The sequence below is a fragment of the Tenrec ecaudatus genome, chromosome 12, assembly GCF_050624435.1.
Source record: "Tenrec ecaudatus isolate mTenEca1 chromosome 12, mTenEca1.hap1, whole genome shotgun sequence".
Taxonomy (NCBI): Eukaryota; Metazoa; Chordata; class Mammalia; order Afrosoricida; family Tenrecidae; genus Tenrec; species Tenrec ecaudatus.
This window is the reverse complement of record NC_134541.1, coordinates 23,367,628-23,508,153: the sequence shown is the minus strand read 5'-3', so window position 1 is coordinate 23,508,153 and position 140,526 is coordinate 23,367,628. Positions and strand designations below refer to the sequence as shown.

Genomic DNA, 140,526 nt, shown 5'->3' with positions numbered 1-140,526 from the left:
AGACTTCTCTAGACCAGAACCCGCATGCCAACACACACATCAACACTCACACCCTCAGCTTGAGCAGGAGCCACCCCTCTGGGCTCATGGGAAGCAGGTGGGGCTGAGTGAAATGGAAGGCCGGTCCCAAGAGTATGGTCACCATTGCCACCACGGTGAGAGCTGGGGAGGGATCCCAAGACCCTGTTAGGCGGCTAAGGTGAGACCTGCAGTCCTGCTCAGAGCCATCCCATCTCCACCGTCCACACCTGGCTAGGACCTCGAGTCCTCATGTCCAGAGGGAGCCACAGATGGAGGGGCTAGAGGAGGTAGGCGTGGGTCTGTTCTCCTTCCTTGCCCTGCTGAGAGCAGCCCTGTGCCCAGGCCTGGCACCAGCTGTGTGACTGACCACAGTGGGAACGGCGGAGGTGGGAGGCGTGACTCTCCCTTCCCTGAAGCGGCAAAGTCAGTGTCTGCTAAAACCAGTTCCTTTGGGCTGCGGCCCTCCAGGGGAGGTCCTGAGTTGGCTTTCAGGGGCATGATGCCAGTGGGTTGGGGTTGGGAAAATGAATCCGGGGAAGAGTTTGAGTCGGGAAGGTGTTTCCAGGGAGATGAGTGAGTTCACACTGTGAGTTTCTGACGACCTCTCCCGGTACCACAGCAGAGCCCGGAGCCCCAGCCGGTCCTTATGAATATCCAGCCCACCCCACCGAAAGTTCAGAATGACAGGTGGCTGGGCCCCCTCTGCTACCCCTTACACATCCTTCACATGTGCAGAGTGCACATGCAGGACCCTGGGCCCAGCTTCACCTTGGCTGAGTCCTCGGAGAGGCCTGCTCCTGGCAAGTCCCAGCCTGGCTCCCCGCAGTGAGGGTGCCCACGGTGCCCGTGTCAGACCTGGCACTGCATTCAGTGCCTGAGCTGGAGATGGGTCTCAGGCCAGTGTGGCCCCACCCAGATCCTCCGATGCTGGGGAGGGAAGGCCTCTCTGTCGCCGCCCTCTACCTCCATGGGGACTGGGGGGAGGTGGGCTCAGTCCACAGGTCCAGCCAAAACCTCTTGGGGAAACTAACATGCTGCAGGCCTGTCTCCTGCTGTGTGCGCCTTTTGTCCTAAAACTACCTCCTTTGAGCTCCAAAGGGCTCCCCCAGCTCCCTACGCTGGGTTTGGGGAATTAATCTGGGTTCCTTTAAACCTTTTTTTCTGAGCCTACGAGGGATTCTCCCTGGAGAGGCTGGAAAAGTCCAACTTGTGCCACACCCCAGTGTTGGGGGTCTGCTGTCCGATACCCCCATAACCCAGAGAGGGAGCTGGCCCCGGAGGGACCTAGCTGCAACTTCACAGGAGCATGGTGGTTGGAGCGCTGTGCCCTGGGGGCTCTGGATGGACTCAGTGAGGGTCACAGCACCAGGACCCTGGGGCCTCGGCTGGTTTGGATCCCACCCCTATTCCCCTGCCAGCATCAGGCTACACCCGTCTAGAATCAGGGGAGACTTGGAGACCCCGGGGGCGGGGGCCCTGACTCTAACACACACACCGTCGGTTTTACTGCCAGACCTGGCTGCAAGGCAGGGGTGCAAGGGGAGCTGCGTGCTCCTCTGGTCAGAGCGAATGGTGCCGGTTTTTCAGATCTGTGCTCAGATGCCTGGTGCACCGCGGACATTCATGGTCTCCCTGAGTCCGCTGGCCAAGCCTCCTCCCTGCGTGTTTCCTGCCTTCCGGGCCATTCTTAAACCCTGAAGGCTGGGATACCAGTCCACACCATGATAGAGGCAACCCTGAGACAGGAGCTGCCCCTGTACATCTCCTGTACACTGAGGGATGAGCAGGGGGCATCTTCAGGTCTGGATCAGTCATTTGCTCCTCCACGTTCTCAAGTAGCTGCGACCAGCCGACCACTATGTTAGGTTCTGGGCCTCGAGGATCCCCAGTGAGGACCCTTCATCCTGGCTGCCTCCCGTGATGACCGTGGCATCGGCGCCCCCATCTGGTTACCTGGGGCAGAGACTGCATCCCTCTCCAGCATCCTTTTCTTGCCAGCTCTTCCAGTCCTCTGAGCTGGGCAACAGCTGTCAGGGATGCCCCTGGGTAACGTGGCTCCCCACACAGAGATGCGGGATCTCGGGTTCCACGCAGACACCATCCCAAATCTATCCGGAACTTTCAGAGATAACTGCCTTCCAGCCAGCATCTTGGGGAGACCATCTCCTAGGAGTCTGCAGTGATGCTCACAGGAGAAAGGAGGCTGGCATTTGCTACCGAATGCGTCTCAAGTTCTTAAACACACTGTCCCATGTCAAGGAGTCAGCACAGAGCCTCCCCTCCCTGTCCACCTCGGAGAAGAATAAAGGGTCACCTTTTACGGGAGAAACCTCACCTTTGGAGCCAGCCTCTCCCTGGCAGGTGTGGATCAAGGAGAGCTAGGGGAGGCTGGCAAGGTTGACCAGATGCCCAGCGTCTGCTGAGCCCCAAATCCCAGGGCCACCTCCACCAGGAGTGATTGCTGAGTGTCAGCCCCTGCTCGGCATCTCATTGGGAGTTTCTGGACAGCCGTTCGGGGAGCCATACCTAGGCCAATGCTGAAGGTTTCGGGTGGAAGTCTCCGTCGGCTTTACAGCACTGATGGGACTGATCTGCACTGTCCGACCCACCTCCCCGGACAGGGTTTGTCCGAGGCTCTGGCCCCCAAAGTCTGCTTGGCTTTGTAACATCAAGGTCGCCAGAGTTAGAGGTATCAGATCCCTTTTGATCTTGAGCTCCATCCTGCCTGCTCTCTCCCAGGAGAGCTGCTGGCGGCATTCTCTTACAAGGCACCCGGATGGACTGAATTTAACTTCTGCTACGTGTAGCCTGGGGCCAACCCCCCACCCCCTTCCAGGGCCCATAAGAGTAGAAGGGCGCGTGGTTAGTGGATGACTCAACGGGAGTGACCGCCCCCTTTCATGTTCCTGCTGACCAGAAGGCCCGCTTCCCACGGGCATTGCAAGTGCCATGGTGTGGGGCTGGGCTCTGCCACCCAGGAAGTGTCTGCAGAACCCCCCCAGCCCTGCGCAATAATCCACTAGACCAGAAGCCACTGATGTACAGAGAACACTTACAAAAATGTATTTTACGTGGGGAGGGGGGGTGAGGTGGGGTGAACCTGTATACTGTATCAGCCGCTTTGTGTAAAAAAATGGCAATCAAGAGAGTCTAATATATTTAAAACTTTTTATAAAAAACAACTCCCCCTTGCAGATCTTTGATATTGTATTGAAGTAACTTCGAGGGTGGCTCCTTGTCACGTGGCCGAAGTGGGCCTCGTGCCCAAGGCCGGGTCTACCCACTGTCCAAAGGGGCCTGCCCCAGAGTTGCTTCTGCTGCCAAGCCTGTGATGGAATTCGCTGTTAAGGGTTTTTAATTAAGATGATTAAATTCCTTTTAATAACACCTCTCTGTGTGGTTGTGGTCACTGTTCATGTGAGCTGGACAGCAAGAAGGATGGGCATGGCCTCCTGGTTCCTGGCCCTGCCACCGTGGACTCTCCCGGAGACCCCTGAAGCAGAGGGAGCGCTGAGGTTCAGGCGGAGAACAAATGCCCTGCTGGACGGGCACGTGGTGAAGCCTGGGAACTGAGGAGAAGGTGGGTAGCTCAGATAACCTTCACCCTGTAAGGGCTCCTTGAGAATCCAGCATAGGTAATGGCAAACATATGCTATGGTTGGAATTAGGCCCCCACCCAAAATATATGTCATAGATTCTATCCTCCAGCCTCGGTAGCACAGTGTTGGGCTGCTAGCTACCAAGTCAGCGGTTCAAGCGCACCTGCTTTTCTGGGCGAGAAAGATGAGGCTTCCTGCTTCCAGTCAGATTTATAGGTTTGGAAATACCAGACAGTAGTTCTACTCTGCTCTCGGGTGGCTGTGAGTCAGAGTTCATGGCAGCGGGTGGGTTAGGCCTATGGTTACCATCCCTTTGGGGAACAGGTTGTCTCTGCCAGGTTAATAAGTTAGGATGAGTGTAGGTGTGTTGTGAGTTACTCTCTAGTGAGGTCCAGTACTGTTGGGTGCGATCCAGTTGGTTCTGTCCTATTCAGAACAGCCCTGCGCACCACGGAAGGACATCCTTCCTGGTCCTGTGCCATCCTCAATCATCGCTGTCCTTGAGTCCAGTGCTGCAGCCACCGCGTCAGTCCATCTTATTGAGGACCTTCCTCTTTGTGTCAGTCCGGGTAGACAAATCCATAGAAATTCCGATGTGTATGAAAGAGTGTTTTATATAAACAGTAATTGTACATTAAGAAAGCAGCCCAGCCCAGTCCAGTCCAGTATAAGCCCATAAGTCCAATATTAGCCCATAGGTCCAATACAAATCCATAAAGTCCTCTTCAGACTCACAAAACACACACAGTGACACCGAATGCAGGATGATCACAGGCCAGTGGATGCAAAGTTTTGTGGATCCAGTGGTGGTAGAAACATCTCAGCACTGGCAGAGGTCTCCATGTGGCTTCTCCAGGTCCATGGTTCGGCTGCATCAGGGTAGGTCCATGTGGCTTCTCCTCAGGGATGTCTCGCAGGAAGTCAATCTTGTCAGTAGAGAGTCTCCAAGGGAGTGTTTTGAGAGTCTCTCCCGCCTCCAAGGAGGAAAAACCAAATTTCCCAGAATTCTCAGGAGAAAGGCATGCCCACACAGAGGTCTCATTGGCTATGATCTGATTGACAGACTAGACTCCACCCCTACACTCTTCTTTCTCAAATTGACAAATGGTTGATTATATAACTATCACACTCTTTTTCAATAACCCTTTTTAAAGCATGCCATCCTCCTTTTGAGATAGGACACAGGTTACACAAGCAAGCTAGGAGACAGCGCTGGGGAAAGATTGATGCCGTGGCACATGGGGAGCTCCACGGGACCAGGAAACAAGCTGAAGAGACCAGGGCCTTCCCCAAAGCAGACGGGGAAAGGCTTCCCTAGAACTTGAACTTTAGCCTCCTGTGTTAGTCTGGGTTGACTAGAGAAACAAATTCATAGACACTCATGTGTTTAAGAAAGAGCTTTATACACAAGAGCAATTGAATATTAAGAAACATCCCAACTCAGTCCAGATCAAGTCCAGAAGTCTGATATTAGCCCATATGTCCGATAACAATCTATAAATTCCTCTTCAGATGCATGAAACCCATGCAATGATGCGGAATGCAGGAAGATCACAGGCCAGTGGGTGGAAAGTCTTGTAGATCCAGTGGAGGTAAGCATCTCAACACTGGTGTGGGTCTCCACGTGGCTCCTCCAGCTCTGGTCTCTAGCATAGCTCTGTATATCTTATCAGAAATACCAAGCAGAGAGAGTGTGTGTCCTGCCTCCAGCGCGCTCTTTCTCTCCGTATTGCCTCCAAATTAGGACACCAAACAGGGACCTGATTGACAGGCTAAACTCCACCCCTTCACGCTTAATAGTCTCAAGTTGGCACCAAATTATCTGACTACCACACCTCCTGAGGCTATAAATTGCTGTTTGTTAAAGCCTTTCCCTTGTACTTCTGAAATAACAGTATCAGATAGCTAAGACAACATGATTCATATATATGTATGTGTATACACATAATACATTACACACATACACATATGGTAAGTAAAGTATCGTGCCTAGGGTTCTACTTCATACATGCTCTGGTTTGTTTCAAACAAAGTGCATTTAAATGAGTCTCTGCAATCAGTGGGTGGCTGCAGACAAGTTCAGTAAGACCCCGATCTTAGTCTCATCAGGACACCTTACCAAAAAGTCCAGTTAAATTGAAGGTGGAGAGGCCAGCTCAGGTGATGGGGACTGTTCCTTGGGTCTCCAATGAGTCATGGAGATCGAGTCTCTTGAAAGACACAGGTCAATCAGGTGGGGGGCTTATTAGGAAGAAGCTTTAAGAACATTGGAAAGAGCATTGGTGAGGAAAAGGCCCAGAAATGGTGCTGAGGAATTTCCTGTTCAGCACAGCAATGTACTTGCTCATTCTTCAAGGATAGCAGGAGCTGTCCTAGGAGAAGAGCGTGGAGAAACCTGACCCTGCACACCCTACAGCCTGGCTCTCGCCCCTTCAGGCTTCTTGTGGTTCCTCAAACTCAGATAACATTGAAAAGAAACAGCATTTGAGTTCATCGAGGGCACCCAAACTGCTATTCAAAGGTGTAAATCGAAGGCCACAGAATCCTTATGGGAAGCGTTAAAGAGCTGGAAACACTGCCTGTAGAGACTGCAGACCTAGTTGAGGGATGTGCGAAGACATAACAGCAGCCCATTTTGAGATTTTGTTTACAAAGGTTGCTATGATTTTGTAGCAATACCTTTGGACTCATCTCATTTACATAAAATATATGCTATATGCCTTCAGAGATATATAGGTTTCACTCTTATTGTTTCTCTGTTGTCAGATGCATTTGAGTTGGTTCTGACTCATATCGACCCGATGTCCAACAGAGCAAGACGCTGCCCTAACCCTGTGCCGTCCTCACAGTCGTTAGGTTTGAGCTCACGGTGGCAGCCACCGTGTCAATCCATCTCGACAAGGGCCTTCTTTGTGGCTGCCCCTCAGCTTTACCAAGCATGATGTCCTTCTCCAGGGACTGGTCTCTCCTGACCACATGTGCTCCTCATCCCTGTTCTTTTCTTAGACTGTGCTGGCTTGTCCTGTCCCCTTCCCCCGACTCCATCCCCAAACTAAAAACCAAATTCAATGCTCTCAAGTTGATTCTGACTCGTGGTCAACCTATAGGGCAGAGTACAACTGCCTCGTAGGATTTCTGAGACAATCTCTCTAGGAGAAGACAGTCTTCTCTATGCCTTACTGAGCGGCTGGTGGCTTCGATTCGCCCACTGCGTCAGAAAGACCTTTATATCACGAAGTAATTTCATATCAAGAAGGCATTCCAGCCCACTCCAACTTTTAAGTCAGTAAGTCGGATGTTAGCCAAGGGCCTCTTCAGACTCATGTCGCTGCAGGCCGATGATGCAGAGAGGTGAATGGGGAGCAGGGAGAACCCAGGCTGGGGGGTGCACAGTCATGCAGAGCACCCACAGCACTCAGGGTCAGGTAGCCCACACGGGGCTGCGGTTGGAGGCAGGCACAGAGTCCCCGCAAGGATGAAGGTGAAGGGCAAGAGAGAACAAGAAGCTCTGAGGTTCTCTCCTACAAAGAGGCCACACTTCCAAGAAGATATCATTAGGCTGTGACCTGATTGGCAGGTTGGACTCCACCCCTATACTTTCACCCAAATCCAAGTTGACATAAAATCTACACACCCTGCTTGCATTTCACAGCACAGTGCTTATGCCACCGTACCACCGTCTCTGCCAGATATACCGGGGAGGGAAGACTCGATAATCCCTCACCTTGTTAAACTATCCAAGTAAGACCCTGATGATGTTCATGGTTTTAATCTCCGGCAATAAAGGCGCTGACAAGCTATGTGGCTGCACATGCCCAGGCCTCATCCTTGTCCTATGCAAAATTGTACTGGTGTTCCCAGAGAGGATGAAAAGGGAGCTCTCACCCACCCACTCATCTAGGCACTGGATTCTAGAGCACACACACAGCTCTCACTGCCATCAAGCCGTTTCTGACCTTATAGGGCAGAGCAGAACTGCCCCTTTGGGTTTCTGCACCTTTCAATCTTTATGGGAGTAGAAAGTCTCATCTTTCTCTCAAGGAGCAGCTGGTGGTTCCGGATCCGGGCCTCTGAGTTGGCAGCTCAATATGTAACCCACAACACCACCAGAGAGACACGTAAGGCCCCAAACATAGGCTTAATAAAGATTCACCATCAGCTTAGGGGTAAGGAGCGGTTGGGAAAAGAAGATGTGTCTCAGCAGCAGCTGACATTCATTTTCAAGTTGATTTCCTCCTAGTGATGGCAGCCTCTGTCCTTCATGAAGCATTGTCCAGGTGTGCATATGCCCTCACGTACACAAACAGGAGGAGGCGGGGACATCGACTATTGGATGGAGCAATGTGAAACTTCTGACTGGTCTAGGCAAGGCATGGTGGTATAGAGCACTAGGGTCCACAACTAATGATAAGGACACATAGGCACGTAGACCGATTGGAGGTTCAAGTGCGGATTGGAGGAGAAGGGAGGCCATGAGCTCAGACCACACTTTCAGGGTAGCTCTGGATGGATGTAGACTCAGGGGGGTTTGTTTTGAGATGAGAAAGACCTCAGCATGTTTGTATGCTGACAGGAATGGAACAGTGAGCATGACCCAGGAGAGAGAAGAGAAGAGATGGGGAGAGATGAATTAGACGTCCATGGGCTAGGATGGAAGACGCCCTGATGGTATAGTGGGTTACCCATTGGGCTGTGCTAACCACAAGATCAGCAGTTTGAAACTACCAGTTACTCTTTTCTGGATAAAGACAGGGCTTTCTGCTCTGGCAAATATTGTCTTGGAAACCCACAGGGGCAGTTCTGCCCTGCCCTAAAGGGTCACATGAGTCGGAATCGACTCAATGGCAGTGAATTTGAGTTTGGGCTGGGATCAGTGTCCTCATGGAAGGGCTGAACTTAGGGTGTAGGGGCTGGCGTCACAGTTTCTTGAACAAGAGATGCAGACAAGCAGGTGGATCTGCTGGGATCACGTTGTCTTCGGACTGGTTCTGCTCAGTGCAGCAGGAAGCAAGTTCTCATGAGAGTGAGGAGACAGAACAGGTAGAGTGAACAAGGAGGGGACATCTCAGGCTAGCAGGCAGCCTTCAGGGCCGCGTGACCATGAAATCAAGAATTTAGAACAGGAGCAGCAAAGGCGCATGCTTTTTTCCTGCGGGGTGCTGGGGGGAAAATAAGAGCTGAATTTAATCCATCAGAGTTGGGGATTTGCCAGACAAAGCCAACTGCTTGAAAGTAGAATCAAAGGAATAGTTACTGGGATGTATTTTTTTTGGCACACCGAGTTTTTAAGATCCCTGGAGCGGAAGACAGGTACGTTATTCTGACTGCCTGTCTCTGACTGCACCTGGCCAGGTGAAACGAGCTGCGGTGAGGACGGCAGGGGGCGCGCTAAGATAACCGAGGATCACACTGCCGCCTCGGCTCTGGTTCCCCGCCCAGCGTCACCACCCAGCGCCCCAAGGCGGCTCAGGGTCCTCTCTGGCTCCCCACAAAACGGACACGGAGTAAACCCAGGCCAAACCAAATAAAGCCATGCCCCCTACCCCCAGCCGATTCCGATTCCTAGCGACCTTATAGGACAGAGTAAAAGTGCCCCAAACAGTTCCTATGGCTGCAAATCTTTGTCGAAACGGACTGCCACATCTTTCTCCGGTGCTGACGGGGTCCAATAGAGCTTCACCACCGCGCCACCAGGCCTCCTTGTACACGTAGAAACCAAGCCTACTGCCATCTAGCTGATTTGGACTCGTAACGACCCTATCTATACGGGGTTTTCCAGACGGTACAGAGCTGTGCGAGAGCAGACAGCCTCATCATCTCCTAGCGCAAGCTGCTGGAAGGTTAGAACTATCGACCTTAGGTTAGCACGCCAAGGCTGACTAACAGCTTCACCAGCACACGGAGGGGTCGATAGATGCCGTGGAATCCGTTCCAAAGATAGAAGGAAACATCGCCATCCTCACAATTGTGATTTAAGCTCATTCTTACAGCCATTGTGCCAATACATCTAACTGAGGGGTTCCCTCTTTTTTAACTGATCCTATCAGGCATGAAGTCCTTTGGTGGCAGAGTAGCAACCAAAACCAAGCCAAATGCCAAGTTTAAATCCCCAGCGGCAACTCCCGCAGCAGAGTCTAGGTTCCGCAGCGACTAGCAGCCAATGCCGAGGCGCGGGGGGAGGGCCGGCTTTGTGAGGCGACCAATAAAATATCAGGAGGCGGGGCCTAGCGGCGCATGCTCGGATCCCTACTCCAACGCCGGCTTTGGGGGCGGAGCGAACTAGAAACCCAACCAATGGGAGGCCGGGGAGGGGCGGTACGGCCAATGGCGCGGGCCGGTTTGATTCAAAGGTGCCTATAAAGGCGGTCCGCACCCTTAAACTCGCCCGAACGCGCGGTCCGTTCACATTGTGGCCATGGCTACGCGGTTCGAGGTCCTGGACGAGCTGCCCGCTGCCTGTTTGTCGCCGTGCGGGCCACCCAACCCGGCGGAGCTGTACAGCGAGGCGCATCGCCTGGCGCTGGAGGAGCTGGTGGCCGGCGGACCTGAAGCCTTCGCGACCTTCTTGCGCCGCGAGCGCCTGTGCCGTTTCTTGAACCCCGACGAGGTGCACGCCATCCTGCACGCGGCCCAGCGGCCTGGCGAGGAGGGCGCGGCGGCCGAGGCCGAGGACTCCTTCAGCGCTTCCCACGACTGCTCGTCGGGCACCTACTTCCCCGACCAGTCGGACCTGGAGCCGCCGCTGCTCGAGCTCGGCTGGCCCTCCTTCTACCAGGGCGCCTACCGCGGTGCCACCCGCGTCGAGGCGCACTTCCAGCCGCGCGACGTCGGCGCCGGCGGCCCCTATGGCTGTAAGGACGCGCTGCGCCAGCAGCTCCGCTCGGCGCGAGAGGTGAGCCGGCCGCGCGGGACGGGCGGGCGCCAGACCCTCCCCAAGAATGGGAAACTGGCCCACTGGTTCCTCTGCACCGGCCGGGTGGACCCCCAACCTCTCCCGGTTACCGTGGCACAGGAGAATGGGTGGGGTGGGTCCCTCATCCCCAGGAACGTGGGGTGGGTCCCTCATCCCCAGGAACGCGATTGTGCTTGCCATCTCCCGGGCTTCCACTCCCAGTACCTATATCCCCTTCCGGTTCCAAATTTCGTATAAAACCCGAACCAGACTGCCAATTTTCCTGGCTGCCAGCCCACACCTGACCTCACTTGCCCGAACCTCCTACAAGACACGTATTAGGACAAAGGCGCATTTCCTAGGGGAAAGTTCCTGAGAAATGCATGAGCTCTAGGATGGCCTGTGGGCATTGCTGTGTGTCAGTCAGCAGGTCGTGATTTATAGTGAACCGACAGGACAGTCTTTAGAGCTGCCCTGTAGAGTTTCCAAGGTTGTAATCTTTACCAAAGCCGATTGCCACATCTTCTCCAGCAGCGCAAACTCTGTTATTGCTAGTCACCTCCACTTTGTGGAGAAAGCAAAACACAACAAAACTCGCTGCCATCAAGGCCTTGTGGACTCACAGAGACCCAATAGGACAAGGTGAACTGCTGCTGTGAGTTTCCAGGTCCAGTCTTTCTCCTGCAGAGGAGCTGGCTGGTGGTTTCAAACTGCTGACCTGGCAGTTAGCCACACAACGTGTAACCACCACACCACCCCTGCAGGGTTCCTGTAGAAAGTTAAAAAGTTCACAAAAGACAAGAGCGAGTCCCTTTTGCCCAAGGTTGGAGTGGAAGCTGCTGCTGTGAATGACTGGGGCAGGCGGTGGCTGTTCATAGGAAGCAGGCTACCCCCATTACTGTTGTCATCTGGCTGATTCCCCACTCACCGAGACCCCACCTGTCACAGAACTGCTCCACAGGCTTTTCAGGGACAGATTTTCCAAAGCAGATCATGGAGGTGCCTCTGCGTGAACTTGAACTGCCAAACTCTCACCAGCCATAGACTCCCAGCAAGCAGGGCAGATAGCCCAGGCTGCATTTGGTCAGCCTCCTCAGTGGTCACAGTCTGTTTGACTTTGAGGGTGGTGTGTGTTAGTGTACCTGCCAGCCAGAATGAGGCACCTGGGGATCCAGGAGGGAGAAGGCAGCAGGGACCGTGGATGGGGGTCCAGATGGCGGCAGACAGCCCGAGTCATAGTTAGCAGCCACCTTGCTTGCTCGTTGGCTGTCTGTCGAGGCCAAGAACATGGGAGGTAAATCCAAGGCCATGGTACCATACAAGGCTGGGACCTGTGCCTCGAGCCTGGGTTAAAATACCTGTGCAGGTTGTCTGACAGAAACAGCCAGACCTGAGAACAAACAGTCTCCCTGAAGTTGGTTGTTCTCTGCTTATCTGCCGAGTTAGAGGTCTCTGTGCTGGAGGATCTAGTGAGCCTTATCTTTGGGGGAGTGGACGTGAGGTCCACCTAGGCTGAGCATCCCTCTGACACAGCAGACACTTTCCTTGTGGGTTTTAGTGGGAGTAATCCAAGCTTGGGAAAAGGCAAGATTTGTGGGGATGCGGGCTGTCCCAAAGCTCACCTTCGGGAGGAGAACGTGTGCACCTGGAGAGATGGAAGCCTTGAGTGGGCCTCAGGGAAGGGGAGCTATAGGTGGCTGTGGAGGGGGGCCCACTGGAGCTTCAGGCCAGAGGAGCACTGTTCTCTGAAATCCTGCCTGACTCACAAGGGGACAGGGGCTGCCGCTCGAACCCACCTCCGTGCTCTGGGCATCTGAACTACTGACACACTGGATGGGAACCTCCTGCCCCATGACTTGCCCCTCTGTTCTGTGGCTGAAACCCAGCGACAGACTCCTCATTCTCCAAAATGGTGTATTTGGAGCCTGGGCTTTTCTGTCCGTGTTGTTGCCCGATGAGAGAGAGAGAGAGTGAGAGAGTTTCACCATAAAACAGTTAACACGAGTTTCACTTTCTGCTTCTGCCCAGCAGTTTAGATTCTCATTCAGCAGTCTCTTCACACCTTGCTCCGTGCCACTGGTTGGAACCTGGGCAGTTTTACTTGAGAAAGGTGGTACATGACCTTCAAGGGCCTTTACCTGTGTCTTTGCAGTGCACTTGCCACGTGCCCCATTGTTTGCTTACTCGGTACATGCTGTGTGTTGGGCATTGTGCCCACAGGTGGGGGGCATGATCCTAGCCAGCGTGTGAGAGCTGAGGCTGCCATTGGGAGCCAGGAAGACGATGGTACAGGCTCTACCGGAGGGCAGGGCTGAAGGGACAGTGATGGTGACCGGGTACTGGGTCCAGGTGGATGGGCGGGGCTTGCCAGGCTCAGAGGCTAGGGAGCAGAGGACAGGTTAGGTTGCTGGTAGGAAGCTGAAGGGTGGAGGTGGGCAGGGGGCTGGAGCTAGACTCACTCGAGGGCCTTATCCGATGGGGGAGATGGAGATCCCTGGAAAGTTTAGAGCAGTGGTTTTCAACCTTCCTAATGTCACGACCCTTTCATACAGTTCCTCGTGGTGGTGACCCCCAACCATAACATTATTTTCGTTGCTACTTCATCACTATCATTTTGCTGCTGTTTTGAATTGGGCGACCCCTGTGAAAGGGTCATTAGGGAACCACTGGTTTAGAGGGAGTGGCAGCGCAGGATCGGAGTGGTGCTGCTACGTAGTCATTCTGGAGGTAGCACGAAGGAGGAACGGGTTAGAGAGGGCTGGGCTGGTGCAGAGATGCTTGTAAGGAGGCGACCATAGTAGTCTATACCCACTCTTCATTCATCAGCACGCCGAGATCCCAAAGATCAGGTCCTTATGCGAAACTGGGGTGACCCTCCGAAGTGGAGGGTGACGACACTGTTGCACAATTCCCAAGTTACCGCATCAGGTAACTGCCAAGTGCCTGAGAACCGTGGCCAGCCCAGTTGACACAGCTGTAAACCATCTGCCCTTGCCTGGGACCTCTGTGTCCATGACAGCCTTCGTGCTCAACAGGGGCAGAGTGTTACCATTTTCCTCTTGTCAGACTACCCCCGGGTGGCTGACGGGGAATAGGTGTGTGTATGAGAAAGGCGGGGGTGGGGGCGGGGGCAGGGAAAGAGTTTGAGATGGAATGGACAGGGCTCGGGTATGGGATAGACAGGGAGGGGACAGGAGCGTCAACCTGGCTGGAGAGAAGAAGCTGTAGGAAGCTCTGAGGAGGATTGAAGGGCCTATTTGCTTGGAAGTGCATAACGGGACAGACCTGGAAGACAAGAAGGGAAGGAGGCTGAGAGTAGGCCTGGTGAGAAGACCTAGGTCTGAGGTCCCTGAGCACATCCCTTATTAAAAAGCATGGGGAACAATGCTTTCTGCCTGCCCCACAACTCACCCATATGGTAATAGGCACGATCGTTTATTTGTGTTCTACAGATGATGAGCTTGCTTCAAAGTTGTCCCCGCTAAGGAATGGCCAGGCACAGGGCCTTTAGCCGCTGGCCACCACCGGGCTCTGCCCAGTGTCTGTGGTGGGAAGGAGTCCTCTCTGCCCTCTCCCTTCCTCCAGCAGCTCTTCCTCACGTGGACAGAGGCTGCTGGGCAGTGAGGGAGCAGAGTGCTAGTGTCGCAGCTGGACCAGTGTGTGCCACCAAGGCCTGAGAAGATGCGGACGCCTGGCATCTGTGCGTGGACGGCGAGAGCGCTTCCTGACAAAGGACTGAGCCCTCCCAGGGGGTCAGTCCCGGCCTGTGCTTACCCCTTCTGGGTTATCTCTGGACCCTCCCAGCCTTAGGAGGAAGCCATGCTAAACACAGACCAGGCTCGGAGAGGTTCCGGAGGTGCATGACCAGGCTGCCTGGCTCTGGGGCCCAGCACTCAGTCACTACTCAGTCACCCCCAGCATGTCCTGCCAGTTCTCAACCCGCTGCAGACCTTCAGCGGCGCCTGAAGCCAGGCTGTTACAGCTGCAAGCGGCAGATTCTATAAATAGCGAAGCACTAGCTCTGCCCTTTTCAGGAAAAAGACCGAGGCGACCGGTTTGAAGGAGGACATAGGCAGGCAGCTTGCAGGGGACAGTGACCTCCAGGACCCATCAGCTTGGGAGGAGGAGCCAGGCTGAGTCCTGTCTCCACCAGCCCAGGAGGACATGGGCCCCACTGGGTGTGGGTTTCATAAATCAGGGTGCATTCTCCCCACCCTGGGAAAGGCATCCCCGAGTCTGTCTGGGGGCTGGACTGGAAGGCTGCTTTGGAATCTTCTGGTGGGTGAAGGAAGGGCTTTGTATCGGGCTCGGGATGCCACGTAAAGGATCACAGGTAACAACCCCACAAGTTAGAGCCAGGCTGCAGTGGCCCCAGGTCTGACTGGGGCTTTGCTACGTGCAGGCTGCCCCTAACCTGGGTCTTTGTCAGGCCGGCTTCCTGCATCAGGCCTCCAGACTTCAGAGCCCTCGTTTTTACCAACAGCCTGCTCTCTGGCAGTGCAGTGGTTACGTTGGCTGCCAGGGGAGACACCACCCCCCACCCCAACCTCTGTGGGAGGAAGACTGGGAGGTCCGTTCCTGTAAAGGTCTCAGCCAAGAAAACCCAGGGTGTGAAGCCCCTGGCAGGGCTCACTTTGACTTGCAGTCAGCAGCATGGCTCAGCATGGCACCAGCCACAGCAATTCCCTGAAGGGGGGTGCTTTTGCTCCTCAAATCCTTCTGAGCACATGTGGGGAGGAGGGGCAGCTGTGGAGGCTGCCCAGTCCATGGTGTCCTTGACCCTCCTCATATTGCCCTTGGCTCTCTGTATGCGGGGGTTTCTCCACTAACGGCATGAGTAACAGTGTGAGGGGGATCTTTTGTCCTGGAGGGCTGCCCTGGGCATTGCAGGATGCTGATTGGCATCCTTGGCCTCCACCCAGTAGATGTCAGCACCATGGCCTTTCCCCTACCTTCCCTACCCCAGTCATGACATTCAAAATGTTTCCAGACTCAAAGTTCCAGCTCACTGCCCTGGAGTCCATGCCGACTCATAATGACCCTATAAATCAGGGTAGAACCTCTGTGGGTTGAGACACTAACTCTTTACGGGAGTAGAAAGCTAGATTCTCACTGCCTGTACTATACATCTGGAGTTGGACGAGGGGTCTATACATATTGCTCTAGATTTGTGCTGTCAATACGATACATGGTTTCGAACTAGAGGTGGTGAGTTGGTCTGGGTTCTGCTAGGTTAGCTGTTCAAACAATGAGGCATTGTCATTGACTCGGTGACAGGAGTAGCAGGGCTCCCTGATATGCCTAACTGTCCCTTGGGCCAAATTGTCCCCTACTGAGAACTGCTGACCTTGAGGGATTCTGCAATGCTGAATGAGGGGATGTCACTCACCAGACGGAAGGGTGGTGTCTTATGGGAGTATGTGGCTTAGTGGTGACAGGTTGGGCTGCTAACTAACCACAAGGTCAGCAGTTTAAGATCACCAGCTGCTCCGAGGGAGAAAGATGAGGCTTTTATGCCTATAAAGAGTTATCGTCTTGGAAACTCCCTGGGGGGCAGTTCTGCCCTGCCCTGTAGGGTCCCCGTGAGTTGGCATTGATTTGAGGACAGTGAGTTTGGTTTTCAGGATTTCATTTCTCTGCCCTTTCCACCCAGTACCCATCAGACAGTGAGGAAGCTGCAGGGTTGTTCTGATTCTTCTTTGGGTAGACGGTAATTCTTTCAGGGAAGAAAAAGTGGGTCTAGTAGCTTTTTGAAAATTCTTATTCTAATGATATACTGTATTTTTAGATCAATAATACATATGCCCTGTGTTTGGTGTAACAACTGCTCCCCGCCTCCTCCCCATCCCCACTCAAGGTATTCTTGTAAATACTCCATGGTAATTTTTTTATAGCAATATGTTAGTTTTTTTTTTTTCACACAGCTGTGCTTATAAAAATCCCTCCCAGAGCAGGGAGCACAGTTCCCTTGTCCTGCAGTAGGGGCCTGGTGAGTCATCAGGAGTTGTCCTAACAGAAATACCAAATGTGGGTGGCTTGACAGACAGTCCAGGGTGGCTGCCAGCTCCAGGGGAAGGCTTTCCCTGTTGGCCCTGGGGGAGTGGAAGGTCCTAGTTCCTGTTCTTGTCCGTGGCCCAGTGTGCCTTGGAGAGCTCCCTGCGTCTGGGCACCAGTCTTCCTCTGGGTCAGGAGGCTCTCAGTGCAGAGACTCCGGGGCCAAAAGGGCACACAGGACACTTCCAGCTCTTCCCTTCTTTCATCTCTTGTGAGAAGCAGAGCCCGGGCAGTTTGACACATATTTGGGGGGCACACAATGCAGTCTTTGACCCTGAGTAAGTGAAGCAGTGGAATACATGGCAGTGGTGCCGAGGAATGAGAACCAGCTCAGCAGAGTCCTGCAACAGTAGCACCCAGGACTCCTCACATGGGTCACCAGGTCTCCATCAGTGCACCTTTTTAAAAAAAATCATTTTATTGGGGCCTCGAATAACTCTTATCACAATCCACACATACATCCATTGTGTCAATGTTTGTACATTTGTTGCCATCGTCATTCTCAAAACATTTGCTTTCTACTTGAGCCCTTGATATCAGCTCCTCATTTCCCCCTCCCCACCTGCTCCCCGTCCCTCATCAACCCTTAATAATTTATAAATTATTATTGTTTTGTCATATCATACACTGTCTGACATCTCCCTTCACCCACTTTTCTGTTGTCCGTCCTCCAGGGAAGAGGTTATATGTAGATCCTTGTAATCAGCCCCCACTTTCTATCCCACCTTCCCACCATCCTCCTGATATCAACACTCTCCGCACTGGTCCTGAAGGGATCATCTGTCCTGGATTCCCTGTGTTTCCAGTTCCTGTCTGTACCAATGTACATCCTCTGGTCTAGCCAGATTTGTAAGGTAGAATTGGGATCATGATAGTTGGGGGGGGGGAGCATGTAAGGTAGAATTGGGACCATGATAGTGGGGGGTAGGAGGAAAGTTGTATGTTTCATTGTTGCTACCCTGCACCCTGACTGGCTCATCTACTCCATGAGACCCTTCTGTAAGGGGGTGTCCAGTTGCTTACAGATGGGCTTTGGGTCCCCACTCTGCACTCCCCCTCATTTACAATGATATGATTTTTTGTTCTTTCATGCCTGGTTACTTGATCCCTTCGACACCTCGTGGTCACACACAAGCTGGTGTTCTTCTTCCATGTGGGTTTTGTTGCTTCTGAGCTAGATGGCTGCTTGTTTATCTGCAAGCCTTTAAGATCCCAGATGGTATATCTTTTGATAGCCGGGCACCATTACCTTTCTTCACCACATTTGCTTATGCACCCATTTGTCTCAGTAATCATATTGGGAAGGTGGGCACTCACTGATATGATGTTTTGTTCTTTGATGCCTGATACCTGGTCCCTTCTACACCTCATGGTCACACAGGCTGGTGTGCTTCTTCCATGTGGACTGTGTTGCTTCTGAGCTAGGGAGAGGTGGGGGAAAGGAGGTGGTGTTGACCAACCCAGGGACAAGGGAGCAACAAGTGATCCAAATTAGTGGCAAGGATGGTGTGAGACGCTTGGTGGGATTCAGCAAGGGCAATGTAACTGAGAGAAATAACTGAAACCCAAATGAAGGTTGAGCAATGATAGTGGGACAAGAGGAAACTAAAAGGAAATAGAGTAAAGAGCTAGGAGGCAAAGGGCATTTACAGAGTTCTATATATGTAAATATATTTATATAGGATGGTGGGGAAATAGATCTGTGTTTATAGGCTTAGTATTAAGGCAGCAGATGGACATTGGACGTCCACTCAAGCACTTACTCCATGCAAGACCACTTTGTTGTATCAAATTGGCATTCCATGATGCACACCTTCCCCACATGATCGCTGAAGACAAAGTGGGTGCATAAGCAAATGTGAAGAAAGCTGATGGTGCCCGGCTATCAAAAGCTACAGCGTCTGGGGGCTTAAAGGCTTGCAGGTAAACAAGCGGCCATCCAGCAGAGAAGCACATGTGGTTTTTAAAATGTGCTCGTAACTAAAGTTAAACACAGTGACAAAACTCAGTTATTCACTCACACAGGCCGTATTTCAAGAGTTCAACAGGCACACGTGGCTTGGACAGCACAGCACTCCTATCATCTCAGAAGGTTCCGAGCCTTGTTTGAGCAGGAGTTCTGTGTCAGAACGAGTCTAGAACAACATGTATGGAATAGCCAGCGACAATCTAGAACATGCATAGGACTGACAGCACAAGTCGAGAGCGATATATATAGTATAGGCACTAAGAATCTAGCACAAATCTAGAACAACATGTTCAACATAGACAGCAAGAATCTAGAACAAGATGTATAGATGGCACAAGTTGATTGAACAACTCATATAGACAGCAAAGATCTGAAATAACATGTGTATCACAGCACGAGTCTAGAACAACATGTATACTATAGACTGCACTGGTCTAGAACAACAGTACATGTGGTATGTATGCTGCCTTTGATCTAAGGCAGTGGTTTTCAGCCTTCCTAATGCCACGACCCTTTCATACAGTGCCTCATGTTGTGGTGACCTCCCCCCCAACCATAACATTATTTTCGTTGCTACTTCATCACTGTCATTTTGCTTCTCTTATGAATCGGGCAACCCCCGTGAAAGGGTCTTTTGACCCCCAAAGGGGTTGGGTGGGACCCACGGGTTGAGAACCGCTGCTCTAAGGGGTTGTTGGCAAGTGGGCTCTGTCGCATGGTGAATGCATGGGTGCAGAGTACACCTGCTCAGGGTTTTCAAGGCTGCCTCCTCTCTGCCGCAGTTTGCCAGTCTCATCTTCCTGGGTACCTCAGTTATCTGCTGCTGCTGCTGCTGCAGCGGCAGAAATACCGCCCGTGGCGGCTTTCACAAACAGGCTTATTTTCTCATAGCTTAGGGTGCCTGCTCTGGGGAGGGGGCGCCCCTTTCACTCTCTTTCAGCTCTGGGGTGAGGCCTCCACCTCTTTGCCGCTTCTGCCCTGGCAGCCTCCCATTGCTTGGCACCCATCTTCTCCCATCTTTGCTTGCTTAATCCTCTCTTTCATATCTCAAAAGAAATGTATTTAAGACACACCCTACACTAATAACTCCCTTGTTAACTTAACAAAGAAAACCCATTCCCAAATAGGATTATAACCACAGGTGTTGTAGGGGTTAGGATTTACAACCTCTCTGCGGAGGACACACAGGTCAATCTCTCACTGCACCTCTGGGAGGGTGTCAGCTGGCAGTCTTGGCTGGTCGTTGAGCCTTCAACTGTTCGTACCACTCTACTCCGGGCTCTTTTTATGAAAGGGAGAGTGTGTGCGTGATGGAAAGATGAAGCAATAAGGAATGGAAGTTTTTATCTTAATGGGGAAAAGGAGGGAAGGGTCAAGGATGGAAGCTCCGTTTCTCCAAACCCACCTTGTTTGAGGGATGAGATTTTGGAACCACATGTAATTTGCATAATAATAAACTGAACCCAAATGACAACCCCTCCTAAAATAAACACACAAGACAAAACTCCTGATGTTTCTTCTTTTCTCAAAGTCCACGTGCAGCACTTCAGAGAGGATGTGAGTGGGCCGGGGTCCCTGCGCCCCTCCAGTTTCCTGCCTCCTGGAGAAGGCCTTGGAATCCCTTCAGGCCCGGGCTGGTCCAGTGCCTGCGTAGATGCTTGCATTCTTCATTTTCTAATAGCAGCCCGTCAAACCTAGGCACAATCACAAAAGTCGGCCTTGCTGTGGCCATTTGTATGTTTCCTGTTTTAAAAGTCTGAAGATGATGTAGCGATCAAGATGAAAACCGAAACTCACTGCTGTCGAGTCGATGCCAACGCATAGCAACCCTGGTGACATAGTTTCCTGTTGGGCTGCTAACCTCAAGGTCAGCAGTTCGAAACCACCAGCCAGCCATTCCCTGGGCGAAAGAAGGATCTTTTCACTCTCATAAAGAGTCTCCGAGACTCACAGGGGCAGGTCTATCCTGTCCCCTGGGGTCACTATGAGCGACCAAGATCGCTATTTTAAAATGTTTAAAGGAATGCTAAGGAGATCATTTCTGTTCAGATTTTAACCAGTGCGGAGAGAATCAAGTCTCTGTGTTTTTAGCAAGAAGCTCTCCAGAAGAATGAGTGGCCGGAGGATTGGGGACCTGAAGGAGAGTGAGCCTGGGGACTGTGAGTTCACAAGGCATTCGATGGGATGGAGGGGGTGTGGGCGTGGTGTTTGATGGCTTGACAGGCTGACTGACAGATGTTCTCGTGTTCACAGCCCTTGGGTAGAATGCCAAGCATGTTGGATACCTGTCCTTGCTTTATGACCATGGGTGGGAAGGGAAGGAAACTGAGGCCCAGTAGAAGGGGTGATTGACGTGAACTTCCTGCTTCATGCAATGGAAGAGCTGGAATGAGAACTGGAATGACCGACCTTGGCTGACCCCCGTGAGGCTGCCCAGGTGCCTAGTCAGAGCCCAATCCCACCCAGTTCATTGAGTGTGCATGAATCAGATTCCAGGGATGGAAGGGGCCCTCTGCCATCTGATTCAGCAGAGGACACGGAGGCCCACAGGAGGGACTGGCCCAGGTGGAGTGGCAGAATTGGGAGGGTGGACATTGGTTTTCTCATTGGGGGAACCATCACGCCCCCTGAGATCGGAACCATGGTCTGTGTATCCAGAGCTCACTTACTAGAGGATGCAGGGCCCCTGAGCCCCAAGAAGGTCTCATGCTACCGCCTGTCGATGAACCGTCTCTGCCCCCCAGGGGCTCCTCTGTCAGCAGGACTGCCCACAAAGGGCAGGTTTCTGGTATTTGAGCGAGTTCCACCTTTCTTGAATGTCTGTCTTAAGTTATTTCGGGCAGTTAGGAACTGTCCCCTGGGGGTTTGAGCCTGCCTGCTTTATGGGCCACTCTGCTGGTCCTTGGAGGATGACTTTCAGGCCCTCAAGCAAGCGTCGGAAGACTGAGCTTTGGGCTCGTCAGGTAATCCTTAGTCCAGCAGTTTTTCTTACAGGTGTTTCGGAGCCAGACAGACATTCCAGCCCCTGCATTGGCTTGGGTGTGCCCCTTGGGACAAGTTACCTAACCGCTCCAAGTTTCTTAAACCAGAGAGAGCACTTAACCCTTTTGTGACTGAATTGTTTTTTCTGCTTTGGATTTTTCACTGATAAACCTGTGTTTTCAGTCACAGAGGGCATGCTGATCATGAGCGGCTATACTGACTTTAATACAGTTATGCAGGACACGTTATGTCTGAAGTGGACCCTGGTGGCAGGATTAGTGAGGCACCTTAGTGGGCACAATTCACTCCCTTGTGTAGGCCCTTACCAGTCTACGGTCTGTGGGAGACAGCAGCTGGATAGCCATTCCTCACGAAACCTGAGCGACTGGGAAGGCTGGTGGGAGATACAAGCGCATTCCACCGGTCATGAAAGGGTTAATGGGGCTTTGGACTCTACGTGGGTAGAGAGCCCCATCTTTCTCCTGGGGAGCGGTTGGTGGTTTCAAACCACTGACCTTACAGTGTATAGTGACAATTACCCACAACACACACACACACTATATAGCAGAGTAGAATTGCCCCTTAGGATTTCCGAGGTTGGAACCTTCATGGACAACTTGCCTCTTGTCTTGGAGCCCTTGGTGGGTGTGAACCACTGAGCTCCATTAGCAGCTGAGCGCTTAACCATTGTGCCACCAGGGCGCCTTTGTGGGTGGGCATAGACCCTGAGGTAGCTTCTCTCAGAGCCCCTGAGGCTGGGAGCCTGCCTTCCTACGTATGCCGCTCTCCATCCTCTCTGAGGAGTGGGAGCTGGGGCGGGTGTGTGTCAGTGCCGTCTTCTGAGTCTGGCTGTTCATTCAGGGCCCCACGTGAATGCGCACGTCTGTGTGCGTGGCCCTGGAAAAGCAGCCTGCAGTGGGGTGTGAATGGATGCACGCAGGCAGGTGACTGTCCCTTCTCTTCCGAGACTGGAGTGCCCTGGGGCTGGCTGACCAACACAGGGCTTGGGAGTGGGGAGGCCGGAAGAGTGTGAGCCCCAGGTGTCGGTGGGAAGAAGAGCTCTGCGGACAAAGGCGGGTTCTAGGGAGTGATTCCAGAGCCCTGCTTTAGATCCGGAGGCGGAGCTTTTGGACAGTGGACGCAGTCCTGGTGGATAGTAGGTTACAAGGTGGACTGCTAACTGCAAGGTCAGCAGTTCAAAACCACCAGTGAGCTTTTTCTACTCCCATAAAGAGTTACAGTCTTGGAAACCCACAGGGGCAGGTCTGCCCTGGGTTTTAGGGTTACCACGAGTTGGCATCAACTCAATGGCAGTGCGTTTGGCTTGGTTTGGAGGAGTCTGAGAAGAGTCTTCTGTTTGTCTGTACCCCCCCCCCCACTCCACTAGGGATCAGCATTCATATCCACATTGTTCTCAGCCCACTCAGGGAAGGTAGAGGCTTTAAAACAGAACAGTGGAAGAGTGGCAAATTGGATCCTTACTCACGGCATATGTAACAAAGGTGTTGTTTGTTCGGGTGTTTTGTCAAGCACTGAATCAAAATTCCGTTTTGCAGGCACCTTGTTCTGTGGGCCCTGCCTCCTGTCTGGCCAGGCCAGCTGGACTGAGCGCCTCAATTTTATAGCACCAGGTGTGCATGCCCATTGGGCTATGACTCTGTTACCTTACCTCCCCGCACTCATCACCCTGCTGGCTGACCCGCCCAGCCATTTGAGAGAACAATGGGGATGCAGAGGTAACCAGGTGTCTGAGCGCTCCTCCTTAGCCCCCTCTCCTGAGCGTGTAGTCTTAGTCACACCTGTGTGCTCAGAACTCCTTTATGAAGGTTTTACTGCCACCTCAGGCTTGTTTCTTTCTGGCACGGCTCTCCCAGGGGCCCCTTTCCCCGCCTTGGCTGCCCTCATTGCCGCCTACTTGGCTCTTGGCCGAGCTTCCTGACTCATTTTTCTTCTCTCGCTCTCCAGTCCTTTTAAATGCTGTTGCCCAAGTACAACAGTGTTTTTAGTTGTTTACTTATTTTTTTTTGTTACAACCTCAGAAACTGGGGCCATTTTCTACACCATCCTAAAGGATCGCTGTGAGTCAGAATCGACTCAGTGAAAACTTTTTTTGAATGTTTAAAAGCGAATGGATTTCACCCCCAGTTTCCATTTAATTCGTTGGACTGACTACAACCGCCTGCCTGTCAGACTAGCGGCCACACTCCACAGAGCTTTCTTTCAAAAGTGTTCTGTTGATTTTAGGGAAAATTCATATCAACCAATTGGGTCTTAAAAACTCATGAGCAGCCATCTAAGGTGCAACTATTGGTCTGCCACTGCCGAGAAGAATGGAGAGTGAAGAATATCAAAGATGCATGGAAGCCACTGGTCCTTTGAGATAAGGTGATGGACCATGCAAACAGCAGTCTCCACAATCCTGAGACCAGCAGAACTAGATGGTGCCCAGCTGCCACTGCCAATGGCTCTGGAAGTGATCACATTAGAAGGTCCTCGTTGACTATGACTCAATTGTTAGACTAGATTCCACCTCTTCACTTTTAATCCTCTCAGGTCCCAAATTGACACCAGATTATATAACTACCACATGAGCCAATCTGTTATTTAGTTGAAAAGTGATCCCTGGGGGTAGTTTTCCAGTGCAAAGTTTAATAGATATCTCAGGGTAATAGTCTTGCAGTTCCCCACGTCACTACTGGTCTAGTAAGTTTGGCCTTTTTTTTAAAGGATTTTAATTTTTCTATAATTTTTCTCTTGTTCAGACCATTTATTGTGGCTCCAGTGGGCAAGGTGGGTGGTGGTAGCTGGACACCATCTATTTCATCTGGTCTCTGGATAGGTGAAGCTGTAGTTCATGTGTGCACATGCTCCTGTAGACTGGTCTCTGGTTTGAGTCTGCAGTTTGTTTCTTTCTCTTTTGCTCCAGACGAATAGAGACCAATGGTTGCATCTTAAATGCTCACAGATTTTAAGACCATAAAGCTTACTTACCAAACATATTCTAAGATATAGAATGTAAACTTTAAAGACTATGTTGTACCAATTGACTGAGGTGTCCCAGGAGACCATGGTTTGGTCTTAGCCTTCAAACTCAGTAAACCTATGTGATGTATTCTATGAATGAATTCTGTGTGTAGCACCACAAACAAGCATGCAGATATACACGTATATCTTCTGATGCATACATGTATACATACTTATCTTTGTGACCACTCACAATTTTTGGTTGTTAGTGTGGTTATTGTCAAATTGTGTATGTTGTAGCACTTACTAATGATGTTCAATTAAGTTGTTGGATTTTGTTACTCTTAAAAAATATCTAAATGCCAGGTACCATGTTGTAGGCATGTAAGCATGTTGGAAGTATACCAGATCTCTGGACCAAACTGATTTTTCCCTTAGTACGTTCTGAACTGCTGGATTTTACACTGTGAACTTATTAGTCTTATAACAAAATCCACCACTCCCACCAAAAAAACAACTGAAAACACCTCCACATGGCCAACTGATATTGATACCCTAGTGGCATTCAAGGCCTTCTGTGACCTTGATCATTCACCTGCCTTTCCCACTCATGTCCTGTTGCTTGCTTTCATGCGTGCTCCACATTCCAGCTAAACTGGTACATGCCCATTAGTTCCTACCTCTTCCCCTGCAATCACATGGCTCCTGGCCAGGTTGCTCTTCCTTTCTCACCCACATGTCTTCATGCTCATATTCTGCGATTCGGCTCAAATGCCATGTCCTCAGGGACCTCCCCTGCCCTTGCCTGGGAAACAGTCTGGGCCTGTGGTACAAAGACCATGGGTGCTGCTGCCCCTGGTGCCCTCCTAAGCCTTCTCCTGATTTCACTGCCTTTTAGCATCGGTGCCATTTTGGTTCCCAGCATCCCTGCCCGCTCCTTGAGCAGAAGTTGGGTTTCTGCCAAACTCTTCTGAGCTTTCTTTCTGCCTTGTAGTGTTGAGCCTGCGGGAGAGTCTGGAAGAGGTTCTGGCTGAATAATTGAACACCCGTTTCATGTCATGCGCTAAGCCAGTGGTTTTTAACCTACCTAATGCCGCAACCCTTTCATACAGTTCCTCATGTTGTAGTGGCCCCTGACCATAAAATGATTTTCATTGCTACTTCATCACTGTCATTTTGCTACTGTTATGGATCGTCATGTAAATATCTGATATGCAGGGTGTATTTTCATTGTTATGAATTGAACATAATTAAAGCATAGTGATTAATCACAAAACAATAGGTCATTCTGTATGGTGAAATATTTATTTCTAATGACAAATAAATGAAATTTTGTCTTGACGCATGGTGTAGCATGGGTAACAGCCTTCATTCCGGGTACTCACATGTGGGTGGATCTGCAGGTGTCTGGGTTCCTAAGACTATCAGAAATATGTGTTTTCCGATGGTCTTAGGCGACCCCTGTGAAAGGGTCCTTGGATCCCCAAAGGGGTCACGACCCACAGGCTGAGAACTGCTGCTCTAAGCGCAGCCCTTCCCAGGCTTTGTCTCTTTTAATTCGCACAACTCTTTGATGTAGATGCTATTGTTATTCAGAGGAAGAAACAGGCTCAGAACAACTAAGCATCCAGCCTGAGGTCACACAGCCAGTAAGGAATAGAGCCAAGATCTGCCCTGGCCTTCCTGCCTTTTAACCACTCTATTACATGGCCTGAATGATGGGAATAGATCCAGCTCATAAAATAGGACCTATAATGCTAAAGGGGCCCAGAGAAATATGAAGCTTTCTACTCCACAAGGGCAGCTCGACTCCATGAGGGTCGCTGTGAGTGGGTTCTGGATTGTCTAATGAAAAAAACCCAGAAGATGGTGCCGAGCTCAGAAGGAATAGTGTCTGGGGGCTTGAAGGCTTGTCTTCAAATAAGCAGTTAAGTGAGATGTCAACCTAATCCACACAGAAGCATATCAGCCTGTGTGCTCCAAGGAGTGGAAATAATACAACCCAAATCCGAGGGGAGGAATGGCATCAGAGCTTAAATTGTGAATGCCTGGTTTGCAGAAGGCCGTGGACGACAGGGCAGCCCCAAATCGTTTGCAGGGTCCACACCTGGATTAAGCCATGGATGAATCTGTTCTGATCATGGTTGAGGGATATCAAATAGCCTTGTTATCATACAGATAACATGGGTAAGTTGATGATGGTTGACATAGTTAGGTTAAAATAATGCCATTGGATGTCCCTTTTGACCCATTTTAAAGTTATTTCGGTTAAAAAAAAGTGAAGGGCAATACATGTGAATTTTAAGCCTCTGATGAATCCCCCCTGGCCATGGCCCAGGGATGTGAATAGCTTTTACCAACATACAAAATGGATCGTTGGAAATGGATTTCTGCAGAGGTAGGTAGATTAAAACGTAGCACTTTATAATTTGATCTCCCTTATGATCCATTTTAAATTTGTTCCAGTTTCAATGTTTTCTGCTTTTGAGGCTGTTATCTGTTTTACGCTGTCGTTAGTTTTTTGTTCGTTTGTTTAATGGTTTTCTCTATATGAAATCCAGTGCAGGTAAATTTATAGAGACGGTAACTGGGTTAATGTGTCCTTGGGGACGTGGCAAGGGGTTGGGGAGCAATGGGGAAGCTCCTAACGATGAGAACAAAAACAAAGAGAACATTCTGAGACGGAACGTGGTCATGATTGTGCAACTCTTGATGTGAATTATATGCCAATAAAACGGTTCCATAAAAACCTTTGGGGGGCGGTAGGGAGGAGGCATAGACCACTCCATCCCTGACTGCAGGAAGAGCGATGTGGACCTGTGGGACGCGTGCCTTTCAGACATGAATGCTAGGACTCAAAGGGTGTAAGTCCAGTTAGGTAAGCGGGTCCTGGGATGTGGATTCCTGAAGGACATGGGGACTGACTGAGGGATTGTAGCAGGCCCTGCTCACTCCATCACAGGGAGATGTTCGTCTCCTCAGTTCAGGATGATCTTTCTCTCCTTTATTGTTTTGCTGTCTATATAAGACAGGCAGGACAAGCAATCCCCAGGAGACAGCAAAGGACTGGTGCTTTGCGGGGACCTGGGAGGGGAGGAGGCAGGGAGCGGGGTGAGCAGTGAGCCAGTAATGACAGGGATGGGGGAAGAGAACGTGAGGAGGGCATAGTGTTCCCGGCAGTGTTTGATCAATCGAAATGCATCGAGAGTCACCGAGGGGAGAGGGATGGGTAAGCATGATAGTGGGGCAAGAGGAAAGAAACAGTAAAAATTTATAGCATACAAAACATATAAATAGGTATAAACAGATATGTGAATATGTAAATATATAAATATAGATGTATCTGTTTAAATATGTGCATGTGTGTAAATACAACAAGGAAGCAGTTGGACTTTAGGCCTCTACTTAAATCTTAACCTCAGTACAAGAATAACGTGGCAATGTAAGAGACCTCCCCTACTTTGTCACTGAAGACAAGATGGTCGCATAAGCAAATGTGGTGAAGAAAACTGATGATGGTGCCTGGCTATTAAAAGATATAGCACCTGGGGTCTCAAAGGCTTCCAGTTAAACAAGCAGCCATGTAGCAGGGAAGCAACAAAGCCCCCATGGAAGAAGCACACCAGCCTGTGTGATTATGAGGTGTTGACAGAAATAGGTATCAGAAGTTCAAAAACAAGCAACCAAATTGATGAGAAGGAGTGTGGATGAAGTGGAGACCCAAAACCCGCCTGTAAGATAATTGGACAGTCCCTTACAGAAGGGCCACTTGGACAGGATGATATATCCATGATTGATGCAGTACAACACTGATGAAACACACAACTATCCTCTAGTTCTTTAATATTTCCTCCCCCCACTATTATGACCTTTGTTTTACCTCATTAATCTTGTTAGATCTGCGTATGTTCATTTCTATAATTAAGAGTGTTTGATGCTTGAAAGCCAAGGTAGATAACCCTTCAGAAACAGTAACAGGAGTAATGATTCCCTGAGGACATGGGAAGAGGAGGGGGACGGGGGAGTTGACAGCAGTGATGACTGAATAACCCCATCGAGGGTAGCAAACTGCAGAATTGTAGGTGAGTGGATAGATTGGATGGGGTAAGGATACGGCAAAAAAAAAAAAAAGACAATAAGGATAAGAATAATATGTCATAATAATACGAGTTCCTGTGGGGTAGGGAGGGGATAAAAGGGAGCTGATACTAAAGAGTTCAAGAAGAAAGAACATGATTGGAAACTTCTTGGGGGAGCATCCTCTGATGGACCTGGGACAATTGACTGTTGTTCTTCTGGTCTGCACTAGAATGCGAAAGAATGCAAAGCCCCTGCGCGTTCTGTCTGTCTTTGTGGCGGGTCCAGATGGAATGAGGGATTACATAGCCAGAAAAAAGCCCCCCAAAACTTATTGTGGTAGCAATTGTACAATTATGCTAGATCTAGTTGAATTATGGAATGTTATAATAGCTGTAAGAGCTCCCAATAAAACGATTAATTAAAAAAATCCTTAGAAGGACACAACTATTTAGAAAGAATTTGCCTTATTTTTGAAATCAGTGGATCCCATCCAGAACAATTGCCTCCCTCCTCCACCTTGACACCAGAACTAGTTGGTGCCCGGCTACCAATAATGCGGTTCTGATCAGGAACACAGTAGGTGAATCCTGATTAAAAAGGGAGATAATGTGGAACCGAGCATCAAATCATACTGGGCCTGTTGAGGCGGGGGGACTCCCAAGTAAGCTATGGGCTATGGTCTTGGGTTGCTCTTCCAACCTTGAATTGAAATCGATTCCCCTGAAGTCAACTTTAAGCTAAGTAACCATTTAGCTCAGAGTAAAGATCATCACCACTGATTATTGTGGGGTGTTTTTTAATTACATCAGATCAAGGGGTTGACAGTTCTTGGACAGCATCTGTGAGAAGGTGGGGATGAAGTACGTGGAGGAGAAACAAGGAGAACAGAGATAGGGCTGCTGTTGACACATGAAACCATTGTGAAGAATGAAACCATTGTCGCTGGTCTTATGCCTGGAAACTGGAACAGGAGATGGTTTTGCTGGGTATATTTTTACACTCACCCCTCAAAAAAATTGCTAGAAAAATAAAAATAAAAGGTCACCAAGAGGTGAAAACCTGTTGCCAGCCTCCGCAGAGCTGAATTCCTAGTGTTTCGACCATCTCTCATGGGGGTTGGTTCTCTTGGTGAAAGATGGCAGTACCGGCCCTTTGTGTCCGCATTTCTCTGCCTGATGGCATACCGAAGGGGCAGCCGCTGTCCCGAGTCCTCTGGGGCCACAGAAGTGACTCGGCCCTGGGAAGGGCCACTGCCCTGTGAGTCAGTGACCTTCTCAGGCGCGCACATGGCAACGACACGCCTGCAGAGCAGAACTCGGGGCAGGGGGGGGGGGTGTCAGTGGCAGCAGTCTTTTGGAAGTGGATCGCCAGGCCTCTCTGACTTTGCTTCTCACTGTCATCACGTCCATTCTGACTCCCAGCAGCCCCCAGGACAGAGGAGAGCTGTCCCTGTGGGTTTCCCAGGCTGTCCAGCTTCCTTTTCTCCCTGGAGCAGCTTGATGCGCCTGAACTGTGGTTTTTGTGATTAGCAGCGCAACATGCAGACCCACTACACTACCAGGGCCGAGACACCCCTGGGCGGACTCAAACCACTAGCCTTTGGATTAGTAATCGAGTGCTTAACTGTTTGCACCACCCAGGGACCCCTCCTATAACCTCACAGCTCAGACAAAGATGGCCTGTCTCCCCAGGAGACGCAGCCCATGCCCGTGGAAGCTGCGGGAGGGAGGAAGCCTCAGCCCGCACAGGAGCTGCTGACGTGGGGCTCCGGGAGTGCGCGCCTCATTGACGCCCCGAGTTGGGTCTCCATCTGCAAGGACTTGTGTGGGGCCTGGCTGTTTGGACAGCCCGCAGCCCTGCCAGGAGTTAGCCGCAGCTGCGGTGACAGGGCCGCCCCTTGGCGAGCAGAGCAATTGCCTCCCGGCATGGAGCTGTCTGGGGAGCTCTGCTCAGATTCTGGGCCGGCCCACAGCATCGTTTAGTTCCCACTAGAAGCCTCTTGGAGGAGTCCTGGTGGCTGTAGTGGTGACCAGTTGGACTGCTAACTGCTAGGTCAGCAGTTCGAAACCGGCAGCTGCTCCTGGGGGGAAAAGATGGGGCACTGCTCCCGTGCAGAGCGACTGTGTTGGAAACTCACAAGGGCAGTTCTGCCCGGGACCACGGGGTTGCTAGGAATCAGAAGTGACGCCATGAGTTTGGAGAAGCCTATTTGGCAGCTAAGGAAAGGCCTGGATGACAACCCAGTGGCGCGTGGGGAAGAGGCTGCTTTCCGGCTGTAGCCTAAGGCTGGGCCTGGAGCGTCAGTTGGTGGGCACACAGGGAGCCGTGGTGTTGGGGAGAAGGAACTGGTCTGAGCTCAATGTGTCCTTCCGTTGCACGGTGGAGAGGCTGGTGCGATGGGAGCCATTTGGTTAGGTTCCAGGCAGCCGGCAGCTGATGGGGACGGACCAATGGAGGAGGCAAGGAGACTGGGCTGGTTCTGTGGTAGAGTTCTTGTTCTCCATCTGGGAGGTCCTGTGCAGGTCCCTGCCAGTGCAGGCCCCCCGCCCCCCCCCCCCACCACACACACACACAGCCGCCCACCCTCTGCCAGCAGAGGTTTCTGGGTGGCTGACGTTGAGCTGGTTTCCGAAGAGCTTTCTGACTCTGGCGGACTAGGAAGAAAGGCTGGACAACCCAATTTGGGAAAACCAGCCAATGAAAACCCTATGGATCCTGTGTGATCCTATTGCAAATGATGGTGGGGAAGGGACAGGAGCGGGCAGTGTCCCATGCTGTTGTACATCGAGGACTGACTCAGTGGCAGCTAACAGCAGTGGGGTGGGGGGGCAGGGTGCAACCTTACAAAGACATGGCCTGCAGGGTTAGAAAGGGTGCTGGCAGCGACTGACCATTGTTGGAGGTCAGGTGGCGTGGCCCTTTCTAGATTATAATCCAAAATCAGATTCGGATCCAGAATCAGATAATAATCCGAGCCACAGACTTAGAGGCTGTTGCAGCCCGGAGGGCCTGGGAGGGGCTCTATAGTTTTATGAACTTGTTTCGCAGCTGCAGAAAGGGAAAGCCCAGGAAGGACTGCAGCCTGCCTGGTGGGGGTTTGCCAGCACACAGCCGGTAAAGCCTGCTCTGAACCGAGCCTGCCAGAAGAGGTCTCAGAAAAGGAAGGGGTTTTGGACACGGGTAGCCTGGGCTCACTGGAGGCATAGCAGTGTAGTGTATCAATAGCTCTTTCTCGAGCCTTTGCCAAGTAGCTGGATCGGGGCTGGGAGGGCTGGGCCACGTCAGGATCTGTAGGCTATCTGGCCTGCCTGTCTGGAGCTGGATAAGACCCCATGGTCAGGGGAAACCGATGTCATGGAGGAGGAGGAAGGGTGACTGTAGGTGGGATCCTTTCCTGGCCCTGAGTAGGGGTCCACGGCGGGACTGCGGGCTGCCAGCTGGAAGTGTTGTGAGCTCACAGCTTGTCTTTCCCTCTCTCTGTGCCCCGGTAGGTGATCGCGGTGGTGATGGACGTGTTCACCGACATGGACATCTTCAGAGACCTGCAGGACATCTGCCGGAAACAGGGTGTCGCCGTGTACATCCTCCTGGACCAGGCCCTGCTCTCCCAGTTCCTGGAAATGTGCATGGACCTGAAGGTCCACCCCGAGCAGGAGAAGGTTTGTGTCGTCCTGTTTCCAGGTTCGCCACAGTCAGCAAACCTTAGGGGCTGAGTGGCGGCATCCCCTTTTTCAAATGAGGCAACTGAGACCCTGAGCAAAGTCCTTTGCCCAAAATTTCACAGCAAAGAAGTAACAGAGATAGGATTCAAAGTCATGGCCTCTCCCCCTCCACTGGCACCCTCCTACCAGAGCCAGGAACCCCCAGACCATGGCCGATGCCTAGGGGCTGCATGGACGCTGCTGCTCTGGGCAGTAGCCCTATAGTAGGTTCCAATTGAAGTCAGGGTGGCCACCTCTTCGTGAGCTGTTGCCCTGCCCTGGGCACTGCCCTGGGCTCTTGACAGGTGTTCTGGAACTTAATCAATCCCTAAGTAGCCTTATCAGGAAGGTGACTTGGTCCTTATTGTTAAGGTCAGGAATGGAGATGCAGGGAGCCCTGTGTGTACACCAAGACCGTGGGGGGGGGGGGTAGTGTTTGACCTCAGTCTGCTTGCCCCCAGCCTGTTGCAGTAACTCCGATCTCATGCTGCGTTTCATTTACTCCTCATCATTATAAAATGAGATTCCTTGTGTCTTTTTGGTCAATTATAAAAACAATTTTTTTAATTTAAGGAGAGGATTTATTCTTTTTTTAAAAAATCATTTTATTGGGGGCTTGTACATCTCTTATCACAATCCATCCATCCATCCATTGTGTCAAGCACATTTGTACATTTGTTGCCACCATCATTCTTAAAACATTCACTTTCTGCTTGAGCCCTTGTATAAAAGCAACTTAAGGTTAAGGTTTCTAGAATTTGTTGTTTCTTTTTAAAATTTTTTAATAGTTTTATTAGGGACTCATACAACTCTTATCACAATCCATACATACATCAATTGTATAAAGCACATTTATACATTAATTTCCCTCGTCATTCTCAAAACATTTGCTCTCGACCTAAGCCCCTGGCATCAGATCCTCATTTTTCCCCTACCTCTCCGCTCCCCCATCCCTCATGAACCCTTGATAATTTATAAATTATTATTTTGTCATATCTTGCCCTGTCCGACATCTCCCTTCACCCACTTTTCTGTTGTCCGACCCCCAGAGAGGAGGTCACATGTAGATCCTTGTAATTGGTTCCCCCTTTCCAACTCACCTTCCCTCTACGCTCCCAGTATAGCTACTCACATCACTGGTCCTGAAGGGATCATCCATCCTGGATTCCCTGTGTTTCCAGCTCCTATCTGTACCAGTGTACATCCTCTGGTCTAGCCAGACTTTCAAGGTAGAATTGGGATCGTGGTAGTGGGGGGAGGAAGCATTTAGGAGCTAGAGGAAAGTTGTATTTTGCATCGTTGCTACATTGTACCCTGACTGGCTTCTCTCCTCCCAGAAGGTTAAGGTTTTATATGTAACACTATCCTACCTAGTTAGACAAGGAAAATATATCCCACTTATTACACAGTTCAGTTTTTAGAATGTAAGCACTGGAACTACATTCGCCCAGCGTTTTTGCAGACCTGCAGTGAGCTGGACACTGCTCTGGGCACCAGGAGCCATAAGCAGGGCGAGCAGAGAGTCTGGGCTGTGACGCCACAGGTTCCTGCACTGCGTACGGGGACGCAAACTTAACCCCTTGTTAGTACCAAGCAAATGGTTTGCAGGTTTGGTTATTGGACTTCCCCCACACAGTGCTTGTTGGTTGTTTCTTTGCCCCTGGTGAGGAAACCAAGAGTGATGTATTAAGGTAAATGCACACTGGAGCCAGGGTGGGAGCTTTGGGACCAAATTAAAGCAGAGAGCCAGGTGACCCAAGAGTCAGGTGAGATCAGGACCCAAGACAAATGCAAGTCAGACCTGGGAAAGAGCATCACCACTTAACCATGTGTCCAGCCCGTGCCTGGGCTCACAGAGTGGCTTGCAGAAAGGGAAGCTGGGATGCTTGACTGCAAGGCACCTTTTCTGTAATTGAGACAAGATGTGCCAAGGGGCAGAAAAGTCACGGAATACTTCTGGCCACAACTTGGATCAAAATGGCCGGCTCCATTCATCTCCTGGACAGAATCAAGTTGCCACCATTGGTTGCCTGCTTCCTGGGTGACCAGATCCCCTGTGGGACGGGGTCCAGAGGAGCTCTGCCCGTCTGGCCTCACCACATTCCTTCCCAGGGAAACCCGCCATCCCCAGTGATGTCTGTTCGCTCACTGTGAGGGCAGCCTTCTCATGCCCTGGCTCTTTGCTGCTCGGGCAAAGGGGTGCTTTGTATACAGGGGCTCAGTCATGTAGTCCAATGCAGGTCACAGAGGCCTGTCTAACAGGCAGATGAGTCCTCCCGGGAAAGACCCGAGACCAGGCCTAAAGCTGCCCGGGGGGGTTGTTTATATGTTGATCCTTTGAGACTTGCATAGGGCAGCCTCACCTCTCCCAGGAAGTCTCGTGTCAGTTTGCACCACTATGCATTTCCATTTTGAAATAGAAGTTTCACAAAGAAATGACAGAAGTAGCCTAAGAAATTCCTCTATACCACTCTTCACCCAAATTCTCCAAGTGTTAATACTTTTCAGTCCTGAAGAAAGCAGTACCAAGTATCAAAATCAGAACATTAACTTTGATACAGTGCTGTGGTTGGTAGGTGCCGGGGCGTTGTTTCCGCCGCACAGTGACTGAATGCCCGACAGAAGGAGACCCCACCCAGCCCTGTGCCACCTCACAGTTGTTCTTATGTGGGAGCCCATTGTTTCAGATATACCAGTCCTATCCATTTCGCCACGGGCCCCTCGAATGCCCCTCTGCTGGCCCGGAATCCAGTCCAGGACCACACCTTGCAGCGTGCCTCCTTGGTTGCCTCTGCCTGCCATTCCTCCATCTTTTATTGTCTTTCATGGTCTTGACACCCCTGAAGCATGATGGCCGAGTTTTCTGTAGTCTCGGGGTTTGCCTGCCGTTTCCTCATTTAGGGAGTTCATTTTGGTAAAGACTTACAGGCACCTAAGCAATGTTGTAGATTGTTGCAGTTTTTGTTTCACACGTTTTACTGTGAAATGTGACAGATTGCTAGGGAGATGCAGTAGTAGAGACTCCTCGTGTCTTCGCCTGATTTCCCAGGACATCTTTTGTAGCCTGAAAACTGATGTTGACGCAACGTGTATCTGCAAGGCCGTGCAGAGCCATGTAACCCCCACTACTCTCCCTACTCAACCACAAAGGTCTCCCTCCTGCTACCCCTAAACTCCCCCGCCCCATCTCAGACACCTGGCACCACTGGCCGGCAAGGCATTTCTATAATGCTGTCATCTAGAGCAGAGCTTCTTAAACTGGGGTCATGACCCCACCTGGGGTCCCAACTCGTGTAACTCCATAGGGGGGTGAGGGTGGGGAATTGAGAAAAAGTTGGTAAAAGGTCATCGAAGAGCAATGAGTTCAAAATCCAGTGCACGATGTAGCCGAGGGGTTTCTGGCAGCGCTGGTCCGCGATGCAGATTCCCCAGGGGAAGAGGGGCCACGGGTGGGTGAGGTCAGAAGCCCCGTCTGGCGGATGTTGGATGGATGGAATCCCAGGAGGTGACCTTTGAACTTGGCTTTTCCCAGTCCACAGGGTGAGGCCCAGCCACGTTGTTTTGTGCCCCAATCACGTGTTCTTTTTCCATAGCTTAGTAGTGTTCTGTAGGGCGCCTACCCACCGAGGGCCATGTGGATAGTTCTCTGTTTTCAGTTATTACAAACACAACTGCTGTAGACGGGGGTTTTGGTTCCTCAAGACGTTGTTGTCCCTTGCCATTCCTGTCTCCTAGTCTAGTCCTTGCAGGAAAGCAGCAGGGCCTACATCTACATAGTAGGGCCTGTATGCTTGAGGAGAAGGCAAACAAAAATCTTAAACATTTTATTTGAATGTAAAAGGTTTTTAAATAAAAGGATTAAACAAATAAATTAATAAAAAAGGATTTAAAAAATTACATTAACTACTCATCTGTACCAAAGAAGGTAGATTGTTGAAGGAATTACAATGGATGTCGTGAAACAAATGTGTATGTAGACATTATTGCATGGAAAAGGAATCTCCATAATGTTTCTCACACACACGCACACACCAGGTTGTTTCAGTGGTTTGCGTACCATATGCATACGTTTACATATGTGATTTTACTCATCATTGTGCATATGCATACAGTGCATAACCTCAGTGTCCTGCCCTCAGACGTTTTCTGCAACCCTGCACTTACAGGACGTAGGACTGTGCCGATGGAGCCACGTGTGTTTCCACCTTGGAACCCTGTGCCAGAGAAGACATGTCCTCCTATGTCCCTGGTCGCCACACCCATCCAGTGTGGGGGCAGGTGAAGATGGGCTATTATCCATTAGTAATGCTACTCAATAAAAGCAGTAGGAGATTATCAGCTTAGCTTCCTTCGCCTTGGTTAAAATGTGATTAGTAGCGTGGTTTTCTTTGGTGATTTTTTTCATCCCCCGCATTTGGCTTCAAAGTCATTTCTTGGATTCTGTCGTGCAGAAGTCCCCAAAGAAGATCCTTTCCAAGCACATGAACTAAGAGTTTTAGAAAATAAGTGTCAGCAAAGGGCATCTGAGAAGCTGGGCTCAAGCTAACAGGGGCCTTGAGTCCTGAGAATCATTGGGGTGCCCACCCCAGAGCTGGTTCATACCCGATGGTGACCCTAGGCCAAGTAGTTGGTTCCTCTGGGAATCCCTCTTGTCTTCCTCGTTCGTTACTCATCGCCGCTTTTTCTCCACTCTCCCAACAGCTGATGACGGTTCGGACTATTACAGGGAATGTCTACTACGCCAGGTCAGGAACGAAAATTGTTGGGAAGGTTCACGAGAAGTTCACACTGATTGATGGCATCCGAGTGGCAACAGGCTCCTACAGGTATGTTTTGAACATGCCCCTTGCTTATGAATTTAAACTCGCTAGAAGATGCGGGTCATGTAAAGCTAAAAGCTTACATTTTTTCCTTTCTCTCAATGAGCACCATCATGTCTCAAGTATTCCTATGTGTGGGTGACTGAGAGAGGTGGTCGAGGTATGGATCTCTTCTCCCTCCCTGCTGTCCAGAGATGGAAACTCCTCGAGCCCTCAGTGAGCAAGTCACAGGTGCAAGCTTCCATCCAGCCCCCGAGACTGAGTTGGGTCTTAATAGTGCCAGGAACATGGTGGGAGAGGGGGAAATCCTGGTTCCTCAGGGATTCTGACCCTACTCGCCCTTGCTCACTTGAAGATAAGGAACTCATCCATTATTCCAAAGAAGATAAACCTACCACCATCGAGTAGATGCCAATTCGCAGCCACTCTCTGTGGTATTTCCAAGGCGGTAAATCTTTGTAGGAGCAGACAGCCTCTACTTTCTCCCAAGGAGAGACTGGTGGGCTTGAACTGCCAATCTTGTGGTTAGTCCAGTACTTACCTGACAGGGCCACCAGGGCTCCTTAAAAGAACCAGAACCGACTCACTGCCATTGAGTTGCTTCCAACTCATGATGACCCTAAGGGTAGAGCCGCCCCTGTGGGTTTCCCAGACTGTAACTCTTTCAGGGAGTGAAAACCCCCTGTCTTTCTCCCTCTTTGAAAGCATCATGTTTTCTCTCAGAGCAAGCCTGGGCTGCTTGTGACACCAGGCGGGGCTGCAGAATGACAGCGCTCTGGCTCACCCCGGGGGAGAGGAAATCAGGAGGTTATCTTCCCTGGTGCATGACCTGGTCACGATTGAACTTGGGTGTTGAAGGCAAGAAGCTCTCTTTAGACTTAAACCCTCCACTTTGCTTCATGCCTTGTAATTTAGCGCTTTAGTCAAGAAAATTCCGATCCAGGTTTCTGACCCCACCTTTAGCGTCTCAGGTTGGCAGTGGCATCTTAAGGCTGAGGGCCCTGGGAAGTTGAATAGAGGGTGGGGATAATGAGTGGTGAACACTAAGCTTCGGACGTCGAGCTGCGCCATGTTTACTGATGTGGCTCCAGTGGTGGTGTGATGTGCCGCCTCCACATTCGATTGTCCGAGGGTGTTCACGGGTGTGCCTGGAGAATGTAAGACACACACGCATTTTTGAAGAAACACACATTCCAGACTGATAATGATGTGTCAGCCCTGGGTAAAGGTGGGGATTGGAAGGTTTGTAAAAGATGAGGTGCTAGGATTATGAAACCCTGACACCTATCTTTTCGAATAGTACCAGCTCTGCGTTCAGACCAGCTCTTTCTGGAGAGGCGCATACCAAGCTTACAGATCATAGAGCGAAACGCCATTTTGACCCAATGTAGGATTTATCCATAGCAATCAAACCAAGGTCCAAATGGTTTTTGGCTGCTCTAAAATCATAAGGTAGAAAAACCACTCCCTATAAATCAGAATATGTTTTTGTTTTCTCTTTTTAAAAAAAATTTTTTTGTTTTGTTTTCTCTATATCAAAGAAAGCTTTGTTGTGTTTTCAGTGAATATTGACATACAGATTAGATTTTCATTAAACACCTTCTATACAACTTGTTTATTGACATTGGTTACACATTTTTCCCAATCTAAAAGAAAGCAGACAATAATTTTTTAAAAGGGCACAAATGAAGTATGAGTTAAAAGGGAAAGCTAATGATAAGATGTTAAATTTTAAATTGGTGGCATAGTGTCTTTCATGGTGGGCTGCTAACCACAAGGCCAGCAGTTTGAAACTATCAGCTCCTTTACTGGAGAAAGTTGAGGCTTTCTACTCCTATAAAGAGTTATAATCTCTGAAACCCACAGGGCCAGTTCTACCCTGACCTACAGGATCACCAGGAGTCAGAATTGACTTGATGACAGTGAGTTTTTGCTTTTGAAGACTGTGTCTGCACGATTCCACTTTCTGCTGTACTCTGTGGGCAGGGCTTTCACCTCCCTGGTCAGTGCAGTGGTCTGCCAGTAAGTACCCCATGGAGGCTTCTTCCTGGTGGGCTCTCTGCAAACGGGGTCATCGAGTACTCAGAACTTAAACTCTGATCCCGAGCTGTGGTACCATCGGTGATCCTGATGCTGATGATGGTGTCTATCTGCTGAGGCACTTTTGGAATCCAGGCACTGGGTGGGAACTTTGCTTACATGATCCCATTGAAGGTTTGCAAAAGAGCATTCCTCCTCAAACCCTGAAAGCAGTTCTCAAAGTGGAATCTGCCCCAGCCAGGATTCGTGTTTGCAAAGGAGAGCAAGTTGCTCTCTCGTTGAAAGCAGCACCCTGTTCTTGGCACACATTCTTGAACCAAGGGGGCGAACGCATGTGTCAGAGAGCTAACTCCCCAACTGTTTCATGCAAAAGAAATGACTGGGTCACAGAACTTGGAAGCGTAGAGAGATATTCTAGTTGGCATTCCACTCAACTGGGCCCTGTTTTTCTCCACCTGGCCATTATGCACAGGGATTGTATACACTGGAAAGTGAGGACCCAGGCGTAGGTGGCTTTTAGCAGCTATTGGCAGAAGAGAGCGAATACCTTAGTCTCAGCACTCGTATCAGTTTCTGGAAAGTTACTCCACTCTAGGTGGTTGGCAGACCCACTCAGGATGAATTTCCACCTTCAGGAGGACAGGAGGCTCTGACCAGCCTGGGTCATGGCCCCCCAGGTATGGATGGAGAGGGTGCTTAAAGGGCAGGGTTCTCAGGTAGGGGCGGCCATCAGAGGAAGAGAAGGGATGCTTGACACATGGTCAGGTGGTCCCTCCTCAGCCCTAAATATGTTTTGTGCCATGGCCTCAGCGCTCGAAGAGCCCCAAAGCAAGCAAGGAGCCCAATCGTGGGCCCATCCTGCCTTCCCAGGATGAAGTCACCAGCCACGTGCCTACTGGACCCAACAGCTTTCTAGTTTGCGGAAATGCCGAGGCTGTGGCTGAATAGGTTTTCTCATCTGGGTAGGCAGTTCGTCCTTTATTATTAGTAGTATTGTCAGTTTGTCCTTTTAACTTGTATGCTAACCCATGTATGGTATATACACGTTACCCAAAATTCACTGCCGTCGATTCTATTCCAACTCACAGTGAGTGACCCTGTAGGGCCGAATAGCACTGCGACTGGGGGTTTCTGAGACTCTTCCTCTTTAAGGAGCAGCTGGTGGTTTCAAACCGCGGGCCTCGTGGTTTGCAGCCCTGAGCGTCACCCACTCTGCCACCAGTGCTCCTTAAGTGTCTGATAAGGCTGGTTCAAGTCACAGCAAAACGGTAGGCGTGCTGTCACCAGGGTTTTGATAACTGGACTTAATTTTGCCGATTGACAATCAATAAACCAAAATCGCTGATGAGCTTGTTTGTATGCTTTCTGTTTTGTCTCGCTCCTGAAGTTTTACGTGGACGGATGGCAAGTTAAACAGCAGTAACTTGGTCATCCTGTCTGGCCAAGTGGTTGAACACTTCGATTTGGAGTTCCGCATTCTGTACGCGCAGTCCACGCCCATCAACTCCAAACTCCTGTCCAGCTTCCGGATCAGCGGCAAGTTTGACCATCTGGTCGACCCGAAGCCACTCTCCAAGGAACTCACGCTGGGCAACCTGCTGAGGCTGCGGCTGGCCAGGCTGTCGAGCAGTCCCAAGAAGCCTGGCCTGGAACCAGAGGTGCCCGCAGAGGGCAGGGCAGAGGCCAGGCGTCACGACTCTGCGTCCTCAACCATCAGTGAGGAAGACTACTTAAACAGCCACAAGGACTCGCTTGAAAGCCGAAGGGGAACTGATGTCGCCACTCAGACGGAGCCTGAGGAAGGGGGCCCCACGGTGCATGTAAGTGACGCGGGGACCCAGACCAGCATTAGCACAGCCTGCACTGGGACCCAAACCACAGTCGCCACCCGGGGAGCCAGCTCTCAGACCATGGTCTGGTACAAGTCGACCCCCACCCAGACGGACGTGGAGGAGAAGGAGCTCTGCTCTCAGGGAACTCAGTCTAAAGAGGGGTCGCCGGTGTCTAGAATGTCAGTATCCAGGTCCTCCAGCCTGAAGTCGTCCTCGTCTGTGTCTTCCCAGGGCTCAGTGGCAAGCTCCATCGGCTCCCAGTCTTCCATGAGAGCCCCTGACTTCCATACTCCTGGCTATCCAAAGTACCTGGGCACCCCCCACTTGGACATGTACTTAAGGGACTCCTTTAGAAACCTGAATAAAGAGAGGCAGTTTCACTTTGCGGGGATCAGGTCCCGCCTCAACCACATGCTGGCCATGCTCTCCCGGAGAACGTTCTCCACGGAAACCTACCTGGGCTTCAGCCCGGGCCATTTCCACAGAGGACCACTTCCCTTGCTCGCGCTCCGGGACGGCGCCCTCTACCCTGTGTACCAGTGACCGGTCAGCGTGCAGGCAGCTCTGGCCCCAGCCAGGCACCCACCACGAGGCGTCACCAGAACTTCCTGCTGGAAAACAGCTCTCGTGCCCCTAACTGCTTGCTTTTTTTTACCTCTAAACGCCACCCTTTCGGGTTGCCCAGACTTGCTCCAAGTTCTATAAACGGTGTATTGTTTTATGGCTCTTGCTTTATTTTTGTCGTGTCTGAGTCAGATATCAGTGTGATACAAATGGTGACCACGCCTGACAGCGAACCCAATAGGTGGGAGGTTTGAACCCACCCACAGGCGGCTCAGAAGAAAGGCCTGGCGATCTCCTTCCAAACCTCCAGCCGTGGAGCATGCTGTGGATGGAGCACCGCTGCCGCTTGAACACAGGGCATTGCCCCGAGGCAGCTGACTCGACGGTCACTCATTTTGTTGGTTTTACCTAAAACCAAGTGTCCGTTTTACAGTTTAAACACTAAAGGTACGGTTTAAAAAAATGTTTTTTTTTGTCGCACAATTTCCACATTGATGTTTCTGAAAGAGAATGTTGGTGTTCCAGATAAAGGATGAGGTAGGCTCTGCGATTTGTCAGACCCACGAGTCTTTGTAAGATCAGAGTTCTTCGAAAACCAAGTATCTGTTTCCCTCATCCTAGAATATATGTATTCTCAGTACAAATAAATACTTGCATGGACGACTGTTGTTTGGCCATTGACTTTTTCTTGTTAATGCTAGGACTAAGTCACAAACACTAAGTAGGTGTTTCTGCAATTAACGCGCGCGCGCACGTGTGTGTGTGTGTGTGTGTGTTGGGGTGGGAGAAGACAATTCAAGTTGTAAGAGGGAAAAGCACCACTTCATAGTTAGATTTGAAGCTGGCCTCTTGCTTTTCAATATGAACAGTCATGTTAACACCTCTGTAATCTGAGGGGGGAACTTGGCTGGAAAGGCCAGTCTCTCTGCCTCTGCTCTAGCTTTTTAATTTTGTCCTCAAATTTTAAAGCCTGCACTATTTGGACCAGGACCGTGGTTCTCTGCTCTGAGGCAGAGGCGGCCTTGCTGTACTCCTGGATTCCTCTTGATACTCACCGTGGTGGCCTCCCGGGCCTCATTTCGTCAGCTGGGTGGACTGACAGGGTGTAGCAATCTAATGAGGAGGGCAGAGGACACTGACAATTATCTCAGATTCCTGGTCCAGTGGTAGGCAATGTATCAGGTTTCTACGCCCTGCTAAGCAGGATGGTATGGCCGTGGAAGCCTGCTTTTGACTCTCATTCGCCTGCACAGACGAAAGGAAGAGAATTAAGTGTCGCCTTCCTCCTCTTGGCTGGAACAAGAGAGATCAGTCGTAGGCCAGGGTGTTGCCCACCTTGGATGCTGAAGGACCCTGCTCGGGAGCAGCAGACTCCATTACCAGGGCCGAGCTCATTGCCTGGTTAGGGCCGTAACTGGAGACTGGGGCAGACATAAATAAGGCAGCCGGCCCGGCTGTAAACAAGGGGCCTCTGCTTAGAATGAACGTTGAGCTCACAGCCGTTTGTTTTACAGGTTTAGGTCGCCGTCATCTGTGTTCTTTTTGTAAATGGAGAGCTATGCACAAGTTGGACAGCAGTCGCTCCTAGTATTCAAGTGAGGAAACTGAGGCTCAGGCCAAGCAGCACACTCGAGGTCACGTAGTCCATAAACGGTGGCCACCGAGTCGCTGCTGACTCAGTGACCTTGTAGGACTCGGTAGACCTGGGTGAGTTTTCAAGACTGACTCCACAGAGGTAGCAAGCCCCCATCTTTCTCCTGAGGAGCGGCTGGTGGCTTCAGACTGCTGACCCTGCCATCGGCAGCCCACCTTGGAACCACTCCGCCACCAGGGGCCCCTATGATGGGTGACACAGGATCTGGACGGGTGATGTCTGGGTCTTAGGTTGAGTCCTCTGCTCTGTGACTCGGTTTCCCTGCATGGAGCCTGGAGGGACTTGAGGCTGGACTTGAGAGACATGGCAGATCATGCAACGCTGCTGAAACATAAGAGCTTCTCATTCACATCTTTAGGCACAAAGCCCTACACTTTGGCGAGAAAGCATGTTAATGCATTTCAGAATCGTAACGCCGTGTGTTCCACCAAGTGATAATAAGCATCGCATGTTCCGCTTGAGACCTGCTGGGTCCCATCAGTTTAAGAGCTTTTCACTGCAGGGCCTCAGCATATTGGCATCAAGAGAATCTAAGGTGCAGGGAGTGTAAATGAAGTTCGTGTGGGTTACGAGTTGCACAGGAGAAACCCAAGGGGGGTGTCTGGCACGAGGCAACCAGTGCATCCCCTGGTGACGTCCACACTTACTCCGAGTGGCCCACTTAGTTCCCCTGAAGCTTTCCTGGGGCCCAGACAGAGACACCTGGCCAGATACTGCTCTCAGCGATGACCAAACAAGTGCAGGCAGAGGAAGAACCAGTATTCCTCTTGGGGCTAAAATCGGGTAAGGCTTTCTCACAGAGATCCTCCCATAAAAATGATGCCGTGAAGCACAGAAGATGGTAATATCTTGATGATAAAGCATTGAAAGTGCTGAGACACCGATCTCTACACGGGTTCAAAGCAGTAAATGAGTTGAATGTTCAGACAGACTCTCCAAGCATGGACTATGTACCATACGCTGAGTATGTTCAGGTAAGCACCAGTCATCTAGTTTTCACCAATGCCACACACCTAGAAACATGCCCAGTTTGCCTGGCAGAGCCCCATTTTGTGCCTGCTGTCCCACACCCCATCTGGTTAATAACCCCTCATGCTCACCACTGCCTCTGAACCCCAGATCGCATGCTCGCCCTCTTAGAAAGCCCCTCAAAGATCACGGTTCCCAACTCGTCCAGCTCCGGACTTGCATGTTCCTCAGCTCAACGCGACAGAGGTCCCTCTGGTTGCCGAATCTATCCTCGACTGGCTCTCTCTGCACCTCTCCCACATCCTCCAAGCTAAGTAAGCGCTTTCACCGATCCCAACACGTGTGAACTTGATCACCGGTGTGCGGGCCAACACACCAGAGGGTTTACATGTTACAACAGGCTGCAGAGTGCTACCTCTTAGCCTCTGAGTCAAATCCCAGGATAATGCAATTCAGTACAAGCAATTCTGCATTTTTTTTTTAAAAAAGGTGTTATGTTCAGTTGGAGACATGCTGGACCAAACCCATTTAATTGGCTCTTTCCTGCTGGGCAGCTCTGATGTGGAAGGTCTTAGAGAGGGCAGAGTCAAGACTATTCTTGGGATGCTATCAGTTTTGGCACATGGCTGTAATGGACACCTGTGCTGTTTGCTGATTCATTCATGCAACTTCCCTCTGATAATCTTTCACAGATTTCCCTCTGGGAATCGCCTTGTTCCCAACTCTTAGTGAAGACAGAAGAGGACCCACCTCCTTTGATTCTGGGCCTGGAGCTTGTGTCCTGGTCTAAACCAATCAGGCTAAAATATTTCCTGACCTTAGTGATTGATTTTCAGAGGCAGTGGTGGTTAAGCAGTCAAGTCCCAACCTTTACAGGCCCGTGGTGTGATTTCCGGCAATGGACTTCATGTGTAGCTTCCACCCGTGTGTCCGTGGTGGCGGGCTGAACAAGTTTCTACAAGTGTTGCATGCTGTTGTGCCTGGGGCCCCCACGAACAGAGGCTGGCTTGGGGGCAGCTAACAACAGTGATTGATTCAGACTGGCTTATGCGCCCTCAGATTTTTGCCAGCGGTTTTTGGAAAGGGGGTTGATGCCTGAGGGGACTCGATGGCTGGAGTACCCGTGGCCTCTTGTTAGCACATGACACTTGTGTCAGGAGGCAACATGATGAAGATCAGATAGGAGGGAGGTCTGCTGACATTGTATGCACACAAACTGGGTCTCTTGCCAGAACAGCTTTTGGGCTTTGGGGATTATGTGAGCCTAAATTTTGCTTAAGCAAGGTTGGGTTGGGTTTTGTACTACTTAAACCTTCAAAAGCCTTACCAGTACAAATATGGGAATACCTAATTTCAGGGACTCCCAGGACATGGCCACGAGGGTTAGTTTGGAAACATTTCAAAGCAGAAAGGACAAATTCCCTCCCACAGGCCTGGAAGAATTTTTATAGCAGTGGTTTTCAAACTTCCTAATGCCTCGACCCTTTCATACAGTTCCTCATGTTATGGTGACCCCCAACCATACAATGATTTTCTTTTTTTTTTCCTTTTCTTTTTTTACATTTTATTAGGGGTTCATACAACTCATCACAATCCATACATATACATACATCAGTTGTATAAAGCACATCTTTACATTCTTTGCCCCAATCATTCTCAAAGCATTTGCTCTCCACTTAAGCCCTTTGCATCAGGTCCCATAAAATGATTTTCATTGCTACTTCATAACTGTAATTTTGCTACTGTTATGAATCGTACTGTAAATATCTGATGTAGGATATACTTTCATTGTTACAAATTGAACATAAACAAAATTAAATCAGTGATTATTCACAAAATAATATGTAATTATATATTGTGAAATATTTACGTGTTTTCCGATGGTCTTTGGCGACCCCTGTGAAAGGGTCGTGCGACTCCCAAAGGGGTTGGCGACCCACAGGTTGAGAACTGCTGTTTTAGAGCTTACCCGGGAGATGTGATGTGGAGGGACATTATCTTTCTGGTAAACCTTGGAAGTTCCAACTGTACTTTTTTTGTAAGAAAGTGATCAAACTTTTATGAACTGCTGACCAGCGAACGACATCAAGCCCAGGTGTCATCTCAAGAAGTAACGGTCTTCATGTTGAGGCTGAGATACTTCTGGCCATCCTTTCTGAAAACAGTGAGACGGAAGAACAAGAGGATTGAAATGATTCCTAGGTGTGTGACAGCGAAAACCACCGTAACATCTAGCTTCCTGCTGAGGTGTTTTATGAGACGTCAGTGTAAGCAAAACCTCCCAGTCGGGGCCGCTGGGCCATGAGAACTGTCTGCGGCAGACAGACTCATCCTCATCCTGCAGAAAGAACGCAGCACGAAGGGTTTTAAATGGTCCCATCCGGTTGAAAAACCAATGGCCAGGAGATGAGAGCGTCCGAGTGCTTCTGGTTTCCACCCTAAGGTGAAGGATGGCCCCGTGCCTCAGAGCCTTCATCATCCCATGGACCTCCGTTTTCTTTGATGTAAACTAAGGTGCTGGCAGGGTCTCCGTGGGCTCTAAGATTATGATGGAAAATGGGGATGGGCAGCTTGCCATCTCATTATAAAGAAGGTTTCTTCATAGAAGGTGTGAGAGTTTTCTCATGAGATGACGACCATCCCCAGGAATGAGGCCACCAAAGAGGAAGGGCACGGGGACTCTCCCACCTGGCTACCCACAATAACTTAACAGCAGAGATGGTGGCCGTGCCAAGGTTTGGGTGCCACTTCCACCAAGACCTCGATATGGTGTTGCTGATGCTGCCTGAGAAATTGAGGGTGCTGTACAGGCAGGTCTCAGGACCGTTTTTCCCTGGGTTCCCACTATGAAATGGGGTGGTTGTGCGCCAGATTGACTGACATGGCCAGACCTGCAAAACAAGCCCTCAGCACTACCATCTGTGGTTTGGATGGCTACGGACTTATTCGGCCAAGGTGCTCCTTTGGCATGACTGCATTCCAAAAAACTGGAGTCTGCTTGCTGTGCTTCTTTGTGGGAGCAGCAGGAGCCTCAGCTCCTTCATAGTTAGAGGTAGAACCAAAATCTACAAGCAAACAATGAGTTCCCGGTCGCCAGGACAATCTAGATGTGGCCATAACCCCTGCACCTGGTTTGACTTACTATTTATTGATAAGGTGATGCTGAGCCATGTTAATGTCTGCAAGATTGTGATAGTCTGGGGGGACTAGAGAACCAAATTCATAGAAACTCATATGTGTATAAGAGAGTTTTATGTAAAGGGTAATTGTACACGAAGAAAGCATCACGATGCTCAGCTTCCTGACACAATCGCTGAAGACAAATGGGTGCATAAGCAAATGTGGTGAAGAAAGCTGATGGTGCCTGGCTATCAAAAGATACAGTGTCTGGGGTCTTAAAGGCTTTAAGATCAACAAGCGGCCATCTACTGAGAAGCAACAAAGCCCACATGGAAGAAGCACACCAGCTTGTGTGATCACAAGGTGTTGATGGGATCAGGTATCAGGTATCTAAGACCCAGAACAAAATCATACCCAATGGGAAATGGGGGGGGGCATGAAGTGGAGATCCAAAGTCCATCTGTAGACAATTGGACATGCCCTCACAGAAGGGTCACAAGGAAGAGATGAGCCAGTCAGGGTGCAGTATAGCACCGATGAAATACAGCTTTCCTCTGGTTCTTTAATGCTTCCTTCCCCTGACTATCATGACTTCAATTCTACCTTAGACCAGAACATGCACACTGCTACAGATAAGAGCCCACAACACAGGGAATGCAGGATAGATAAACCCCTCAGGGCCAACAATGAGAATAGAGATACCAGGAGGATTAGGGGAAGATGTGGGGAGAAAGAGGAATCGATCACAAGGATCAACCTACAACCCCCTCCCAGAGTGATGAACAACAGAAAAGTGAGTGAAGGGTGACAGAGGGCGATGTAAGACATGACAATAACAATCTATAACTTATTAAGGGTTCATGAGGGAAGGGCAGGTGAAGGAGGGAGGGGGGAAATTAGGAGCTGATATCAAGGGCTCAAGTAGAGAGAAAATCCTTTGAAAATGATGATGGCAGCATGTGTACAAATGTGCTTGACACAATGGGTGCATGTATGGATTGTGATAAGAGATGTAAGATCCCCCAGTAAAGGTATTTAATAAAAGTTTAAAGTGAAGAAAGCATCACAGAACACATGCAATGACGCCAGCTGCGGGACGATCATAGGTCAGTGGGTAGAAAATCTTTGGATCCAGTGACATATAGGCATCTCAGCGCTGGCAGGGGTCTCCACACAGCTTCTCCAGTTTCCAGGTCACGGAGTCTATCAGCGTAGTGACGTGTCTTCTCAGTAGATCGTCTCCAAGGAAGTGAGCAGAGAGAGAGGTGTCTCCTGGCTCAAAGGAGGAAATACCGGATTTCCCAGCATTCTCAGAAGGCCATGCCCACACAGAGGCCTCATTGGCTATGACTCGATTGCCAGACTAGACGCCACCCTCTCACTCTTAATCCTCTCAAGTCCCAAATTGATACCAGATTATGTAACTACTACAAAGATAAAAATAAATTAACTGGTAGCTGGTCCTTGATTCAAAATAAACTTTTAACAACAATGGAATGTTCAAAAAGAGACATTGAAAATGGGGAGCTGATATCAGGGGCTCAAGTGGGAAGAGAATGGTTTGAAAATGGTGGCAGCTTATGTGCAAATGTGTTTGGCACACTGGATGAATGCATGGATTGTGATGAGAGATGTAAGAGCCCCCAATAAAAGTATTTAATGAAAAAAAGAGGCATCGATATTCTCTTGTGCTTGTGTATAAACTTTGCATTCCGCATCTGAGCCATTCGTGGAAATGACAACAATAAAATGAGGATCAGTCATAAAAACTAAGCACCCAGCACAGTTCATCCCACCTCAGGCATTGCTGTTGGGCATGGCCCCTGTCCGGAAGGTGCTCCCAGCATCACAGTGGAGACAAGCTCAATACAGTGTGACTAAGTGGGACCGCAAAGGTGAGCAGGCAGACTGCGTCAATAGAGGAGATGCCCAGTCAAGTCTGGTAGTAAATTTAGAGAAGTCCTAGCGCTGGTCCTTAAAGGATGAGAATCTTTCAAAGAGTGTTGGAGGATGCCAGGTAGAAGGATGAACATGAATTGAATGTTATCTTCGTTACTATGGCAATAGAGCAAAGGAGATAGTTGGAAAACGAATGTATACACATATTTTTTTTTCCTGGTAAATCTGCTGTTTGGATTTAGATGAGAGCTAACATTGGTGGCCTGTTAGATCTTGCCCTGTTAGGTACTTTACTTTCTCATTTTACAATGAAGGTTATTTGAGAATTTGTGCTTAGTTGGTGCTGTTGAGTCAGCTCTGACCCGATGACCAATACAAGAGACTACTGCCTGGTCCTGTGTCATCCTCACAATCGTTGCTATGTATGGGCTCACTCCTGTCCGAGTGCCTGACAACCGGAGGGACGCATCTTTTAGCATCACACCAGCCAGTGTTCTCCTGTTCTTCTTGAGGTTTTCACTGGCCAAAAGTTTCAGAATTAGTGCCCTCGTGGTTTGTGCACTGCTTACACGTTAGGCTGTTAACTTGAAGGTTAGCAGTTCAAAACTACCGGCCACTCTGTGGGAGAAAGATGAGGCTTTTTACTCCTGTAAAAAGTTACTGTTTTTGGAAACCCATGTGGGCAGTTCTACCCTGTCCTGTCCAAGGCAATGAGTTTGAGTCTCATGCTAGAAGCTCCACTGAGACCTGTCTACCACGAATGACCCTGCTCATACTTGAAATACTTGTGCCATAACTTCCAGCAGCCCGGTAACCTGCAAGCCACCACAGTACGACCCACTGACAGACCAGTGCCAGCTGGAAAACGCCCACGCTAAGGTTCCTTGTTATATCTGCTTGGCTTCAGATCCCTCTCTGACCCCACCATCTCCCTCAGACAAGGCAGAAGTTTCTTCACAGACCTAGAGACAGAGATTCGCAAGCCTCTCTCATGGCCACCTAGTTGCCTATCTATGACATGAGTTTCCCACACTTAGTTGATTAGCCCTCCATACGTAGCTCTGCTTTGGATTAGCAGCATCTTTCCCAAGCTAGTTGCTCATAAAATATATTGTACAGAAGTTCCTGAAAATATATGGCCCTGAAAATTCTGACTCAGGATTAAATTGGGGGCCTCAAATTGTATTTTAACAAGCATTTGATTTACACAATCACTCAAATTGGAGGATGTGCCAGATTAACTATTTCTTGTTTTTCCTTCCAGTCCCCTTCTTTACCCCATCACTTTGGCAAGTTATCCTAAAACAGAGATCTATGAGCCCAACCTTTCAGAATCGATGCCCAAATATCTTTTCCAAAATCTTACACTTTTCATATACACTAACAGTGGTTCTCAACCTTCCTCATGCCGTGACGCTTTCATACAGTGACCCCCAATCATAAAATGATTTTCATTGCTACTTCATAACTGTAATTTTGCTACTATTATGAATCAGGCGACCCCTGTGAAAGGGTCATTCACCCCCCACAGGGGTCACGACCCACAGGTTGAAAACCGCTGCCCTAACAGAACTGTTTCTAGATTTCTCTAGGGCTCGAGGATACTCCCACCTTCTTCAGAAGTTGCACCTCAAGGAAGATCTTTATAGAATGCCTCCCCCGATTTCCCCACCTGAATACCAACCCTCCTTTCTAGACTCCCAAAGCCTGCCAGCACTTCCTATCTTCTTAGTATCCATAGGATTAGGCTGTGTGTCCTAAAAGGCAGATTTGAGCCAGAATACAACCTGTTTATCCACCAGACTTTCTCTGCCTTGCTGAAAGATGATGACTTTGGGGCAAAGTTTAGGTAGGCTCAACTTGTTGAAACAGAGGATGGATTTCATAAGGTTCATATTTTCAGGTAGATTTACTACAGAGATTTTGGAGAGCCACTCTGTTTTAAATTGCTGAAATGAGGCCCTCAGTGGGGCAGCTCCCCTTGAGTGTCTCTTTGTGGGATACAGAAAAGGTTTCTCCCCAGGTTGTCACGCTGGCATTGTGTGGTTAGCTGCTTAAAGGTTTTCTCCCTGAGGAGAGCCTTGTAGAGCAATCAGACTATAGTCCGTCCCACCCTAAGGAGGGCCCACTCCTTGCTCATAGGATAGTGGATTGCATCCCTGAAGGAGAGCCCAAAGACAAGGTCGAGCCAACTCAAGGGATCAAGGTTAGGCTGTCATCTTGAGTCTAGGAACCGCCCATCTTGTCACATGTGTACTCCTAGTCCCGCCCCTTCCTATTAGGTGTACACCCCTAGCTCATCCCCTTTCTGTGACGTATGTGATTCCTTTAATCAGGGGGGCTTGCACTCCCCTAAGTACAGCTAGATAGGCCTTGGTCAGAAATAAATAGGGTCTCTCCTCCCTCTCTCTGTTCGGACCATGCTGCTGAGATCATGGCCGTTCCAGAGATAAGCATGCTACCATAAAATATGTCTGACTATTTTATCTTCTCTCCTACCTTTCCTATTCTTTATGACTTTACTATGATCTTTATAGACATTAATCATTTTATTGGGGGCTCATACAACTCTTATCACAATCCATACATATTTAGACACAATTTATACATTGTATAAAGCACATTTGTACGTTCGTTACAATCATCATTCTCACAACATTTGCTCTCCACGTAAGCCCGTGGCATCAGCTCCTGATTTTGATCTTTATATAACTGTACAATTGCACCTACGAACCCTGTGATATTGTTAGGGGCTGGTTTACTCTAACATCTCTTATTCAGCTGAAATGTCTTCTCCCACGTGTCAATCATTTTGGATTGGGATTAGCTCTGAGTTACAGCCAGTGCGGTCAGTGAATCTCAAATCCTGCAGACGTCTATTGTCCACTCGTGAGCAAGGGTATTTCTAGTCTTCTTGGAATACGGCCCTTTCCTCAAGGCCCATGAGGATGTACAGAAGACAATTTCATCTGGTTTTTGGAGTTGGTTGTGAGTCATGGCAACCCTATGTACAACAGAAGGAACCACTGCCTGCTCCTGTGGCATCCACATAATTGTTGCTGTTTGAGCCCATGGTTGGAGCCACCGTTGTCAATCCATCTGGTGGAATGTCTTCTTTTTTGCTGCCCCTCAACCTTCCCAAGCATGATGTCGCTTGGCTTCTGTTGAGAGAATAATAAAGGTTACTATTTAGCTAGCACTAGTAATACAGGAGGCTTGGTGGCATATGGCTACATTTTGGGCTGCTAACCCAAGGTCAGCTAACAGCCTGGATGACCTACTCCAAACTGCTTCACACAAGCACTCCACTGGTCATGGATGAATTATCTGACCGCGGTGCAGGGCAAGGACTGAGGGGAACCAGTAACGTCCTACCGCCTGGTAAAATCCAATGTCCTATCTCTACACGTGATCAACTTCTTCCAATCATGGAGCTTCGTGATTCCAGAGTACTTTGGCTTATTCCACTTTTGCTCCACCTATTGTCTCGTCACACTGTCTTGTCTTGATGTCTCAGGTGTGTGGTTCTGTTCTGGGGGGCAACCCTCTCAAGAGAAACTTGCTAGCTTTTCTCCGATTATGAAAAGCCAGGTGACGGGCTTAGGTGGAGAGCAAAAGTTTCTAGAGCGTTAAGGGAAATGAATGTACAAATGTGCTTTACACAATTGATGTATGTATTGTGATGAGTCGTATGAGCCCCTAATAAAACGATTAAAAAAAAAGAAGAAAAGTCAGGTGACGTCAACCTTCAACACATGAGTCAGCAGGTTGAAAGCGCTCACCCCTCCGTGAGAAAGGCTTAAAAACAAAAGGCTTTCAACTCTCTCGCAAGAGTAGCTCTACCCTAACCTATAGGGTCGCTATGAGTCAGGATTGCCTCGATGATTTATCTAGCGTTATTAATAGTTACTCTCCACTCTCCCTAAACCATAGCATGTGGACACACAGGGCGTGCCCAATTACGACTGTCATCTTCCAATTTGCAGAAGAGCGTGGCCAACAGCCATAGTTTGAAGCATCACCGTAATCAGTCCGGGCTGCAGTGACAGACCCTGGGTGCCAGCGGCCTTTTCCCAAAGCCCACCTTTCCACAGGGAGGTGTGCGGGTGCCGCGCAGGTCACACCGTCCTCCTAAGAAAGTCACTTGAAAATCCTGACGACGCTTTCTCTCCCAACCAGGCGGACTACGTCACGTGCGTCAGGGGGCGGCACCTTGACGCTCGCGGGAGACGTAACGTACGTCGCGCGGGGAGGAGGGAAAGGCGCAGCTGAGAGGGCGCGGCAGCAGCCTCTGTCCTCTTCCTATAGGTTACCGAAGAGTGGAGGGGGCGTGGCTAGGGCCCTCTCCACGCGCCGTTCCGGGTCACGTGGCTCAGGAGGGCGGTGGCTTTAGGGGGTGTGGCCGCAGCCGGCCCGACGCCGCGGGGCCGCTGTCCTCGCGGGCCACGCCCCCTGCCCTCCGGAGGCTGGAGCGGGACGAGGGGTGGAGTCTAACCTCGTGACCTTTCACCCCAGCATGGCTGCGCCCGCGGGACCCGTGAAGTTCTGGAGACCGGGTAAGGCCCTCCGCGGAAAGCTGGGCGGGCACAGCAGCCTGCCTGCCTTTGCCCCGGCCCGGCGGACGTGCTCGCAGGCCTGACCGGGGCGGACTGGGCAGCGCTGCCTCTCCGCTGGTGGGCTCTGCGGCGGAGGCGCGCCTGGGTCTCCCGAGGGAGCCGGGGTCCACTCCTCGCTCGGGTAAAAACTGCGTGACCTCGTTCGAGTCTCTCAGCTCCCTCGGACGCCGTCCTTCGTTGTTGCTGCCAGTCCTGCCCACCTTGAGAGACGGGGAGGCGGCTGGTGCGCGTTAAAGCGCCCGCGCGTGCCCTCTGAGCGCACGGCGGTGCTGCCCAGCGTTTCGGGACCCACGCTGTGGGGGCAGGCCTAGGTTCCCGTGGTCAGCACTGCCCTGTACTGGCAGGTCAGCCTTGGGTCAGTCAGCAAGCCACTTGACCCCTCCAAGCCTTCGCCTCCGCACCCCGAGTGCCTATAAGAAAAGGTGGGGAAAAACGGAAAGCCAAACCGGACATCAGTGCGACTCCCCGCGACTACTGTAGGACAGCGTAGGACTGCCTGCCCTGGAGGCTTCCCCCGCCGGGTCTTTCCGATCTTTCCCTGCGCTGCCGGCAAGTTCAGACCTTCCTGAACATTGACCGCCGCCCACGCCCACTTCTTTCCTGAAGGTAGGCGAGCGCAGATCCCAGTCATTAGTTCATGCATCAGATTGGTATGGAAGGTGAAGTGCCAATCCCTGCCAGATGACTGATCTCCCTTTCCACCCATTTCTTTTGAAAAACAAAAGTTTCTTAGTAATTATCCCTTTTCCCCCCCTAGCTCCTGCACCTGTGCATGCCTTGAGGTGCACAGTGTATTGCAGCCAAAGTGAAATGATATGAAGGGGCTATTATGAGGAAGGCTCTTCTGAGGTGTTTCAGGCTTCTTCCCGAAATTCTGAGGGTGCGCTTACGAGGGGGTACTCAAAAATCGAAACAAAACCGGAAGGCAAAGTTAAGAATGGGGCTGAGGTTCTGGGATAGGTGACTTGTCTAGGTCAGTGGTTCTCAGATTTTGCTATAGACCAATTCCTTGGGAAATTATGAGAAACCCTGGTGTCCAGGCCCATCCTGTGCCAATTAAACGAAGCCTGCAATTTTGCAAGACTCCTTGGTGCTTCCAGCAAGCCTTCAAGTTTGGGAATCACAGTGTGGAGAAGCGGAGATGTCAGTCACTAAGGGAGAAGGAAATAGATGTATACTTCTAGTGGTCCACGACTTGGTGCTACAGGCAAAACTTGGTTTATTGCACTATGCAGATGTTGCCCCCCTACATTCCCACCTCCCTTCCTCCCCCCGCCCAAATTAAAGGATTGTGGCACCCTTGTGTTGAGCAATTCTGTTGGTGCCATTTCCCCAACAGCTTATCCTCACTCTGGGTCTGTGTCACATTTTGGCAGTTGTCACAGTATTTCAGGCTTTTCCCACAATGCTGTGGTACACCGAATAGACCTCCCAAACCCACTGCCATCAGTGATGTTCCACAGGACAGAGTAGGACTGCACCTTTGGTGCCATCAGTGATGTTCCACAGGACAGAGCAGGACTGCACCTTTGGGTATCCCAGACTAAATCCTTTTTTAAAAAAATCATTTTATTGGGGGTTCATACAACTCTTATCACAATCCGCCCATCCATACATTGTGTCAAGCACATTTGTACGTTTGTTGCCGTCATCATTTTCAAAACATTTGCTTTCTATTTGGGCTCTTGGTATCAGTTCCTTATTTATCCCTCTCCTTCCCTCACCCTTGATAATTTATAAATTATTATTTTTCATGTCTCACACTGTCCAATGTCTCCTTTTACCCACTTTTCTGTTGTCTGTCCCCCAGGGAGGGGGTTATATGTAGATCATTGTGAACAGTTCCCCCTTTCTCCCCTACCTTCTCCTTACCCTCCTGATATCACTACTCTCATTACTGGTCCTGAGGGGCTTATCTGTCCTGGATTTTTCTGTTTAAAAAAAAATTTTAAAAAAACATTTTATTAGGGACTCATATAACTCTTATCACACTCCATACATACATCAATTGTATAAAGCACATCTGTACATTCTTTGCCCTCATCATTTTCAAAGAATTTGCTCTCCACTTAAGCCCTTTGCATCAAGTCCTCTTTTTTCCCCTCCCTCCCTGCTCCCCCTCCCTCATGAGCCCTTGATAATTTATAAATTATTATTTTGTCATATCTTGCCCTGTCTGGCATCTCCCTTCACCCCTTTTCTGTTGTCCGTTCCCCAGGGAGGAGGTCATATGTAGATCCTTGTAATCGGTTTCCTCTTTCCAACCCACTCACCCTCTACCCTCCCATTATCGCCCCTCACACCCCTGGTCCTAAAGGTATCATTTGCCCTGGATTCCCTGTGCCTCCAGCTCCTATCTGCACCAATGCACATCCTCTGCTCTATCGAGACTTGCAAGGTAGAATTTGGATCATGGTAGTTGCGGGGGAGGAAGCATTTAGGAACGGGAGGAAAGCTGTATTCTTCATCGGTGCTACATTGCACCCTTACTGACTCATCTCCTCCCCTATACCTCTCTGTGAGGGGATCTCCAGCGGCCGACAAATGGGCTTTAGGTCTCCACTCTGCACTCCTCCCCCCCCCCCAGACTAAATCTTTATGGGAGCAGGCAGCGTCCACTTTTCCCAAGGTTCCTTTTAATAGCCATACCCAAACCAAACTAAGGCGGCTGCCACTGACTGAGTTCTTACCGACTCATGGCAACCTTATAGGACGGTAGAACCACCCATGTGGGATTCAGAGACTAACTCTTTACAGAAGTTGAAAGCCCCGTCTTTCTCCTGTGGAATGGCTGGTGATTTCAAACTGCTGACCTTGGGGTTTAGCAGCCCAGTGTGTAGTCACTCCGCCACCACGGCTCCTTTCATAGCCCACAGTATAGTAGCATACTGACACCCTAATATAAAGTTTAGGATAGAGAATAGGATGTGGGAATGGTGTGAAGGTCAGGGGCGTGGTTGAGCTGGAGATATGGATGTTGGGATCATGAGCCATCTCTCTCAGGACGAGTCACAAACTCAGAAGTTCACGGGCTATTGAGGTCGTCTCAATGACTGAAGCTGCAGTGTGGGTTAATATGAAGGGAGTGGTGGGGACTGTGGCAAATTAGAGGGCACACACCCACTGGAGCATACTCTGCGAAAGCTGTGCTGAGCTGCACGTGATTGTCCTTCTATGAGCTCAGTCATGCCTAATACCTAGCTTTGCATGGACATTTTATCTTTTAAAAAAACTGATGAACATTTTAGCCAGAGCCTCTGGGGACCCTGAGCCACAAGCTTGTGACCTCTACTTTAGGAGTGTGACTAAAGAGCCTTATACAAGTTACCCACGGTTTACCAGGAAAATGTTTCCCTTTATTAGATAGTGTAAGCATTTTCCTTCAGTTGCTCAGTAGATTTTTATTGATCTGTGCCTGACAAATACTTGACTGCCGTCACTTGGAAGCTTTTTGACTTGACCGACAGTGAGAAAGGCGATTGTGTTGTGGTCCAGCACACACGACAACAACAACATTGGAAAGGGGAAACAAACATAAAATTGCCTCCTGGCGTGCGCTCTGAAACTTCTCTTAGCTCATCATTACAAAATGCTGGTCAGAGCTTTGAGGGAAAAAAACCACAGGAAGCAAAAATGACATTGGAGTCTTTAGTGACAGTTAAGTTCATTTCACAAACAAAGAAACAAAGTGCTAGTCGTGAGGACCCACTACCTGCATTTCAGAGCCAGTGATAGCTGCACACCTAGATTTTGAAGCGTTAGCTCAGAGGGGATGCTGGATTGGATGGCTGCGATCAGCCTTGTTTTGTAGCTGGAGAACAACGATGACTTTGGCTTGCCAAAATTGCGAAGTTGTTCCTTGTATGTTCTCTAGGGAGTAACAACCATAATGTGTGTGTGTGTGTGTGTGTGTGTGTGTAGCAGGGCTGGCTGAAAGAAGCGTTTGTAAGCAGGTGCACTCCTGAGCTGACTGACAGAGGCTGTTCTTATCAAAGGTCTCCCAACCACCACAGAGGGAGGTGGGGCTGGTGGATAGAGAGCAAGCTATTGGAGAGCAGGCACTAAAGGAGACACTTGGGCCAATTCAGCCCTGGGTGTGGGAGGGGGAGACTGGGGGATTGAGGACTTAACTGTAGCAGACTTGGAGAAGATACTGTATATACTTGAGTATAAGCCGACCCGACTATCAGCTTAGGCACCTAATTTTTTTTAGATTTTCCCCCCAGTTTTATTGTCACATGATTCACAAACTGTACAATTAATTATTTCAGACATACTATGAAGAGTTGTACAAGCATCACCACAACCAACTTTAGAACGTTGTTGTTCTTGAAACTCATAGCTATTAGCTTCCTGTTTCTCCCCAACCCCTCTGTCATACCCCCAAGGAATCATTATTTACTGTTGCCGTTTCTGTTGATTTACCTCTCCTGGAATTCCTGTACAGAAAAAACATTAAAACACCAAATAAACCTAACAACAACAACAAGGTAAAACAGAGAAACCTTGATCAAAAAGACAGAAAATATGAACAACCAGAACAAGTTGGATCAAAAGGGAGGGCACATGATAAGGTGTTAGATTTTAACCCAGCGGAATCATCAGTAATTCACTTTCCAATGCATTCTGCATGATAGCAAAGCTAGTCATACCATTTTAAAATGTGAGGCACCTAATTTTACCACTAAAACTGCATAAAAATGTGCTAAAAACTGGGCTTCTACACACGCATATACGGTATTCTCTGCCATAGTTTGCTCAGGTAGAGCTTACAGGCTGATGAAGATGTAGTGATAAGAAGGCACCCAGGCTAGGAAACCAGCTGCGTGAGCACAGGCTGTGGCGGGCCCTGCTCTGTCTTTTATCTTGTGAAAGGAAAGTCAGCTCTCTGGCCTGCTGACCTGGTTTTGGGCAATCCTGGGCAAGCTCGAGCACAGCTGTGTTCCAGAAATAAGTGGGGAAAAGGGGTCAGGGATCTAAAGCCGGACTCCAAGCTTAGCTCCAGGAAATTATTTTCTACTCTGCCAAGTTACTTTCTGGTATATGTTTGTCAGCAGAGGGAACCCATCGCTGTTTATTAGATTGGTGAAGGGTTCAGGGAATCTTAAAAGATGTGAACATAAAAACCACTGGGTTAAATGTTTCTGCCAGAAAGCCCCTGCCCTTTTTCCTAGCGCCATGGAATCTGAGGGGAGTCCTGGGAGGCCCTGGTTTTAGGTAATTGTCCCTGTCGCACAGGAATCTGGGGCACAGAGGGGTAAAGTCAGCGCTTTGAACCCAGCAGCTGCTCGGTGGGAGAGATGAGGCAGTCTGCTTCCGTACAGATTGCAACCTTGAACCCCCGGGGAGCAGTTCTCGTCTGCCCTGTGGGGCCACTGTGGGTCACAATCTACTCACTGACAGGGACTCATCCCCGCAGCATGAACAGGAGGCTGAGCGGTGTGTATTTGAACTTCCAGGGTTTTCCAGAACTGAATGGCTCCACACTTCAGAAATACCTCCTTTATGTTGAGCTGAGTTCAGTTCTGGAACCTGCGTCATTTACTCATCACTCCTAGCTCTGTCCTCGGCCACACACACTAGTCAGCATGAAAAAGTGAGGGAAATGGAGCATAAGTTAGAACCCATGGGTCTTCTAAGGCAGCGGCTCTCAAACTGTGGGTCATGACCCCTTTGGGGGTGGAACGACCCTTTCACAGGGGTCACCTGATTCATAACAGTAGCAAAATGACTGTTATGAAGTAGGAGCGAAAATAACTTTTTTTGGGGGGGTTCACCACCACATGTGGAATTGTATGAAAGGGCCCCGACATTAGGAAGGTTGAGAGCTGCTCCTCCTTTTCAGGCTAAACATCCACGATGTATGCAGGCCTCTTGATTCTTTGCCAGCCTTGGCTAGTTAGCCATTTTCCTTGCCGGGAGCTGTGGTGGCTATCTCTTGTTTCCTGCTCACCCCAGTGGTTTCTGGGAGCAGCACTTCCTGTCTTCCACCCCCAACTCTGGTTCAACTAGGGGTTGCCATTCCTGGCATCCTGCTGGTCAGCCAGGGTTGATAGAATCCTGGTGACACTGGGCCTCTGCTGTGGGAAAAAAGTCTGCCTCGTGCACACAGAACCCCAGCCCCCCCCTTACCTGACTTTTATTTTTCTCAGTAGTTCTCTTACCAGGTCATGTACTAAGTTGCATTCTGTCGGGGGCGGTGGCAAGATTTAAAGAAGCAAGTGAGGGCGGGGCCCAGGCCTGCGCTGCTGGCTGCGATGACTGATGACTCCAGCGTTTAGGGCAGTGCCTGGCCCAGAGTAGGCCCCGTGGGTCCTTGGTGGGAGAGTGAAGGAATGGTCGGGGGAGGGGTTCAGAGGTTGAGCTCTGCCCTCTGCCCAGAGCCCATCCGGAACGGTGGCCCATGGAGCTGACAGGACCTGGTCAAGGAGCAGAGATGAGACAGGGAGAGCTCTGGCTGCCATCGTGTCCCTGGTCCCCGTTGTCCCTCTGCCCTGCTGCTGACACACAGGGAGAGGATTCCCACTGTGCTGCTGCTTCTACGCGGAGTTCAGGAGTAATGTCATCCTGGAGGCCAGGAGGAGAATCACTGTGCTCTATGCACGGGACAGGCGTGGGCTGAACCCACCCAGCGGTGCCCCGGGAGAGAGACTCGGCAATCTGCTCCCGTAAATCAACCGTCTGTCACATGGTCGCTGTCAGTCGACATCTCCCCCCACCCCACCCCCATAATGGACAGATGCCGGTGGAAGGTGGGAGCCCAGTCCGAGCGCCCTCCTCTTTGTGCTCGACGCCAGGCTTGACGGCAGGGAGTGATGCTGTTACGGAAGACATTTTTGTGATGTTCAGAGAGGTAGCTTTTCTAGGTGCTTTCCTGAAGGTAAAGAAGCCTACCTTTTAGTGTTTTGAAACAAATTCGTTTGCTTCCATTGTGTATTTGAAAATTGGTGACTTAGGCACATTTTTCTGTTCACTGCATCAGAGAGTCTGAAATAACATTTCTGCCACAGGCACCGAGGGGCCAGGCGTCAGCATCGCTGAAGAACGACAGAGCCTAGCGGACAACGCCGTGACAAGCATTGTCTACAATCCTTATGCGGCCCTCTCCATAGAGCAGCAGAGGCAGAAGCTGCCGGTGTTCAAGGTATGTGTGGGGGGGGGGCAGCCTTAGCCTGTGAGTCTTGGCTGCAGCCGCTGTGCCCTGGGTGCCGGGGATAGATGCCGTAGACTCTCTTGTTCTTAATGACCCTTTAGAACATAAGGAACTCAGATACTTGGACCTGGACTTCACCAGTCAGAGCTCACTGAAAACTTGGAAAGAAATAGGAATGATAGCCCCTACCTCCCAAAACCATCGCTTCCCATGACGGACTGTTTGAACTAGAGCAGTGAACTCTGTGGCCATTTGGTTCTTCTTTCAGAAGGCGTGCTTCTTGAAGCGAGCTTCACTTGGAGTGGGAGGCTGCTTCAGTTGAAGCAATGAGTTCTAGGACCTGTGAGCCCCACTCAGGCCGTGATGGGAGTCCGTGTGGTTGTGGTGTACCATGTGCACACCAGCCAATCGATTTCTCCGCACGGGGATGCGTGCTCGACACACAGGAGACCGAAGCGCAGACTAGAGTTCAGAAGAGGCCCTCTGTAGTGAGCAGTTGTTCTCCGGCACACACTGCCCACGTTCACTGATGGACGAGTTCGCTTGGGAAGCCAAATTGTAATCAGGAAATATGCTCAGAACCAAAGGTGGCTTAGATAGTCCTGAAGTCAGCTTATTTCCTCCAGTCCCCAGTGGAGGGTGCTGAGCGCTCCTAACACACTGGGCGCCACAAGCTCCCAGCTCTTCCTCCTGGATGGTGTTGGGGTTGGAAGCTGCCAATTTCTTACATGTCGGCAGTAGGTTTGTCTAGACTGTGCTGACAGTCACTCTTCTATTGATATGTTATTTTTCCAAACAAATCTGAAACACTGGCCTTCCTAGTTCAGCAAAATCACCTTGGCCCAAACATTCTAGTCACTCATGTACCAACACCTCCGGGTTTCTTCCTCAAATGACTAATCTCATCTATTACGTGTGAATGCTGCCAGTTTGGTGTTCAGGAGACAAGATGATTGATTGGCTCCTTATTACTTCCTCCCCATGGAAGGATGCGGTTTGAGCTGCATTAAAGTGCCTGGGCTCTGGGGCGAGGCATCAGGACTCCCAGTCAAGCGTCACCCCTTGGCTGCTGTGTGACCTTGTCTTCACTGGGCTGAGCGCTAGTTCTTCCTTATCGGTAGACGGGGACAGGTGGTCGTGCCGGCCCCTGAGATTGTTCTGAAGGCCAGTGAGATAATCCATGCAGAGCTCCTAGCAAGATCCTTGTAGTAAACTCTTACGTTCAGGGGTATTTATTGTTTATGGAGTAGTTTATGGGCTGTTCTTTATCCTCTAACTGTATTTTTCAGATAAACTAAATGAAATGACAACAAATAAAAACAAAAGAGAGGAAATAAGAATTTAAAATACAGAGGGGCTTCAGAAATTTTGTGGGAAAATCCCATTATCTTTTGACTTCATTCTTTTTCCACGGGCTTTTTGAACCCCCTCCTGTGTTGTCATTAGAATTTCAAGAAAGGTGTCAATGTGGCATAGCAGTTTGTGATCGCCACTGACTGACACCTCGAAGGTAGGAACCCACCCCGCAGCTCTGCAGAAGAAAGGCCAGGCAAACGGGCAAGTTTATGTCCTAACTGATGGGACCACAGGCCTGGGGATGAACGTCGAGGCTGTTCTAGTCTACCAGTATAAGCAGTACCACAATGCATACGCTGGTACATACATCTTTGCGAACATGCACTTTCTTAAAAGTGAGGATCTTGTATCCAAGAGTATATGCATGGTATATTTTGGTAGATATTGCACTCAGCTACAGTCAGCTTCTGATTCATAGAACCCTTGTATGACAGAGTAATTTATAGGAGCAGCTGTTGGATTCGAACTGCTGACCTGTTGGTTAGCAGCCCAATGCGTAACCCACTACACCGTCATCGAGTTAGAGGCAACTCCCTGGCTGTGCGCGTGGTTTCAGTTTTGGAGCCGTCAGCTTAGACCGACCCCAGCTGCGGGCTGGGAACGCACACAGCGTCGAGAGTCCTTCAGGGTTGCTTTCTTTGGCAGACAGCTGCTTTCACGATACTTAAGTCTCTTTGAGTCGGTCTCTGGAGACATTGTGTGGGTCTTTCATTTTCTTTCTCTTTCAGCTTAGGAATCATATATTGTACTTGCTAGAAAACCATCAGACGGTGGTGATTGTTGGAGAAACAGGATGTGGGAAAAGCACGCAGATCCCACAGGTGAGTCATGCTTTGCAGGACTTGGTGGCTTTGAGAACTCTCTTTATTGCCCCTTGACCTTTGAAGGTCTTTTTTTGTTAATGAGGAAATAATTCATCCAAACAAGAGTTTTTTTAAAAAATTGAACTTTTGCAGCTTTTAATTTCTTTGATAGTATCAAAATAACACCAAAATAACTATCATTTCAAAATAATCATTGACAAGCTGTTCTCTGAAAGACAGAGGGAGACCCATTTAGAGGTGTGTAAGATGCAGTTTTTTGTCCTCAATTAAGAGAAATACTAGAGATGTGCACCAAACCCGACTCAGTGCTGTAGAAGACACCTCTTAGCAGCAAAGTGTTGGTGGAGGCGGGTGGAAAGCAGGGCCCAAAAAGGCCTCATCGAGGAAGTGGCATCTGAAATGGGCCTTGGCTGATCAGCAGGAGCTGGGCCAGCCCAGTGAGTACTGTGGTGAGAGGTGCTGGGGTGGAGGAGTTGGGAGCTCCTGGGTGTTAGCACTGGAAAGGTTGGTTAGGGCCAGTGTGTGTCTTAAGAGCCTCGGCCAGAAGCATGAAGAGTGACAAGTAAACAGGATGAGGATTGTTGCAGTGGGTGCATCTTACTGTGGTAAAGTTTGTGTAGCTAATATGTATAAACTATAACAAAAATATTTGGGGGCCATTTTTAATCCGTCTTTTTCAAATATAACTTTTTATATGACAATACAAAACACATAGAGGAAAGTGCACAAATCCTAGCTGTCCAGCTTGATCAATTCTCACCTGTGAAGACACTGTGCTGCCAGCCCCCAGATCAGTACCCCATGGCCCTCTGGAGCCCCCTTCTCCCACAGGGACCCCCTCCTCCCAGCCCACCCAAAGTTAACAGCTAGCCTGATTACTAACGCCAGAGATTGATTTTGCCTCTTTTAAAACTTTGTGTGAAGGGACTTCTTCCGTGTTGTGAGTCCAGTTGGAGCAGATTCTTTCTCTTTGCTCTAGAGCAGAGCTTGGCAGTTTATCGCCCACGGCCTGCATTTGTAAATACAACTTTATTGGAACAGAGCCATGCCCAGTTGTTCATACGTTGCCCATGGCTGCATTTATTTCTTTATAATTTACTTATTTTTGTTGTTTGGACTCGACACAGAACATACACCAAATCAGTAGCGTCTGCATGTGCAATTCAGTGATTCTGATTGCATTTTTCAGTTTGGCCACCACTCTCCCCCTCCTCCCAGTTGAGTAGATGCAAGATGAACTAGAGACTGGAGGAGACAGGAGACTTGCAATAGTCTTTGGGAAAAGAAAGGTCAAAGGGTGATAGTCTGATAATGTGGGGGCTAGGAATGAAATTGATTTTAGAGAAGAGGTCTGTAGGTATTGAAAACTGTTGGGACAGTCACAATGGGAGAGTTGGAAGTATTCAGATCAACGCTGACTGACCAGGCCTGCTGCCTTGGAGACTAATGCTGTCAATTATTGAGGAAGAAGGAATTGCTTGTGCAGGGGAGATGGATGTGTTTGATTTTGAACAGACTAGTGGGGCAGCAAAAAAGAGGGAAACCTTCAACCAGATGCTTTAAAACTGGCTGGCTAGTAGGCACAAGCATCAGAACAGTTGTGAGGATGGCACAGAATTGGGCAGTGTTTTCTAGTGTCCGCAGGGTTGCAATGAATTGGAACCTATGTGACAGAACCTAACAGCAATGCCGACAATAGCAGCAACAATAGTTTACTAGGCATGGTGAAGCTCTGCAGAAGTCGGAGCTAGGGAGGGGGTGAACTGGCATCACCCACACTGGTCATTTGACATCCACATGTGCCGGAAGGTGAAGGAGTAGAAAAGGCTGAGAAGAGAACCCAGGACATAGTCTTGGGAGCCTCAACATGCAGGCGTCAGCGCAGAGAGGAGGAGGCGGAAGGGCAGTGAGGGACTCAGAGCTTGTGCCCATGATCAGAGAAGCCACAGGAAGAGTGAGATATTGGGAGAGGGGGCAGGTGACAGTGTTAGTGTCAGAGCTCGTTTCATACCCTGGGCTGTGTCAGTGGAGAGAGTGGGTCTAGGCGGGTGGATGTGAAACGAAGAGAGCGTCAGTTATAGGAAAGTGGGGGTGTTCGCTGGTGCCCAAGGAAGCAGGGACAGTAGCTCTCGGGGTTTTGAGGTGAAGGGTCTCTTTGTATTTTTGAATCCGTAGACGACATAGTCTGCCTGGTCTAGACTGGTGGGCATGCTAACGTGTCTGCATGGTCCTCGATCGGGCGCACCTGGGAAGCTTCCAAAATTACTGATGCCCAGTTTCCACTTGCTTCCCCGCCCCAGCTCTAGTGAGCATGGGACTCGGGCATAGGTGTTTTTAAAACATTCTCCAGGTGACTTCAGGTGCAGTTAAAATGTGAACAGTTGCTGTCGGGAGAGGGGAGTGACCCAGTAGGGAGAGGACAATTTGGAATGTGGACCACAGGCGAGGGTGACCGGGTATCAATGGGATCAGAGAAGCAGAAGAAGACCAGCTTATATTACTATAAGATGACCAGCTAGACAGTGTTCTCCTGGTGTATAATAAAGTGCCCCAAACTTTACCCTCAGTTAGCCCTCCGTGACCCTGTGAGGCAGACACTGTGATGCTCTTTCATTTTACAAAGGTGATAGAGTAGGACCATTGGGAAATCGCATTGTTGTGGTTGTTGCAGATTCTGACCCAGAGAAACTTCTGGAGTGCTGAGTAGAACCACTCCACAGGGTTTGCGTGGTGCTGACCCATTGAACACATAGCTAGACCTGTTTGCTGAGGTGCCTCTGGGTGGGTTCACACCACCAGCCTTTAAGCTAGGAGTAGAGGGCTTAACTATTTGTTCTTAAGGAAATACAGAGCAGAGGTAAAAGACGGACCTTGGAAGATGAGTTAATGTCAGTGTGTTTTATAATTCATCTGCATGGTGATTGAGTCAGCTTAGGATAAGCCATAGTACGGCAGCAGAGCACCTGAAAATCTCAGTGGTTTTACAGTCAAAGGTTTATGTCTTGCTCATACATGTGGTCACGTGTGGTTGGCTGCGAGCGTGTTCTGCATCATTCCTCTGGGACCCCGGCCGAAGGTGCTAGTATTACCTGAGGGCTGAGCGGTCTTAGGGCAGGAGGGTTCAGAGAGATGGCTCTGAACTTCGGCCCAGAAGCAGCACTTCCACTCATATTTATTTCTTTAATCCTCCAACAGTTTTATTGGGACTTAATTTACATATCATACAATTCCATGGTCCAGTCATTCAATCATATCAAGAAGAATTGTGTAATCATTACACATCAATTTTAGAACATTCCTCCCCCCCCCGTTGGTTAAATCGCCTTTAAAATGAGTTGTGCAGTCACAGTCGGTGCTCGTGTTCCCTCCCTTTCCTTGTTGATTCCCTAAATTCCCTTCCCCCACCCCCATTTCCTATAAACCCTTGTGTCAGTTATGTATCACTATGCATCCACTCGTATTTTATGGTCAAAGTTAACTAAGCCCTGGGCAAATGGCTCGAAGGGGAGAGAGAAGGAGAGAGAGTGGCGGAGGGTCCGAGGATCCAGGCGGTGTAATGTGGGAGCAGAGAAAGAGAATGAAAAAATGTACAGTTCTTTTTATGTTTGTAACATTTACTGTGTGAACATGTTCTCATGCTTCAGTATTCAGAGAGACTCGCAGGATATAAAGAGAAAGATTTCCCTGCTGCTCTGTTTTGTGACTCTCAGGTGCTTTGAATTGAGGCGTATGGTGGAATGGAATGCCCTTTGGGCATTTATCTGCAGTCCTAGAAGAGCTTTGTAGCCTTGCCCTTGCACAGCACATAAGAAACTGTTCTGACTGAACAACTGTGTCTCCATGTTTCTCACATAAATTGTAACTTGTTAACTTCCCTATTAAACCCTGTAATTGTGAGCATTGTCTGTGTGTCCTGTGGCCTTTGCAGTGAATTATCCAACCCAGCCGCGGAAGTAGAGTGAAACCACAGCTTCTTGAGGTTTTTTGTGCATGTACAGGGAAGTGTGCGTATAGATGTAGGTGGGCACTCTAGTGGCATAGAAGGTTATGTGATGGGCTGCTAATCACAAGGTCAGAAGTTCAAGCCCACCCCCTACTCTATTAGGAGAAAGATGAGGCTTTCCGCTCCCATAAAGATTTATTACCCGGGGTGGATACATGTGCACACATGTGAAACAAGCTCTTTATTACAATTTTGATTAGTTCTGTTCTTGGTGGCACTTTTGCCAAGTTCATTCTTTAACAGCAAGACCAGTGGTCAATGCTCCCTAAGGAGAGTCAACTGGCCGGTAAGGGAGTCAGTGTAGCAGCCAGTGACCTTCCACCGGCTCCTGAGGCAGCGCCTGACCTGCTTTGGCAGTATCTTTACCTTTCTGCCAGGTAAATCCCAACCCTCATCAGCATACACTGGAAGTCCGATTCACAAGGCGTACTGGGGCTCTACAGACAAGTTGTTTATATCTTCATAGGAATTGCTTTTCTTTTGCTTAACAAAGCTATTTACTAAGAATTGATGGTGTGTGTGCGTGTGCATGTGTTTTAATGGTGGAATTGTGTCCTGGTTATGCGACTGGGTTTGGAGTCCAACTGCTGAGCCCTTAGATTTTTATCTGTTTCCTCGGACAGGTGATCTGACTTCTTTGTTTCTTCATGTACAAATCATTGACGACCGTACCACCTTTCTGATAGGCTTTGATGGGAGCATGAGCTTACGTCACCAGCACTGTTCCAGGCACTTGGTAGGGTGCCAGTCACTCCGAGCTGCCATGCGGATAATAGTAGCTCTTTGCATCCTGTTGTTAGCCGTGGCTGGTACTAAGTAGTTAATACAAAGGAGAGAACCTTGGCAGCTTTTATACGCGCCCTCCACACCACCCTCCGAAAAATCTAGCTTAGCAAAACCAATTGTGTACAACATATCATTCTAGACTTGCGGTCAGCGTCCCTAACTTTATTTTCAGCTCAGTTAGACAAAGAGTTCCCTGAATCAAGTCCATGAATCAAAAGCTGGGCAAGCTGGACATGGACCTTGGCATGACAGTAACTAAACCATCGCCCTGGTTTCAGTTTTACCCACTTTTTCTGCCTTTTGCTCTCTCCATGTCGCCGGAGCATCCCGTCCAGAAAGCTGCAGGACACTTTGGTCGTTCGTGCTCCTCAGTCCAAATCCAACGCCAAACCAGCAGCCCTCGGTTGAGTCGGCCTCCCAGCAGCCCTGAGGGTCAGAGCACACCTCCCTGGGGAAGCAGGCGGCCATCTTCCTCTCGAGGAGCTGCTGCTGGCTTCAGAGGCCTGCGTTTTGTCGGCAACCCCATGCTTACCCCACTGTGCCAGCTCTTTAGAGGAGCGCTGGACATTTGTTTTGTAGGGTATCCCTGAATTTGGAATTGCGTGATATTTTCTCAGGATTGCCAACCAACCAGCCCAAGCCCACCAGCTATTTGCTGTCGAGCGAGTCTGACTGGGGGACCCAGTGCAGGATTGTTCAGAAGCAGAGCACCAGGCCTCTCCTGGGAGGTGTCTGTGGGGCCACTTGAGCTGCCAACCTGTGGGTTAGCAGCTGAGCACAGACCGCACAGGGACCTTTCCCTCATAATTAGAATGAAGTTCGATCGTTTGGGGAAGAATACCACAGAAACAGTGTCTCCACACTGGTGACATTAGCCTTCCGTAAAGTTGCTTTCTTCCCTTCCTTGGGGGTTGGTATTTGGAGACGACAGACACTTGGTTTCTCCTTAAATTTTTGCCTCCTGACTTTAGCATCCTCTAGTGGATCTTGTGTGTAATAATTATCAAGGTATTTGCCTATTAATAATTAAAAAACTGTTTCCTCACCCTCTGCCTTTATTAAGTAGAACTCTCAAAAGTTATGTTTTATTTAATAAACTTTTCTCTAGGGTCCATATGAATTGGAATCAGCTGATGGCTGTGAGTTTTGTAAGGAAGAATGATCTCTTTTTAATATATATTGCTATGGGATCACAAATATTTATTTTAAAATACACATGTCCAAATGTGTTGGGCTAAAAACTAATCTACTGCTTCCATAATTTATTTTGTTGTTCAGTTTGTTGCAGTTCTGACCATTAGGTGCTACTTCCGGTTGGTACTTGTGAGTGTTGTTGTTGCTGCTTTGGGAACATCATCTGTTTTTTTGAACACGTCCTTGTACCACACTCATCTTGTATTTTCCAGCCTGGGATAATTTTCTGCAAGAAGTCTTGGTTCCTCTATGAGAGGCTGTTGGTTAGAAATCAAGATCCTGGTACTAGGGTGTTCACGCTACCAAGACGTTACTGTTTCTAGGCCTTTCTGTGATCAGATTTCGGATATATATATATAACTAGTCATTTCATTGGGGGCTCTTACAGCTCTTATAACACAATTGTACATATGTTGCCGTCATCTTTTTCAAAACACTTTGTACTTGAGCCCTTGGTATTAGCTCTTCTTTTTTCCCTCTCCCGGACTCTTCCACCCTTGTGAATTCTTCATAAATTATAAATTATTATTGTTCTAATTCCTTACACTGTATGCTGTCTCCCTTCGCTCATGTTTCTGTTGTTTATACCCCTGTTGGGGGGAGATTGTGATTGGTTCCCTTTTCTCCCCCTACTCCCTTCACCTTTCCCCTACCTTCATGGTATCGCTACTCCCAATATTGTTCTTGAGGGGTTTATCCACTCTGGATTCTGTATGTTGAGAGCTCTTATCTGTACCAGTGTACATGGTCTGGTCTGTAAGGTAGAACTGGGGTCATGATAGTGGGGGGAGGAAGCATTAAAGAACTAGAGGAAAGTTGTGTGTTTCGTTGGTGCTATACTTTAGACTTAGGGTATATGTTGATGACTACTACCCCACACATATGAAGGCATCTTTATTTATGTATTTGTATTCATAACCAAGAGTTTTTGCTGGTGCTTCTAACTCCAATCCACCCCTTAGGGCTTATTGGTGACTTTGCTCCCACAGTGAGAGACACGGTTCCCATTACCTGCAGCACACTGATTTATTATTTGTTCCGGTCAAGTAGGCGCACACATTTGTTTCAGAAATTCATTTTCAGGATTGCTGACCCCGTCCCCATGAGAAATGTGTTTACTCACCACGTTCCGGCATTTAGAAGAAGTCTTTAGGCTGACAGCTCCCAGTCAGGATGCAGTGAACTGTTTCCCACTGTTCTGCACGTTCATTCTCTCCTCTCTCCCCTTTTGTGTGGTTGTGTTACTCATCTTTTCCTGGTTAGTGCGTGTGTTTCATTTTGGGTTCCCTCCACATCCTGGTTGACTTTTCGTGTTTGTTTTCTGGGTGTGTGACAAGTACTTGCATGTGAAGCATGGCTGTGGTCAAAGAGTCAGCGACACACAAAGCCCGGCTCAGAGCAGTGTCCCTCCCTCCTCATCCCCTGCCCCCAGCTCCTTCCCTCTGTCTTTCTGCCTCTGCCTGCCGCCCACACCCTGTAGACAGACACCCAGCATCCTTAGTGCCTGGTGTATCCTTCCTGTGTATCTCAAATAAGCAACAGACGACAGCATTTTTAATCCTATTTTATTTTTCCTGTTACAGAAGTACTATGCATTTATTGTTAAACAACTTAGACATTGCAGAAATGGTGGAACTATAGTAACCACTCTTAGCCATTTTATATTTTTAAATGCCTATATAAGCTAATTTACTGTAGGCAAGTATAGTAAAATTGTGTATACCCTAATACCTATTATTATATATGTTAATATGAAGGAAATACTTTTATTTAATTAGAACCAAATCTTTCTTCTGTATGGTTCATATTTACCTGAGCTGTCAGGAACTATACATTCTTTTGTCATGAGTGCCCCATCTAGAGTGGCTTGTTCTTCAAGGCAACTTAAATCACCCCTGCCACGCCATGCTGTGTCCAGTGTATTGTTTCTGACCTGTAGCAACCCTGCAGGACAGTGTAGACGTGCCCCGTGGGGTTTCCAAGTGTGCCATCTTTACCCAAGCAGGACCCCAGGACTTTACCCTGTGGAGCCTCGGTGGGCCAGAACCACGGGCCTTTCTGTTCGCAGCCAAGTACTTAACCATTGTGCTCCTTAGAGCAGCTCAGTCCCTGGGCCTTTTGCAGTACTGTGGAGCAAGGGCTGCTTATCGTTTCTGGTGTGAACTTGCAGAAATTGCCTAAAACTGCTCGGGCTCAGATTCCTCATCTGTGAAATGATTTCTTAAACTGCTCACTGGGGCAAAGCCACCTGTCATTTCCTGTCTGTTGAAAGCAATTTTAACCCAAAGCGGGTGTCTTGGGGGAGACGGCATTCAAGGAGGACGGCGGGCCGTGTACTGACCTGTGGTTTTCTCTACAGTACCTTGCAGAAGCGGGCTGGACAGCCGAAGGCAGAGTGGTCGGAGTGACGCAGCCTCGAAGAGTGGCTGCCGTTACAGTGAGTTTCCTTCTGAGGTGTGAAGGCTCTCCCTCCGCATCCTATTCAGTCACTGCTGCACAGAAAAGCGGGGGAGGCGGGGGAGGGAGACGTCGGACAGGGCAAGATACGACAAAAGAATAATTTATAAATCATGGAGGGCTCATGAAGGAGGGGGCTCAGCGGGGAGGGAGGGGAAAATGAGCTGGTGCCAGGGGCTTAAGTGCAGAGCACATGTTTTGAGAATGATGAGGGCAATGAATCTACAAATGTGCTTTACACAATTGATGTACGTATGGATTGTGATAAGAGTTGTATGAGCCCCTAATAAAATGATTAAAAGAAAAATAAAGCTTTTTTCCAAAAAAACAAAACCAAAATCAAAGCTTAGCCCGGGCATGCCTCTGAGAATACTGCAGATTGGGTTCTAGACCTCTGCGATGGCGCCAGGACCGCAGTAAATCGAGTTACACGGGTGTTTGGTTTTCGCAGTGCATATAAAGCCTTGTTTCCTCTATACCGTTGTCTTCCAGTTGTGCAATAGAACATGATGAGAATTACCAGAGGGTGACACAGAGGCAGGAAGGGAGCTTCTGCTGTCGGGAAAATGGGGCTGATAGGCTTGCCTGGCACAGATCTTCCAATGAAGCTCAGGAAAAGGAGGCCTGCCTGTATGTGTGTCTAGCATGCAAGAAATAATAAAGATGAACTCTAACATGAGTCATAAAGTTAATTCTATTATCTATTTTAATAATGATACCTAGACATTCTAGATCCTTGAAGTAATAAAGGACAAAAAAGGTAAAAATAAGCTGAATAAACAAACACCTCCCCTAATATTTCACCATTCAACAAAAGGAGACACTGAGGTAAAATAGGGATACATGTTTATTCACCACAAAATGTGTTTACATCTGAGTATTAGAAGGTTACTAAAAACTTTACTTTTGAAGCTATATATTTGAACTTTAGTTTCCTGAGATGAAGTAAGAGGAAATTGGCATGTTCATTCTTACCACCTTCCCTCCCCTCCTCATATTTGTTACTGGTACTGTCATTTTTCCTTTAAGATATATCACATTTGCTTCCTTTTCTTTAATTGTAATTCCTTCCGCTGTTTAACTTTAATTCTATTTAAAATGAGTTTGATGTTTTTCCTGATTTTACCATTCCATAGTTTCTTAAAACAGGTTTAAGAATATTTTATTGTGGTCGCTGTATTTGAAAGACGACTTCGTTGCTATACGTTTTTAAGTGGTTTTATTGGCATACGCTTTACATATCATGTAACCCTTAATCACACTAAGAAGAGTTGCGCGATCATCACCACAATTCCAGAACCCTTTTTCCGTGCTCACTGTTGTTAGCTCCGCATTTCCCACAATCCTCCCTTGCCACGCCCCTACCTAGGGAATTATCAATCCAGTTCCTGTCTCTGTAGATTTACCTGTCCTGGATTTCACAGACAGAAAATCCTGTAAAACACAAATCAGAACAAGACAGAAAAGATCCCCAACAGCAACGACTAAATATTCTTCCTTAGAGATTGTGTGATATGTTTTGGCATATGGTGGGCCACTGTGTAGACTGAGGTCATGGGTCTGTTAAAACACGCATACACACCCCACCCCCCTTTCCCTGTTCTTTCACCAGGGTACGTCTTGATGCTGATGGTCCTTTTTCCTAACTAGGGGAAAATCGCCAGTGTTTAGATTCAAATCTATTTTTATATCAGGCAAGTTTTTCCTCTATTACATCTTGGCATTCTTTTCTGATTCATTGCCTTTATCTCTTTTCCAAGACTAAGTGCATGCGCCATCTTTTCCTCCTCCTCTCTCCAGTTTGTTTTGTAGAATTGGTTTAGGCCTGTCCACCTCTTCCCTGCTACTTTTTGGCAGTGTTTATTCTATTCTGGTCTGTTTGTTTGTATTGGAGTCTGATAATTCCTTCAGTTTCTTTTGGGCTTCCTTTTTTAAAAGAGAAGAGAATATTGAGGATGGAACAAGGTAGCACTTTGTAAATCCTCTCCCCGCTCCTCTGAAGGCCTTCGTGCTGCCCTGCAGTTGGGGCTGCATTCCTCTCTTTCTCTGCACCAGTGGTTCTCAACCTTCCTCATGCCGCGACCCTTTCAGACAGCTCCTCATGTGGTGGTAACCCCCAGCCATAACATTATTTACGCTGCCACTTCATCACTGTCATTTTGCTACTGTGATGAATCAGAAGACCCCTGTGAAAGGGTGGTTCCAGCCCCAAAGGGGTCGTGACCCACAGGTTGAGAACTGCTTGCAGAGAGAAGGGAACAGCTAATCCGTCTTGCTTTGAAGTTCTTCCTTACCTGGCCCTCTGGACAAGTTCCTTTCCGCGCTGTAACCGACTTGTCTCCATCCTGTGCATTTTTTGGACTGATCTCAGTTGTGGAAACAGCCTCCAGACTGCAGTCTAAGCTGTGAGAGTTGGACAGCTTCTGGATTGGCTTCTGGCCTGACCTCGGGACTGGGCGCCTTCTCAGTTCTCCTTGGATTCTGTACCTCTTCCTTCCGTGAGTTCTTAGCTGAAGTTTCTGGTTTCTTTGGCCAAATTCTGCTTTTATTTCTTTGGGGTAATACTTGTGAGGTTTCTATTTAAGTAACAGAACATTGGCTCGTTCAGTCATTGTGTGTGTATCATTTGGTGACCGTGGTGATGTTCATGCTGTGTAGCTGTCACCACAGAAACGCAGACCCCCAGCAATGACTCTCCTTTCTCCCCTCCCTGCATCTGATGACACTCAAACGCTTGGCCTCTCGCTATGAGTTTTCCACTCCTGCTTCTCTCTTCCTTTCCCCGCTTTGTGTTGGGACCGTGAACGGGGCCACTACCTCTGGCAGAGTTGTGAGGATGGGCAGCGCTGCTGCTCTCCGTAACGCACAGCCCTCCCCAGGCCTCTCGCTCCCCTGCTCAGCATCCTCCCCTGGGTGGGAGAGGAGGGCCGGTGATGAGAGGGCTTGTTTTTTGCCTTTTTCTCTGTGTCTATCTTACTTTCTTTCAATAGAAAACAATTTACAGAGCAACTTAGTTTCTCCCTTGACAGTTTGTTCATAAAGTGTCCCAGGGCCTTGGTTGGGCTCCCCACTGTGCGCCATCCCTCACCCCATTTCCGCCCTGGGTTCCCCATTTCCCTTTCTCTGGAGTTTTACCCCTTCTCATCCTGCCTTCTTGTCTTTACTTTTGGGCAGATGTTTTCCTTTTAATCTCGTATAACTGATTTTTCTAAGGCATGCCTTCGCCTCAGGTGTTACTGCACATTTTACGGGCCTGTCTGTTTAGCAGATAGGTGGTCGCTGGGATGACCTCAGTTCTAGGTCAGAAGGCTGTGCAGGGCCATAATCTGGAGGGTTTCTTCTTAGTAGGTTGCGGTTCATGTAGTCCTTTAAGTCTTTTGGACTAATTGCTCCCTTAAGTCTATGACTTCTCTACTTTTCTTCACTCAGGATGGGAAGAGACAGTGGCTGTGTCTTAGATGGCCACTCTGAGCAACCTTTATGGCTCAGGAGGAAACTCTTTGGGCTCTCTGACTTGGGATTTGACCATTGCTACATCCCTCCTTTCCTACCTATGTTCTCTGTGTGGAGTTTGGGCTTTTAAACAATAGAAATGACCTGACTGCCTTCTCCTTCACCTTCCTTCTTCTGTGATTCTTTGCTGTCAAAGTGGGTTTCCACGGGGACGTTTTTATGTCTCCTGGGCCTGAACACACTGCCTCGCCCAACTTACCTTCCTAATACCAGGATTGTTGCCCGGCTCTTTAGCACGGTGGCACTTATGTTAAGGAAGCCAGGGTGGCCTGCCTTGTCAGGAGGCCTCGGTCCCTGCTGCAACCACACGTGGCGGTGTTTGTCAGCTCGGCATCCTACGATATTATCTGGGCTTGTGGCTGTTTGCTTTCTTTCACTGAGAGTGGAGGTGTTTGTTCAGAATGTGTTTTAATTCTGTTGGTTGTTTTCAATTCACCTTTAGAGGAAAGTGGAGACAAAAATGCCTTTATTTTTCCCTCTCTATCTGGACCAGAAATGAATTCTGCTTCCCTCAGTTACCTTTGTTCTGGGCTGAGTTTTAACTATTGTGTAATTTCCCCCCCTCCCCAAAGAACATTTTCTCGAGGTCTTCAAGTTAGAAATAATTGCTAAACATTTTACAAGTCTCATGAGCACAAAAACCAGGCCCACACTGTTAGAGCTAGTCTTTTATGGCCACTGAAACATGAATCAGTTACTGAGAAATGAGAGCTGTTGGCCCTGTTTGTGGCTTGGTGTCCCAGTTCTGAACCACTGTACGTTTACCTCCAAATTTGTATCCCTGGACAACTTCCACCAAATCACAGCCACCTCTTGGAAGGATAGGGTATAAATCAGGCATGTGGTATTAATCGAGCTCTCAAGTTTGAAATTTTACATCTCAGAGAGAACTTTGTGTTCAGGTGAACGTCTGAAAAGCCTCAAACGCTCAGGACAGACCGTACCAGCTTTGCTTGAGCTCTGCGCCGGACAGTGAGCGATGAGTGTGCTTCGTTGGACTTACATGGCCTGAGTTTGACTGCAAGACAGGGCCCTGGTGTGACCTGTGATTCAGGACAAGCCCCAAAGCCTCTGCGATTTCAGGGCCCTCGTTTGTCAAAAGGAGGGCATCCTGCCCACCTTATAGGCTCTGCGGATTTCATGTGTGTGACAGCTTGGTCCACAGCTCCTGTTTGTGTTTGTACCTGTCCAAAGATCATCTTTCTCCTGTGAAACTGATGAAGTTATAGGGAGTAAGGTTTAAACAGTAGAGGTAAAAATCTCTAATGTAGTAGAATATGGCTTTTTGCAAAATAAAGTGGTATGCTTCTAAATGATAAAAAGTTAAAAAAATACTAGCTTGGAAGTGAAATACATATATTTCATGGCAAATGTGTACCAATGGCTCACAGAGAAGTTAAATTCGGTCGCACAGACTTGTAAAATGATTCTGTTTTTAGGGGCAGGATGGGCTCACTGATGCTCCTTTTCATAAGCCGTGTTCCCCACACGCTCCTCGTGCCTCTAGGCACACATTGTATATTGTGTCCTTTCCAGGTTGTGCGGTGTGACAGTCTGTAAGGTTGAAAGTGCCATGCTTGAAGGGACAAAGCTTTCCTGGTGAAATGCTGGTTACTGGGAAATACTGCCTCCAGGCGTCGGGCAGCCGAAGGCTGGTTTTCTGGTTCATAAGATGATTTGAAAGATTATGCAGTCTCATTTGAGTTGTAGGCCAGCTGCTGCTGCATGATTGGTCATTTTGGCCAGTCAGATCTGTAATCGGAAGTGCTTAGACCGAGCTGCTTCTCATCCTCATCTGTTCTTGTGTCTCTCAAACACAGGGCAAGTAGCTCCCACGTGTCCAGTGTGGGCAGCTGATGTCAGGGAGCTGCTGCGCTTCTGGTCTGTGGCCTTGAGGCCAGAACAGTTGTGTCAGTGTGCAATGTCTCTGAGCATCCCCCTGTGCCACTCGTGGTCTCAAACTCGTTCACTCGTCTAACACTGCACCCCACAGGCCCTGCGCCCTTCCTTTTTGGAAACCTGCATTCTGGTCCTCTTTCTGCCGCTCTATGATTTTGGTGACTGGGCCACCAGACTACAGTTGTTTTCAGTTATCTGGGTCTGGAAGAATCATCCTTGTGCCCTTAAATAGAAAATGCGCTTGCCCTCGTATTATGTGATCGTTCGTGTTCTGCCCTCGTTGTTCAGTGGAAGATGCTTGAGCTTGAGATATGAAGTCATCTGCTTAAGTCATCCTCGGTTCATGTCTCTTTCTTCAGCTGCAGGTTAAATCTTGCTTCCCTTTTTGCGATGGCCACCAGGAAACTGCGCTGGGTGCATGGCTTGGCCTAAATAACTCTTGATTTTCTCATTGGTTTTGCTTCTCAGGTGTCATATGTCATTCTCTTGATTGGGTCTGTAACATCTTTACCTGATGTCATTTATATTTTGTATGTTCTTGTGAAGTTGCCTCAAAATCCATGATAGAATGAAGATCCACAACTATATTAATTCATAAATTGTAAAGGTTATCACACTTGCTCTCTAATAAAATCTGCTCCCTTTCCCGCCCTTATTTTCCACTGTGTTCAAAGACCTTTAAAAACATAACTGACCTTTAGCTGTGCTGTAGTGTGCGCGTGCTCTGGGCAGTAATTTCAGCATGCTCTTTCTCCCCCAAGGTTGCAGGGAGAGTTGCGGAGGAAAGAGGTGCGGTGCTGGGCCACGAGGTGGGCTACTGCATCCGCTTTGACGACTGCACCGACCCGCTGGCTACGAGAATTAAGGTGAATCACTGGTGCTGCACCTGTTGGACATTAGAAAAATGGTTTAAACTAAAGACAACTAAAGCAGCAATTGTTGCTGTGTATAACACTCATCTCGTGGCAGAAGGTATCTGATACCGCCCTGGCCACAGGGAATTCACTCTGGTTGGGTGTTCACAGCCTTTTTAAGGACTTTTTGAATCCTATCCCAGAGAGGACCTGTACCGTCAGGTTGAGCCCTTGGTTCTACAGAGGAAAGGGCTGGGAATGACTTGCCCAGGGTATATTCTCCTTGGTGTAGGACCAGGCCTTGAGGCCATCTCTCCTCATGGGCCTTAGGTTTCTCCACTGGTTCACTTACACTTGGTAACCCTATAGGACAAGGTAGAACTGACCCTGTGGATTTCAGAGATTATAATCTTCATGGGAATAGACCGCCTTATCTTTCTCCCACTGAATGGCTGGTGGTTTCTGGTGGTTGCGAAATGTTGATCGGGAGGTTAGCAGCCAAACATGTACCCACTGTGCCACCAAGGCTCCGCATTGATTTACTTAGCTATCTGACAGGGTGCAGTATAAACTGAGTAAGTATAGGATTCACAGCTGCTATTTATACTAGCTAGATTGCTCTCATATTTACATGGTAATAGATGTCCTTTGTCCTAGTTGCTAATATTAAAATGATAGGATCTACACTGATGGGTGACTAATGGGCTCACTGGGCTGTCCTCTGGGCGCCGCAGCGCTGGAATCCAGGTCTAATCAGATGGACGTGTAAAGCCCTGAGTGGAAGTGCTAGGATGAGAGGGCCTCTGCTCACGGGAGTCACACTTACCTTGCAGTTTGCAGCACAGGAAAATGGAAAGCACTGAGCTGTGTCGTTACTTTTGACATTAATTTTGCAAGGAAAGGGAATATTCTCTTAGATGATGGTAAATCAGATGTCATTGCTACATAGTTGTAGAAACTTACACAACAGGAAAACGGGAAGCTATTGTTTCCAGACCTACCATCTCTATAGACATGGATCTGCATTTGGGCACTCTGGAGGGACCCCAGCGACGTCCATTTCACAGCGTCTGTGGAGTGTGAGGGGCAGCACAGGAGTGTGACGAGGCCGTGTCAGGGCTGTAGGTGGCAAGTACGGTTTCCTCTTCACCCTCAAACTGAGCAGGCTCGCTGTCTTGGTGGAAAATTCCTTGGTGTAATTTTCCTGGCATTTTTGTCACCATGTGCAGTTTTTAATTTTCTTAATACTAAAAAACTGTTTAATAAACCCTACGATTGTCCGATGTCCTTTGAGAAAGTCTATCACGATAATGATACCTTGAGAATCCCAAAAGACAGCTCCGTGGGAACCTTCTGAGCTGGACTCTCAGCCTTGAACTCAGCTGGCCCAGCTGATCCTCTTGGAAGCCGATATTTTGAGGTGTCTTTTTTTTTTAAGCTTCTTAATGCGATTAAGACAAGTTTATTACTGAGCGAGCTTAACTACAGCCCTCCACTCGTTGCAGAGATAGGTTTAAGCACGTTTCGTTTGGAATAAACCTGTGCGTGCATGAACTGGGACCCTAGTAGCAAAATGTCTTGAATGACCTTATGCTGCCAAGGCTGTTTAAACGAGCTCAGTTCCAAGTCGGTTTCTGTTGACTAGGCTGTCCACTGATGCTTGCTGAGTTGTCCAGCAAAAGCTTTTGCATTGCATTTGCTTGTAATCTCAGGGAGGTCAGGCCTTGACTAGGGTCTCTGCCCTGGTGGCAGGGGTCTGATCTCACTTTTCTCTTTCTATGTGACAGCTGGTACCAGTTACCAAGGACACAGGATGGAAATGCAGCCTGCTCTTAAAGTAAAAACAGGGCAACCAGTGAAGTATGTAACACATGAGTTGCCATGTAGCTTTGCCCAACGGCTGAGGTGTGTTTTCAGGGAGAGTAGCAACCTCCAGGTGTTTCTCGAGCATTTTAGAACCCCCCCATTCATCGTCAGTAACAAGAGCTGATGCTCGTGGACCGCTCTGGTGCTAGGCCGGTCCTCAACACTTTCCTGTACGATCTCCCTTCCTTCTCACAGTAGCCCTGTGAGGTCAGTCTTTCAGTACCTCCGTTTTACAGATGAGAGCTCGGGCTCCGAAAGGACAAGAGCGTAACTTGTCTCACGCTCAGACAGCTAGCAGAGGGTAGAGCCGGGGTGTGAGGCCTGAACCTTTGAGACCACAGCACACGTTCTTAGCCACAACCCAACCCGAACCTGTCGCCTTGGAGCTGATTCTGACCCTCAAGAGATCTGTTCCATGACATTTCCTAGGCTGTCAGACTACACAGGCAGGCTGCCACACCTTTCCTCTGTGGAGCAGCTGCTGTGGTTGAAATGGCTGATCGGGCTCAGCACTTATTCTGCCTGCAGTTTCCCTAAAACAATACCATTTGGAGTTGGGGCTAGTAACCTCAAGAGCTGCAAGGCTGCAGTCTCTGGGAGCTTGAAGAATGGCTGTCAGACTTTACTGCCTCTTCATCCAGAGTGCCAGAGGTGGCGGTCCAGAGACCTGAATGGTGTTCAGAAAATCCATGCAGGAGAAAGTTCTGCAGAGAGATTTTCGAGCCTCAGCAGGAACCTTTGCTTGAGGTTTTGTTGGTGACCAATTCTAGTGCTAAAACGTCCGTGCACGGCCTCACAGTCCTTGTAAGGAATTTCCCCAAAAGGAAAGGAGTGTTTGCTTGTGATGTGGTTGTAAGCATGTTAGTTTTACCTGAACCTTTAAAAAAATAATTAAAATCGGGGTGAATGGATTATTTCTGAAACTTCGTGTTTTTATTTTTCAGTTTCTGACTGATGGGATGCTGGTCAGGGAGATGATGGTTGACCCTTTGCTAACCAAGTACAGGTAAGCTTTTTCCTGTGACAATAGCGCCCATGTAGTCAGAGTACACGAGTGGCTGTGGTCTAGCTGGGATCTATCTGCGTCTGTATTTAGCTGCCCCTGGGCGATCCAAATGCTCGTTCACCTTGGCTCTTGCCGCCTTTGCTGTTTTCTTCAGAGCTGAGGTAACAAGGCATTTGCAGGCATTAATAGGCACAGTCAAATGTCCTTCACTCTTGAAATGGTCATGAACGGGGTTTGTAAAATCTTGGCCCTTTTAAAGCCCAGGATTGCCTGGGACCTAGGAGTCCCAGAACAGATGAGCGCAACAGTGTTCTGTGAAATGTTTGTATACGCAACCCCAAAACTGATCACTTTCCCTGCCTTGTGCAGCTTTATCTTGGAAGTTCTCTCCCCCCTCCCCCCCCCCACCTCCCAAGCTTTTCAGTCCTCTGGGAAAGGATGTCCCTTGGGTCCCTGGTACAGGTCATGCAGCTGTGATCACCTGCTTCGTCCTAACACTCTTCAGGGGGTTGGGCTTGTTCTGATTTTTATATGCTTTGTGGGGTTATGTGGGGTCATACTGTAACTTGGGGTCCGATGTCAAGTCTTACTGGAAGACAGTGATGGTGTGCAACACTCGTTAGCAGTAGCAATGATACATTCTTCCCTAAGATGTGTTAAGGCCGCTGTTTTTTTGTTTGTTTTAAATCATTTTATTGGGGGTTCGTACAGCTCTTATCACGATCCATACACCGATTGAATCAGGCATGATTGTACATCTGTTAAGGGCACTGTTTTTATTCGTTTATGAGTAACAGTTTCACGGTGGAGTTACTTAGCTTTCCTATTATGATTTTTTGAACATTGTTATAAATACACCATACAGCTTTTGCCAGCTTACCTCTCTACAGGGCTAGAGTTATTGACAACAATGGTACGGATTGGCTGTGCAACCCTTCCCACAATGAATGTGATTCCCCTCAATGTTACCTCTCGCTTTTCCATTCCCTCTTGCCCATAGTAACCACGAGTATGTTTTGGTCTCAATACAGTGCCTTTGCTTGGCTTTTTGTGTACGTGAGATCATCACATGCCAGGCTTTTTGTGACTGACTTATTTTGCTCAGCTTAATATCTTCAAGTTCTCACATTGTCGCGAACATGAAGAATGATTCTTGGGTTGACTTGTTAGTGTTCAGCTGTGTGCGTGTTCCCATTGACTTGTTGGTGGACACTGGCTGTTCCCACAGTTGGGCTTTTGTGACTGGTGCTGTAGGGAGTGTTGGTGTACGAGCCTCCTTGTGAGTCTCTCCTGTCAGGTCTGTGGAGGGAAGACTTGACCCAGGAGTAAGTTGTTAGGCCACATGGCAGTTCTCTCGGTCGTTTTCTGAGGAGCCGCCACCCCGTTTTCCAGAGTGGCCGCGCCAGCTCACTTTCCCACTGCCAAGGGACATGGCTGCCCATTTCCTCGTCTCCTCATGCCAGTGTTTGCCATTTCCTGCTGCTGCTGCTGATTGTTTCAGTCATGATTTTGATTTGTATCTGTTTGCTGGTTAATAGTGCTGATTACCTTTGTAGGTGTTTGGTGGCCATTTGAATGTCTTCTTTGGATAAATATCTTTTCAAGTCCTTCACCTGTTTATGAATAGGTCATTTGTCTTTTTATTGTTAAGGTTTCAAAGTTTTATATGTAATTTGGTTTTTAGATTTTTTTTATGATTTCCTAAGGTAGTCTGCCACTGGTTAGCTTGTCTTTTTACTTTTTTTGAACATTGAGGTCCATCATCCATTTAGTATTTGTTTTTGTGTATGGTGTGAGGGAAGGATCCTGTTTCATTTTTCTGGATGTGGAAATTACATTTTCCAGTGCCATTTATTGAAGAGCATTTACTTTCCCCATTAAAGTGGACTTAGCACCCTTTTAAAAAATCAGTTGACCGTAGATAGGTGCAGTTCTTTCTGCACTTTCCATTTTACTAGGAAGTGTGAATCCTTCTTCATCTGTCTCTTTCAGCATTGGTGTAGCTATTCGGGGCCTCTTGCCATTCCATGTAAAGTTAGGACTTATTTTTTCTGGTTTTGTAAAACATATAAGTTGGTTAGAATTTTGATTGAGATTGTCTTGAACTGTCAATCACTTTGGGCATACTGGCATTTTAGCAATATTGTCTTATAATCCATGAACATGGAAGATATATTCCTCTTTAATGAAGTCTTTAATCTCTTTCAGCAGTGTTTTATAGTTTTCATTGTATAAATCCTTTATGTCCCTGCTTAGATTTTTCCTAAGTGCTTTATTCTCTTAGATGCTTCTGCAAATGGAATTGTTTTCCTAATTTCCCTTTCAGATTTCTCATTGCTGGTTTATAGAGACTCACCTGGTTTTTGCTTGTTGACCGGGTACCTGGTCACTTTAGCCCTATAGGTTTTCTGTGAACTTGTTGGGATTTTGTATATACAAGAAGCCTTCAAAGGTGCATAATGTTTTAATGTGTTGTTCAGATTCTGTGTGCTACTATCTTGTTGAATTTTGCATCTATTGTCAGATACTGGCTTGTAGTTTAAAACTGTGTGTACTGCTGTCTGTGGCTTGGATCAGGGTTTATGTTTGCTTCCTGGAATGAATTCGGGAGTGTTACACCTTTCATTCTTCTCTGTATCTTGCGAGAGTCTAAACTGTGTTGATGTCACTTCTTTTTCCAACACTTGGTAGAATTCCTGAGTGAAGTCATTTAGTACAGGACTTTTTTATTGGGAGGTTTTGATCGGGTTCAGTCTTCTGTCAGGCTCGATTGCGGATCAGTGTCCTCTGGGGTCAGTTTGGTTGTGTGCTCTGAAGAACATGTACCTCCCGTCTAAGTTGTCCAGTTTGGTGCCAGACAGCAGTTGTGCATCATACTCTGTCATCATTCTCTGTCTATCTACTGGGTCAGGTTTTAATTTCACTTGTTTGCAGTTTTTTCCTTTGTCGGTCTAGCTAAAGGTCTGTCAATTTTACGGATCTTTTCAAATAACCAATTTCTGGTTTTATTGATTGTGTATTTCTGTTTTGGTCCATGCCATGCCATTTCTTCTGGTACATTGCTTTTCTATTTCTAGTTCTTGGAGTTGTCGAGTTAGGCTATTAATCTGAGATTTTCCTTCTTTTTTTTGGTTAGCGTTTGCTTTACTTTTGGTGCAGGTGATGGCTGGGGCTTAAATTTCCAGGTGTCTCTGGTGGTCTGGACAGGAGAGCGTGGGGGTTTGTGTGCGCGTGATCACTGAGACCTTCCTTCCTGCTCCTAGTGTCATCATGCTGGACGAAGCCCACGAGAGGACCTTGTATACCGACATTGCCATTGGCTTGTTGAAAAAGGTATGCTTCACTGCTGCACTGGGTTTTGTTTGTTTGTGTTGTGTGATTATAAGGGTGATTAAAGCAATTTGGAAAACCTCACAACGTACTAAGGAAATATTACAGTCATCATATTTCACTCACTCAGACAAAGCCGGTGTTAAATGTCGGTATGTTTGCTTCTCTCCTTTTTCTGTGTCTTGTTCGAGTGTAGTTTGGGATTACATGGTGTCTTCTTATTCCTGTCTTGCATCTTTCCCTAAGCACCATTAGGGTCATCCAGGTCATTTTCTTACGCCATTAAGTATTCTTTGAGGACATTATTTTTAATGACCATATAATTATATGTCCTACCACGAAGTATTTAACTCTTCCCTTACTGTTTCACATAAATAAGTTTCTGGATTTAAAGGTTTTTGAATAATGATGTGTAATGAGGACACTTGAAATGAAATCTCTTGCATTTATTTCTTTTTAAACTTTGTTGCAGAAGGTTTTGAACTTATTCGAAAATAGAGAAATGAGTAGAATGAACCCAGTTTTATGTGTCTGTCACTAGCAGCACAATTATGACGCTTGTTTCAGCTCAGTCACCTTACCCTTTGCCATCTAGTCGATTGTGACTCTTAGCGACCTCGTAGGATGGGTTTCAGAGACTAACTCTTTACAGTAGAAAGTCTTGTCTTTTCCTGGGGAGCAGCTGGTGGTTTCAGGCTGCTGGCGTTGTTCTTAGAAGCCCAGTGCAAAACCACTCTGCCACCCTGGCTCCCCGCAGAGCAGGAGTTGAACCCAGGCTGTCTGACCCAGAGCCATCACGCTCTATCACGGTGCTCTACCACCTCTTTCTAGGTGCTTGTGGCTGGGAATTTGCTCAAAGAAAACAAGCGAAACATAGGAGGGGCGGGAGGCTAAGGGAAAGGATGGAGGAGGACTGGTGAAGTGCATGCACACTACACAGCTGTCTGTAGCAGCCTGGGAACAGCGCCCAGCTCAGTACATGCTAGCTGCTATTGCTGTTGTCACTCTCATTATTTTATTCCTTGAACAGAAAGTTAGACTTTTTGATACCTACGAAGAATTATTCCACTAAAAGGTATTACCTTCCAGTATATGCAAGGATCTACTTCGTTGAAACTTTGCCAGTGCCATTAGCCTTAAAGAAATACTTGCCAGTGTGATAGATGAAAACATTGATCTCATTATTATTATGATTATATATTTCCACTGCCAGATTATTTGATCACTTCTCATCAGCCTGGTATATGTTTCTTTGAATAATTGCCAACCTTTTGTCCATATTTCTTAGTGTTGCCAGGTTTTTTTCCAGAGTAGTGTTGCCAGTTTTTGTTTATACTTCTAGTGAAAACTTTTTACATTTAATTGTATATATAGAGATCCAGGTGCCAGGGGAAAATGGTTTAATTCCCAGGAAATTCAGATGCAGGCCTTGAAGCTTCTTTGTACTATGAAATAGTTTAAAAAAAAATAATTTTATTGGGGACTCATACTACTCTTATATACATACGTCAATCGTGATAGTTTTTAAAAGTCTTTATTTTGAAAATTTTTAAACATTTGCAAAATTAGGGGAAAAGCATATAATGAAATCCCCCTTTTGCCTGTGGCTTTCACCATGTTTAATTTATGGCCAGTCTTTTTTCACTGAGAGGCCCCTCCCTCCACCTAAAACATCCATACATTGCATCATTTTGAAAAAAATGCCAGACATTAAATTATTTTGTTGGTAGATATTTTAGCATGGCCATTGTTTCATGTTGCCTTCTTTTGTAGGTTCAGAAGAAGCGAGGGGACCTTCGATTGATCGTGGCCTCAGCCACTCTGGATGCAGAGGTAAGAAGAGCCTGGAGTTGCTGGACACGTGCTGGGAGGTTGCCTCTAGCTTATCTTTGCCAGAATGACCTACCTTCCCCGGAGGGCCATCTGATGCCCTAGATTCTATCTGATCTGAGGATACACCTCCTTAACTAGTGGGTGGAAATTAGCCTGTAATTGAGTCTAATTACCTACCTATTTGTCTTGTTTCTCGACATACTCTATTTCTCTTTACATAAACAGCTTTTTATTTTTTCTGTATGAGGCTCTATTGAATTTATTGCGACTGATGCATTTGTAGGTGCCCTGGTGACCCAGTGGTTAAAGTAGTCAGCTACTAACCTACAGGTTCATGATTTGAGCCCACCAACGGCTCCACGGGAGAAAGATGAGACTGCTTCTGTAGAGATGTGCAGCCTTGGAAGCCCCGGGGGGCACTGTGATTCTCTCTTCTAGGATCTCCATGAGTGGGAGTCAGCTTGCTGGCAGTGGGTGAATATCAGTCGTCGGAGCCTTTGTGGGTGGCGGCTGTGGGTGCCAGCTGGCAGAACCTGCCGCCTGCTGTGCAGGGGAAGGATGTGGCAGCTGCTTTAGGGACTCGCAGCCTCGGAAGCCCAGTGAGGCAATTTTAGCCCGCCTTACAGCATCAACACGGGCTGGAATTGGCTTGATGGCAGTGGGTTTTGTTTTATAGCGTAATATTTAGATTTCTTTAAAGGAATTGAGGAGGGTCTTCAGAAAGGTCATGGAACAATGCCTTTTCCTTTTCATTCCATTTCTCCATGCACTTTTTGAAGCCCCCTCTTACTGTTGTTTCCTATATTATACATTTCTGTGACTGGGTTATGTTACGTTTCTCAGGGTTGTTGTTCAAAAAGCAGTGCAGCTCAACACATAGCTCTGGCCACTTGGCCTGGTCTTGTTAGGCATGGTGCTGGGTGCAATTGACGCCCGCACTTCCTGACTTCTTTCTTGCGGGCACCGGTCAGTGCCGCGGGATGGGAGCATGCCATACAAGGGGCTGAGGCAGGCCAAGGCAGAGGGTGAACTCCTCCAGGAGGTGGCTCGAGGCTTCTACAGAGGAGGTGACAGCTGGGCTTGGAAGAAGAGTGGAAGTTCACCAGTGGGGCAAGGGCGGAGAAGGCCTGCTGCGGGCACAGAGCCCCGACAGCCTGTGTTCAAGGAGTTGTGAGTCAGGTGTCTTACCTGGTCAGCAAAGCCCGCCAGGAGTCCTGAGTCCTCCTCTGAACTCCTCTCCTGCTTTCTCCGGTGCTCCCTACACTCCAGCTTCCTCTGGTCTCCTTGCTGCTCCTCATAAACATATGCACATGCTTCCGTCCTAAGGGGGCGTTCTTTCTAGACCATTTTCTCCCAGGTGTACGCATAGTCTTGTGGCTCGACCCTCTTTCCTTCCATCTTTCCCAGATACTGTCCCTTCAGAGAGGTCTGCCCTGACCACCCTGTCGTTCTCTGTCCTCTTTCTGTTTTCTTCTTATCACCTGCTGTTCAGGATGCGCATTTCCAACTGTCATGTTTATTCTTCACCGTAATGTAAGCTTCATGAAAATAGACAGTTTTACTGTGTTGGCCTGTGGCTTGGCTGTGAACTACAAGGTCAGCAGTTTGAAACCACAAGACATGCCACCAGGAGAAAGATGAGGTGCTCTTCTGTCCAGTCAAGGTTTATTGCCCGCAGGGGCAATTCTGCTTTGCTCTTTAGGGTTGCCGTGAGTGGTCATCGATTTGATGGCAGGGAGTGATGGAGTGGTGGTGCTGTGGGCCAGGCACTGGGCTGCCAACCACAGCCGGCGATTCAAGATGCGGTTCTCTGTTCCCAGAAGGATGGACAGACTTAAAACAGTGTTTGAGGTGGAGTAGGCACTTGATTGGATCGATTTTGAAGGAATGGAAGCCCTGGGGGGGTTAAAATGGAGAGACGGACCGGGTCAGATCAGGGAAGACGTTCTAGGCTCAGGAAAGGAGACTGGGCTCCATTCGGTACTGATCTGGAGCTATGGGAGCATGTGAGGTCGGACAGTGACTTGATCCTATTTGGGTTCTAGAAGCGTCACGTGGAGTGCTGAGTAGAGGGCGTTAGCTGCCATCGGGAACCAGATCCGTCAGCCAAGTGCGTTATGAAAATACTTCGTTCCTTTCTCCCCATGGCTTCAGGGACACGGAGCACCTTCCAGAGAGTAAAGCCCTGCGTGGACAAGATGAGAGGCGTGTGTGTGTCGGCTGTTTTCTCAGACCCCTCCACAGGCATCTTCAGTCTAGGTCTGCCCAGGATGACTCTTGGGCCAGCACCCCTCTGTGCTCTTGTCTTCACTGGTAAAGACAGAGCCTCTGGGAAGGCTAGCTCAAGGACTCGATCTGACCGTACCTTGTCTCACCTCCTGGGAGGCGCCATTGCATTGAGCTTTTCTCTTTTTAAACTTCTCTGTACTTTTTTGCGGGGAGGATAATAAGATTTTAATTTTATGGTGGTAAAAACATACCGCTCCCACCATGTTGTGCTGCCACCATGACTGTCCATTTCTGAAAGTTCCGCTTCCCCCCAAGAAACTCAGAACCACTTCAGCAGTCACCCCCATTCAGCCTCCTCGCCATAACCTTGCAATACATTTTTGTCTCTGTCTGTGCATTTGCCTGTCCTCAATATGTTGTCTAATGGAACCGTGCGATGTTTGTCTTTTCACGGCCGTGCTTAATAGAGCATCCTTTCAAGGTGCATTGTTTTTCCTTATGGTTGGTTAATATTCCTTTGTATACATACACCCCATTTTCTTTTTTATTGTATATATATATTTAACATAATATGTATATTTAATCATTTTATTAGGGGCTCATACAACCCTTATCACGATCCATACATCAATTGTGTAAAGCACATTTGTACATTCATTGTCCTCATCATTCTCAAAACATTTGCTCTCCACCTAAGCCCCTGGCAGCAGCTCCTCCCTTTTCCCCTCCCTCCTCCCTCATGAACCCTTGATAATTTATAAATTATTATTTTGTCATATCTTGCCCTGTCCGACATCTCCCTTCACCCATTTTTCTGTGGTCCGTCCCCCAGGGAGGAGGTCATATGTAGATCCTTAAAATCGGTTTCCCCTTTCCAACCCACCGTCCCTCTACCCTCCCAGTATCGCCACTCACACCACTGGTCCTGAAGGAATCATCCTCCCTGGATTCCCTGTGTTTCCGGTTCCTATCTGTACCAGTGTACATCCTCTGGTCTAGCCAGATTTGCAAGGTAGAATTGGGATCATGATAGTGGGGGAGGAGGAAGCATTTATGAACTAGAGGAAAGTTGTGTTTCATCGTTGCTACATCGTACCCTGACTGGCTTGTCTCTGCCCCGAGACCCTTCAATAAGGGGATGTTCAGTGGCCTACAAATAGGCTTGGGTCTCCACTCCGCACGCTCCCCCCCCCCATGCACTATAATATTTTTTGTTCTGATGATACCTGATCCCTTTGACACCTTGTGATTGCACAGGCTGTTGTGCTTCGTCCATGTGGACTTTGTTGCTTCTGAGCTAGATGGCCACTTGTTTACCTTTAAGCCCCCAGATACTATATCTTTTGATAGCCGGGCACCATCAGCTTTCTTTGCCACATTTGCTTATTCACCCGCTTTGTCTTCAGTGATTGTGTCAGGAAGGTGAGCATCATAGAATGCCAACTTAATAGAACAAAGTATTCTTGCATTGAGGGAGTACTTGAGTGAAGGGCCAATGTCCATTTGCTACCTTAATACTAAACCTATAAATATATGCACATAGATCTATTTCCTCATCCTCATATATAAATATATTTACATATGTACTTGCCTTTATTTAGACCTCTATAAATGCCCTTTGCCTCCTAGCTCTTTCCTTTATTTCCTATTACTTTTCTCTTGTCCCACTATCATGCTCAGCCTTCATTTGGGTTTTAGTAATTCCTCTTGGTTACATTACCTTTGATCATGCCCTACTAGGCCTCCTGTACCCTCCTCACCACCGATTTGGATGACTTGTTGTTCCTTTGCCCCTGGGTTTGTTAACACCACTTCCTTTCCTCTCCCATGTCCCCCGGAACAGTTTAGACAGACCTTCAGAGATAATAACAGGTGCAAAAACAAGACAGAGTAAAACCAAGCAACAATATACAACAAAACAACAACAACAAACCAATGACAAAAAACCAAAACACAACAAAAAAGAAAAGCTTGTAGTTAGTTCAAGGACTGTTTGTTGGCCTTTAGGAGTGTTTTCCAGTCCAGTTTATTGGGGTACCAAGCCCTGGGCCCAAAGTCCACCTTGGGCATTTCCTGGGGACCTGGCCGCTCCATTCCCTTGCTGTTCTGTTGTACCCCCTTAGTGTTTTGCCTCAGTGTGGCAGGATCAGATGGGGTGCAATTCCCCCACTGTGTCTCCTGTGTTGTCCCCTGTAGGGCTATGGGTCAGTGAGGGATGTCGTGTCTCAGTGGGGCCGGCCATGTGGTCTTCTCTGTGGCCTGGCCGCTCTGAGCGGGAACATTGTCCTCAAGGTCCAGTGGGCCAGGATGTGCTCCAGTCTTTCCTCCTCCTCCTTCATCTGCTCCTGTGTGCTCTGATCAGACATGTCCTCCCAGAGCTGCAGATTCAGTGCCACCCTCTGAAATACATTCTTCTGGGGTTTGGGGCAGGTGTCCATGTAGTTGGGATTGGGGCCGCCCCTCAGATTTGCATTGTTCTAATGATGTTGTGCTCATTGACTACGGCATCTCTCTGGAGTGTCTGTTCAGGCTCTTTGCACACTTTTTGAAGTGCAGTTGCCTGCCTTGTTGCTGACTTGTAGGCACTTTTTGTATCTCCTGGACATTACATCCTTATGGGATCCATGGTTCCCAAATCGCTGCTTCCCCTCCAGAGGCTGTGCTTTTGTTTTTCATACAGCCCTTTGTGTCCTTGTTCTTTTGTTGTGCATGCTTCCAATGCAGCATCTAAAAGCTTATCGCAAAAACAAGGCCTTGGAATTCCACTCCTTCATTTTCTTATAAGAGTTTTATGGATTTAGTTCTTTTATATTACCTTACTGATCCCTTCTGAGTTAATTTTCACGTGCAGGATGAAGTGTGGGCCCAACATCCTGCTTTTGTGGACGATCCAGTTGTCCCAGACCATAGATTCTTTCTCATTGAATGAACTTGGCACCCTTGTCAAAAATCAGTGGGCCATGGCTTACAGTTTTTGTTGTGGTGGTTGGAAATTGTGATGTCTAAGTCTTTTTTTAGTCATTGTTTATCAATAATTGCTCATAACCACTCTATATTGTTTTTGGATTTGACATAGGGATTTAAAAAAATAACTTGTTTCAATTCTGTCTACAGTAAGTTGAGCTAGGTGGCAGGATTTTAAAAAGCGGTGTCTTGGTTGACCAGGGCTACCCTAGTGAAACTCCAGTGTGGGTGCTTTATAAGCTGCCACCCGAAAGCCATTAGGAACAGGACCTGCCCTGCTGCCAAAGGACTGAATTCAGTTAACTCATCAGTCTCCCCGGTCAAACTGGTCACATTCACTGGCACAGGGGTTACAATGCACATGGGGCTTCAGCACCATTCATCTGGGCTTGTAGTGGTCTCGGACCACCTCACCTCTATCATCTCTGTGCCTCTGCTGTGGGGGAGGGAGGTCTGCTTGTCGGGAGGAAGGATCTGTATGTGTGTGGGCCACTCTCGGGGGGGGGGCAGAAGGGCAGACACAAATCTGGGGTGTGGTATGTGGGTTCACATGTGTGAGTAAGACAGACAGACAGACAGAAAAAGAGGAAGAGAGTGGGAAGGAAGAGTGAGTAGGGATTGGGCAGGATGTATGTAGCTTAGGAAGCTCTTTGACCTAGAGACCCCAGAGGTCCCCAGAACGCATCCCTGGCCTCCCAGCTTTGGGATGTGTGGGAGACAGACCCAGTCCGTGCCCAGTGCTCAGAGGAATCGACTGCTGATTCTGTGCCTGCCCTGGCTTCACTCTGTGCCCAGGGTCGGCCCAGCCTGCACTTGAAGACACCAGCCAGCCCAGCTGGGAGGCTGAGGCAGGGGGCTCAAACAGCTGGCCTGATGAGCTTTGTTGCACGGTTACTGGAAGCTTCATTAAACGAGCACCCTGAGAGCATGACCAGTTATAAAGCATTTATTGACAATTGTGGGATGCGCAATTTTTTCCATTTAGTTGTTTCTGTCCAGATACTGGGATTTGATGGCTCCCATGTTTCTCTGCCATAGGTCCACGGATTCTGAGAGACACTTTTCTGATTCTTGGGGTCAGGGACTCCTAGAACCAATTTGCCCGGGTGAAGGGGAGTTGGCCACGGGTTGGCGTGCTGTGTAGACAGGGCTGAGGGGAGTTGACCACGGGTCGGCATGCTGTGTAGACAGGGCTGAGGGGAGGTGGCCACGGGTTGGCGTGATGTGTAGACAGGGCTGAGGGAGGTGGCCACGGGTCGGCGTGCTGTGTAGACAGGGCTGAGGGAGGTGGCCACGGGTCGGGCGTGCTGTGTAGACAGGGCTGAGGGAGGTGGCCACGGGTCCGCGTGCTGTGTAGACAGGGCTGAGGGGAGTTGGCCACGGGTCGGGCGTGCTGTGTAGATAGGGCTGAGGGGAGGTGGCTACGGGTCGGCATGCTGTGTAGACAGGGCTGAGGGAGGTGGCCACGGGTCGGCATGCTGTGTAGACAGGGCTGAGGGAGGTGCCCACGGGTCGGGCGTGCTGTGTAGACAGGGCTGAGGGGAGTTGGCCACGGGTCGGGCGTGCTGTGTAGATAGGGCTGAGGGGAGGTGGCCATGGGTCGGGCGTGCTGTGTAGATAGGGCTGAGGGAGGTGGCCACGGGTCGGCGTGCTGTGTAGACAGGGCTGAGGGAGGTGGCCACGGGTCGGGCGTGCTGTGTAGAGAGGGCTGAGGGAGGTGGCCACGGGTCAGGTGTGCTGTATAGACAGGGCTGAGGGAGGTGGCCACGGGTCGGGCGTGCTGTGTAGACAGGGCTGAGGGGAGGTGGCCACGGGTCGGCGTGCTGTGTAGACAGGGCTGAGGGGAGGTGGCCCCGGGTCGGGCGTGCTGTGTAGATAGGGCTGAGGGGAGGTGGCCACGGGTCGGGCGTGCTGTGTAGACAGGGCTGAGGGAGGTGGCCACGGGTCGGGCGTGCTGTGTAGAGAGGGCTGAGGGAGGTGGCCACGGGTCGGGTGTGCTGTATAGACAGGGCTGAGGGAGGTGGCCACGGGTCGGGCGTGCTGTGTAGACAGGGCTGAGGGGAGGTGGCCACGGGTCGGCGTGCTGTGTAGACAGGGCTGAGGGGAGGTGGCCCCGGGTCGGGCGTGCTGTGTAGATAGGGCTGAGGGGAGGTGGCCACGGGTCGGGCGTGCTGTGTAGACAGGGCTGAGGGAGGTGGGGACAGTTACTGGCAACGGGTTATTTGAGTTGAGACAGGTCCACATCATCTAATTAGCATACGCTTGATTTCATAATACTTGAACATTTTCTCTTTCACATGCATTGAGCTTATTGAACTCCTCTGATTTCTTGATCCTTCCCCCAGAGTTCTATACTGTTGACATGCTATGTATTTGATTTTTAGCCTGTGATTTCTGTGTGTGTGTGTGTGTGTGTGTGTGTGTACTTGTGTACACAAACCTGGATTCTCAGCTTCTCTGTCTCAGCCCCTTTTCTCATGTTCCTTATTCTGACCTTAGGCCTCTATTGCTTTGGGGCTTATATATTTTTGTACCCCTGATTGAGTAAGACATCATCCTCTCTTTCTCCCCACCCTGCACGTGTGAGAGCACGCTCACTGATTGCCAGGCCTTGTCAGTTTTAGCTTGGAAGTGCTTTGCTGTAACACTGGCCCTGGGTCATTGCTGTAGATTAGCTCCCCTAATTAGTTTGCTTGCTTCCAAGCTCTTCTCTCCCTTGCCTTTTCCAGAGCCTGGGTCAGATACCATCATGCCCTTCATTGCTGCTCTTGGCTTGCCACATTGTGAACTGCCCACACAGCAGGGCACCAGGCCCCTCCTGAGGGCGAACTGGCTGCTTGCTGGGTACCGCTCTGGGCCAAGCCTGGGCCGAGCTTTCTACCTTGGGTCTACTTTGAGGACACTGCAGCCTCACAGGTAGCTTAGTTAGCACTCCTTTTTGGAGACGAGCAAGAATGCAGAGGTGAGGCTGGTCTGCCCTAGACCTTGGGCTCTCTTCCCCTGTTCAGTCCACACTCTGCTCTCTTCCCCTGCTCAGCCCAGTGATGCTGCGTCCTTCATGAAATCTCTCTCGGAACCAGGAATGACTGATCTCACTCTCCCACCTTGTAGTTTGCAGCTCTGGTTAGGCCACGTAGTCATCCTGCCCAGGCTTTCCTCTGTCTTTACCTCTTTGCATGGCTGTCTCCCCCTGGAGTGTTTGCTTCCTTAGTGCTTCAGTCTGTTCTCACCTGCTCTGCCTGCTCACCCCTTCTCATGGGCCTGTACTTTGACTATCTGGGGACTCAGCCGTACAATGAATTTGCCCAAAGGGCAGCGCATGGAAAATACCAGCCTGTGGGATTCTGTGGCACACAACACAGCTCTTCTGTTGGCAGAAGGCCCTTTTATGTCAGTGTGTGGGTTTCTTGCACACCTTGGAGACGAAGGGCCTAGCAAGTTAAGTCCAGCATACTCTTTCAGAAGTAATCCTCCAACGACGTTCCCTTTGTGGCTGCAGTTCACCAGAGTACTTTCTGGGATCCCGGTTTCAAATAGCTGAGATTCCTTGGGAATAAGGACGACTGGACTTGGGTTCAGAGAAGACCAGCAAGTCATGCCTGGCGAGGTCTCAGGGAAACTGGAACCGAGCTGGGGAATGGGAACGTCATTCAGAATCAAATATGGAATATCCCACCAGACAGGCTGTCCAGGCCGCCTCAGCAGCTTCTCACACAGATTGCCTTTGCCAGTGGGATCCCAGCTCGACTTAGTTTCAGCTTCTCATCCTGATCCTATAGACCATACCCTGCTCTCTGTTCAGGCTCACCTTTCCTGAGACGGGTCTTTGATTGAGTCTCCCCTTCCCCCTTCATTGGGCGGAGCTTGTGCCAGGCCTCCTTAGAGGCTGAAGGTCTAGTGGCCAGGTGCCATCATATAGACTAGCTAGCAACAAAAATAATTTTATGTTTGGGGTCACTACCACATGAGGAACTGTATTAATTAGGAAGGTTGAAAACCACTGCTCCAGACGGTGGCTGGCTGGACAAACTGCGCAGGGCCTCTGTCTGAGTGTCAGAGAAATGTTTAACTGATGGCCTACCAAACCAGCGCAGTCAAATGCGCTGGAGGGCAGGTGTAGCGAGGGAAGGCACCTTCCCAGTCCTCCAGTGGCCTCAGCTCTGCTGGGAAGTGTGAGCAAGGACATACCTGCTGTTAGGGAGTTTCCTTTGTAAATTGTTATTTTGTGTGGTCAAAAGTTTATGCTTTCCTGATGGGAGCTATGTATCAGTCTGACTTAAGTGACATGACCACTTTGGACCATGTCTTCAGCTGAGTGCAATACAGGGGAGAGGAATAAGCGCAGCGTAGGAACTCGTCTCCTTGGCGGCATATGAAACAGTTTTGACGTCTTCATCACTCCTGTGTAGCTTTCAGTGGGGTGCTGTCCCCACAAGAAGAACGATGCGGACTTGTTTTCTCTGCTTATGCAGCCTGTGGTCTGTCACCTTTGCTTTGCCAGCTTTACGTTTTCTTTTTTTCCCTGGAATTCACTGTCAATTATTATTTTTAATTTTAGAAATTTCGGGATTTCTTCAATCACAATGAAACTAGTGACCCGACCAGGGACACCTGTGTAATCCTGACAGTGGAAGGGCGCACGTTTCCTGTGGACGTCTTCTATTTACAAAGGTTTGCGGACTCGGGAGCCCCTGATAATGGTGGTTGGAAATGGGGCCTGCCACGTGGAACGACAAGGCCCAGTGTCTGCAGGAGGGCCCGGGGTACCATGCTTTGCGTCCCCCTTCATCAGTATTGTGTTCTGGAGTCCTGCTTAGCACCACCACCAATAGAGCATCAACTCCGATTAGTTTGAATGGATTTCCTTTAAATCACACTGTGAGTTTCTATGGTCAGTAGCTCCAGTGGGGAGAACCTGCTGATAGATTTCAGCACTGGGGTCTGAGTGGTGATTTGAATCATTTGGCGCTTTGCTCTCTACATCCTTAACAAGAAGCCCTGGCCAGCCTTTTGAAAAGAGCCCCTTGGGCAGGACAACAAGCCCATTTCCAACCAGTTGCCTTCGGTCAGTTTCAGCTCATGGTGACCCCATGTGTGCCAGAGACCTGTACTCTGTGGCCTTTGACTGCTGTGATCTTGGGAAGCAGACTGTAAGGTCCTTTCCTGGGATGCCCTTTGGTGGGTTTGAACTGCCAGTCTTTGGCTTAGTGGCCCAGTGGTTCACTGTTTGCAAAGAGACCATCCCAGTCTCTACCCTTCCTATTCCCCGGGCACAGCAGACCAGGAACCTGGCTCGGGGGCTGGGTTGGGCTTCGGAGGTGTTCTTGGAGGTGTTCTCGCTGGGGATTGTACCTGAATCAGCTCCATCTGTGCTGCCATTGGTCAGGAGGGAAAGGGGGCCCGAGAGTTTGGGGAGCTCAGCCCTGGGGTCCACCTGCCAGAGAGCTCTGCATATTAAAGGTAGCGTGTTTGCCTGTGTATATTGCATTCATTTAAAAAAATTGTCACTTACATGTAATTATAAGTTATTTTGAATGCTGCCTTTTATAAAAAAGGGGGGGGGGAGTGAATATTTATTTCATTCATCCAGAGCCTAATTATTTGCTTGGCAGGCCCAAACTTTCAGGAGGCCCACTGCCAGTTCATTAGGGTCTCTAAGCAGCAAGCAGACCATGGTGATGGACTTACCCCTAGATCTTTTCAGTCCTGTTCCAGATTATATCAAATCGACTGTTGAAACGGTGGTGAAGATTCACCAGACAGAAGGCGATGGAGATGTACTAGCATTCCTTACTGGCCAGGTAATTCCACCGGCCCCTTCTCTGTGAGGAGGGGCCAGGCTGGGACAGTGCCACCATGGCCAGGGTAACCGTTCTCTCATGTCGTGTGATGTAGACTGTCAGGGAGTTGCTCGCTCTTGCTTGTTTGGGGGTTGGCTGTATTTGAAACTTCATTGGCGGATTCCCAAACCTACTAGGTGGCTCAGCCAGCGAGCGGTTTTGTTTGCCGAGACTGAGTGTGGCATTTGGCACGTCTTGCTGCTAGCATGCTGCTGTGCATGTCTTCTTACTGCTCGTCCTGAGGTGGGACGGGCCATCTTCCTGGAAAAACACCCCGGCAGCCACCGCCTGCCCGCCTAGGTGGTGGCACTGTGTGGAGTTACGTCTGTTGGAAACTTTTCCACTGCCAGATGCTTTCGACAGTTCAGTAATCATTTCTGAGGAAGGTGTAATGGGATTTTATACGCTGCAACTTGTCCCCACGGACAAACCGCTTTGTCTGCCACCACACTTAAAAGCTTCAGGAAACCGTCATCGTTTATCAGAGGCTCTTTGACTCACTATGCTTAGTATAAATTACCATCATTCATTTGATGGCTACAAGTATTCACCACTTCAACATCGCGGCTCAGGAGTAGTTGATTGGGTTTCTCCCCAGAGGGGACTGTGGTGGCAGGGAACTCTGGGAATCTGCCCAGCGCTGAGCTGTAGACGGCATCTGTGTTCTCATTGGTACTGACACAGTGAGCGGCTGAGAGCTGACTGGGGTTTCTTGGCTTCCTGGCCACGTGCTTTCAGGAGGAGGTGGAAGCCGTCGTGTCTCTGCTCGTTGAGCAGGCTCGCGCGCTGGCCCGCACTGGCATGAAGAAGCACCTGCGTGTTCTCCCCATGTACGCCGGGCTGCCTGCCTTTGAGCAGATGAAGGTGTTTGAACGAGTGCCATGCAGCGTCAGAAAGGTGAGAACCGCCCCGCCACGGACCTGTCCTCACCCTGCTGCTCCTTCCCTGCACACTGGACAGACTCCTTCGTTTGCTCGTTGTGGAAATTAGACACAGCAAAACATAAACAATTTAACACCTTCTGCGTGCTCAGTTCTGTGATATCGATGCCATTCTTTAAGCCGTATGACCATTCTCATTCCCTTCCCCGAGAGCATGCGCTCCTCTTCCTGTCAGACTTCTGCAGCATTGTTGTCTTCAGGTTGATCCCCTTATAGACTGTTATTAAAAGAGCACAGCGCTCAAGGAAGACACATGTCAGTAATGAAGCTAGATTATCGCTTTGTTTAAAGAAGACTTCCCGGGATATTTGGTTGATAGTATAAAGCTGATCTCAGGATAATCGTTGGGGGCTTCCTCCAGCCTTCTTGGATCCAGAAAGTCTGGATTCCAAAAGAATTTGAACTTCTGTTCTGCATCTTTCTGGCCTGCTCTGATCAAGAGTCTTTCATATAGTTGTTGATCAAAATGCTCAGTAGTAATAGCCAGGCACCATGCAGCGTTTTTTTCTGTTTTTAATTTCATTAACATGAAATTGGCTAAATGCGAAGGTTTCCTAAAGAATTCTCAGCCCATGTTTCTGTGTGACATCTTGAAAGCGCATGGTGGAAATTATGTCATGGCAATTTAGAAACCTGCCCACAGAATGGCCACCCTCACAGTCATGATTGTATCTGACACCATTTGTCTCTCTTCTCTCTGCCTGATTGGACTCGAAGTTACCGTGGAGGAGCTACCACATGCCGAATCCTTACTGTGCGCCAAGTTTTAGGCTTTTCTCGCTAGGTGTGCGTTTGCTCTCTCATCCCTTTGGCAACCCTGGGGGTACATGTTTAAGAGATGCAGACACTGATGCTCCCGAGGTGAAGTGACTCGTCGGAGGTCACGTGGGTAAGGGGAATTCAAGCCCAGGCAGCCTGTGGCTTAGCCCCTGCTCGTTGCAGTAGAACCAGCAAGCTGGCTTGTACCGTTTGTGGGCTGTCGGCACCATTTCTGAATCTCTCGCGGGTCTTTAGAAGTGGCTTATTAAAAGTGAAGAGAATCCTGTGGCGTTCACCCTCTCTCCTCTTCTGGTGGGGTCGTAGGTGATAGTAGCCACCAATGTGGCCGAAACCTCCATCACCATCAGCGGGATTGTGTACGTGATCGACTGTGGCTTCGTGAAGCTCCGGGCCTACAATCCCAGGACGGCCATTGAATGCTTAGTGGTGGTCCCTGTGTCCCAGGCCTCAGCCAACCAGCGTGCGGGCCGTGGTGGCCGTAACCGCTCAGGAAAATGTTACCGACTTTACACAGGTTAGTAGGGTATTCCTGGAAAGACTGGCTTTCGCATAGTGAGCAAGGGCATTGGAGGATGTTCCAAGTATTGATCCTTAATGGGGAGAATTTAATATAAAATCTAGACCCCCTCACATACCACTTCTTTGTCACTGTTCCCCATTGGGCAAAGCTGGTTCATGACCCACAGCCTATTTGCTGTTTTGCCCTGTCTGGACAGGGCTCATCTTGTCTTGTGGCGCGGTAACTTGCGCCTTGGGGGTCAGATCCTGCCTCGCTTACCTTTTCCCTGTAGGTTTCTGCACTCAGGCTGGGTTCCATTTTCACCTCTGGGTCACAGTGTGTGCAGAGCTAGGATCCTGAAACTCCTTTATAGAAAGCAAATAGTAAATTTTTGCTCTGGGTCATAAACCATGCTAGGCTCTGAGGGAGCAAAATATCATCACCATAAAGATTGTCCTAGCTTTTAGTGAGCCATTTTTCTAGCTGGAAGACAAGCTTATCAACAGGTAATGATGTACCCAGAGTGACTTTCTCTCTCTGCAATTATTTGTTGTTTTGTTTTTCAGTATGTAGACAATGGTGCCAAGATTCCTCCCAGTTCTTCAGAATTAATTTTCAATTAAGTCATTAAAAACATTCACTTGATTCATTAAAAAAATAATGTTGAGAATGTACACAGCAGATTATATACTAATTCAACAGCGGCCCAATGTTCGTTTTGGAGACATTTGTACGGTTCAATGGCATTTATTATGTTCTTCGAGTTGTGCAATTTGCTGTCTCTTTTTCTCATTTGTTTGTCCCCATGAACCTAAACTCACTGTCCCCTAAGTTTGATAACTAGCCTTTTGAATGGCTGTTGTCATTTGGATCCCATAGTGCAAAAAACTCAGTGCCCTCCTCCTTGCAGCCCTAGAGGACAGGGTCGGACTCCTCTTTACAGGAGCAGAAGACTTTTCTTGTCTACCTTGGAGCGGCTCGTGGTTTTGAACTGCTGACCCTGTGGTTAGCAACCCAGCTTATCACCAGGACTCTTGCTTCCATATAGATAGATCTTAAAAAGCATAGTTCTCAGGACATATTCTTTACTAGTTAATCTAAACTCCCGTTTTATTGTAAGAGGATTCTAATGATTATACTTTGTGTTAGACCAGGTTGACTAGAGAAACAAATCCAGGGACACTCATGTGTGAGAGAGAGTTTTATATCAAGAGAACATCACAGCCCAGTCCAGATCACGTCCTTAAATCTGATACTACTTCATAAGTTCGATACTAGTACATAGATTCCTCTTCACACTCATGCAGACATATGCAATGATGCAGAATTCAAGAAGATTACGGTGCAGAGTCTTGCAGATCCAATGGTGGTGGACACATCTCCAGGGCTCTGGCTGCCATCAGTGCAGCTTGAAGTGGCTCGCCAACATGGAGGTGAAACAGAGAGGGGAGGTTCTCAGGACCCTTCTTCTTCTTTTTTTTTTTTTTAACAATTTATTGGGCTCATACAATTCTTTTCACAGTTCATACATATACATACATCAATTGTATAAAGCACATCTGTACAGTCTTTGCCCTAATCATTTTTTTCTCTTTTCTTCTTTTACATTTTATTAGGGACTCATACAACTCTTATCATCATCCATACATATACATACATCAATTGTATAAAGCACATCCATACATTCCCTGCCCCAATCATTCTCAAGGCATTTGCTCTCCACTTAAGCCCCTTGCATTAGGTCCTCTTTTTTTTCCCCTCCCTCCCCATTCCCCCCTCCCTCATGTGCCCTTGGTAATTTATACATCGTTATTTTGTCATATCTTGCCCTATCTGGAGTCTCCCTTCCCCCCTTCTCTGCTGTCCCTCTCCCAGGGAAGAGGTCACATGTGGATCCTTGTAATCAGTTCCCCCTTTCCAACCCACTCACCCTCCACTCTCCCAGCATCGTCCCTCACACCCTTGGTCCTGAAGGTATCATCCACCCTGGATTCCCTGTACCTCCAGCCCTCATATGTACCAGTGTACAGCCTCTGTCCTATCCAGCCCTGCAAGGTAGAATTCGATTCATGGTAGTTGGGGGGAGGAAGCATCCAGGATCTGGGGAAAGCTGTGTTCTTCATCGATACTACCTCACACCCTAATTAACCCATCTCCTCTCCTAAACCCCTCTATGAGGGGATCTCCATTGGCCGACACTTGGGCCTTGGGTCTCCACTCTGCACTTCCCCCTTCATTTAATATGATATATATGCATATACATATACACATATATACACATACATACACACACTTATATCTTTTTTTTTTTTTTTTGCATGATGCCTTATACCTGGCTCAGGACCCTTCTTAAGAGGATGCCACGCCCACAAGGAGGTACCATCAGGCTGTGACCTGCTTGGCAGGCTAGACCCCACTCCTTCACTCTCAAGTTGACAAGAGACTATGTAACAACCACATACTTAAGTTTTAAAGATTATCTCAGGGCATTCATTAAGGACATCCTCCATCCTCTTGGGCTCCAGAAATTCTGCATTCCATGGGGATTTGAAATTGTATTCTGCATTTTCCCCCCATTTGATCAGGATTCTTTTGTAATTAGAATGTTTAGTAACAGAAGCTGGCCACCATCGAGTCTTTTTGGTCAAAGGCGGTGATTAGCCACACATTCCCTTTCCTCCTGCTCCTGGCCCTCTTTATTCTTGTTACTCAAGTCATTTAGCTCCTCCCTCTGTCTGATAACCACCTGCAGTCACCTAACCAGGTTTCAGAGTTTTATTTCTGTTCACCTTTTTTTCCTTTCTGATAATTATCAACACCTTTCTATTCAATCATTTTTCCTCCTACAAATTTTTATAGAGCCCTTGGCTGTCTGGGAGGCATGGAAGCAGGGGCAAGATCTAAAGCTAGTGAAGATCTGTTGGCCTGACTGTGGTGGTGGAGACAGACCTGCTAGTAGATGAACAGAATATGGTGGGATAAGTTTTCCATAAAGGATGAACCTGGGAAACAGAGATGAGAGAGTATTATCCTGCTGGGGTGGTGGGAAGGGCTTCATGAGTGAGGTGGTCTTTGAACATGACCTCCAATAATCACCCAGGTGAAGGAGTGAGTGGCAGTGGGTATTGGATTTTAGTACACCAAGCAGAGGCAATGGGATGTACAGGTACTTAGAATGAAGGGGGCTGGTCATATTCATGGACATGAGCAAAAAGGCAGCACCTGAGACCAGATTTAAAGAGGCTAATTGGACGGAAACAGGAGAACCAGGACTAAGACCTTCCTACATAGCACGAGTGGGAAAAGGTGTGGAGCACTCTTGAAAAAGAAGTGGCCAGCACCATCTCGTGCTCCGTGGAAACCAGGACTGGGGGGTTCGTGCAGACTACTACAGATAGACAGGTGGGTTTGCTTAAAGGCTCACTCGTTCCCGCAGTGATACAGTGCTCACCTGCTAACGAGAAGACGAATGGTTCAAATCCACTAGCTGCTCCAGCGGAGAAAGATGTGGCAGTCTGCTTCTTAAAATATTTACATCCTTGGACACCCTGGGGTGGGGGTGGGGGGTGTCTATGAGTCAGAGCCCACTGGTCAGCGCTGGGCTTGGTTCCCATAACAGGAGTAGTTTCAGTGGAAGTGGGGTGGGGAGCGGCCATCTAACAGTAAAATTGACCTCTAGCCTTTCTCAGCCAGTCTGGTTCCGATGTGCCTTCAGCCAGCGGAGCTCTGAGCCGGGTGCCTCTTGCCCTTGCCTTTCACAGTTTCCCAGAACCTCCTGGGACATCCCCACAGCTTATCTTCCTCTGTGTTCGGCAGCCCCGCCGGCCGGCCACCATTCGCTTCTTGAGTACCCCTTTTCTTTTTCCGACCCCTTTAGCCCTTGATCACTTTGCTTGGCTGTTTCCTTTGCCCAGCAGATTCTCCTCCTCTTTCAAGTGGCCCCTCCCTCCTGAAACTCCCTGGAAGCCTTCTGGCAGCAGCTGTGATTCCCTCTTTGGCCGAGCCTCTATCCTCTGTGGGAGGAGCACTCATGGGGCCCTGTGCTGTTTCTCCTCTGAAGGCCTCGTTTCTGGTCGTGGCCTCCTCTTTCATGTAACTGGAGCTTCTCAAAGGCACCACCCATGGCTCCTACCCTTTAACCCTCTGCAGAGTTCCATCGAGCCTCCCCGGACCCCTGTGCTACCCCTGCTTCCTGAGCGCACCTTCTCAGCAGAGTTGCCCTCTTCTCTGATAGCTTTGCTTTCCCTTGATCAGCAGCGTGCTTGGAAGAAGTGGTCAACCTACAAAAACCCTGAACCCCAAAGACCCTTGGAGTCCAAAGGCAATAGCCCATTTGCAACGTCCTGCTGTAAGTCGCCCAGGCCCGCCCAGTGAGACCCGCACATTTGACAGTGTATGTCAGCCGGTCCTCAGAGTACTGGTCGTCTGTTCTCTCCAATGTTGCTGTTTCCTTATAGCATCTTTGCTTTGCTTCTCTCTCTAGCCGAATTAAGCCTGGTCATCTCCACGGCAGCCGGGCTGCCGCCATCCTAAGGAGGGTGTGCATCCCGTTAACACAATGATGTGGCCGGTGCAGCCAGTATGTTGTGTGAACTCTGAGTATCTGGAAAAATGATGGACTCTTTCCTCCTCCTCTTGCCCCTTGCCCTCGCCATCTGTCTAGCTTTTTATAACAGGCCTCCCAAAGTCCTTATTTCCTGCCCCTTCCTTCTGGGAAGCCTTGTGCCTGGGGCCACTGTTTCCGCTTGGAGGTCCCCTCTTATGCCTGGCAGGCTATAAACATTCCTAATGTACTTATGGCAGCAGTGCATTTGGGTGTGACCTTGTGTGCCTGGCTCAGTCATATTTCCGAGTCAGATTTGAATCATTCTGCCCTTCATAAGATTTATTATATTCGGACTCAGCAGCATGTGAAACAAGCGTATATACCATGCTGATACGGATGCCTTGTGGGTATTTGCTCCTTCCCCCTCAAAAACCCTGTATGACACGGATCTTCTCAAAAATACGATACTAGTTGCTTTTCATGTACTTCATTGATAAACTTAGACATTCTGAAGAAGAAGGACACACTAACAAAGGTCTGCTGTTCACATATGGTGGTCTATTGAAGTCGAATTGCCTTAACTGAGTAAATGAACAACTTCATGTGATGGCACCATAGTCATTTGTTTTGTGGCCAAATTCCAGAGCCTGTTGTTCGAGTGAGAGAAGTTTCTTTGGCATAATGATTGCATTTGATTGTGACCTTTGCTCTCGCCTGGTTCTGATTTCCTCTCCTCAGAGGAAGCCTTCGACAAGCTGCCTCAAGCCACCGTGCCTGAGATGCAGCGCAGCAACTTGGCGCCTGTCATCCTGCAGCTGAAAGCTCTGGGAATCGACAATGTCCTCAGGTTCCACTTCATGTCGGTAAGCCCCGCCTCTGTGGCTGCCCCTGGGACGCCCCGATGCTGTTTATACAGTGAAGCACCCTTCAGTCTTGGGTTCCACCCCAGTGCTCTGTGCTCCTTTGTGCAGGCCCTGGGCAGGGATGGGGCACCCCCGCAGACTCCGTTCATGTGATTCCTGTGCTTGTCTCCTGGGCGATGCGGCCCAGCCAGTGGTGACAGGGTACAGGTGCTTGGGGAGCACAGAGGTAGGGCATCTAGCTCAGTCAGTCTTGTCTGCGGTGAATCTGAAATCCAGGTAGGATTTGCCCAAGTGGAGGTTCCCATCGCGGAAGATGTGTGTGTAGGCCTAAGAACAAGTATATCACCCAAAGGGGACTGGGCTGAACTTCAAGGAAGATCCTGTGGCTGTATTTTTGGTTAAACCTAAGCCTGGCTTCTAGGATGGAATTATTGGGCCCAAAGGCCTAAGATGTCTTGTGTATTTCCAGATCACTTACACCAGTGTAGCTCCAGCAGTGTACAGACACCCATGTTTGCTAATTTGATCGAGGAGAGAATTATCTTTATGTTTTAAACGTTTATGTTTTAAGCCACTTATGTTAAAGGTCCAAGAAATCATTGCATTTCTTCCACATGGTGAAACTTTATTTATTAGAATTAATGTCATTAGTGATTTTCTAGAATTCTTTGAATATTAAAGACATAAACTTTTGTCAGTAAAAATATTTGCAGTATTTTATCAGGTTATTTGCATTTCATTATTTTTAAATGTGCTCACTTACTCAACCAACTCTCATCCAGCTGATGCAGGTTCATAGTGACCTTATAGCACCAGGTAGAATTGCCCCTGTGGGTTTCTGAGACTAACTCTTTGGGGAGTAGAAAGCCTTGTCTTTGTCTCTAAGAGGGCTGGTGGTTTCGACGTGCCAACCTTGAGGTCAGCAGCCCAGTGTGTAACCACTATGCCACTGGGACCTTCTATGTGCGAAGCAGCCCTGATACCTTTACACACTGGAGCCTCCAGTTTAAATGTGCAGACGTTCAAACACTGCCATCGTAGAATCTGTATTTCTTTGCGCTTTGACTCCCTCTGCTCTGCTTCTCCACATCTGGTTACTGAGTCTTCACTACATTTTCTTCCTGAGTCTTTCCGATCTGAACACTCAGTTTTACTCTTGGATAGCCCAGCTCTATTGATAGATTGCCTGACAAGTTTAGACTTTTGACAAATCCCTATTGTCATATGTCAGGATAATGAGATGAATGGAAGAATTGAATGTAAGAATGTCACCTCTCATCTCCAAGAAATGAAAGAAAAGGGAGGAAAAGAGAAAACAACTGAGTGCTTATCGTAAAGTCTGAAGGAAAATGCTTTCTGACTTAAGTGTATGGTGTAAGAAATGATAAAGAAAAGAAGACGTAGATTAAAAACTTAGGGAAGCCCCACCTATACCTACAATTACAGGACAAGATAATGGGAGAGATGACAGATCCATATCCCAAAACCGCTTCTCAACCTGTGGGCCGCGACACCCCGGGGGGGGGGGGTGGTTGTCGAACAACCCTGTCACAGGGGTCGCCCAATTCATCACAGCAGCAAAATGACAGTGATGCAGTAGCAACGGAGATAATGTTATGGTTGGGGGTCCCCACCCCATGAGGCACTGTATGAAAGGGTCACGGTGTGAGAAGGTTGGGAACCGCTGCCATGAAAAATGTCAGGTGCTTTTGGACATCTGTGGAACAAGTCAAGACAAGGAAGCTGCTCAGCTTGGCAACTGCCCTGAAAGCAGCCAGCTCCTTCAGCAGAGAGAGGGGCGCGCACTGAAAGAGCTGTGAAGTAAGTGCCACTCACCACTGATGAAACGGTCAAACATACAGACAAATGAGAAAATCCAAAGCCGGCTTGGCGTGGGAAGCTAAATTCCCCTTGTATTGCTGACCCTGCGTCTGCCTGCCTGCCTGGAGGACTCCGGCCTGTAATTAACGAGCCTTGGGACTGTCTGGTCTGTCTGCTGGTGGAAATTTCCCCGGATCGAATGCAAAGGAAGAAAAAAAGCTTACCCAGGTGATGTTGTGTATAGCATCCTTTTCTACTCAGGTACAAATGGTAGCTAATGAAACTTAATTACGAGACTTTTAAACCATCGAAAGTGAAAAAAATACACTAAGATGGATCATTCTATATGAGGGGACTTAAGAAAGGTTATGGAAAAATGGAATTGAAGGGTAAATAAAATTTCCCATGACTTTTTGAGGTCCTCATATATCTGTCTGGTTAGTATTTATAGTATTATTTTTAAAGCACTGATTTTCCAGCTTTTTAAAAATTGGAATGGTAAGATGCATAGACTTCTGTATCTCGGCAGACTCATTCACAAGAACAGAAAACAAGATAACGCAATTGCCCTGGAATTATTTTAAAAATATTTTTTGTTTTTAATATTATAAAGTTGGACCTTGATGGAATATTTTATAGCTATTCCAAGTGATCCCTGTGGAGTGTCTTTTTTTTAACTCTGTGAAGTTTCTAGGGGTACAAGAAGCAGTGAAAACCGAGAAACATTCATTAAGAAAAGCAGACTCAATGATAGAGACACAGTGATTCCAACTATGCGAATACATTTACGTATGATCTCAAATCAGAAGGGTCATCCGAGACACGAGGGAAATGTGTCTTTTGCCCTGGATGTGATTTAAAGTTTTATTTTGGTAAACTTATTTTTCATTGATGATAAAAACTTTGAAGAGCAGAATTCCTCGGACTTAGAGATTGTGGAAGTAGAACCAAGGATTGCAGGGAGTCAAGGATTGCCTCAGCTTTTTCTCTTAAGTTTTTAAAACTAGTCACCACAGCCATTCTGGAGATGGTGCAGGCCGAGGGCACTGTTTGGTTGGTTGTGGAGATGGTGCAGGCCGAGGGCACTGTTTGGTTGGTTGTGGAGATGGTGCAGGCCGAGGGCACCGTTTGGGTGGTTGTGTGTGGTTGTGTATGCCATTGCTAGGGGGTAGATCGAATTTTCCATAAATTGAAAAAATATTCTTTTTAAAAAACCCAAAAAACTGTAGTCACTTGGCTTAACCTAAAGAACTCCGTTTTGCGGTAAGCTGCCTCTAACCCCTGCTAGCACCTGGCCCCTGCTCTTCCTCCTCCCCCGGCTCTCCAGACCAGAACTTGACTCTTCCAAGACGTCTCTGAACTCTGCCTGCCCCATTAGCCAGAAATGTGCACTGTTTTGTAAGATCTTGAGTTAGTACCTGCAGCTGTGCTGTCCCTCCAACTTTGTTCCCCTCGACTGTGAATGCTAGACTGGCCTCCCCTGAGTCAGCCCACTCCTTTGAACTATACAAATCCTGGAATCTCTGTTTTCTGGATTGAGAGGTTTCCAGGCGCTAGCCCATTCTCGATCCAGCTGTTTAATAAAGGCTTTAATTATTAATATAGTGGTGTGGTTGATCTTGCCCAACCAAATTCAGGGCTTGCCTATTTTGTTAGGCTGCTAACTGCAAGATCAGCAGTTCAAAATCATCAGGCCAGCTGAGGAAGAAAGGTGAGGGTTTCTGGTCACAAGGGTTTACGGTCTTGGAAGCCCACGGGGACAGTTCTACCCTGTTCTCGAGGTCGCCATGGGTCACAATCAAGTATCTCTTGGTAAATAAAGATAGAGGTACCGAAGATGGGCTGGTGAGCCCATGGCCAGACGTATTCAACAACGATTCGCTCTTTGCCCGACTGCAGCCCCTGCGTAGGTGAGTACAGTCAGTGCAGCTTCCGGAAGGAAGGAGGCGTTTGACGGGTGTGTTGTGTGTGCTGAGAAAATGATGGAGACCTGGCTTTGCCTTTGTGGTGTGTGCAATCTCATTCCTTCCGTCCGCTGTGAAATTGCACTGAGAGTAGAATATGCATCCAGCACATTGGTTAAGTGAATGCGTTTAGGAAAAAGCTGTGCTTTGCCCTGCGTTTACTGGCCATCAAATAATGTAGAGAAAATACTCGTGAGCTGGTGCTTCCTAGGTGCTCAGGAGGAATGTGTGACGGGAAAGCAGGAGGAGCTTTGTTAGCGCTCTGTTTCTGTGTGCCCAGATCATCTGGCCTTCTTTCGGGTGTTCAGAAAGCTGCGTTGAGCACAGATATTCAGTGCCCACCATGGGCTATGCCCAGCGCTGGGCTCTGGGTGATGCAGGCATGAGTAATCTATGAGTTCTACAGTGTCCCGGGGCTCTCAGGAGCAGAAGGTTAAGGAGAGGAAGTAAACACCCGAAATGCCAGAGGAGAGTTTAGGGAAAGTGAAGCAGTAGAGGAGAGGGTGAGGGGGAGTTGAAGGGGAAATGTGTACCTCAGCTGTGCTTTATTTAATTTAATTCTATTAAAAGATCATTTTATTGGGGACTCTTACAACTCTTGTCACAATCCATACATTGCTTGCATCAGGTGAATGTGTGTATATGTTGCCTTCATTTTTTCCTAGACATTTACTTTTTATTGAGCCCTTGGTATCAGCTCCTCTCCCACCCCCCACCCCATACCCTACTCCCCCACCTCCTTCAAACCCCCTTGATAGATCTCAGCTGAGCTTTAAAAACCAAATAGTATTAAGGGGAGACAGGGCCTGTCCAAAGATGCTGAGAGCAAGTAGCATGAGGCCGGGAGCATGTTGGAGGGAAGAGTGGATCCAACAGGCAATGACATGCTTTTGTGCTGGCTGTGCACAGGAATTAACTTTGGATTCTAATGGTGATGTTGATGATGATTGTTTTACAGCCCCCGCCAGCACAGTCCATGGTCCAAGCTTTGGAGTTACTCTATGCCCTGGGAGGTAAGTCTGTGTCTCATACCGGGTAGTCTCCTGTGTCATCGTAGCCAGGTTCTGGGATTTGAAGGCCTATGCTGTCTTTAAGGTTGAGTCTTTGTTATACAACCTGTGTAATACCATTGCTTTCGCTGGGATTTCTCCTTCACTTACTGGCTTGAGTTTAGACTCACTTTTATGCAAGAGGGAAATAATATCGTTCTCAGTGTTATTCCAAAACTTATAGTAGATAATGCACACAGTCACTCTGTACATGGGAAAGGTTGTTAATGGGAGTCATGTTAATGTTAGCTTAATGCCAAGGGAACCAAATTTTACTTTATAAATATAATTCTAGTGCAGCGGTTCTCAACCCTTTCACAGGGGTTGCCGATTCATAGCAGTAGTGAACTTACAGTTACCAAGTAGCAACGAAAATAATGTTATGGTTGGGGGTCACCATCACATGAGGAACTGTATGAAAGGGTCGCAGCATCAGGAAGGTTGAGAACCACTGCTCTAGTGTTCTGAGGGTGTGTAAGAATTTTTTAAAGAGAGCCTGGTGGCACAGTGGTTGCATGTTGGTTTGCTCACTGAGACGTCAGCAGTTCAAAACCAGCAGCCATTCTGAGGGAGGAAGTTGAGGCTCCTTCTGTTGACGTTACGGTTTTGGAAGCCCTCTGTCCTAGAGGGTCCCCGTGAGTCAGAATTGACTTGATGGCAGTGAGTTTTTTTAGTTGAATCTAGCAATTTTGGGAAGATTTTGGAACTGATCTGCTACTTCACTGGCCAGAATTGAGAGTTCACTTTGGCTTTGGGGCTGGGCTAGTGGGAGAAGGTGTCGGCGGTTGTGATGCCCTTGTGCAGAATTGGAGCTGCACCACAGGCACCGGCCCTGCCCGCTGTCCCTGGTCCCTGTCTGCCGTAGCTCCACAGGGGATGGTCCTCTGTCAACTGCTGCAACGTTGTTGGTGTGTTGCATGCTTGTCATGGGGCTAAACAGTAAAAAACACTCCAAAGTTTTGTTGGTTGTCTCCTTATACTTTTCCTAACTTTTAGAATGCTCATGACAAAAGTTCTTGAAGTCAGTCTCTTGGTGAAAGGAAACAACTGTTCTGAATGCTGAAGTGAACTAGGAACAGCTGTGGTATCAAATTTTGTTTCCTGGGAACAAGAACAATGTCTATTTCCCTGTTGTTACATTGCACGGGAGGCTGTTAGACTGATGAGGCTGGTTTTGTGTTTCCTCCTCCTCAGCATTTTATTGCAAAAGCTCTCTGCCATAGAGGAACGGTGAAGTACCGTATTTACTCAAGTATAAACTGACCTGAATATCAGCTGAGGCACCTAATTTTACTACAAAAACTGCATTAAAATGTGCTGGAAAAACTCGGCTTATACATGAGTATATATAGTAATTTACAACCATGAGATATAAGCCCACCACCTACCGTTTTGCAGTTTTGATTCTTTTTTAAACAAAAACTAGGTTTGTCAGAAAAATTTTTTCTAGTGTGTCATTACACGTGTCAAGTCCCATGAGGTTTTCTCCTGTGCTAACAGTGAACAGTGCCTGTTTGCCTGCCACTTCTGTGCGAGTGTGAACTCTCAGGCCTACTTTCCGGCCTCTCTCACAGTGGGAGAGTGGGTAGGGTAAGGGGGCAGCTAATCTGATTTCTTGTCTCTGTTTTCACCTCTCTTCAAACTGAGGAATCCCAGCAGGGAGTCTTGCAGGGCACCGATTCCTACCCTGTTCTCTTAATGAGGAAAGTGGGGGCCGGAGAAACTCGGAGACTTGCCCAGATCACCTAGGCAGCTGCAGTAGACTGGAATCTACCTCTGCCTTCCCCTGTGCAGTCAGTTCCTGCCTGAGGCTCCGTAGGAGCAAGGGCCAGGCGATCAGGAAGATGCATTTTGTGAATCAAATCATACCACAGATGGTGGTCTCAGAGGAAGGAGGAGATCGCCTGCCTGCCTTATTTCCTAAATGGAAAAGGAAAGACACCCACCCCCACACTGCCACTACCAAACCCACTGCCGTGGAGTAAGCCCACCTCAGGGAAAGAGGAGACTGTCTGCTCCCACGAAGATTCACAGTCAGAGACCCTAAAGAGCAGTGCAGCTGGGTCCTGTAGGGCCACTCTGGGTTGGAGCTAACGCATGAAGCTCCGCTCCGGGAGTTGTCCGGGCAGCAGTTGGATGATGAGGCTGCCGTGGCTTAGACGCGTGATCTGGGATAGCATCTGGGTCCCGAGTTGCGCCCTACCCCCAGCTGACTCCCCTGGGTGACTGCTCAGTAGTGAGAGATGAGCACACAGCGGGGCCATCACTCTGGGTGCCTGTGGCTTCTAAGGAACTGTGTGTGGAGCAGGCCTGGGTGACTGAGGTGGGAAAGCAGGAGGGTCGGGGAGGCTGGAGACCAGGCCTTGGCCAGCAGAGTTGATGTTGCGGGAGACCCTTATTGCTGACATTGCGTAATTGTTGGGACCTTAGGAAAGGCGTAGTGGATGAAGTAGGGGGACCGAGGCTGCGATGGCTGAAGAGGGATTGGGAGGCAGTGGAAGCTGCAGGACCATGTCCTTATTGAAATCCCCTAGTGGAAGCTTCCGGAAGTCTTGGCTGTTTAGGAGCCCAGGCAGAGCCTTTCTTCTTCTCGTGTCATGGTCCTCAGTGTCCGAGGGGAGCTGGGCATGCGTGAGTGTGCTTCTGGGTGCCACGGTCCTACGTGATCCTGCCCTCAGCAATGTGCCTCTCCTCGCAGTGCACTGCCTCTGACTCTTAGTTCTCTTCTGATGGCAGGCCTGGACAAGGACTGTCGGCTCACCGAACCGCTTGGCATGAGGATAGCGGAGTTTCCTTTGAATCCCATGTTTGCAAAAATGCTGCTTGAATCAGGTGGGTAGAACCCGACGGTTCTCATTAAATTTTATTTCCAGTGTCAGAAGCTTTGCTCTGAATTCCATGTACCCTTGGGCAGGGAGCACAGAGTACCCGGCAGAGTGAAAAGTGAAAAGTGGTTGGGTTAGGGGCCTGTGGCTGCCTTGTGATCAGCGTCCATCCACCATGAGTTCAGCCAACACGTCTGTCTGTCTGTCTCCTAAGGGTTCACTCGCCCCACCACCCGCAGGTTTTGGTGAAGATTTGAGTTGAGCTAGACATAGAACCTGGAGATCTTTGCATATTTAAAGATATGTTATTGAGTCTCCTGGGAAAGCGGAGCGTAATTTGTTTCTTCTGTCTATAACTTTCATTTCCACTAGCATTCTATGGAAGAGGTATTTCATTTCAGACTAAGCACAGAAACCAAGTGGTCAGTGTTACTGGTGGTCTAGAATGACCAGGTACCTTGCGCTGTATGTGGAGAAGCAGGGAGCTGAGTGAAGGGTCCGAGGAGTAGGTCATTTGTGAGGCAGGAGCAGCCTGGACAGTATTAGTTCACTCCAGCTGTCCAGCGGCATTGCTGCCGGCGCCATCTGCTGGCAGTGGTGGGGAGCCACCCAGAGAGTGCCGCCCGGTCTAGTTGGTGGGCTTCTCTAGGCCAGCTGGGCCCTGCTGAGATGGAGGTCACTGACAGGAGGGTCTAGGAGCAGCAAAGCAGCAGAAGGGGTACTGCCCAACTGTTCCCCACATGAGAGTTGGGGGTGGTGTGGGGGGCGGGGAGCTGTAGAGCCGAGTCAATCTGGACCTCACCTTGGCTTAGAGCCCCAGCTTGTGGTGGGGAGGGTTTCTGTATCATCACATTTAAACGGAATGATTCTGTGTATAAGCCGGAGCCATCAAAGCAAGGTGCAACACAGAAAACGTTGCTCACGCCTGTGTGCCCTGGCGCCTGACTGAAGGCACACGTGCTCTCTGCTTCATAGGACATTTTGGCTGTTCTCAAGAGATCCTCAGCATTGCCGCCATGATGCAGATCCAGAACATCTTTGTGATCCCCCCCAACCAGAAGTCTCAGGCGGTGAGTCCAGCCTTGCCTCTGAGCTGTCTGCAGTCTCTTGTCCCCCGAGCCACCCTGAAACCCTCCCCCAGATCTCCCCCAGCAGCCCAGGTGGTGCTGCGCACAGTCTGAGGGTTTGCCGGTTACCTAGGAGACCCGAGGTAGCTCAGACAGTTAAGTGTTCGATTACTAGCCTAAAGGTTGTGCTCCATTCAGAGGTGTCTTGGGCGACAAGCCTAGTGATTTACACCCCAAAGCCCCCAGCCTTGGAAGCCCACGGAGCAGAGTTCTGCCCTGCACATCCAGGGCTGCCCCAGTCAGTGGAAATCGAGGGGGCAGCTTTTCTCATCACGCTGGTCCTGGGAGCTGGGCACTAAGAGGTGGAGGCCCAGAGAGGTGAGGTCATTCCCTGGTGGATACACAGCTGGAGGGGAGGCATTGGCCCTCGGCCCAGAGCCCCAGGGTGTGATCATTGCATTTACCGACTTTCAGTGCCCGAGAGGGAGGTTGCCAATCCAGGGGTCTCCCTAGGGACTGCTCGTGGAGGGGCTAGGCTGAGGCATTCTGAGTCAAGGAGGTGGCAGGCCCCGGGCTGCAGTGGTGACGGAACAGTGAGTGCTGGGAAGACTGTGAAGAAAATATCAGGACTAAAGAGGCCCCGGAGGTGGAGGTGGAGGTGGAGGTGGAGGTGGAGGTGGAGGCAGGTCGGTGGGGCCCTCAGGTCGGAGCAGTGCAGCTGCTCCCACTGGAGGGCTGAAGACGCGGAATGAGGAGTGAGGCTTTCACGTGATTTGTTGGCTGTCCCCTGACAGTGCTGTGCCTGGGTTACCGTTTCCCAGCTCCTGCCCAAATGGATTTGCCCATGGCTCCTTGTTTGATTAAACCTTTCAAAGGCTCCTACCGGAGGGCAGGTGATCCCCTCTAAAGATGAGAAGATCGAAGGTCTGGCCACTCTGGCTAAAGCTGCAGCTTCCTCTCCATCTTCTCTCGCTTCTCCCAGCTTTACGTCTCCTCTAGCACTTCGTACCACCCGACACGCGGTGTTTCCTTTACATGCTTTGTTTGTGGTCTCTCCCCCGCTCCTGTTGTGTCCACTGCAGTGTTCCGAACGCTTAGTTAGCACAGTGCCTGGTCTGTAGTAGGTGCTCAGGAAACATCTCTTAGTGATTCTGTGGTATTTGGCGCAAGGAGATAGTTCCCAAGCTAATGAGGATCTGGGCACATTACTTGTGTGTCTATTGCTCTCTGAAGCCATGGAGCGGATAGCATTGCCTGGGATCGTGCTGAGAGGAGAATTCCGGTGACAGCCTCGGGATAGTAGGTGCTGGCCCTGTGCTAGGCAGTCAGCCCTGACCCTGGAATGTGTGTTCTGCGGCCTGGGAGGCGCGCTCCTAGAAAGAGTTGATACCAGTGGACACTGGGGAGACAGGAACTCTGGCCTTCAGCTAATACTTGGGCCAGGGCCAGCTAATACTTGGGCCAGGGCCTCGTAATCAGTTATCTTCACCCCACAGCAATCTTGCTGGGAAGGTCATGTTACCAGTTGTACAGGGAAGGAGATGGAGGCCAAGAGAGGTGAAGCAGCCCACCTCAGGCCTTTAGACTGGTGAGTCCGTAAGCCACGGCTGTTCCTCCTGCAGTGTCACCTCCCCTGCACGTTCAAGAAGCCCCTCGGGGTCAACTTCCACACGCTGCTTTCTTTGTTCCAGATCCGCGTGCACCGCAAGTTTGCTGTGGAGGAGGGCGACCACCTCACCATGCTCAACGTGTATGAAGCATTCATCAAGGTCAGCGCAGCTGCAGCTCGAGGGACCTAGGATCCCAGCGCTGAGTTCATGAGGACCCTTTGATCTCCCCACTGGTTATTGATAGTGCTTCTACTTTGATGTGCGTGCTGGCTTTCCTGCCTGGCACAACTCAGGAAACACTCACTGCTTTTACTCATGACCTGGGCATGCGATGTGTCCGCAGCAGCCAGTGCCGTTGGACAGAGACCACATTTGAACAGGAGGTTCTGTCAAGTCATCAGCATGGAAGGTAGCTGGTAGTCTTGGGTCGAATCTTCCATGCTGTCTGGTGGGATTGGTGGCCAGCTGGGGGTTATGTATTTATTTTTCAGCTGGTGGTTTTGAACTGTCAACCTTTGCGGTTAGCAGCCTGACTCATAACCACTACCCCACCAGGCTCCTCTGACCTGCCCCTTGACACTAGAGCAGCAGTTCTCAAACTCTTTAAACAGGGGCCAGTTCACTGTCCCTCAGACCTGTTGGAGGGCTGGACTGTAGTTTAAAAAATCACTGTCAACAGATTCCTATGCACACTGCACATGTCTTATTTGGTGGGCCGGATAAATGTCCTTGGCGGGTTGCATGTGGCCTGCGGGCCATAGTTTGAGGACCCCTGCTTTAGATCTAGATTACTTATGCTTTCTAATCCAGTATACAGTTTATCTAACTAGCACATTCACTTCCCTTAGCCTTTGACCACTTTAGTTGTTCACCCTCCTGCGCCCTCCTATTTCCATCTACGGTTGGTTGAACCCGTGGATGAAGAACCCGGCTCAGAGGGTTGTTATAATGGTAATTTACAAATGATTTCCTAGTTGGCACATGGCAGTCATCACATGAAGTATTTATGAACTCAGACATGCCAAGTTAGAAAAGGTGATTTCCAGGAACCACAGGGAAGTTCCTGTTTCTTCTCGTACTCCCTTCTCCTCTCAGGTAGATGGTTAAGCTAGGAGAACGCCTCTGCTGGTCCTTTCGTGCTTGGGTGGTGCCGTCTTTGCAGAGGGTGGGTCTCACAGCCAGTGAGTGGTTGCGTGCGGTTGTCAGCATCTGTGCTGAATGGGGGCCGAGAGGGCCGGGGTGACCTGAAGGCCTCGTGCCGTTGAACCAGCAACAGGGACGAGACCTAACATTCTGACCGGGGGGCCTCTGGAGAGCACGTGGGCTCTCTGATTCTCTCTCTGGTTGCTCTGTAGCACAGCAAGAGCTCTCAGTGGTGCCAGGACCATTTCCTGAATTACAAGGGGCTCGTCAGAGCTGCAACGGTGAGAGAACAGTTGAAAAAGCTGCTCGTCAAATTCCAAGTACCCAAGAGATCTAGTGAAGGTAAGAAGAATGCCCATCCCCGCTAACCCCCTTCCCTGGCCTTGCCTCCCAGCCTTTGGACTGTTCTGGAAGTTCTGGTTGGAGCAGTGCCATCCGCTTTGCACCTGACCTGGGCCTCACTTTGCCAATGTTGGTGCTGATGGGAGGCTGTTGTAAATGAACTAGGGACATGTCGGCATGTCCTTTCTCCAAGGAGGTCCATTTTTACACCTGCGGGCCACTCGTAGGGAAAACATTTGAAAGCACGTAACAAATCCCAACGCTCGCCGCAGGACACATTCTAGAATAATTTTCTCACGGACAGTTCTGTTGAGTGGAGAACCATTGTAACTCCTTATATGCTGACAGCAGATGGCGTGTGTGCAGCCTGACTGTTTGCTCAGGCTGGGACAGGAGTCCTGTGTCAGACCCCGCCTCACAAAGTGACACGGACTACCCTTCATTGAGGACCCTCTAGGTTACTCCTCCTGGGTGGAGGGGGCGGGACAGGTGATTACCTGATTCCCCCTCTTCTCCCCCCGCCCCGAGGTCTAGGTGGGTCACACCATTGTAGGGCCAGAGGTCAGGACCGCTCCGCTGGTCAGCAGCAGCCTGAGAGCTGTGTGTGGCTCAGAAGGCCGTGCTCTGGAGGAAGGGGCACAGCTGCTCCGTCATTCCACACCAGCTTCTGCATGCCTGCTGTGTGCTCAGGGAGCCTGGCGGCGTAGTGGGTCACTTGTCAGGCTTTTAACCGCAAAGTTTAGCAGTTTGAAACCATCTGCTGCTCCACAGGAAAACGATGAGGCTTTCCCCAACACATAGCCACTACACTACCAGGGCGTAAGGGGATCTTCGAAGGCCAGTTAAATTGGAGCCAGAGGGATCAGGTCAGAATATTATGTCATCCGTTTGGGGGATTTCTGACAGGGCAATATTGATGGCCTTTCTCTAAAGACACAGGTTGATCACAGAGGCTTTTTATGAAGTTTTAAGAAAACGGAAAACCACTTGGCAGGAAAAAAGGCCAGAAAAGTTGTTCCTTGGAATTTGTTTCCATCACCACAATGTACCTGCTCATTCTTCAAGGGTAGCGAGGGCTGTCCTCTTCGGATTTTGTTAGGAAACCCACTCCATCCACTCAACAGCCTTACTCTTGTCTCTGTCGGTTTCCCCTCAGAAAATAGTTACAAGGAACAGACTTTGAATTCCTCGAGATACAAAACTGTGGCTTTGATGTGGTGTAATGCAAAGAATTGAGCATTCTTCAGGGAAGCTCGAGAGCTGGGAACATCGCCTTCAGGAGTGTACAGACCCAGAGGGAGGATGGGTCAAGAAACAAGTTTCCCATCTTGGTTTTTTTGTTTAATAAAGGTTTCTATAGTTTTTAGCAATAATTTTTACTTACCCTCATATATGTATACAAGAGTATTTTAAACTCATCCAAAACCTCCTAGTGCTGTGGAATGATTTGATGTAGGTATTAATCCCAGTTAAACAAGAAAAGGAAAAGAGCCCTCATGCTTTAATTACTTGTCTTCACAAACTTTCCTCCTATCTTCCTTATTCATTGGAACCATCTTTCACATACATCTAAAGCAATGAACAGTACTGTGCTTGGCTTCAGTACACCTTAGTTCTCAAAGTAATTTCCTTACCCTTCCATGCTTTAAAGAGGACTTTTATAGAAAATTTACCCAATACAATACATCTTTTAATGTGTTAAGTGTTGCTTCCATAAGCATTAATTTTGGAATCACGAAAGATGAAATCCTTGATTAAAATTATTATTGAAAAAGAAAAGAGGCTTTCTGTCCCCGGGGAGATTTAGAGTACTAGAGGAAGCCCACAGGCAGTTCTGTGCTATAGGGTCGCTCTGAGGCGGAATTGACTTGGTGGCAGGTAGTTTTGAGCAGACTGTGTGCCAGGCGCTGCCGCACACTGACCCTGCTCACACGCACTTTTCACAGGCCAAGCACTGTTCTGAGCAGTTGCATACACGAGATCACCTAATGTGGACAAGAGTGCTGCGCTGTGGCCCTTGCTTCACACATGAGAGTAGCGAGGCTGAGACGCCAGAGAGCAGCGCTCCGAGGGTCACCCAGTGAGAGCAAGGTGGAGTCAGAACTTGAGCCCCGGCAGTTTTGTTCAGAGCTGCCTGTTGCCTTGATACCAGGAGCAAGTGGTTCCAGAAATCACCAGGACCTGAAATCACCAGGACCTGGTTCTTATTCTCAGGGAACTCACAGGGGGTTGTGAAGAGAGAGGTCCCTACAGACAGATGGGCTGTAACATGAGATGACCATTTCCTGAGACGTTAAAACAGCCCATTCTGTCACTGTGGAGACATGAGGGCAGGGACACGGGGAAGAAGGGAGCCAGAGGAGGCCGAGGGGGGAAATGAGCTGATATCAGGGGCTCAAGTAGAAAGAAATGCTCTGAAGATTATGATGGCAGCATATGTGCAAAATGTGCTTGACATAATGGATGAATGTATGGATTGTGGTAAGAGCCCCCAATAAAAGTATTAAACATAATAAAATAAGTGGAAAATGAAAGAAGATGCCTGCTCTTCCCAAACTGATGTCCTTCGACATTGTCACTGGATTTGTAAATTTGTAAGTTGCATCGCTGTTGGGAGCTTATTGACTCACATACCATACGTAGTTCGTTGGCTCTAATATGTTGTTGTGGGTCAGGCATGCCTTTATTTTACACACCACGAAGAAGGAGCCAAGGAGCCTGGCGGCCGGCCGGTGCGGAAGTGCTTGGCTGCTGAACGAAACGCTGGCATTTCAAACCTGCCTGTGGCTCTGGGGGAAGATCTGCCCTTCTGCTCCCACGAACACTGCAGCCTGGGAAGTCCTCTGGGCTGCTCCGTTCTGTTACACAGGTGACTGCATGGTACACACTAGAAACAAGAAGAAAGATAAAATACTAGCAGTTACGATTTTCAAATGCTGTCCTGCTTTCTCGTAGGCCTTGCTAAATTCTGTCACGTTCTCTCCAGCGGCCTTGCTCTGTCACCAAGGCCTTGTTTCCCAGGGACTTGCCCTCGGCCTTTCCAGTTTTCATACCCCAGGCCACAGTCTCTGCCAGCGCTCCGTGACTCACAGTTGGTCAATGTCAGGGCGGAAGTTGGTAAAAATGACAATTTCTACATCTTTGGGTTCGTGGCTGATACATGGACTTGCTTACTAGTATTAGCTGGAGTTCCTTGCAGGGGTGTCGGTGTGACCACTGTACTTCCAGGATCGATCTTGAAATGTTCGTGATGATGATTTTGATGCCATTACCCGTCAATCTGTCATTCCCAGCATCAGTCTGACAAAAGTTCACTTAGGAGTGACTGATTCAGAATGGCTAGTTAGCAGTTCACAGCAGCTCACAAATGCTTACGAGAGCCATCTTCAATTGTTCATTTAATTTTTATGCTTTCCCATTTTTTAGATTTGCTTCCTACATTCCGTGTTCCTTAGATCCACGGGGGTGTGGAGCATTTTCTCTCGTGTCGAGTGGTGTGGCATCAGCGGATGACGGTCCTGAAGACCTTACTCCATCCATGCCATTGAGGGCGACTCTGCTCTGAGGAGTCGGCTCTTCCCCACCCTATTTTAATTGCCTTCCTCTTCCAACACTGTGTCAGACAGTGCTGTGCAACCATTCGTAAGTTTTCTAGACATAGATCACCAGGTCATGCTGTTCTGTCTTAGTCCTTAAGCTCTGCCAAAGAGAACCCACACGGCATTTGAACTTCAGATGGCATGGCCTGTAGCCTCACAGCAACACGCAAGCCACCACGAACTCGTGCACAAGTGGTGGATGTGCAGACAACCCAGGGTAGCATCTGTTTAAGATTCGATGATACGAAAAGAAGGCCAGGCCTCCCGGAACGAGAGCTCCAGGCATTGATGGGGCACTTACTACTGGTAGAGATGCCATGGTGGACGTGCTCACGCCCCACCACCAAGAAGCTTGGAAGACAGCTACCTGACCAGCTGATAGGAAGAGGGCTGTTCATGGCTATCCCACATTCCACATAGAATGTGGGAATTACAGAATAATCTCATCGATAACTCACACAGGTAAAATTCTGCTCAAGATAATTTTTAAATGGCTGGAACAAGACACTGTCAAGGAGCTGCCAGAAATTCCAGCCAGACTCAGAGGAGGACGTGGAATAAGGGAGATCATTACTGATGCCAGGTGGGCCTCGACAAAGTAGAGAATACCAGAAAGACGTTTACCTCTGTTTTAATGACCCTCTAAAGGCATTTGACTGTGGATCTTAACAAACACTGGCTAACATTTCAGAAACTGGAATTGCAGAACACTTAATTGTACTCAGGCACAGCCTCTCCTAGACCAAGAAAGGGGGGGGGGTCATTGAAACAGAAAAAGGGATATCTATCGTGTAGTTAAAATCAGGAAAGTTGTGTGTCAGGGTTGTGGCCTTTCACATACGCATTCAATCTGTATATTGTGCAAATCTGAGCAACTGGACCTGAGAAAAGTGACATCAGGATTGGAGGAAGGGTCATTCATAACCCGTGCTGTGCAGATGCCACAGCCTTCATGGCTAACATTGAAAAGACTTGACGTGCTTATTGATGAAGATCAAAGGCTAGAAAGCCTTAGTATGGTTTGCGCCTCAACATAAAAAATCCTTTCAATGGGGCGGATAAGCAACATAATGATAAATGGAAGAAAAGATTGACGTTGTCAAGGATGTCATTTTACTTGGATCCGGATCATTGCCCGTGGAAGCGGCAGCCAGAGTCAAATGGCCTCGCACAGTGGGCAGCTCTGCTGCAAATGACCTCTTTGAAGGGTTGGAGAATAAGAATGCCACTCTGAGGACGCAGGTGCACCCGGCATGGCCTGGCATGCGTGCCGATTCTGCGCAGTGAATAAGGGAGACCAAAGAAGGATTGATGTGGTTGGTGATGGATATTGAACATACCAAGGATTGCAAGAATAACAAATGAATCTATTTGGATTCCTCCCTGCCAGGGAGGATGCTGAGACTGCATGTCATGTACCGTATATACTCGAGTATAAGCCGACACGAATATCAGCCAAGACACCTAATTTTACCACAAAAACTGCATTAAAAATGTGCTGGAAAGCTCGGCTTATACACAAGTATGTACAGGACTTTTGACGTCTTATCAGGAGAGCCAGTCCTTGGAGAAGGACCTCCTCATGCTTGGTCCATGAAAACGAGGCCCCTCCACGAGATAGATAGACAGTGGCTGTCCCAGTGGGCTCAAGCGTAGCAATGACTGTGAGGCTGGCGCAGGGCCCTGCCTGTTTGGGCCTGTTGTACACGGGGTCGCTTTGAGTTGGAACTGCCTTGATGGCGTGGCCCTGACTTGAGTGAGTCAGTGTGTAGCGTGAAGCTCCGAGCTGATGAGCTCTAGCAAGTCAGTCATTACAGATGACATCCTTCTGCATAGTAATTTGGGATCTATCCTACGTGCATCATCTAAATTCACAGAAGATAGTTACTGCAGCAACATAGACACCAATTAAAATAGACCATCGGAAAATGTTGAGGAATTGCAACATGTAACTCACAGAACTAATGTGTGCCATTCCAGTCTGTGTCTGATGCAAAGACATCAGGGTCTCCTGCGAGACCCTCCCTGATAAAAGCAGTCACTGGTGAGTTTGTGGACTGGCTTAGTTAGCTGTACACTCGGGCTGGGCTTGGGTTTGTTAGACTGCCAGCAAGCAGGCATTAGGAAGCTCAGGGCCAAGCCGTGGCTCAGGAGACAGTTGGGAGGGGGGTGAAGCCATGTGTGATGGGGCGTCACAGCACGGACCTGAGCACAGGGGCACCAGGCAAGCAAGGGTCTCATTCACCTCTCTGTTATCTGTGTAGGTGACCCAGATCCGGTTCTGAGGTGCATCGTTTCGGGGTTCTTTGCCAATGCTGCGAGGTTTCATTCTACCGGAGCTTATAGGTAAGGCGCTACTTTGGGACATTATTTATTAAAGGAGAAGTCTTAACATTGACACAAACCCTACCGAATAGTTATATGCAGGGATTGTAGAGAAATCAAATTTCTTCCTTTTAATTTATACCACCATGCCTTTTGTCGAAAATGGGTGGAGGTTGGCGACATAGCTTTAAGAAACGTCTTTTAACTTTCTGGAAATGCTCCTCAGGACGTCAGCCCATGCACAGCTTATAGTACATGCTCTAGTAGGATGACGATTCTTAATCTGGAGGCTGGCGATGTGTGAATTTTAATGTAGAACGATAGGGCTAAATGGGCCTATTAAAATTTTTCAAAGGGCTCAAGGGGAAGGCAAATGTTTTGAAAATGATGACGGCAACAGGTGTACAGGTGTGCTTGACACAATGGATGGATGGATTGTGATAAGAGTTATATGAGCCCCTAATAATGCTTTACAAAAATCAAAAAACTTCTAAATAAAGGCATGTACATATGCAAATATATTTATATATGAGGATGGGGAAATAGATTTATGTGCATATATTTATAGGTTTAGTATTTAGGTAGCAGATGGACATTGGGCCTCCATTCAAGTACTCCCTCAATGCAAGAATACTTTCTTCTATTAAATTGGCATTCTATGATGCTCACCTTCCTGACCCAACCGCTGAAGACAAATGGGTGCATCAGCAAATGTGGCAAAGAAAGCTGATGCTGTCTTGCTATCAAAAGATATAGCATCTGGGATCTTAAAGGCTTGAAGGTAAACAAGCAACCAGCTAGCTCAGAAGCAACAAAGCCCACATGCAAGAAGCACACCAGCCTGTATGATCACGAGGTGTCTAAGGGATCAGGTATCAGGCATCATCAGAACAAAAAATATTATCACAGTGAATGGGGGGTGGGGAGTGCAGAGTGGAGACCCCAAGCCCATTTGTAGGCCACTGGGCACCCCCTTACAGAAGGGTCTCAGGGAGGAGATGAGCCGGTGAGGGTGCGATGTAGTAACGATGAAACATACAACTTTCCTCTAGTTCCTAAATACTTACTCCTCCCCCACTATCGTGATCCCAGTTCTACCTTACCAATCTGACTAGACCAGAGGATGTACACTGGTACAGATAGGAACTGGGAAACACAGGGAATCCAGGGTGGATGATCCCTTTAGGTCCAGTGGTGTGAATGATGAGAGGGTAGAGGGAGGGTGGGTTGGAAATGGGGAACCGATTGCAAGGATCTACATGTGACCTCCTCCCTGGGGGACGGACAACAGAAAAGTGGGTGAAGGGGGACATCGGACAGGGCAAGATATGACAAAATAATAATTTATAAATTATCAAGGGTTCATGAGGAAGAAGGGAGTGGGGAGGGGAAGGGAGGGGAAAAATGAGGAACTGATGCTAGGGCCTTAGGTGGAGAGCAAATGTTTTGAGAATGATGAGGGCAGTGAATGTATAAATGTGCTTTATACAATTGATGCATGTATGGATTGTGATAAGAGTTGTATGAACCCCTCATAAAATGATTAAAACAAACATGGGATGTGCTACCAGCCATACAAACTGATGAGTTTGAAAAATGTTTCCAATAATGGAATTGCATATTTCACAAATGCATTCAGTATAATGGAGAGTACTTTGAAGGTTATTATGTTAAAGAATTTAAATATATAGCTTTGAAAAAAAGAGAACTTTTCCAGAGACCATTCATTGTGATTTCAGACGTTTTCAGGACCGCCCCCACCATCGGTTTAGTAAATTGTGTCCATGTTTCTTGTCTTAGGAGGTTGGCATGCCTGGTTTTCATCATGTGCTGTCACGTGCTTCCTGCTGTCATCTATAGTCTGTTCTTCCGTTTCTGTTTTCCAAGCCTAGAAAACCGCTGAGAATCGATGCCCTCCAACTAGCTGTCAGTCTATATGAACACAGTGCAAGTTATTTTCTCTCCAAAGTATATCATTCCAGTTATTTGAATTACTGTTACTTAGTTCGTCTTCTCTGCCCTTTAGCTCATTGCAGTTCATAGCTACACCGTGGCTTGTCTGAAACGCATAATTCTAATCCTCTGGTCTTCTAGTGAAAGAGCAGTCAGAATTACTTTCCCCTCAACTCTTCCCCCCGCCCCCCGGACTCTCTCCCATTACACTGGTTTTCCTTTACTTTTTACCTCCATAGAAAATCCTACCGGCCTGTCAGCTGAGGGCCAGCTATACTGCCCTTGTCTGGGGCACTGGGCTCTGTCCGTGAGTCCAGCGGTGCGTTCTCTGTTCGTCTCCTGGGAGTTGACCACTTGAGCCTGACGATAGCACGTGCCTGCATTTCTGTCCCGAGGGATCTAGTCCTTCCAGGCCAAGGGTTCCAGCCTGTCTGACCAGGAGTCTCTTGCTCCCAGTATGAACTCTCCCTCAGCATAGGATTGTCCATGTTTGAGGCAACTCTGTCAGTTTGTAGGTGAGACCCTTTCTGGGGAGACCTGAGCTCTCCAGTGAGTATTGTTAACTTGTCATCTTGATTCCCCTCCACCATCATGAATATTAATTAGTAATTTCTACTAGCATATAGAAAACTAGTCAGTGCTCTCAACAAAAATATGAGCGATGATGGTACCCTAGGTGGTTCCGGGTTGTCTGTAGGCCGTGCAAATGCTTGATTGCTAACCAAAAGGGTGGGGACCCACGTCCTCCCAGAGAGGCCCTGGAAGAAAGGCCTGGCAGTCTGCTTCTGAAAGGCACCCAACTGAGGGCGGTTTTGCCCTGACACATGGCTGCCACCAGTGGAATCCAAAGAGGGTCAGTAGTTAGAGGCTCCAAGCAGCCAGTCCTTGTGAGAGGTGTCACTGTTGCTCAGCTCGCCACCAAGCCCTTGGGAGCAGCCAGGGCCGTAGGGGACGGGTGCTTCTTAGAGTGTGGAGATGAGCTGTGTGTGGGCACAGGAGCTTGGCACCCCCAGCCACGCCCCCTTCGTGTAGTTGGGGCCGAGGCAGCCCAGTGTGTAAGCATTGTCTTCTGAGCTGATGTTGCCTGTAAATGTGTGCTTAGTGCGGTCGTTGTTGAATCAAATCAACTCTTAGGTAGAAGTTACCCTATTACTTCAGAGAAATTAATAGGCAACAACTGAACTTTCCTCATCATTACTTATCCTTAGGTAGTCTTTATCCTTGCTGCTTAACTTAATGAAAACATTTTATTTAAGCAATCCCGTGTATTATTCCTTGAGGAAATGGTTTTGCAAGAGAATCTCCCGATACGACACATTGCAGGTATAGATAGAGCATTGGCTTTTCCCCTGTTCTTTATTAATGCCCATGCTCATTTCCTCTTCCATTTTCAGTGTGATTTATTCTTTTGGGGTATAGGAACTGTGTAAGAGAAGGTGGGGAACCACAGTTTTGTTGTGAAGTACAAGCTATATACCTTTTTTGGATACTATAAAAAATCCTGTCAGGGTGGAGCAACATGGCAAAGTGTGTGGTGACTCCCGTTCATCGTCCAGCACCTGACCCACTGAAAAATGAATAAGCACACACAGACTGAGACCTTACAACTCCAGGGAGCAGCTGAGGTGTTAGAGAATGAAGGTGGATTCAGAAATAGGATGGGAGGAGCAGGAGGCAGCTCAGAAACTGGGAGAACCTACCCACTCGCACCTGCAGCGTGCAGGAGCACATCGGGATGACTCTGTGTAGCCTCTAGAATGGGAGCTACCCTGAGCAAGTGGTCGAAGCTGTGCAAACCTGAAGGTGGAAGTTTGAGGGCCACACACCTAGGAAGCGGGCAAAGGCAGACCTTAGCACTAAGACAGTGATGTTGAATCTCACCAAAACCCCAGATAATGGGCACCAGAACCAGGAGGACCTTAAAAGGCACCAGGCTGAAAGAGATTCAACACAGTACTGAATCAAGTCTCACCAGAAAAAAATCTCCCACAAACATCAGAAAACAGAAATGAAACCAATTAGAGTACACATATATATCTAAAAACTAGGAAAAGCTCCAATATTTATTTGAAATATATTTAAGAATGCAAAAAGTACGCACAAAACAACATTACTGAGATTAGGAAACAAGTGGAGGGAGAAACTGAGAGACCGCCCTACGGGCATTGGAAATATGGGGACCAGAGAGAGTTGCTGTAACAAAGGTATACGGAGTTCTTCTCCGGAGAGCAGGTGAGCTGGCAGAAGGACAGACTAAGCGGACTAAAGACGTGTGACTGGACTGGGAAGAACCGGAGAAAGGAGTCCAGAAAGTGAGCAAAGCTCAATGGGAATCGGAGACTCAGTGAGGCAGTTTCATAGTAGTTATTGGAGTGCCCGGGCCACTGTAACAAACAATTAAGGTTTCTCCCTCCTTTCTTCCTTCCTGCCTCCTTTCTTCCTTCCCGCCTTCCTTCCTTCCTAGTTGTATGTTATAATCACTGTGTAGAGCTAAAAAAGTTGAAAACGAAAACAAACACACCAAAAAAACATAAAAACAAACAAACAGTTAAGGCACAGGAAACCTTTCAAGAGCTACTCAGAATTTCCCAGGCCTGGACAGTAGAAACTCCCCTCCCTCACAAGCCTGCAATTATCAAAAAATACTACATGAACCCCAATTAGAATAAATGAAAACAAAAGCAAAACATTGTAACCTAGTATGTATAAACCAAAGAAAAGAGAATTCTGGAAGTAGCAAGAGAAAAACACCTGACACCCCAAGAGTTCATCATAAAAATCAGTGAAGATTTCTTCCCAGAAACTCTAGAAGCCAAAAGATTAGTGGAGTAACATATATAAAATATTGAATGCAAACAATTGTCCAATAAGAACTCTTTACTCAGCAAAGTTGTCATTCAAAATTGAGAAGGAAGTCAAGACACTCCACAGAGGAGAGAAGCCCTGGGGATTTGTCACCGTGAGACCAGTCTTGCAAGTGTTACTCCCGGAGGCTCTCCAGTTGGATGGGCAAGAACATTAGTGACAAATCTATCCTACCAGGGAAAAAGGAGAGGTCTCCCCTAAATGCAATATTATAAGCAACCAAAAGACCCAGTATATGTTATTTTCAGGGAATAAACTCAATAGTACAACTCCACAAGTGATACAACATCAAGATTGTAAGAAATAGGTATAAGGAAAAGTGTATTGAACATATTGGATATAGGATGTATCGTGATGTGAATGAAGACTGAGCCACAGAAATGGGAGCAGGATAGCATATCAGGAATAGACCTAATATGTTAAGGTCAAATGTTAGCTTTTGTACAAATTAAAAAAGTTGTCACAATTGTAAGTCGTGTGATATAATCTGTGTGGAAACCATTAAAAAATCAAGGAGAGAAAATACACAGAAGGCGACAAAAGCAAACCAATACAAAGCAAAACTGAAAATGAGAACAGAAAAGCAAAGAAGATAGGAGGCCCTCAAAAAGCAAAAGCGAACTGGATGAGGTGGGCGACTTCATTTTTAGTAATAACCTCAAGTATAGATGATTCAGACTTCCTTTACAAAAAGCAGAGCGTGGCACATGGTTTTACTCTCTTGGTGCCTATACAAAGCATACTGTCGGCATATGAACATAAACAAGCTTTAAATAAAAAGATGGAAAATATTCTGTGTAAACACTAAACAAAAACAATGGCAATACTGTTATCATATAAAACAAATCAGAATCCTACTACAAGAAAGGACATAGTGAAGGGTCAGTTGGGCAAGAAGACGTAACGCTTACGAATGCACCCCCCCTAATGGCTGTGCAGGAGCCTTGGTGGCTGTTGGTCAGTTAGGCTCGCCAACTGCAGGCTTGCTGGTTTAGACCCCCAGCTGTTCCGTGGGAGAAAGGTCAGGCATTTTGCTCCTGTGATGGTTTATCACCTCGGAAACCTAGTGGGGCAGTTCTAGGCCACCCTGTAGAGAGCGGTTCTCAACCTGTGGGTCGCGACCCCTTTGGGGGGTTGTCAAACAACGGTTTTACAGGGGTTGCCCAATTCATAACAGTAGCAAAATGACAGTTACGAAGTAGCAGTGAAAATTTTATGGTTGGGGGTCACCACAACATGAGGAACTGTATTAAAGGGTCGAGGCATAAAGGTTGAGAACCACTGCTGTAGAGTCACTATCAGTCAATCAACTTGAAGGCAGTGATGTGTGTGTGTGTGTGTGTGTGTGTGTGTGTGTGTGTAATAGTGATGCACCAAACAAAATACATGCAGTAAATACTAATATGAAAAGAGAAATTGGCAACTTCACAATGATAGAGGTGCCACCCTACTTCCAATTACTGACAGAATATCGAAAAAGATCAGTGAGGACACTGAGGATGGAAGTAAAGCCCTCAACCAATTTGAACTGACATAGATGGAATCTTGTCCATCAACAGACTAATACCATTTTCTTCAGTGCACGTGGGCCATTTTCAGGTTCGACCATATGGTGGGACACAAAACAATTCAGTAAATTAAAACAGTGAGGGATATCGAGGGTCTTAATAAGTTTGTAAGCAGTCATCTAAGATACAACTATTGGTCCCTTAGTTGTCAGAAGCAAAAGTGTTAGGAAGGTACCGGTAATTGAAATCACAGAGCAAAGCAAGTGTACAAGTCTGATAGCCAACATGAGTCATGCCCTCAAGTACCCCAAGACCAGGAGAACTAGATGGTGCTCGGCCACCACTACTGACCAGTTTGACTGAGTGAATGGGCCATGCTGTAGCACATGTACACACACACACACACTCACACACACACTCACACACACACACACACACACACACACACTCACTCACACTCACTCACACACTCACTCACACACTCTTCAAACCTTGAACCCAACTACTCCTGGAAACCCCCTTTAACCAAAAAACCGTGCCACACAAAATAAGGGTTACTTCTACTGGATGGATGTCCTACTACGGGAACATCTGTGCAAGTCCCAAGAGATCAGCCTCTATTCCGGAGCCACGATGCGAGCATAGGAGGCAGGGGATCTCCAAGTGAACCCCTAGAACACCATGAGGCCAGTAAGGTCTTGCTTCCATGACAGCACTTTTTGGACATGGTTCTTTCTCTTTTCAGGACCATCCGGGACGACCATGAGTTGCACATCCATCCTGCCTCAGTTCTGTATGCAGAGAAGCCACCTCGTTGGTAAGGCCCTGCCGCTTCTTGGCGCTCTAACTGCCCGGGAGGTAAAGCCCGCTGCTGTTGGTCACCAGGTGCCCCCGTGGCTGGCACAGGGCCTGGAAACCAGGCAGGCGCCGTGCCCTCGTTGACTTTGCTGCGCCGCATCATCTGGGGAGGTTGCGCTCGTCAGAGCTCTCCCAGGCCAGCACCCAGTGCCTCGTCTCACTCTCCTGCTGCACGTGCTTGTCCACTGGTGAGACGCTCGCCGCTCGCCGCACGCTAGCCCAGCCCTGTTCTGCAGTGACGTGGACACAAACCCAGCTCCAGGACTGTAGAGGAAGGACGAGTGTGCGCCACTCTGAGGTGGCATCTCATGCATAGGACTGGTTTCTTGGAGGAGAACACATTTGATTTGGGCTGGAGGCAGGCGTCTTAGAGGCAGGAGTGGATGCCGAGGACATTTCAGCCTGAGGAGGTGGTGGCATTGGGGGAGGGGCTTCTTCAGGGTGGCTGGTCCACCCACCGTCTGGGAAGACATCAGGACAGAAGTGAAGGGAGGTGTCTCCACATTTTTTGTGGTAATTTGAAGGCTAAATTATGTCTGCCCAATTTAACAATGGAAAATATTGGGGCTTGTGTTTTTGTGTACCCTTTTCATTTCATTAAAAAAATCATTTGTATCATATTTTCCAAAATAGAGCTATACGAGGGATTGAGAGTTTGAAATATGAGTCGCCCTTTACCACCGATGGCTGGAGAAGCGTGGAGCAGGGAGGGATGGTGGTGGTGGCTAAATTAGAGGGTAGGAGGTTCTTTGAAGGATGCTCCGGCCCCAGTGGTTTTCAGTGTGGTCCCTGGCCAGCATCAGCAGCTCCAGGGTACTTGTTAGAAAAGCAGACTCTCTGGCCCAGCAGTCTGCGGTGCAAATGCCCCCCAGGTGATCCTGCTGGGCAATAGGGCGGGAGGTGTGTTCCCCCTGGCCAGGAGCTCGACTTTATCCTGTCATCAGTGCCTCTCCAGTGGAAGCTCCTGGGATGGGTGTGATTTAAGGTGAAGTGGGAAGCCAAATCCCAGTTCTGGGGTCTTTTTTAAGGACTTGTTCACTTTTGGATTATTACATCATCTAAAAGAGAAAAAGGCTTTTGTTTTTCCTGCTGCCTTCCTGAGGGGCCCGGAAGGATGTGGAAGTAGTGGCAGTCCTGAAAGAGATCCACACTGTGGGGGCAGGGGTGGGCTGAGACAGTGCCCACCGCTTTGTGACAGAGGCTGTGACGGGACATGGTGGCTGTGGTTGAGAGGGCAGCCCTAACTGGACTCTTTGAGTATCTCCCCGCATCAGTTCTTCCGTGGTCTGAGATCTGGGCATTTGAGAGAATTTTCTTGGTTCTTGGGTCATCTTAACCTCAGGCAAACTCTTTGTTTTACTTTACTTATTTGAAAGGAAAAAATATGGAATCATTTATGTATAATCAAAGATATAATGTGACAAATATGAACATCCATAAAACTCTTAGATACAGAATTTTCTCATCAATTTACAAAGCCTTACGTCTCTTTATAGTTAGTTCCAACCCCTTTTAGAATCAGGTCTGCTGATAGTAGAGATGGCCTAGAACTCATGTGCGACTCATGAGTCTGACCTGTAAAGTGGACACATTACCTGCCTGCAGAGTCATGGGCTGACATGAGCAACGTTAATAGTGTTTAGAATAGAGAACTGTTAAAGGTTAAGGGAAAAGAAAAACCACCTCAAACAAACAGATTAATAATTATGACTCTGGTTTATCATCTAAGAATAAAAACAAGCTCTTGTTTTTTTTATTGTCTTAGGGTGATCTACAACGAAGTCATACAAACCGCCAAGTACTACATGAGAGACGTGACCGCTATAGAATCCGCGTGGCTGTTGGAGCTGGCTCCTCACTTCTATCAGCAAGGAACGGTAGGACTGGACAGAGACTGTCGCCCAGACTGCCTGAGCGCCGCCTCTCTGTATTGTGTTAATATGCACCTACTCTTAACTTGACTGTTCCTATGGTAGGGTATTGAGTGAAAGGCCATTTCCCAGTCTTCCAGCACGCTCTGGGAAAAGCACTGCCTAAGTTCCTTGTAGTGAAGTCCCCTTCCACGTAAGTCCTCTTAGCTCCACAAGACACAAAAGAAATGGTGTCATCAGCTCTGCTTCTCGCTTAGTTCTTTCTTCGGAGCCATTCGCAAAGACGTTCTCTCAAGTTGAAGCTGAAGAAACCTAAACAAGTCCATAAGACCTGGAACATATCCCACCTGAATCTAAAGACCATTTCAAGAACACATTTGATGCAGGGAACATTAATGACCACAGACCAGATGAGTTGTGGGAGGATTTCAAGAACGTCATTCACGCATAAAGCAAAGTCATTTAAAAGGCAAGAAAGCAAGAAAAGACCAAAGTGATGTCAAAAGACTCTGAAGTGACGTAAATGAGCGAAACAGAACATTTCAGAAGGCAGCTCACGAAGACAAAGCATTATGTGGGGGCACCCCCCGAAAACTGATTTCCTGACCCCCCAAAGTTACGTATTTAAATTTTTTTACAAAACAACCTTATCACTTTCCAAGTACCCTCTGTTACACTTAATACATTCGTCAAATCTGCAATTCCATTCTTGGAAACATTTTCGGAACTCATCTGTTTTAGATGGCTGACAGCACCTCCCTTATTTTTTCTTCTTTTATATTGTCAAATCACTGTCCTTTCATGTCCCTTTTCATTCAGGGAAACAAAAAGAAGTTGCACAGAGTGAAGTCAGGTGAGTAAGGGTATGTAGGGCAAGAGAAATAGGCTGGTTGTTTTGTTTTTGCCAAAAACTGGTGCACCGAGGGGGAGGCAGAGGAAAGGAAGTGTGTATTAACCAACTTGGGCGCAAGGGAACAACAAGTGATCCAGAATCAACAGCGAGGAGGGTGTAAGAGGCCTGGTAGGGCTTGATCAGGGGCAATGTAACTGAGAGGAATTACTGAAACCCAAATGAAGGGTGAACATGATGGTGGGACAAGAGGAAAGTAAAAAGAAATAGAGGAAAGAACTAGGAGGCAAAGGGCGTTTATAGAGATAAGTTTAGTACTAAAGTAGCACATGGACATTGGTCCTCTACTCAAGCACACTTTATTCTATTAAACTGGCATTCCATGATGCTCACCTTCCCGACATGATCACTGAAGACAAAGTGGGTGAATAAGCAAATGTGTTGAAGAAAGTCGATGGTGCTTGGCTATCAAAAGATACAGCGTCTGGGGTATTAAAGGCTTGAAGGTAAACAAGTGGCCATCCAGCTGAGAAGCAACAAAGCCCACATGAAAGAAGCACACCAGCTTGTGTGATCATGAGGTATCGATGCGATAAGGTATCAGGCAACAAAAAGTAACAAATCATATCACTGTGAATGAGGGGGAGTGCAGAGTGGGGACCCAAAGCCCATCTGTAGGTAACGGGACATCCCCTTACAGAAGGGTCGTGGGGAGGAGATGAGCCAGTCAGGGTGCAGGGTAGCAATCATGAAACATACAACTTTCCTCTAGTTCTTAAATGCTTCCTCCTCTCCCATACTGTCATGATCCCAATTCTGCACCTTACAAATCCGGCTAGACCAGAGGATGTACACAGGTACAGATAAGAGAGCTGGAAACAGAGAATCTAGGACAGATAATCACTTAGGACCAATAATGAGAGTAGTGATACCAGGAGGGGAAGGGGAAGATGGGGGAGAAAGGTGGGGGGGGGGACCTATCACAATGATCTATATATAACCCCCTCCCTGGGGGATAGAAAACAGAAAAATGGGTGAAGGGAGATGTTGGACAGTGTAAGACATGACAAAATACTAATAATTTATAAATTATCAAGGGTTCATGAGGGAAGGTGGGAGAGGGAGAGAGGAAATTAGCTGTTACCAAGGGTTCAAGTAGAAAGCAAATGTTTTGAGAATGATGATGGCAACAGATGTGCCCATGTGTTCGACACAATGAATTGTGATGAGTTGTATGAGCCCCCAGTACACTGATTTTTAAAGAAAGGAAAACACCCAAAGAAACTGGCGCCCCGAGTTGGCTGTGCGAGCAGGTGCGTTGTCGTGACTAAGCCAGTTCCCCGTGCGCCACAGACGAGGCCTTTTGTTGCTCGCTGTCACACTCTTTCCAGAGCGTCTACATTGAAAGCTACATTCACAGTGTGACCTGGAGGAACAAACTCCAAATCAGCATTTTCATCTGTTCGGGAATGTCCAGAACGAGCTTGGTTTGTTATCAGTGGACATTTCACCTTTTGTGACACAAAACCACTCTTACACTCGAGTTTTTCCCGTAGCACTGTCCCTGTAAGCTGTGTTCAACATCACAACAGTTTCTGTGGGATTTGTCCCAAGCAGGAAACACAATTCACAGTGCACGCTGTTCTCTTAAGTCGGCCATCACAAAAAAACGAGGTTCGAGTGAAACTGCTTTCACGAAAAAATGCACTGTGACCAGAGAAAACCTTCCCAGGCAACGCCTCTGGGTGCACTAACTCACAGCGAGTTGCTTGATGCTCACCTAGTGCAAAAAAAAAAAAACAAACCCACAACATACTGTGAAAGCTCCACCCAGCCAAACTTCTTTCTGTTTTTTAAAGGCTGCCCCCTCGTATAATGAAATGTGCAAAACCAAAAAGTGAAGAAAATGCTCTTACACTGAAGGCAAAAATTCAAGCCTCAAGATGCGTTACTGAAGGATTCTATGGCAAAATATTAAGTGATGGAGAGCAACCAAAATAGATGGAATGCACGCAGTCACGTGACCTTTATCTGCTTCAAGAGGTGGCATATGATCAAGAACCAGTTCAAACAGCATCAATGACAATGATAAAAAACAAGGCTCTAGGAATTGACAGGATAGCAAATAAAATGTTTCGGCAAACACTCCCTTGTCTGTGCTAAGACATTTGGAAGACAGTTACCTGGCCAGCTGACTAGAAGAAATCTGTGTTTGTGCCCATTCCAAAGAAAGGTGGCCCAACAGAATGTGGAAATTACTGAATGCAAGTGAAATTTTGTTGAACATAATGAAAAAGCGAATGTAGCAGTACAGCAACAAGAAATTCACGCCAGATTCCGAAGAGGACGTGGACCAAGGGAGATCATTGCTGGTGTCAGATGGACCTTGGCTGGAAGCAGAGAGTGCCAGAGTGATGTTCACTAGTGCTTCTTTGGACTGTGCAAGGCCTTCAAGTTTGCGGTTCATAACCAACTCTGGAGAGCATGAAGAAGATGGGCGTTCCGATTCAGGCGGAATCTGTACATGAATCATCTGTGCACGAGGCAGAAAAGGAGGATACTGCATAATTGAAAATCGGGGAAAATGTGCGTCAGGGTTGTGTTCTTTTCGCTGTGCTTAGTCTGTATGCTGAGCAGATGGTCCCAGTTGCTGGCCTGCATGAAGACGTAGGCGGACCACAGCATCAGGACCAAAGGAAGGCGCGTTGACAGCGTGCAGTGTGCAGGTGGCACAACTCTGCTTGCTGAGAGTCCGGAGGACTTGAAGCGCTTGCTGATGAAGGCCAGACGATAGCCTTCATTGTGGATCACACCTCATTGTAAAGAAAACAAACATCCTCAGCACTGAACCAACAGCTGACATCCTCATAAATGGAGAAGATTGAAGTTCATTTTATTTAGATCCACAGTCAATGCCTGTGGTAGCAGAAATGAGATGAAGTCTTTCCTTGGGCAGATGTGCTGCACCAGATCTGTGTCAAGTGTTGAGGCACCGGGCGGGCGGTGCCTGCACAGACTAAGGGGTGCCTGGTCTGAGCCATAGTCTTTCCAGTTGCCGCCTCTGCTTTGAAAGCTGGACAGTCCGTTCGAGGGAGAGGGATGGTTACATTTGGACCAAGGTGTTGGCGAACAATATTTTAGACTGCCAGAAGCTGCCAATGCCTGAGAGAAAAGAAGGCAGCAGAGCCTGCACAAAGAAGGGCGCAGTGGTAAAGTGCTCGTTAGAGGGGTTAGGTGTTATTAGAGAGGGGCAACCAACCTGAAAATGCCCTGGATTTCCTTAGTGAGCCTTAGGGAACAGAATGAACCGAGAAGCTGAGTCATCACCCCATCACAGTGGGGCAGTGGATTGATTTCTCCATGCATTCGCTAGCTTGCCGGCTGCCCGGATGTGGTAGGTTTGCCTTGCCGCCTTTCAGATGTTCCCCCTCTGCCCTTGGCACCCCAAGTGTGCCACCCTCACCCTGTAGAGAGGCCTGAAAGGGCCTAGTCAGCCCTGTGTATCCACAACACTCTCCCCAGAAACAAGCACCAAACGGTCCCAGCCCCGGGCTGAGGCTCTGGGTGTGTCGAAGTGTGAGATGAGAGAGCTCGGAAATTCAGCAGGGTCTGCGCTGGGAGGGCAAGGACACATCTCCACGTCTCCTTGCTTTTAGGGGCCATCTTTGGGTTTTAGGGCTATCCCCCAGCTGGGGCCTTTGCGAATGATCTCTGATGATCTCTTTTCAGGCCTAAGTGGATAGGGTCTGGGTTCCTGCAGCTCAGTAGATTCCATCACCTACAGGCACTGCACTCTCCCACCCCCGCTCTCCCGGACCTGCCCCCTCTCTCAGCTGAGGGTCCCACTACCTGGAAGCCATACAGAAATGTGCAGTCATGAGGCTCAACCCTGAGCTTGCTGGGACCATGGGTCTGCTCCATTGGCAGCCGGGGCTTGAGGCAGCGCGCCTGTGCCTCTGATGGGCTCACTGATGCACAGCATGCACCGCCCCCACAGAGGGACTGTCAGGGACCCCACATTTGGGGACACACCCGTCCACTCACACGTGCACTGTAGCAGGCTAGCACTTGGGGCTTTACCGTAGAAGCTAAGGAGTGGTTTCTCCCGCAGCCCCTGCCACCTGATTGTCATGATTCCATTGCCATGGTTTATCAGTTGTTTTTCCCTGGCAGAGCCTGGGGAGATTCCCTGCCACCGCCGCCTTCCCAGCGTACCTGCAGTGCAGGTGTTTGGCTGCAGAGCCGGGCTGTAGCTGGGACAGAGGGAACTAGATAATGACCCATGTCTCAGAAAGCCGACTTCCACCGAGGGCTTCCTGCGGGGCCTGTGGTGCCCCTTGGGAATGGCCTAAGGCCCCTATCTGCTTCCCGGGTTCGCCATCTGCCAGCCACTTTTGTTCTGTCCCTTTGCTTTTCTTCCCATGGTGTAGAATTTCTATGTGAATTACCCACCACCTGCCATCTGTTGCCTGTGGTGGCTTCTCTGTTGCGATGGTGCTGGAAGCCATGCCACCGGTATTGCCCATAGCAACAGCATCCATGGTCCTCAAGACCCGTAAGAAAGTCCTGGGAACGGGCGTGCAAACATTAGCCAGTGAAACCCTCTGGATGGTGTTAGATGAGTCTCTGAAGTCCCAAGGCACTCGCGTGCTGTGACGTGGCCTCCAGCACATCTCGGATGGTGACCGGGTTCAGGAGCAGTCAGTGTTCTGCTCTCACACTTGGTCACCAGAGTTGACTCTGACTTGTCGGTTGGTTGGTATAACAGCTCCTTCTTCCTTGTTTTCTCTTCTCTTGCAGCACCTGTCTCTGAAAGCCAAAAGGGCCAAGGTCCAGGACTTGTGAGCAGAGCTAGGCAGCAGTGGACAGAGACTGCTGGGCGTCCCTCGGGTGAGAACTGGCTTAGTTCACGAGGACCTTCCCAGTGCTGAAGTGGACTGCAGCCCGTCCTTAGCCCCCTCCTTCCCGCTCCCCTCAGCATCGCCCCTGGCTGGGACCCCGGAGGCGTTTCTGCATGGGCAGGCCAGGGCAGCTTCCTGGGCACCGCACAGGCCACCGGGAGGCACTGTGAGCGCTCACTACGCAGCATGCACTTAGAGCTGCCACCCCTAGCCTGACGGGCAGCTAGGAGGTATGCCCCACCGACGGTGAAGTGGTATGTGCAGCATACAGAGTTCCCGCTGGGCAGGCTGGCCCTGCCGGGCTCACATCTGTGCCCACACCGTGCTTGCTCTGCCTGGGCAGAACCAGCTGGGACCGAAGACATCATGAGACCTTGGAATCACTGGCTGTTCCCGCCCAAATCATCAAGGAGCATGTCTCTCAGGCACAGGGTCTCCCAAACCATGCCCCTGTCCTCTGCAGCCAGGAGACTTGCCAAGGGCTTGGTGATGGGCAGAAAGGACTTGGCACCGTCCCATGTTAGCCAGACGCAGTCCCTTTTCCTTGGGACTCAGCCTGCCTTCCTGCCGCCCTGGCAGTGGGCGGAGTCTTCCCGAGGGAGGACCTGGGGCTCAGACTGAAGGGTCGGGCAGCGCCCAGGGACTGACACCTCCAGCTCAGGACCACGACTACTGGGGGTTGGTTTTGATGGTCTTTCTGCAAGAACACGGTGTGGCGTGGCAGTCCCAGCAGGCACTGGTGTCGCCGTTGCCCCCGAGCTGCTCTGCTGTGAAGATGTTTGCTTTCAACAAAGTGGCTATTACGGCCTCTCACCCCACCCCCACCCCTACGGTGTCAGCGACATGTAGCTTGAGAATTTTATTTTTCTACTGGCATAAGTTTGGATAGGCCACTTTGGGCACCAAACCCGAATGTCATTTTTATTTCCATTTTATAAACAGGTAACAACAGCACACTTTATACATGAAGTAAATGTGCCCTCCCATCGATGGCTTGAGGGGTCTGTTTCCTCAGGGAGAGTCTGGGTAGCTACAGAGCCTGATGCTGTGGTACACAGACAGCAGCTGCTGGAGTCATGGGGCCCAGGAAGCCCTAAAAATCATAGCGGGTGACTGGCTGCCCTACAGACGGGTCCCAAAACCTAGGGTGGCATGTGAAAGGAGGGCCCACCGAGGAGCCAGTTCCAGCCCGCTGCTGCTGGAAACGCCAAGGTGCACACCCCTGGGCTTTTGAGGCAGACCCAGTGGTTCGCAGGGGGCACCACTGTAGGGACCCTGTATTCCTCATCCTCTCGGGGCACCCAGAGCCCCTGCATGTCCCTCCCATGACTTTTAGGGGGGTGGGTTCTGTGTGGTTGCAAGTAGACCCACAGTGCTCCGCCTCGGGGATCTCGCATGGTGTGGGCTCCTGACTGGCATGCAGGGCCAGCTCCTCTGTGAGCTCCCTGCTAACCCCTTGCGGCCCAGGCAGGGCTCCAAGCCTTCCTTTTGCAAGCAGGCCCACAGGCCATCCTCATGGGCGCCACTTTCCAGATCTTGTGAAGGTTTGTACTCTGCTTCTGTGGCTGCCTTCTGAGGCTCAGAGACGGGGCTGCCCACGCCTGTGGTTTACAGACCTGTATGGCCTCCTGGTTACGTCACCTTGGAGCTTCCGTGCTCTGTGGGTCACTGGGTCCAGTCAGCAAGTGTTGATGCCGGCGCCTCTGCACACCCAGGAGTGGTGTGGAGACGTGGAAGGAGAGGAGGGACACTGCCAGAGCTAGGGCAGCACTTGAAAGGGGCATCCCCACGAGTCGCTCTCCGTGAGCTGGCGCCCCGAGACTTGGGGTTTTGACCCTTGTCCCCGAGACTGCTCATAAGCCATGTTCACAGTGTAACCGTGAACTCGGGCCAAGTGCGCTGGCTTTAATGGCCCCGGTGCCCTTCCTTCCCCACTGCTGCTGCCTGCACTGCTTCCTTCCCTGCTCGCACCGGCCCAGCAAGGCCCATCCGGAACCACTGAGCCCAACCTCCAGGCAGTGGGCCTGGCTCTGCCCTATAAAGGATGCTTCTTTTGAAGGACACGATGGGGTCAGAGGGCTGAGGACGAGCAGGGGAGGAGGGGCGGTGCCAGCCCATCCAGGTCACAGGCGCAGGGGCGTGGGCTCTGGGCGAGGTGACCGTGACTGACCACGCAGCCTGAGCGCTGGCGGGGCTTAGAGTTGAGCGCAGAAGGAAAGGAGATGGGAAAGTGAATGTTTTGTAAGACTTAAACTTGAGGAGGAGCCCTCGTGGCCTAGGGGTTACGCCTTGGGCTGCTCACCCCAAGGGCAGCAGTTTGAATCCACCCGGCGGTCTGGAAGAGCAAGATGAGGCCTCTGTTCCCCAGTCGCGGACTCAAGTCAATGGCAGTGGGTTTTTGTTTTTTCTCTGACCTCTACATTATTTCTATTTACTGTGACTTTTAAAGGAGGAAATATAGACATTCCATCTTTTTATACTTTTAAAAGTGTCTAACATTGAAAGTACCTTTTCCTACACTATTTTATGTTTGTTCTATAGTTTCTTTATTTCATAGTTTCAGGTTTTTATTTTGTATTTTCTTCATCTTGATTTTGTGATATTTGATTTAAAGTCTACAACTTCTCCCATTTTCTCTTACTTCCTTTATCCCCATTCTATTCTCATTAAGTCTTTTGTCTCTTCCCTTTCATACCCTACTCTCTTATGTTTTTTTGGTTGGCAGGGGTCCACATTGTCGTCACGGTAGCTGGCTGAAGACATTTTCAGTAGAACTTAAGGGATTAAAATGTCAAGAATATACAAGGAGCTTCCACATACTGACAGTAAGAAAACAGTAGGAAAGCAGTGGGCACAGGTAATAAATAAATAAGCCACTTTTAGACACAGGTCCTAAAGTCTACCAAATCGCTAAAGAGATTCTCAGACCCAGCAAACGGAAAAACAAATGAAAGCAGCAGGGGCCTCTCACACCAGTTACTTTAGCACAACTTGGAAAGCTGGAGTTGAGGTTCTAGGTGAAGGCTGGCAGGAGGGTAGAGACCCCAGGGTTCAGTGGGTGTGGCCATCCTGCAGAGCCACCTGGCACGATCATGCCATGAAGGGTGTTCACACAGGCCGTTTGCTCCTGGCCATCTACCCCAACATCCCCACTCCATCGTTGGCGGCAGTAAGACCTCCACTAGGGGGGCTGGTGGTGATGGGGTGGGGGCCTGAGCATCATTAGTGTGACTCCATTGTGTTCTCCAGAGCAGCTTAACACTGCAGACAGCACAACCCAGCCCCACCGCCTACTGCTGTCCGGTCCATACTCAATTCAGAGACCCTAGGAACCCAAACCAAACTCTGCCATTGGGTGGATTCCAACTCAGAGTGATCCTAATGAGACAACTTTATGGGAATAGAGAGCCCCATTTTTTCCTCCCTTGGAGAAGCTGGTGGTTTTGAACTGCTGACCTTGCGG

At 48.7% G+C, this 140,526-nt stretch overlaps 2 protein-coding genes and 1 non-coding gene across 4 annotated transcripts; all 3 read left to right on the top strand.

Annotated features, from left to right (window-relative positions):
- Positions 1-9,991: 9,991 nt before the first annotated feature.
- Positions 9,992-42,173, top strand: FAM83D (family with sequence similarity 83 member D). Its single transcript, XM_075528754.1, has 4 exons — positions 9,992-10,512; positions 32,053-32,220; positions 36,964-37,088; positions 40,510-42,173. Exons 1-4 carry the CDS (start codon positions 10,036-10,038, stop codon positions 41,495-41,497), a joined length of 1,758 nt encoding a protein of 585 aa, XP_075384869.1. The 5' UTR covers positions 9,992-10,035; the 3' UTR covers positions 41,498-42,173.
- Positions 28,735-28,867, top strand: LOC142423620 (small nucleolar RNA SNORA31). Its single transcript, XR_012779231.1, has one exon. It is a non-coding gene; the product is annotated as a small nucleolar RNA SNORA31 (small nucleolar RNA).
- An 11,491-nt stretch (positions 42,174-53,664) lies between the features above and the next one.
- Positions 53,665-138,065, top strand: DHX35 (DEAH-box helicase 35). 2 transcript variants are annotated; one of them, XM_075528752.1, is made up of 22 exons: positions 53,665-53,716; positions 60,787-60,920; positions 63,014-63,106; positions 71,452-71,529; positions 77,723-77,827; positions 80,626-80,687; positions 83,951-84,020; positions 85,791-85,850; positions 95,602-95,714; positions 96,748-96,844; positions 97,622-97,780; positions 98,908-99,118; positions 104,388-104,512; positions 109,256-109,310; positions 112,083-112,178; positions 113,147-113,241; positions 114,930-115,007; positions 116,204-116,333; positions 122,197-122,278; positions 129,329-129,400; positions 131,207-131,318; positions 136,963-138,065. In XM_075528752.1, the coding sequence occupies exons 1-22, from the start codon at positions 53,677-53,679 to the stop codon at positions 137,005-137,007; spliced, it is 2,112 nt and encodes a 703-aa protein (XP_075384867.1). In that variant the 5' UTR covers positions 53,665-53,676; the 3' UTR covers positions 137,008-138,065. The 2 variants fall into 2 exon arrangements, with proteins under 2 accessions (XP_075384867.1, XP_075384868.1); XM_075528753.1 differs by lacking the exon at positions 53,665-53,716 and having other exon boundaries at positions 60,789-60,920; positions 71,452-71,546.
- The last annotated feature ends 2,461 nt before the right edge of the window (positions 138,066-140,526 follow it).

What these genes read in the sequence shown, in the direction of transcription:
- FAM83D (XM_075528754.1), top strand. Translation starts at nt 10,036, where the DNA reads ATGGCTACGCGGTTCGAGGTCCTGGACGAGCTGCCCGCTGCCTGTTTG. An exon ending in TCCACCCCGAGCAGGAGAAG is followed by an intron (nt 32,221 to 36,963) that starts GTTTGTGTCGTC and finishes CTCTCCCAACAG; the next exon opens with CTGATGACGGTTCGGACTAT. An exon ending in GTGGCAACAGGCTCCTACAG is followed by an intron (nt 37,089 to 40,509) that starts GTATGTTTTGAA and finishes TCGCTCCTGAAG; the next exon opens with TTTTACGTGGACGGATGGCA.
- DHX35 (XM_075528752.1), top strand. Translation starts at nt 53,677, where the DNA reads ATGGCTGCGCCCGCGGGACCCGTGAAGTTCTGGAGACCGG. An exon ending in CATTCTACCGGAGCTTATAG is followed by an intron (nt 122,279 to 129,328) that starts GTAAGGCGCTAC and finishes TTCTCTTTTCAG; the next exon opens with GACCATCCGGGACGACCATG. An exon ending in ACTTCTATCAGCAAGGAACG is followed by an intron (nt 131,319 to 136,962) that starts GTAGGACTGGAC and finishes CTTCTCTTGCAG; the next exon opens with CACCTGTCTCTGAAAGCCAA.